Source organism: Vigna umbellata, chromosome 2 (assembly GCF_029865625.1).
Source record: "Vigna umbellata cultivar VRB3 chromosome 2, Vumbellata_1.0, whole genome shotgun sequence".
NCBI classification, from domain to species: Eukaryota; Viridiplantae; Streptophyta; class Magnoliopsida; order Fabales; family Fabaceae; genus Vigna; species Vigna umbellata.
The window spans coordinates 12,417,413-12,561,591 of NC_142166.1; the positions used below are offsets into that span (position 1 = coordinate 12,417,413).

Sequence of the window (144,179 nt, forward strand, 5' to 3'; positions counted from 1 at the left end):
ATGTAATGATGCTCGACAATTTTTCCCCTTCTTTTGATATAAGAAGAACTGAGAATCTTTCGGGTTTGCATGTGCAATGAATTGTCACATTTTAGACATCGATAACATGATTGCTAGCTTTCCGGCACATGCATGAGTCAACTTTAAAAACGCAGATAAACTATTAAAATTCTTTTCAAAAGCTATGAAAAACGCGTGTGCTGAATTATATACGTGCATATGGACATGTTTTTACTTTCAACCGAGTTCAATTTTCATCAAACCAAACAATTATCACATATTAGTGTTAAGAATGAGCACTGTGCTGCACCAGATCGATCGAGTATTATGATAAATATATGTAGAAACTCATTCTATGCATATCTTTAATAAATTAAAATCACTATAGATCTCTTGCAAGTATATCAAATTATTGGAACCTCTTATAAGCTAATTTAGCTGCTTTAATGCAAACTAAAACGCTTATTTTATGTTTCTAATAATTTGATAAACCGTGTTTTAGTGTATTAAAATATTGTGGTCAATATATATAATTTGGATACCCCATAATATAGACCCATCAAAGAGAAATAATGAGAAATACCAAGGAAATATCTAAGCATATATAGAGGAATATAAGATGCGGTCTTTATTTAGTATATTAAGTCATTAAATAACAACAAGGATTCATAATCTTCCATCAAAATTTCTTTTTTCTTTTTCAATCTACTTCACACATACCCAATTCAATAATTTCAACAATTAACTAGGTTTTATTTGTAGACCTAATAATTGAACATGAACACACAATTAAAACTGGATGAATTTTAACTAAATATTGCATAAATAAAAAGATTTGAACCGTAAGTTTAGTCAGAAAATCGATTATCGAAGTGCTAACAAGATGGAATATTAATTGTAGACGTTGAGAAAGAAGAAGAATTTCGAGATCAGAACAGTTTGGTTGTTCTTTTAAACCTTTTGACTGAATTAACAAATCGAAAACCACACACAGAAACATATTTTGTGAAGGTTACAACATAAATATCAGAACAGTAATAGCATAGAATTATTTTCACCTGCATAACAATCTCTTGTTGACGACGGTGTTGTTCATCTCGAGGACTTGATTCAGTTCTGTTCTCTTCCTTGACCTGGTGACCGGATGTTTGAGAAGGAAACTCCATATTGAGAAAAGAAGTTTTGTTTGTGTGTTTCTGCGTTGGGTCAGCAAAGATGGTCCCTTTGGGGTGTTAATATAGAGAGAGAGAAGGTGCATGAAGTATTTGACTAATGAAAATTATAGGAAAGAAAAAGAAAAAGAAAAAAGAAAAAAGAAATAGAAATGGGAGCTGGGTAGCCAACACGGATACAGACGTAGAACTAAAATGTCAAACATAGGGCAATCCAGTTGCACTAAAAGAAAAGAAGAAAAGGAAGACGTTGGAAGAGTAAAGTATTGTTTGTTTCAATGTGGAGAATATGTATATATAATAAGTGGAAGAATTCAACTTCAACGTTTGAGAAAAGATGTCCGAGAAAGTGAAAGAGGGGTTGAAGCCGCAATGGTCGGACACCGCCTACTATACAAGTGGCATCGTTGAACTTTCGAACATTGCATGGGTCACATGGGGCCGAATTCCCTTTCACATGGTCAAACTTTTGCCACTCCTCATCACCGAATTAACCTTTTCTTTACACAAACATTTTTCCCCCCTCCCAATCTTTCTAACCAGGATCCTATTATTTTTTTAATTACAATTTATCTTAACTTTGTGGGGACAACTTTGCATTCTTAATTTTTTTTTTCTATTTCACATCTAAATAACTTCAAATTTGCTTTCAAAATCTCATATTAATTAGAAATTAGGTTAAATTGTAATATAAATTTTATTTTAGAGATTTTGTAAAACTGACTAAGACATTTATATTACCACTCTTATAAAAAAATTTATTTAGACTCTCATTTTTTTTAAGTTAAATGAAATTAAACATAAATTTAGATAAAGTCACCATAATCAAATGTTTGTCTTTACCATAAATTTAGTAATTGTTTACTAAGTCACTTCTATACTAAAGGTTCAAATGTTTGTCTTTATCATCGTTCGTCTTATAATTTTATTTGGTCATGCTGGGTTAACCGTAAAAGATATGTAAAAATCAGTAAAGATTTTGTAGTTCTAACAATTAATACATATTAAACACTAGTGCACTGAAAGGATATGACAACGGTTGTTTTGGATTTATGACAACGATTATAGAACTGAGGTATACTCAGACGAGGTAAAAAGTAGGCAAGGTAAAAAGTAACGACTTTTGGCCTCGGTTCAACAACTGAAGCAAAAAGGTGATTATTTTGCCTCGGTTCAAAAATCTCGAAATAGTAAACCAAAAAAAAAAGAAAATTGAATTTGTTGCGTCAGTTCTAGTTCCAACTGAGGTCGTAAACCCTTTAAAATTAATTAATTAAAGGATTTATGGCCTAGCTTCGGTCAAGAACCGAGACAATAGACCTTTTTTATCCTCGATTTTTACCAAAACCGCTATCTAAAGTATGTTTTTTTTTTTAAATATGGTTGTTTCTATAACCATTCCATATCACATAAACCATACCCAGAAACAAACTTGCACATAAGAATAAGTATCACAGTCCATAAATACATTTATCCATATTACTACTTAATATGATTTTTTTTTTGTTTTAATAGCTATGGTTACTATTTTTGAATGAAATTTTTTTGACCACTCTTTTAAACTCCTATTTAAGGAGAAAAATCCCATGAGCCCTTAATTTGGATGAATCTGAATTTTAATTTTTTTTTGGATTGTAGATCTTAAAATGATTCTAACTTTCACTCTAGTTAATCATGCTTCTATTATTATATATGGATTTTTGGTAGAAATTTTTTTTTTTGATACCGTGGTTGCTCGCATAGTTAGCTAATCCTTCCAGATCTCCTAGGAAACGTTGTTTTCTATTTTTCAGAAATTTATTGTTTTTTTTTCTAACTTTGCAAAATTATTTAAAATAGTTAGACTTTGAATTTTGAGCTGAAATGTTTTATGAGGGGTTTTCATGAATTTTTGGTCATTCATACAAATTTTCAAGTCATTTGGAGTTCATTTGCGCATACTCCCAGTTTTACCAACCAAATGAAAACATGAAAAATCAAAAACGAAATTAACATTGAAAGTGAGTTTGGTGCTGAAACGAAACAAACCACCCATCCAAAGATTACATATACACAAAATCAATCGGTCAAAATGAAAGAAAATCACAACTAAGTATATAATCAACATAAAAAAATGGAAGGAATGTTGAGGATGATTGCGAAAATGGAAGGTGAAGAGGAGAGTGAGGCGATGAAGAGAGGAGAGCGGCGCAACAACCAGAGAAAACAAAAATGAAATGTGGAAGAGGCTTTGTCTGTTCGCGAAATTTAAACCTAGAAACACATGTTATTACCTTAATTATTTTATTAACCGAAGCAATGTATGGCCTCGATTCTATTAGTAATCGCTGCCTAAAGCTTCTCAAAAAAATAAAATCAAATATTTAAAGTTATTTTATGCATCGGTTCGCGGCATAATGAGACATAAGTATTCTATGGCCCCGATTCTCTAAACAATCGAGGTCATAGAATCTTTTAGGCTTTGATCCTTTGTGAACTGAGACATATATGCTTGCGATAATTGCAAAAATGTTACCGCGTCATTTTATGCTTCGATTGCAACAAAACTGATGTCAAATACGCGAGTTAAAATCTATATTTTTTTACAAGTGAAATGTATCACTTACCTCTTTACTTCAAATTTGTTATAAATTTCAAAATAAACTGTGTAACTCACATACTAATCATAGTCTAATTGGTACTAATCATGTTTTACATTAGATTTTAATCATTCTAAATTGGATCCTTTTGGTTTGAAGGTTACCATCATTCAATCTTGGAATAACCATCATGGTGGTGTTTGTGGAGAGATTGACCCTTTGGACCATCCGGTATGAGGTTGATTAAACGGTAATAGAGTAGACTTTAAATTAAAGATTGAAACTAAAAATATTTGAAAAAGAAATAAAAGGTGAGCAAATGGGTTACCGATTATACATCAGTTTACTTGTTAAAATTTTGACGAGTTAGGTGTTAACTTGCTTTGGTCTGTTTAAGTGTTAAACTGACGGACCATGAAATGAAATGAATTTGTTAACACATTTTTTAAAATTAAAAATTAAAATAATCCGTTTTGATGCCCTAATTTAAGTTGATATGGTAGCAGTGACGTTGTGATTAGTAAATATCTGGAATACATGAAAGATATCATCTACGAGAGTCTGACTTTAAAACTAATTAAATAATAGCAACTATCAAAGTTTTCTACTACCAAGACCACGCTATCCCCTTTTACTTTTCTGTTTTTGGGATATTATATATATATTTATGTTCCTTTTGTTTTTCTTTGTCTTTTCTGGCAAAGAGTGCAATACACGTCCACATATACAGAGAGCATTGGGTCAATAGTAGGACGTACCAGAATAACGCTTCCTCGTTGGTGTATGTTAAGGATAGATATCTAGGGTTTCAAACCACTGCCTTTATAGTACCGGGATAAAGTCAAATGAAAAATTAAACAAAGTTCATTTAATTATTGTTTTTATTCTATCTATTTTTATTTTTATGTTAATTATCATGCTTTTATAAAATAAAATGTAAATTATGTTATAAATCCACTATCAATGGAGACAATTATCATTATTCTAAAAGTGATTTTTAACATACCTGCATATACTCCTAACGAAAAAAATAGTATATTAGGTAAAGATAATATTAGTTCGTAATTATCATTAAAGTTTAAGAAGTAAATTTTAATTTTAACTCAATCTCACAAAATTGGTTTGTAAGTGAGTACAAGCATTATTTATAAATCAGTTTTGTAAAGTTGAATTAAATTTTAAATTTATTTTTAACAATTACAAATGTATAACCTCTATAAAATTATTACTCTTGTTGAAATTAGGATAACATTAGTTTATTGTTGAGAGTGTAATCTTTATTTTGATTAGCAATCGCGATTTCGAAGATGTCACTATTTAGCTATTATAATTTTTAGTCGTTATGGTTAATTTATTATCCACTGGAATATTGATCTCTTCTTAAGCAATCGGAAAATGTCATTCCAGTTTTGGTCGCATTTTTTTTTTAATAAATCTCAAAGTTTGCTACGACATTATAAAATTAATATAAATTTCAATTACATCTTATTTGTTTAGTGTTTTTAAATTTATTTAATTGCAATATTTCAAAACAATGTAAATTAAAGTGGCTAATTGGACGGCTTATTCAATCACAACTCATGTGAATACTGTTAGAGATCATTTTGGTAACTATTGTTACTAATTGTTTAATTTTAAAAAAATATATAATTTTATGCATGTTAATGATTTTTAATTAACATAATATGTTTACACATAATAAGTAAGTTAAACATTTTATAAGAAGATGATCTATCAACTTATTATCTTAATATTGTAATTTAAAAATTATATAAATTCTTTATATGTATTTAACTAAAATTATATTTATGTGATTTCTCTCTACCAAATATATTTCTAAAAAATAGACCCATAATTTATATTAATGTGACATTTGAGAAATAAAATCCCATCAAAATTGAATAATATTTTGTATTATTATTACATAATTTTCAAACTTTATCGTTGATCCCATTCTTCTATCTTTGACTTGGTGTTTTCCATCAATTCCCAAACACTAGAAGGTCTATGAAACTATTTAGTTTATATAAACTTAATGTAAGTTAAAAATACAATTAAACCAATCAACTATATTAAATTTAATCCAATTAAATACGAATGAATATGAAATAAACCAACCAACCTCTCAAACTTAGCTCCAATAGGTGTTGAGTCACCCTTATTAATATATATTACACCATTTTCTACATTATATTTATTATGTTGCTCAAAAGCCCAATTTTCATTTAAAAATTTCCCAAGTTGTCATGGATCCAAATTCTCCTATGTTATTTTTTTAATTATGTAAAAAATTATTACAATTTTGTGTTACAAAATATTACTTTTTTAATTTACCATATTAAAAAATACAACATGTTTATAATTAACTTACTTGTATATATCGCTTAATTGATTAATAGTTAATATCATTAGTTCAAAACACTAGAACATCCAAATCAAGCAAATCAATAAAGTTACACAAGAAAATTAACCCTAGCCGTTGGATACTGACAATACTGACAACTACACGACATAAAACTTCAAGAATTGGAAGCTGAGTAATGGTCTGGTCATAAAATTATAAATAAATTTTTTAATTTAACTTTTGAGTTTGAGGTGATAAAACTAAGGAAAATGATACTTGAACAACCATTTTTGACAACATTTAGACACGCGCACACGTGTCAAAATCTGAGTGGTCCATTTTCATTTAATTTTTCCAACTGGACCACTCAGATTTTGACACGTGTTCGCGTGTCTAAATGTTGTCAAAAATGATTGTTCAAGTGTCATTTTCCTAAAAGTAACGCAAAATTAGTGATCAAAATCAAACTATGTAACAAAAAGCAGATTCAGAATATACTTGGAAATTATATTAAAATACAATGTCCTAGAACAGGACAAATACTTTTACACATTCTGTTCTCCACACCTGCGATTAAACAGACATTAAAACAAAAAAAAAAAAAAAAACATAAGCAAGGGAAGGCATTTGCATGAACATATTACCCTAATATTACTTATACTGTACTTAACAAAAAAAAATACTAAGATTTCATTTATATCTATACTTATATATATATAAATGATATATTTATTTTGGTGTACACATTTATTTTTCTCGTTTTACTCCTGATTAATTTAATGATAATATTTATTGATTTTGTATAAAATTATCTTCAGTTTCAATTTTTTCTTTCTTTTTTACCTATTGATTCAACTTATTTTATTTTCTTTGTCTTATCCTAACTTACATATATTCTTACTTCTCACTTTGCATTTGTAGATTTTTTTTCTTTCTTTTTCTAAATTCTATTGTTCACATAAGTAAAAATACATGGAAAGAATATCCATAGGTAGAGAATGATATAAAGTCAAATGTACAGTTAAGATACACCGTAATTTAGAGAAAATTTGAAAATATACATCTTCGTATTAAATAACAGTGAAATACATGTCAAATAATATCTTCAATGTGACGCTCTCTTCTGACTCACATACCAAATACTAGCCCACTCACAAAATAAATATTTAAAATTTTAAAACCCAAAACAATCAAACAATGTTTACCAAACTTCCAAAAATAAGACTTGCAAGCGATGTTTTAACCATACAAATGATAGGTTAAAAATTCATTATGAAAAAATTACGATAGGATGCATAGTCAAAAGCTAAAACGCAGATAAAATAACTTAATTGGAGAAAAAATGCAGTTGAAATTTAAAATTCAAATTAAAATTAATGATATTTAGCTTGAATTTCAAATATTTTATTATATAAAATACTTTTTTTTTACTTATATTAAATCTGTTATACTATGGTGGAATATCACAATGTTATAAACTAATTGTTTCCCTTAGTTGACTCTTTCACATCTTTATTACTATTACTGTATCGACATGCATTTTTTTATTTCTTCAACTAGATACTTCTACAGTTGACACAATTTTTTATTTTTTATTTAGAAAAATATGTTGTTCTATTCTAAAAAATAAAAATTGAATATTTAAAACTATAGAAATATATAGAAATTTTGTTTAGAAAAAAGTTTTAATTAGAAAATATATAAAAGTAGAAATTTAAAAATACAAAATATATATATATATATATATATATTAATATTTTAATTGAAATGTATAAAATTTATAAAATAGAAAAATATTAAAATTTACTGAATTTTTTATTTGGAAAAAATATAAAAAAAGTTGGAATTTTTCTATGCAATTTTTTCTTAAATTTTAAAAAGTTTGAGTATTATAAAAAATATTTTCTTCAAAACCATATTTCGACCAGTATGATCACATGAAAGGTAAGAATTCGACTCTCAAAAGACTGAATTTTTACTTAGAAACAAAGTCATAATACTGTGCACAATGTGTTATATTAAAAAAAACTCATCTATTTTATGTAAAAAAAATTTGAAAAAACTAGAAAAATTCAAAGGAAAAACATCTTCACATTTAAATAATTAAATGTAGAAGTGACAGAACAGATCCGGAAATTAAATATAGAAGTGACAAAACGGATCCGGTCCACGCATTTTGCCACTTTTTTTCTTTTTATTATTTCTTTCAATTTTCTTAATTTTTTAAATTTGTTTTCAATTTAAATGTTTTATTTTCAGAATTAGTTTATATATAATATAAATAAATATTAAAAGCATATTTAATTATATAAAATATTTTCTAAATAATTATTGCATTGTGTAACTAATAATTAAAAATTAATTTGTAAGTGTTAATAATTTAAATTATCATATTATTATATACTTATATTTTTTAAAAATATAATATAAAAAAATTTAATTTTATAATTATTTTTTATTTAAAATTTTAATTTAAAAAAGATAAACTAAGGTTGAGTAGAACTACGTTCTGACCCATCAAATTAACAAACTAGACGTATCAAACCAAAATAGGTTGAGAAGTTGAAATCCTCGACTCGATTTCGTCCCTAATTGGCTCACGGATTGACCCGTTAGTTTCAGTTTTGTTATTTCTATCCAAATATAAAAATATTAAATTCTTAAAAATATTTATTTACATTTATTTCAACTATATTAAATTGTTATATTTTTTAATTTATATATTTATATTTGTTCTAAAATAAAATTTCTTAAATAAATTTCTATATTTTCTTCTATTTTCAAAATTTCATGAATTTCAATTATAAAATTTATATTTTGCTATATTTTTAAATATCTATTTTTTCTAAATATTTATTAAAATTTAATACTTTTCTATTTTAAAAATGTTATAAATTTCAATTTATATTTTTGATACTTTTAATTTTCTATTTTATATTTTTTTCTAAATAAAACTTTTTTTCTAAAAAAATTATAATTTTAAATATATATATATTTTCAAATATAAATGTATATTTTAAAAAAATTAATTAAACTGCATCTACGGTAAAAGATTTAGTTGAGAAAATAAAATGCAATGTGTAGTGGTGATAGTAAAAATGTGAAAGTCTACTACAAAAAAAATATCTTTACACATTTTCCATGAGTCCAATAAATCTTAATACATTAGCATAAAATTTAACTATTATTATATTATGTTCATAATCAAATTATAATATTATCACATATAAATATAATATTATAGATATTTAAAAAATACATAATTGGGATAGGTATGTGTTTACGCTAGTTTCAACAATCTAAATAATTAAATTTTATTAATTACGATTGTGAATAGTAACTCCCAATTGGGAATCATCAATTAGGCTCAAGGAAATTTTATTAAATTTTATTAATCACCTGTTTCCTTTAAAAAAATTTGTTTATTACCCATTCCAGTCCATAAACTTTTTTATAACTGTAGGTATTCATGAATATGCTAAAATATTTTTTAACAATTTTTAAATAAAATTATTTAAAAACAATCTTTAAAATATAAATACAAATCAAAATATTAATTTTTAAGTTAATTTAAATCAAATTACTCAATAAAATATTAATACAAAACAATTTAATCTTTTAACAAAATAAATTTTAATGAATTGTATAAACTTGAAAAAATTAATCTTTTATAAAATAGCTTCAATTTCATTTGTCTAAATAAAAAAATAGAAACACATGATGTCAAATTTTAAAGGATTATTCTATGAATAAATTTCATTAATAATTTTCTTTTAGTTGTTAAAAGTTACTAACTAAATTTTATTATTAGCAAGTGAGTAATTAAATATTTGTACCCAATACCACAAATATCTAATAAGAATATTCGTTTAATATTTGTCATAAATAGGGATACATACCTACAAATATTTGTCATTACAATTAACTAGAAATAATTAAAAATAAGATAAATTTATTATATATATATATATATATATATATATATATATATATATATATATATATATATATATATATATATATATATATATATATATATATATATATATATATATATATATAAAGAGTGCACACTTCACTTCATAATTTGGTTGATTTTAAATTAGACTTAACATTCATTTTACAACATATTTATCGATTGATGTTAAAAATCTTAAATTCGTCAATAATTAAAATTTTAAAATATATTGCTAAATTATGTTTTATTAACGAATTTTCTTTCATTAATAAAACTATGTCCATAACTTAATATTTATTGTAATGATTAAACATACAAATTACAATTCAAATTGACCAAACACAATATATATGCATATCTTCCATAATTGAATAATTATCAAGATAAGATATTATAGTTAGAAGAAACATTAAATCTTTAAATTTCAAGCTTCTATATCATCATTTTGTAATTGATATTTAAAAAAAAAAATCAATAGAGGGATTTAATAATAGTGATTCGAATCCAAAGCCATATAAAGAATTAAAATTATTCAAACCCAAAATTTTAAGATAATAAATCTTCTATTACATAAAGTGTTTAATTTTCATATTTTTATCTAATCTAATGTATAACTTAATTTAGATTCTTAATATTTACTAATACCAACAAGTGAACCTAAAAAACCACTCTAACACTTAAATTAGACAAGTCTATAAAAACACTCTAACATTTAAATTAAACGAGTTATTAATAAAATTATATATATATATATATATATATATATATATATATAATTAATAAAATTCCAAAATCTTTACACATTTATAACGTGTAACTTTTACCATTGATATTTACTTCTTACCTTATACATTAGAAATTTGTAACTAAATTTCTTAAAGTATTTAGTTTTGTTATTGACAAGCAAGATTAGTTTAGAGTTATTTAAGTATTTTATCTATTTGGGCATGCATCGATGTACTTTGATTGCGAAATTTCAAAAGTTATGCGTCAACAATAGCCAACTTTACATACAAAACAAAAAATAAACCAAAATTCAAAGTTAATTAATGTATTTTTTACAATTAGACGAGTTAGGTACCGTTTATGTTTTGGCTAACGTATTTACCTTATAAAATTGTTACCCCAAAAATTTGGTATGAACGATTAAACAAATTAAATAAACTCAGTATGAAGCTTTACATAATTAATGTATTAATTATATTACGCACAAAATTAAATAATATTATGTGGGGATATTTGTTGAAGATAAAAAAAGTCATATGCAATGTTGTAGAATTATTAATGGCGTAGAAAATAAGAAAGGCACGATTATATAGGTTTGAATTACACTTTCGTCTAAATTTATCTAACATACAAGGTTACCCACTTGTAAGCTTTGGACTTCATATGAACACTGCATATAGAAATAGACCACTTTGTTAAATTAAATTATAATAAGGTAAGGATCAACCCCGTTGACGTATAATAAATTTCCTTAGTCAACTTTGTTAAAAATATCACTTCACATCATTTAAGTAAATAACGACAACAATGTGATAGATATGCTACAGAAAAGATAAATTAAATAAAATGTTTACATATAACATGTTTGTGTAAGTACATTAAATATATAAATAAATAAATAATTTTAATAGCTTAACTTTTCTCACACATTGTTTCAAATACCATTTGCCTAATAATCATAATATTAACTTATCAATTATTTAGTAAAACTCGTCATTTGATGTTGTATTTTTTTTTTTCATAAATTTCTTCCTTTCGTATATTTCTATTTACTTTAATTGTTATACTACTTACACTATCTATTTTTTGGTTTCAGTAAAATAGTTACCATATTTATCGTTGCATAAAAATACTTCTTTGTTCAACTAAAAAATAAATAAAAGTATGTTATTTTATGTTCGTGTAAATTTACTTATTAATTCAATGACTATATTCTGAAAACACTTATTTTAATAATTTTTAATTGATATTTTTAACTAAAAATTATTTTTTTATCAATTTCTCATCTGGAAAGAAAATGAAAGAAAAACTTTTTTTTTTCATTTGGTTAAGCTTTTGCAGGATAAGGAGGATAGTTTTTTTTTAAAGTATTATTTTATTCAAATTTCTAGAAAATAGGAAAATAAGGAGAAACTCTCTTTATTCAATATTTTTTTTTTAAATTTTTATAGTAATTTTGTATGAGTTTATTTTATTATTTTGGGTTTAAAATATTAGTTTGATTTTTATAAAGATAAGATAAAGATGGTTTTAATTTTTTATTATTTATTTGCAATATTATTTTATTTTGTTGATATAAGATAGAGATATATTAAATAATTTTTTTATTTTGAATTAGTTGATATTTTGTTTTTAGTTTTTATTCTTTGTACTTCATCCAAGATCTTACTTGCACCTATTTAAATATTGTCATGATTTAATAAAAATAACCACAATGAATTACACTTGCAAATTATTTAAGTGTGTGTCACGTTTTTTTTAACAAAGTGGTATTAAAGCTTTATGTTCTTAGTACCGAGTAAGAGAAAAAAAAAGAATGTGAAACTGTGTGAATGAAAATGTGAGTGCTGAAATGTTTGAAAAAAATAAGGATAACAAAAGTTGTTAATGGAATGACTCTACTACAATTGATGAAGAAGACCAATTATGATAATTTGTGCCTACACATGAAGGAGACCAAGTGGCCCGACTAAACTTGAGAACAATCCAGAAGCATGGTTCTCCATGTTGAAATTCTTCACTTTTTCTTGTTTTCCTTCGTCTATAGGCATTAATTATCATAATTGGACTTTTTCGTCAACTCTGACATAATCATTCCATTAACAATTTTTGTCATCTCTCTCACTTTTTTTTTCAAACAAGCACTCATTGTTTCACTCTTTCTCTTTTTTTTCTCTCACTCGACACTTAGAGCATAAAACCCTTATACTAATTGTTAAGTTTATCAAAGAAGGAGGTAATTGAGAAGACACAATATCAATGAGATAAAAAATTGACACCACTCTCAACCTAAAACCTTAAGACAATGTATTAATGAGTCTTCACTTTTATATGGTGTTCCACTTTCTTGTTTTTACCCAATATGACTCGACAGAGTGCAAGGAAAGCACAACCATTATGATACAAATCTCAGCAAAGATATTGGAGGTCGTGGAGAAGAAACTTAAAGAAAAAGATGAGGAGATACAGTGTCTAGGAAAACTAAATTGGATGCTTCAAGAAAAAGTGAAGAATTTTGGCATGGAGAACCACCATCATAGTGAAGTAGTCACTAACAAATCAAATTTCGAAAACAATAATGTTGATGTTGTAATAGACTGTAGTGACAACAAGGTTATTAGAAGACGACCAAAGCATAAAAACAAATAAGCAAATGTTATAGAGAAGTCAGTCAAGGTAAAAAAGAGGATGACCACGATGAAAATAAAGTTAGCAAAGGTAATTGGAAAGTCGTTCAAAACAATAGAGAAGTCAACCATGAATAAAATGAAGAATCCAAGTCTGTTTGAAAGAAATAAGTTTGATGTGAGATGATGCACATGAAAAGTTGGAGTGTAGAGATGAACGATGGACAAATTCAAGTTTATGAAAAGTTTTATTAGATAAATTTAAATCTAAAGGGTTTAACAGTAATTTGGTAGGAGTCTTATTTTATTATTTTGGATCTAATAAAATTAGTTTGATTTTTATAGATAAGATAAAGACAAGAGAGATGGATAATTTTAATTTTCCATTATTTATTTATGTGTAGTATTATTTTATTTTATTAATATAAGATAGAAATAAATTAAGTAATTTTGTTATTTTAAATGAGTTGGTATTTTGTTTTTATTCTTTATATTTAGTTCAATGTGTTATTTACATCTATTTAAAGACTATCAAAATTTAATAAAAATAACTACAATAAATACAAGACAAATTATTTGTATGTGTCGTCTTCTTTTTAACAAAATATTAAAGATTTATAAAAAAATATTTTAAAATATTTCAAATATTAAAAAAAATATTTTTATTTATGTGAAATTACAAATTCTTCTCTTTTTCTTAAAAAAATTATCTCCCTAGTTAAAATTTTCTCTTCCTTTTCTGAAAAAATAATGTTCCGTACTCTTCTCCTTTCTTTTATACTAAAACTCTGTCTTAAGAACTGTAACATCCCAAAAATACAGTAGTAAACCATATAATAGAAATAATTACATTTAATAATATATCAGTTCAGTCTTACACTAACAACGTACGCTTACGGCCGATCGGCCTTACTTAGAGCTACAAACTTAACTGCACCAGATAAGCAATATTTGACCGAATGGTTTACAAAACCAACATCGATCGTTCATACAAAACGAAAGAAAAAGGGGTAATCGAATGACCACCTTACAAAATAACTAAACTACTAACCGAACGTCCTACTGTTCGGTCTTCACTTCTACCTCTACCAAATTTTCTTCCTCCAGCGCCTCTTCCAGCAGCGCGTCTCCTTCTGCTCACATCCACACAGATCATCATTGTAACGACAAGACAAACGTACAATACGAGACAACACAAGAAAAACACAGGGTAAGCTTATGTAATTTAATTCAAGTATAAACATACACTTCAAGCAATCAAACGCACAAGTCAAATTCAACGTACGTAACATACAATTCCTAACACTAGACTGACTGTCCGGACTGTATGAAATCTGTGTAGCTACGACGTTCGTGCACCCGGGTGATGTAGTAACTGGAATACTCTCATCAGCTACCACCCGAGGTTAGTCCTATCTGTCCAAAGTACCCCTAAGGACTAGGACCTCCTGCCGTTCCCACACGTGACCTACCCTCCTCTACGTGAGGACGAGTACTCACGGAACATCAGGATGAATCGACAGCTTATCATTACCACAGTCATAATTTACTAATTCCAATATTCATCCATGAGTCGTTCCTCCCTGGAACGCTCGTTCAAAATCCAACATTTTCAATCCATAACACATTCTTAATCATTCTTAACTTCATCTCTCATTATCAATTTTTCTCAAATTCATCTTTCATTAGTAATAAGTTAAATCTCATCTTTGTTCAAAGATTCTTACGGATACTCGATACAGAATGTTCGATCCTCACTCAGAACGAGGATGAACACTTGGAACGAGACCGAGAGGTCTCCAGTTCTAGAATAGAATAAGACCGAGAGGGTTACTAATGGATTACGAAAAGAAACCGAAATTAACTGCATATCGTAAGAATGACTAAAACGTACGTTACTTACAAAGTGAGTCAATTAGATGAACTGACCCTTGAGAGTTCTAACCGAACGCTGAAAAATACTTAGTTTATTTGAATTTTACATCAATAAATCCGAATGTCAGTCAATGACCGAGCACGGTAGAGAAGAAAGTTCTTATTGAAGTTGGACGAACGTCATTTTCGTAAAGATAGATTATAAGAGAAACGAGTACGAATGCTCAGTGTAAGACCGAGCGCTACTTCGTACAAGCATTTGGGGTGAGACCAAACACTTACCTAGAACGAACACTTGGTATAAGGCCAAACGTTATTAAGCTTATAGAAAATGGGTTTGATTAATATAGTCATATACTATTTGAGTGGGGTTTACGAATAATCAAGATATACAAATACATATATTTACCACATTCAGGTTCATCACCGAATACTCAGATGCAACTACGCTTGGTTGAACGCTCAAGCCCAGTACTATCACAAGAAGACGCTCGTCCTCAACTAGAATTCTTTCCAAATGAAAGAATTCAATTTCAAACGAGTCTACTAGAAACACCGAACGGTCAAAGACCGTTCAATGATGAACGTACATTATCATAGGAAATTTCATATTCAGGACTCATTTATCTTCAAATCATTTCTCATTACATAATTTCATAACTTTATAAAATTCATATCATACCAATAACTCATATTCCACATCAACATTCATACAATCCAAACATATCAACCATCATGCATTATATTCATTTCAGTCCATTAACGATCGTTCATTCAACACAATAAACATACAGATTAAATTAAATAAGCTTCCCTTACCTCTGAGCATGAACGATCGTCCTAGAGACAGGATACGCTTTGTCTGACTATAGATCTTTCTACCCTGACGTTCCACAACTCTTCAAACTAACCAAACAATCAAAAACCAATAGTGGTTCAGATAAGGTAACAGCATGCAACCGATACTTGGTTTGCATGTACCAGAGAACGGACGACTAAAGATGGAAAACTTACCAGTTCAAAACTCGAAGCTGTTCGGTTCAGAATGAAGCTCAGGGCGCCGTAAACGCTTCCACGGTGCTTGAATGGTGATCGGAGAAAAGAAAGGGTAAGATTTCTTAGAGAGAAGGGAGAGTTTTCTAGTGAGAAGGAGGAGAATTTGAAAAGACCAGAGTTTAGAGGAGAAGATGCGTGCAGAGAGTGGGACGTGATTTTTCTAAAAACTCAGTTTTGCTTAAGACGAACGTCCGCTCATCTGCTGACACCTGCATTCCACTATCTGATTTTTGAATCCTCGTTGCTTGACACCTGGCGTCCGTTCAGAGGGGTTTTGAGTGCGTTTTAATGAGCCTGACGGGAGGGGTTTTGGGTGCGTTTAACGAGGCCTGACAAGAACCCGATATTTTAAGACATTTTTACATTTTCTATAATATATTTTAATATTATTTCATGTTTTTTTTTATTTTATAATTATCACATGTCACACTATTTCTAATATTTCTTCAATTTTGTTCTCATGATATTCTAAAAAGACTAAAACACTCATTGTTTTACTTAATTATTGTCAAATAATTTTTCTTTAAAAATTTGTCTAGTAATATTTTGAAATTCGTTTATGTTCTACGAAGGAACATTATTTTAAAGAAATTGAGTTTGGGATACGATCTCCTCAATAATACAGAATCTCTTTAATAATAGAACTTAAAAAAAATCTCCAAATTAATAAATTTATTAAAAAATCAGCACTCAAATGAATATCTTACTTATAAACTAATATTTTAATTTCCTTTAATTACTATAATTATTTCAAGTAATATGAAGTATAAAAAATATAAGAGATTATCTTTAACATAAATGAAAAAAGTGCTTTCGATATTTATTTAAATTAGTATAAAGAGTCACACCTATTTTCAAATTATTATAAAAAGTTGTGTTTCTTTCCCATGTGAAAGTAATGTAAATTATAACAGTTATATAGTATTAGAATTGATAGGTGTTTTAAAATAATGAGATTAAATATTTTAAAGCTAAAATATTTCAATAAAATAAATATAATTTCTTAAACTCGTCTCATTACTTAAAACATTAATCATCTCTTTACAACTCTTTCTCTTAACTTCCTCTTATTTCTTTCTAAAAATTCTAACTCCTCGACCATCTGTTTGACGATCAGGAAGCTCTTAGGATATCACATCAGAGTAATCTTAACGTCTATCCGATTAATTTTTGGTATAGAGCAAACGTTTCTAGAGTTCCTTGAACTCTAAGCAAGGGTCGGTGTTTTTAGACCTTTATGGTTCAGTGTAAGGTAAGGGAATCTAGCATTTTCTTTAGGTTATATTTGTGGTGTATCATTAGTATTTTCATGCTTAATTGTATGATGTAATTGTAATTGTGAAAAATTGTTTTAACATTCATTGTGTTTAGATGATGATTTTGAATATATGATAATTGGATGTTTGGTAGTGTGTGATTATGAAATGGTTGTTGTCATGATGGTAGGTAATTAAATGGTATTTGATAATTGGAATTGAATGTTATTTTTAAAGGGGTAATAAGTTGTCAAAGACATTGTGGTTGAAAATGGAGGTTTCAAGGAACAAATTTGTGTGATTGGGGTTGGTTTGAGTAATATGATTTTCTAAGGTTGGTTGATGTTGTTTGAGACTAGTTGGAAATTTTAATGGGGGAAGTCTGATTTGGAACTAAGGTGTGGTGTCCATTGGTGGTGTTTTAGGTTGTTTAAAGTGAAAAATTAGAGGTTTGGAGTAGTAAGATTGTGAAGTAGAAGGTTTGTGCTAAAGGGGAGGATTTGAGGTCTATAGTTTAGTCATTTAAGATTTGTCTAGGCCATTAGTTTGCTGAAATTGGTATAGGAAGTGGTAGAGATGAGTTTGAGAAGTCTAAAGCAGTTAAGTTGGTTTGGAGTGGTCAATTTGAGTTAGATGTATGTTTTCAGATGTATTTTAGTGCTTAAGAAGTTGTAGGAAACCATTCAAACATGTGTAGAGGGTAACCAAAGTTGAAATAAGGGTGTTTTTGGGTTCTGAGGTGACGCTGAGCGCCACTGGGTGCCCCCCAAGCACCTCATTCTAGTGAGTTGGCGCTTAGGCGTCCCTTTTCTAGCATTGAGCGCCCATCGTACATGTTTGGTTTTCTAATTATGTGTTGTCCTATGATCTTTGATGCACTATTTCTGTTTTCTTGATGAATGTGAAATTGTTTTATGTGAGTTTTGATATGTTATATGATGATATATGTATCTATGAATGGAAAGTATGGAAAAGAATTCCAAGAAGGAATTTCTTAGTGTGGTTACCAAGTGTTAAGTGTATGAATGTATGGAATTAAGTATTTGAGTTTATCCTGACATTCTAATTGTAATTTATTCTCAAGTAAAGAGGGGTGAGATATGTGGTGAGAGTAGCATGAGGTCCTAGTCTAGGTGATTTACTTTGGCCAAATACATTTGTAAGGACTAACCTTGTATGGTAGCTTGGATTGAGCCAACAATATTACCAATATAAGTGCATAAACTACTATAGTTTTATTAAATGCTTAGCATGTGTGATGTATTTGAATTGGAATTGATGATTAGTAATGATATATTCATATTTCTAGAATATTTCTGTTTACACTAGCTTACTCTGCTTTCTTTCTTTGTGCTTGTATTGTATGGTTTATTCATGCATCAACAATGATCATTTGGTTGGTGTGAGCAGAGAGTGATGAGATATTCGTTGAACAAGCTTCGGAGAGAGATCAGTGGATATGTAGTTTGCTTTGAGCTAGTAGATGTATATAGTTTTGTTCTAGCTAGTTGTATATAAAGTTTGTTTTTAGGGTTATGGTAGATGATTCTAACTTAACTTTATATTTCCACATTTTAACTGATCTATAATATTGATTATGTGATACTTTCTTATAGTTTAATATTATAATTTTTGATACATTTTTTACATTAAAAATACTTTTGTTAGTTGAAAATAATATTATATATGATGTTTATAAATTGTAAAGACTAAATATTTTATTATTTAGTTTAAAAGTAAAACACAAGTTTTTATAATAATTTGAACAAGTATTTTAATCCTATTATAAAATTTTCCTTATTTTGTTTTATATATTTCTAAAAGATATTTTAATTTTTTATTTATGTAATCTTATATGATTTTACAAACACTCAAATTAGATGTTTTTTTTTCTTCTAAATTTAAAAAAAGGGTATCGAAATATTATATTAAAATTTCGACTAATTTATTATACTTGCTTGAAATTTATAAATGTTGGATCTAATATTAATATCAACAAACCTTATTATATTTACCTGAATAGTATTAAAAGAAAGAGAAAAGTTAATATAAAACCCAATTACTCTGTCTTACTCACCTCTCTCTTTACCAATAGGATGTAATTACAATTCAATAAACTTCAGACTTTTAAAATTGAATAACTTCCAACTTGATGGTAAATGTAATTTAAAATATAGCAAAGGGGAGGTATTAAGAAAAAGAAAAAGGAACCAATTTACCTTCAATTCCTTAACAATAAAAAAACAAAAATTTATATTATTGAAAGTTGAAAGTTGATAGAGACAATTGAAACCTTGTATTGACTTTTTGGACGTTTCATTTTATATTAAACTAATTTTTAATTCAACTCTAAAATGCAATTAAAAACAGGCAGATGATAAACTCCATGAAATCTATATAGCCAGCAGAAAAGTATCTTAGTTTATTGATGACACAGTGTGAACATAATTAATCAGATAGAGTGAGTCTGGTTCTTTTCAATATAGTCACTTTATGATAAACCCTAAATTATGTCTTTTACGCAATATTCGCTTGAACAGATTTTACTGTTTAGAGATAAATGCGAGGGATGAAATGAAGCAAACGTGATGTTCATTTTTGCCAATTTGCAATGACGGAATTGAGAGGATTTGCGAGATACATGCTTTTTGTATCACTCGCATATATGAGATGATTTGCAGAGAATTGAAAGCAAATCTCATCTTTGCCCTTAGTAAATATCATGATATCAGCTGAGAAAAAGAAAGATCTATTCAGTTATGGGATGCGTATTCGGTTACGCTATAGAGTGAGAAGAAAGCTGGGTGCTGTATTCGATTCTACTTCATTGTATTCGGTTCCAGCTTTGGTGTGTGAAAGCTGGGCGCATATGGAGGCCATTTTCGAGCAAGAAACTCGATCTGAGGTGGCTGCTGTTGTGTGTGAACTTGAAACGGTTGGGGAAGAGGTGGACCGGTCTACACCGGTTGGTTCTTCTTCTTTTGCATTGTGTAACGAGAGCTTGGGGAGTGAGACAGAGTCTTCATTTGTTTCTCCGGTGAGTCGGATAGTGTCGTTGAAGAGAATTCTGAGTAGAGAGAAAAAGAAAAGCGTTTCGGGGTGTGTGGTGGGAGGGTGCAGCTCCACAACCACCGAATTAGATGCAAAATGGGAAGAGTGTGACTTGGGGAATTGTTCATGAGGATAAATCAGAGGTGATGTGGTGGTGCTGGATTCTAAATTGTGGACTAGGAGGAATCCTCATGTCATTTACCACTTATATGAAGAAATTGGGAGTTTAATAATTATTTTTAATTATTTATTTTTTACAATTAAATATAACATTAACAAATTATTAAATAATAATTAAATATAAAATTAAAATAATAATAATAATTAATGTTAATTTTTTATTTTTTATAAACACTTTTACAATTAAATATAACATTAAAATTTATCATTTTATATTACTTTAATAATTAGGGGCATTTTGGTAATATTTAATTTCTACCAATTAAACAATTTGTTTTATCTTTCACATCAATCAAATCCTACACACTAATTCTCACAAACTTTACTTTCAAATCCACTCTCAATTACCTCCAAATCCCACTTAAACAAACAATAAAAAATTTACCCTCAAATTCATTCAATCACTCTCTTCCAAATCATCTCCCACAAATCCTCACATGTGAACAAAGCCTTAGACTGTGTTCGCATGAACAGATTGTACTGTTCATGCGAATTTGTGAGCGACGAAAACAATCAAAACCGTGTTCGCTTGTGCCGATTTTTGAGGATGGAAATGATCAGATTTGTGGGATCCAGGTTTTTTGTATCACTCGCATAACTGAGAAGATTTACGGTGATTTAAAGCGAAAATGCTTTTTTGCCCTCATAACATTTGATAATACCAAGTGCTAAAAACAATTATATTCTGATATGTGAAGTCCATATTTGATCCAGTGCAATGATGGGTAATATATAGTAATGCATAAACACTGTGAGCATAAGGAGTATATACTGTGGCTGACCGGCTTTGGTGGGTTTTCCATTCACGAGTGCACATAGGCCTTGACTTGGACAACCCAAGTTTGTAAGTTTGGCAGCCTTCACTTTGACAGCCCAAGTGTGGCAGCCTAGCAATGCAGAGATTCGGTTCTCTGCTTCTTCTGTGCTTTGACACAACTACACACAAAAGCATTCACATGCAACACAGGAAAGATTCCTGGCCATACAGTGTTTGGTTTGAATTTCAAACAGGATTAAAGAAGACTGTAGACCATTTAAATGTGTTGGTTGGTGCATGTTTGGTATGTGTATTAAGTGCGAGTTTGATGGTCTGTTATGAAGGAGTGTGAAGTATATCTCTTTGTCCTTCATCCTTATTGAGGTTGTTTGTGCTTGAGATATGTCCCTTGTGTTGAGTGCATTGAAGAGCATAGCTTCATCAGATTCATGAGGTTAGTTGTCCCTTGAAGTATCGGTTGGCAAGGTTTGTTTAATATTTGCAGGTTGGAGGCATGGTTGTGCAGAAGACATGATGAACGGAGAATGGTGTGTGCTAATGTTGGAACGTGGGTGCTTTCATTGTTAATAATGAAGATGCGTTGAAGATGGGGAAGGAAAGGTTGAATGAGGAAGAGGCGTTGAAGATGGAGAAGTTTCGCGTGTGTGCTTTGTGCAGAAGTTGGGATGGCAAAGCTGTACTCGGTTACTGAGTTTGGCGTATTCGGTTACGCACATCAGTGAGAGGAAATTATAATGGTGTATTTGGTTACCCACAAATGTAATCGGTTACTGGGATGGTTTTTGCATTATGTATTCGTTTGCAGTCGCGGTGCCAGCCTTCATCGTTCTTCCATGGTTGGTCTCGGTGGTTGTGTGATTATTTAAGTGGTTGGCAGTGCATGTTGTAGGCGTGAAAAAGGATGAGGACATGCAGAGGTTCATGGAGCAGTGGATGGATGAGGGCGAGATGAGAAGGTCCACTAAGGAGTAGAGGATGGAGACTGTGAAGTAGTGCGTGAGGGAGCGTTTGATGCAGCAGTCGTTGAAGCAGCAACGGTATGGAACAACAACGTAACCGTTTATTTTGTTTTTGTTGCAGGTGAAGGAGTGTGGAAAGGTAATGAAAGTGGTCGAGTTTGGTGAAGCCGCGAGGAGATAGTTGAAGCTGTTGTAGGAATCTGTTGCTGTTACTAGAGCTTTGTGCTACACTTGTGAAGGGACCGAAGGTTGTGCAAGGGTGGTAGTGTTTAGGTAACTCAGTTTCAGAGTGGTTGGAAGCTTGTTAACAATTTTGTATACTGTTGCAGGCCTAAATAAAGAGTAGGGTGGGTGGTGCGTGGTGAAAGTGGTGAAAGTGTGTTCCAGTAGGAGTTTCTTTCTTTGCATTGTGATAATTTGGGGTTCATTTGCCATGTATGATTGAAAGACATCCAAGTTAATTGATGATCTAGTTAGAAAAATGATTTACGATTTTGGAAGCTTTGTGTTCATTTGGTTGAAGTGGTTGAAGGTATATGATGTTTAAAATAGTAATGAGTTGCCCTTCTTTACAATATATTTACTATAATCCTAAATCTGTTGGCATGTTAGGCTCACGGTTTGGAAATTGATATTTGAATTTGACAAAGATTGAACCAAATTTGAGTGGCATTGCATTGGAAGATCAGTACTGAAATTGTGTTTGGTGAAGCTTCAAGAAAATTTGATTAGTCTTCAAGAGGTAATTCTTAAACCATCTTTGAACTAATTATAGTTTATGTTTATATATGAATGCATGTTTACCTTTTTTTTTTTTATAACTCATATTGTTAATGTAATTTTGTATTATGTTTATTTAATGTATAGTATATATTTAATGTATTAATGTATAATATTTATTTAATATATGAATATATGATATATGATTGTGTTAATATATGATTGATTTATGTTTAATTATTATATCAATGATTTTAATTACAGTATGTATATTTGGTGAACTGCAAATTAGATGGACTCTCCGATCATTGATGAACTGCAAAAACAAATTAATCAATCAAGAAGACTATGTGTTGTTCTTTAACGACATACACAGGCCATGAAGTCGTCGAATACCCCTGGTAAATGCTAGGATTCAATCATCTAATCCAACTACAGAAGAAATTGAAAACTTATTACGGACTATGAACATTGAAGATCAAAATTTATTCAGACAGTGCTTCGACTTTTTATCTGCGCATCCATCCCATACAAGACGTCTAATAGGGATGCCAATACAATATCGTTTCAATGTAATGCAACGATACCTTACTAAAGCAACGTCATCATGAACTATTACTAATATATTTGTATGTTTAAATGTTGCCACTTTTTTTTTGTCATGTAATATTATAACTTCGTTTAATTATTTGTTTATTTAAAAGTAATCATTCTCACTTCCGTAACAAATAAATTGATACTACTTGGTAGTAAATTATATTACAAACAAATACAACATTTAAAAATGACTTCATTTTACTACATTATAATTTTTATAATTTTTAATAATTAATTTTAAAAATTATTTATAATTTTTGTCTCTTTATAAACATTTTTACAATTCAATATAACATTAATAAATAACATTTTATATTACTTTAATAACTAGGGGCATTTTGGTAATCTTTAATTTCTACCAATTAAACTAATTTTTTAAATTTATCACATCAATCAAATCCTACAATAATTCTCACAAACTTTACTTCCAAATCCACTCTCAGTTACTCACAAATCCACTCAAAAAAACAACTACAAAATTACCCTCAAATCCACTCAAATCCATTCAAATCATCTTCCCCAAATACCCAAAAGAACAAATCCTTAGTGTTTATTTTATAATTCTAAGGTTAATAATTTTAAAGATAAATATGTTCTTTGTTCTCAAATTATTATTGATAAAAATTATCTTAATGTTAATATTTTATGCTTTAAAGTATATGTCAATTTTATCTTTATACTAATGTAAAATGTTTGAATATCCACTTAAAAACTCCTTGAACAAAGAACTTGAGAACCCCAACTACATTGAAATGAGAGAATTGCATTGAGGAGAGAAAGATTTACAAAAGGAAGAGGGAGGTGGTTAGCTCTATTTCCACCATAATATTTTCCTTTATAAAATATAAAAATAAAACTGATATATACTTTAAAACACGAATCAAATAAAATACAATTTTTATCTTTAAAAAAAAAATATCATCTCATATTTCTGTAAACCGATAATATATTTTATTTTCATATGCTTGGTATGAGTTTGATGGGCAAAAACACTAAAATGATGTAATTATTTTTAAGTTTATATGGTGGTGTAATTATTTTTTCCAATTTATCATAATGGTACACTGTTTTTAAAAAATTAAAAAAATAACAAGTTGTGTTAATTAACACTTGAATGTATTGTATTTTTGTTTTTTTAATTTTAATTAAAATCGTATTTGTTTAATATAATTTTAATGTATTATGATTTAGATTAAAATTATGTCAATTTGATATGATCTCTATACGTTATAATTTTTTATTCTATTAATTGAAATTGTGTCATTGTACAATTTTATTATAATTTTATTTAAATTTTAATTGAAGTTATATTAGTTTGACACGATTTTACGAAAATAAGTTAAAATCGTGTCAAGCTGACACCAAGTACGACATTCTCATTTTTAAAATTTTACTATTTTAATAATCTTGAAAACAAAATTGCATGCTTTTGCTTGAGTTTGATGAAAATGGTAATGTCCATGCTCGAGAAAATATTGGTGCTGCCATAAGTGAAAATGATGTTTTTTGGGAAAGCAAAAGATGATTTCTTTTTAATCTCTTAAAAATACAGTCACGAATAACCTTTTTTAAGTTGTAATATTTTCAGAAGTTCAACTCTATTTCGTTACATTTAGCATGTGAAATTACGAAGCTTTGGTCATTTTATTTTTAAGTTCTTTTATAAATAATTAAATTGATAATCGTTTAACATCTTATAGGATAGGACTAACTAATTTACTATATTATTCTTTTTTTATTACAAAGTAAAAAAAAAAAGATGACATCATCCATCACGTCAATTATTAATCAAAGTAAACAACATTTGGTCAGCAATTAATTAGTAATACTTGCATACTTATATGTCAGCTGAAAATGAAGGGAGTTTAACATATAACCTTGTGAATCGAAAATAAGAAAATTTAACATAGTTTGGTTGAACTGTATATGCGACTTATTTTAAACTTACTAATAGCATCTAATATATAGTTAGTTAAATGAGTTATTTACTTTAATTTTATAGTAATTATAGTTATATATAGGTTTAAGCATCTACATAACACAAATACTATATTATTAAGGTAGGTAAGTAATTGTTTAACTTACCTTTGTAAATCTTACCCTTAACTAAATATTAATGTTAAAAATATTCTATTCATTAATTTCTTATATTAAAAAATAGTTTTCTTAAAACCTTTATATAATACATTGTTTTCTACTACAATATCTGTTAAATAATATTATTAATTTTAAATAACTTTTGTAAACAACTTTTGAAAATAACCTCATACACGTATTGTGCGAGGATACTCTTTATCACATAAATTATTAAGCAAAGTATATCTTGTTTGATCAACAATTAATCAATGATAAAGAAAAATCAAATTTAGTGTGAAACCAAATTCGTCAAACAACAAGAATTGTCATAAAAAAAATAAGCAAAAATCTCATCATAAAATAGTCAATGATAGAATTTAGAAAAATAATTTTTTAACAATCTAAAAGCTTAATTGCTTTCGTAATCAAAATAAGTAATATTAACGACCAATTCATAAATATTTTTTATTTATAATAAAAATTATTTTAATTACTAATAATTTTTAGTTTATAAATTAAAATATAAATTAATAATTATAATAAATAATTATTTTAATTATTAAAATTGATGATATTTTTACAGTATTTAATATGTTTTTTTCCACTAATTATGATCAAATACTTCTCGTAATTATATAAAATATCAATTACTTCAGCAAATATGACTTATTTTTTTTAACAAATTTAATCTCATTAAAAAACTAATAATTGACTTTTGAATTTATGAAAAAGTTATATATTTATTATATACTTTTATCATTAATAAAACTTTCACAAAGATTGCTCGTATAAATCAATTTTGATATATATACTCTTTAAAGAAATCTTTTAATATTGTGTTTCTTGTCAAATTTTGTGGTTAAACTTTGCATAATATTTTATAAGCATATCTTAAGAAAAAATAGTACTATAAAATTTTAAAGACAATATCTTCCCCTTTTTGCGTAAGTAAGTCCTCTTTTGTTGTCATTTGAGGAAGCATTATGTTAAACAAGATCTGATAATTTAAATTATTTTCATATTTTAATATTGAATTGTGAAATGCTTAGTTAAAATTAGTGAGGATAAAATTAGGTACGTTGATATTTTATCTAAAATGATTTATATGAAATCTCTCTATATAAACTTTCATAAAATCAAGCTCTTACACATAACTCTTCCTAATAACACTTATGTCAGAACCAAGTATGCGAGAACTATTTATTTATTTCTCAAATCGAGTTATCATCTACATTATATATCAAAATCATTTTAAAAATCATGTCTATTCAACGACTCATCTTCCTTAAATTGTCAAATTTTCTCACGCAAATGTTGCCAGATCCACGACTACATTGAGGATAATTGGTCAAGTTTATATGCACTATTCGCATATTTGAATTAAAGAAACCCTATCCCATTCATCATAAACATGCAAAAACAACTTGTGAAATACAACATGGACATTTGACATTACAAACTAAGGTTCTGCAACAAATATGTAAAACTTCCAGCAACAAAATTTGTGACTAGTGTCACTTACAAAACAACGTAGGTTATCTTTTAGCGTACCTTTCATAAATATTTTCTTACGGTTGATGATTTGCACTTGACGCATTATATATGATGAAAAACAAAGGTGAAAGTAGACCTCTGATAAAACCATTTTGCTTATACAGAACCAGTGTTGAATTTAGCAGTATCAAAACCGCACAAGCCCCAATATATCAGCGTAGAGCATGGTTTCAACGTCAAATTAGCTATAAGAACCTCATTCAAGCAATAGATTCAAATTGCAGAAATTGCTTTTTTTCTTCTTTTAGTTCAGTAGTAGTTTTAATCAATGCACCCTCTAGGGATTGCACCCATAATTTACCCAAGAAAATCCTAAACTAAACCAATTAACACTAGTAAAAAATTGGGTTTTTACAGCGCACATTATGCCACGGTTCAACGGAAACCGCAGCATAATGGTGCGCGGTGGCAGTTTTGTAAATAAATCGAACATATATGCTGCGGTTCTGCTCCAAACCGCGGCATATACTCCAGTCAATTATTGCCTTTGACGCCACGTATGAATAAAAAATTAAATAACAGAGTATATGCCGCGGTTCTCTGGACAACCGCGGCATATACCCCTGCCAATTTATTGCAGGTGCTGACTGGGTCAGAGAATTTGAAAAGTTACAAGGGTATATGCCGCGGTTCTCTGGACAACCGCGGCATATACCCCCTGTAACTTCTCAACTTCTCTGCCAGTCACAGAATTTCAGAAGTTACAGGGGTATATGCCGCGGTTGTCCAGAGAACCGCGGCATATACCCTCTCTCATCTACTGAAATTCCCCAAAAGGCAGTTGGGGAGACAGTTGTGTTCAGCACGTTACAGGGGTATATGCCGCGGTTGCTCGTAGAACCGCGGCATATTCGCCTCTCTGAAATTAATTTAATATGAATTTGAAATATTTCGAGGTATATGCCGCGGTTGACCGCTGAACCGCGGCATATAGTTTGAAAATAATTTCAAAAATGCCATTTAGGATTATTTATTTAATCAGTATATGCCGCGGTTGGGCGTGAAACCTCGGCATATACCTATATTCTACCGCGGTTAAGTAGTGAACTGCGGTAGATTCCCCCGTTCAGAGTTAAAAATTAAAACTTTGAACAGTGATCGTCTTCTTCCCGCAAGCTCTGTTTCGCGTTTTTTCTTCTCCCTCCGACTCCCATCATCTCCGATACGCTATTTTTCACCGTTTAAACTTGAAATTGTTCGGTCCTTTCTCATTTGTGACGATAAAAAACAGTTTGAGCCGATCAAAATCGTTTGAAACGCGTCATTCCCTCTCCGCTGCGATTTCGTTTTTTTTGCACCAAGCGTTTTCGCCGTTCCTCTTCCAGGTATTTATGCCCTTTTGCATTCTTAAGATGATTTCTTCATTAGTTTTTGCATAATGATAGAGTTTTGGTAATGTATGAAGTTTCTATATTTTTGGTAATGTATGGTATAGTTTTTGCTTTAATTTTGGTAATGCATGAAATTGGTATAGTTTTGGTAATGTATGGTATGGTTTTTGCTATAGTTTTGGTAATGTGTGTTGTAGTTCTTGTATTATTTATAAACCTTAAAATATTATTCACTAAGTTTCAATGATATATATGAAATTGCAAGTTTGATTTTTAGTAGCTTATCTTTTTATGTAATATTTAGGAATATGGATCGAAATTGGATTAATTTACCACGTATTAGTGCTGAGTACGAGAGAGGTGTAGAGGAATTTATACAATTTGCGCAACGTAATGAGGGGAGAAGTGATGATGAAGTGAAGTTTATTAAAATGCCCTAAATCGATTTGTCCTTAATTTCAAATACCCAATCTTTAATATCCAGCTTAATATCTAACTATGTAACACGTCACCACACATACAATATAAAGTTGACAAGTCACCACTGCATTTTGCGAGATAATCAATCCTTTAACTCCGTTTGTATTTAATGGAATGGACGATTTTGACGCAAAATTTAATAAGTGAAGACCAATTTCAAACACTTTTAAAACGAGAGACTGAATTGACATTATTAAACAAAACTGAAGACAAAATAGACTATTAAGTCAATCTAAAAATATCCAAAGTCAAAATATAATCGAATACAAAGAAGTCTAAAAAATCTCTCATTAAAATATATATATATATATATATATTTGATAATTACTTTAAAAATATTTAGACATAACACATAAGCTTAGATGAAAAATCATCTAAAAACTATTTAAAAACATTTATCCATAATTACGTCCACACATCCAGAGTTTATTCATTTGATAGATGTATATTTTTCTTTTATCAGTTTGAATTTTTTTTCCAAAAATTGGTTTTCTTTATCAAAGTTTTGAGAAGGTAGTTTTTTTTTTCATAATACATATTTATTAAGCCTATATTCAACATATTCCAAAAGTTGTTTGAATTAAATTCATTCACAAAGCTTGGAGAATAATAAAACTCGTTCAATTCACCAATACTTTATTTTTCACTTCAGAGCTAGAAACTTATGTATATATCTTAATATATTATGAAATATATTCAAGATATTTACAATTAATATTTTATAATATAATAATTTATTATCATATTTTATTATATATTCAAATTGTTACGATATAATAATTGATTATCTAATATATCACATGTATATGTATAATACTTAAAGTAAAAAAATTTGTTAATATATATATATATATATATATATATATATATATATATATATATATATATATATATATATATATATATATATATATATATATATATATATATATTTATATTTATATTTAGACACAGATTTATAAATTTTAAAATCTAAAAAATTATCTAATTTAAATCTAATTAAATGGATTGAATTTAAAATAAAAAAAATAAATTTAAATTTGAGATTAATCAAATTAAATAGACTTCAAATAATATAAATTTAAATTATTATGAATTAAATTTCATAATTTAGATTTTTTACCCATCCTTAATCTCCACTTATTCCCCCAACTCACCCAATTGTTTTTGCAATTGCTTCCCGCACCCCTGAAAAATTTTCAACTTGCATACAATGTCATAATTACAAAAATCTCCACTTATGAATGTTTTTCTTCCAAAAATTGGTTTTTATCAAACAAAGTTTTGAAAAAGAACATACTTGCATTAATCCATAATGCATATTTGTTAGGCGGGTGTTGCTCCCTCCACCACCCAAGTGCTCCTGCACCTCCTCACTATTTGTTTTTATTGCAAAAATACTCTACACCTCTCTACTATTTTCTTTTATTCCAAAAGTACCCTACACTTTCCTGTTATATTCAACAATTTTTCTCTTTCTCTCTCCACATTAATGGAGCATTCACATGTCTCAGATTTAAATTTGTGATATATTGCAAAATTTTATTTACACTTTTCCTTAAATAAGTTTGATTCAATCTTATTTTCACTGTTCAATATATTTTTTTTCTCCAAATTACTTAATAAATGGTAAAATTTTGTTCTAAATTTCTAGAAAAATGTTTATATATGTGTCTGTTTTTTTTACATTTAATATCTATAATTTTTAATATTATATTATGTTTTAACTTACCGACATGTTTGACTCAAATAACTTGAATAAAATGTTTAATTTATTAGATAAATAATATAAAAATATTATTAAATACTTAAAATATAAAAGAAAATTTATTTGTTAAAGATTTGGAATTTATTTAGTTCTTTCGTCGTTATAAAGTTAGTATATAATAATAATATATTATTTCCTATTAATATTATTATGTTTATTATTTTGTATTTGCATCTAACTTTTAAGTTTATAAAATGGAAGTGGTAGAAGCACTAATATTGAAGTTTCCTCTGAATTTTATATTTTACAATATATCACAAGTTTAAATCTAAGCCATATGAATGCTCCATTAACGTAGAGAGAGAAAAAGAAAGATCGTTGAAGATAGTGGGAAAGTGTAAGGTATTTTTGGAATAAAAGGAAATAGTGGGAAGGTATAAAATATTTTTGGAATAAAAAAAAATAGTGGAGAGGTACATAAACACTTGGGGTGGTGGAGGGAGCAACACCCTTGTTAAACCTATGCAACATATTCCAACAATTGTTGGAATTAAATTCATTCACAAAATACTTGAATAATGATAAAGCTAGTTTAGTCCACCTAAACCTTATTCTTTCACTTTCGAGCTAAATATTTATGTATATATCTTAATATATTATAAAATATATTTAAGATATATATAATTAATAATTGTAACACCCCTATTTTATTATGTTCTGGAAATTTTATTTATATATATATATATATATATATATATATATAATTTTTTTTTAATAAACATAATAGTTTATATGAAGAAAATTATTACTTCAAATACTAGATGAAAGTCATTATTTGAACTAGAATTATTAACAACTTGATAAACATAACACATTTTAATGTGTTATCAATTATATCATACTTTTAATAAAATTGTATCATGAGATTTTCAATTGACCACCTATAATATAAAAGGACATTATCCGAATAAGATAACGTTGGACAAACATATTATTATTTTTTTAGCACATATAATAATGTAGTTTAGACTATTTTGTTGTTTAGATTAAATTTTCCTTTTCATTCAAAATATAGAACTTAGGATTTATGTTTTTAGGTTATACTACATGATTTATTTGAAAGGGTTAATGAATTGTATATTTTATTTTGAGAATTTTCTAATTTACAATAATACATGTCAAAGTCAATTTTAAAAAAAACAATAAAAAAATATACATTAAATTATACATATAATCTAAATAAATTTATATTAATTAGTATATAATTTAACAAAATTTTACATCAAATTGTATATAGTCTTGACATAAATTTGTTCATAGTATAATGTACATTTCTGTTATGCTATGCATAAATTTATAAAGAAGATATTTTCCAACTTAAATTTATCTCATCAAACATTTAGTTTTGTTGTACTAGTATGGAAATATATTTATTTCTAATGCATTTGAAATTTGAATCAATGTATTGAATTAATTATCCATTCAATTCTTTCTTTTCATTTTAGAAAGTTTATCCTAAATTTTTAAATTTTCTTATCTTATTTAATCTTTTTAAAATTACTGTTAAATAATATCTCAACTCATTATTATCCAATAAAATATATATTATATTTCTTATCTGTCTTAAATTGAACTTTGTCTGTTATTTAAGAGTATATATTAATTTTAAATATCTATAATAAATTTACTAACGTATATTTTATAAATCAAATATACAAAAATTTGTATGATATTTATTTATTATTGTTATTATTATTATTATTATTATTATTTTGAACGTAACAAACAAACAACTCTGACTAATAAATCGAACACCAGTTACAGTGAAGATTTTCATAAGAGGTTACACAATCAATAATAAAACAATCCAACAATTCAACAGAAACTAACAAAAATAAATTAAAAGAAATAAAGATAGAGGTGCAGAAAAAGAACCAGAAGTGCGACCCAATCAGTTTGGTCCGATCCCAGTTGAAAATAAAGGTGCAGCAGTGAAGTTAACAATCAGCCCAAACCCAAATTTGGAGTCCATTTGATTTTTCGTTCTTCAATAAAAATTAGGGCAGAGCCCTTTAAGCTTGGCCCCATTTCTTCCCGTCTATAGAAACTGAAACCACAAGGGTTTCTTTTGTGTTCTCCAGATCAGAATACCCCAAAACTCATTCCTTCTTATTTTGGAAGCCATCTTCTTTGAGACCGGCATATTCCACTCTCATCAATGGCATCTCCTACCTCGTCAATAGTCCAGCACCGTTGCCCCCGCCTATGGTCGAGGAAAAGTATCGTCAGCCCCCACACATGAAGTGCCGCCTCACCGGCGTTTCTTCTTCCGCGCTGCAACTGCTGAAGTTGTGCCCACCTCCACGGCAATTGCCTTGCTATCATACCACCCGCAATACACCGCTATCGGCTCACCATCACAGTGGCCGACGATAGCTCCAGTCAGCGTCAGGATCTGCGTTAGCGGTAGTACTTCTTTTCCTTTATTTTTTGTTCTGCCTTTGGGAGTGTTGCTGGTTTTGGGATTGAATCGGATAGCTTCTGTATCGGCCGAAATGAAGTAGGAAGGATTAGATCTATTCGCCTCTGGTTATAATTGAAGATTGTCATTGACATAGGAGATAATGATATGAGGAATTGCGGAAGAATAATAGAGAGGGTTTCGATATTTATGGAGTCCAAAAATGAAGAAGAATCTCTCTCCTGTAGTCCAGAGGAATTGAAGGAAAGCCCTTTTTAAAAAAATAAATCAAAGATCATCCTAATAATTTAGGAAATGGCAGAAAAAGAGAAGAAAAATTAAAGTAACAGATAAAATGGTGATTGACAATAAAATATAAATATATACCTTTAGTAGAAAAATACGAGAAAGTGCAGTAATTGGTAAAACAGGATAAGATATCGAAGGAAAATAACAAAATAAAACAAAGTAAGTTTAGATAAAATAAAACAAAAACAATATAATAATAATAACAAATAAAACAAAATAAAGCAAAATATCACAAAAACCGAAATAAAACAAAATTACTAAACTAAGATAAAATAAAGGTTTAATACATCATTTGGTCCCTACTTTTGGGGGTTTAGTTCAAAATGGTCCTACCTTTTGAAAAAGTTCAATAAGGCTTCATATTTTGTTTAAAAATGTTCAATTCGGTCCTTTTTGTGTATGTCTTACGGTCCTTTTTGTGCATGTCGTTAAAAACATATAAAGTGGAAATTAGAATGAGAAACCCTAAATTAGGAAAAAATCCCCAATTCAAAGGGATACAAACACGCCTGCGGGTGATAGGTGTGTCAGTTTTCCTAATCAGCTAACACAGTTATTCAATATCCAGTTGAAGGGTCTAATTTCCTTCACAGGCAATGCCTAACAGAGTCTCTGCTTCAATATTTGATACAATTATATATAGTATCCTCTGATGTTAGAGGGAAAAATCCCCAAGTCAGAGGAAAAAATCCCCAATTTAGAGTTTCTAATTCTAATTTCCACTTTAGGGTTCTTAAAACATTGGGGTTTTAGATTGAAATTTTGTTTGATTTTAATAAAAGAGCACACACTTTACAGTGCCACGTAATTATCCAACATAACAGCTTACTCAGATTTGGCCACAGTGGCATATGCACCGTTATGTTTCTAACTACATCCACGAAAAGGACCGAATTGAAATTTTTAAATAAAATATGGGGTCTTACTGAACTTTTTCAAAAAGTATGACCATTTTGAACCAAACCCCAAAAATTAGAGACTAAATAATGTATTAAACCTAAAATAAACTAAGAATAGAACAAGTAAAATAAAATCTACAAAAATCAAATCAAATAAAATCATCTACAATTAAAATAAACAGAATCAAATCAAATCTTTTCATAACTAATTACTTGTGAAAGAATAAAATATTTATAATAAATTTTTGGGGTCACATAATAATGGTATAATAATTTATTATCATATTTTATTATATATTCAAAATGTCATTAATAATGGATTATTTAACAAATTTTTTTAATATATATATATATATATATATATATATATATATATATATTTTATATTTAAACAAATATTGATTTTAAAATTTAAAAAATTATATGATTTAAATCCAATTAAATGGATTGAGTTTAAAATAAAAAAGATAAATACAAATTTGAGATAAATCAAATTAAATAGACTTAAAATAATATAGATTTAAATTATTATGAATTAAATTTCATAATTTAGATTTTTTATCCATCCTTAATCTCCACCTATTCCCCTGACTCACCCCACTTGTTTTCGCAATTGCTTCCCGCACCCCTGAAAATTTCAACTTGCATACAATGCCATAATTACAATTATGGGTTTTCAAATTTAACCCTAATATTTTTCTCTTTTCTCCTTCACCTAGTCCTCCCCGACGCCTTTCTTCCCAAAGTCATTCCCGTTTCGGTGCTTTGTTCTCACTTCCTCTTCTTCCTGGCATTTGATTCCAAAGTCATTCCTCTTTCCTTTCTCCTTCTCTGTTGGTTGTCTTCAAGCCTCGGTTGTGATTTTGCTGCTGCATTTGGATCACCGGAGACAAGCGTTGCGGCTGACCATCGTTACCGCCACTGCTGCATTTTGTTTTTCATCCCTTGGTGGTGGGAAACCCAAACAGAGTGAGTATGGGTCCCGACGGCATGGTAGCCGCGGCGGAAGCCCTAGCGGCGTCCGGTCGGAGCGCGGAGAAGCTGAGTCTTTCGTCACTGCAATCGAAAATGAAGTGCGATCCCGAAGGCTACGAATCGGAGCTACATCTTATCTATAACCAATTCAATTCCTCCCTCGAACTCTTTCAGAAACAAGCCGCTATGAGCTTCACCTCCGTCACCGGCATCGGCAGCGACCCCACTGTAGCCAAAGACCTTGGCGACAGGGCCATGTTCCTCTCCCACGTCACTCCTTTTTACCCAAAACACCTCGCCGATTTCCCTCGCAAACTCGCCGACTTGCTTCGCTGCGCGGCGCGCACGTTGCCTTCTGGACTTCGTTGCCACCTCACTCACGCGCTCATCCTCCTCGCTAATAGAAAGGTTTAAATAAACTCGGTTCGTTTCAATTTGGGTTCATGGAAGTTGTGTCGTGGTTTGATGTGATGTTGCATTTGTGTAGGTTGTTGATGTTGGAGAAACGCTGTCGTTGTTCATGGAACTTCAAACCTTAGGTGACAGGACGCTGAAGAAGCTGGCATTTGATCATGTTGTTCATAGTATAAGGCGCATGAACCAAAAGCACAAGAACGAAGCCAAGAACCGCGCGCTTCAGAATGTCTTGTTTGGATTGCTTCAGGTTTTTTGATGATCTTTTTCTCGTCATTTGCTCTTTTTTGTTTTTTTTACTGTAAGTAGTTTAAAACACAAAATAAACTAATCTAAACACTCAAGTCTTCTAACTGGTCAGTGAATTTGTGTTTGTAATAGAAAGAGGAGGAAGAGTCGGCCAAGAGGGCGCTTGTGACCCTATGTGAGCTTCACAGGAGAAAAGTGTGGTTTGATGAAAGAACAGCAAATGCAATTTGCACTGCTTCCTTCCATCCATCGTCGAGGTTTTTCTTTTATCTGTTTTTTTGTATGTTGTGTTACAAATTGAAATTTTATCACACTAAGGATTATGCTTTTTTATCTCTTTCAGGATTATGATAGCAGCTTTATCATTTCTGCTTGATTACGAGAAGATTCAAGATGATGATGATAGTGATGATTCAGGCAGTGACGATGAAACAAATGAATCTCCTCAAGTTGTTCTCAACAGGGAGACCCTTTATAAGGTGATGTTTAATGATAACTGTCCTATTAACGTTAAATTTGTGTTGCACTTTTAATCAGGGTATTTCATATATATATATATATATATATATATATATATATATATATATATATATATATATATATATATATATATATATATAGACACACACACATTCATGGGCTTCCCATCTTCGTATATAGCAAGAAAAGTAAGAGCCAGGTTAATGATGTGGGATTAGTGGATAGAAGTCTGTTACTGGTGGAGTGAATTCTGTTATGTTGAAGCCTAATCATTGCTGAGGCTAGAGGAGAGGAATGGAAGATATGGAGGGAAAAGTGATTGTGAGAGAGCAGGATTGGGGTGGAGGGGTCAATGGGTTAATTGTTGGTACACATTTCATCCTTTTTAATGTTATCAATCATAAAACATCCTTTATTAAACGGATTCTATTTTTATTGACTACTTTTTATTTTTCATGATATATCATCTTCCAATAATGGGAATTTGAAGAATGAAGTTATTTTCAAGGGACATTAGTGAAATTGAATAATGTTAATTGACTATCTTGTGTAATTGATTGTTTTTGCTTATATTTGAGTATGGAGGTAGTAAAATACGCTTAGTTGTCTATAATTATCGATTATTCTTACAAATATTTAGGCAAGCCACCAAGGTACAGCAGCGAGCAAAAAGAAAAAGAAAGCAAAACTACAACGGGCCATACGCAGCATGAAAAAGCAGCAGCGCATGTCATCTGAAAGGACTAATAACAGTTATTATTCACCACTTAACCATCTTAAAGATGCTCAGGTTTGTAAAAATTTTATTTCAACATCCTATATACATTTTCGGCTCAAATTTTGTTTTATTATGTCAGCATCTTGATTACATATGATTTTCAGGGTTTTGCTGAGAAGCTGTTCTCACGTCTTAAGAACTGTAACGAGCGATTTGAGGTGCCTACTCTTATAAATCTTAAAAAGCATTCCAATCGCCGTATTAGATTAAGATTAGCAATTCCTTTCAAATCTTCTTGTGCTTATTCAGAAATTACATATTGACTTGGTTCTTTGATTACCCTGCATAATATAGGTTAAGATGATGATCCTGAAATTGATTGCTCGAACAATTGGACTTCACCGGTTATTTGTGCTAGACTTCTATCCTTTTCTTCAGAAATATATTCAGGTATCATTTCATAAATTAGGTGAAATTTGGTATTCTGTTTGTTACTGAAGTGTGACAGTTGCGATGTATTCATCATGTAATCAGCCACATCAACGAGACATAACAAATTTGCTTGCAGCAGTTGTTCAGGCTTGCCATGACATGGTACTGTATAATTGTGATTTATTTTCAATCCATTTTATTTTTATAGGTATAGTTTTTTCTTTCAGAATTCGACTTTTTGTTAGCTATTGTGTAATATTTTGTTCTCCTATGATTTTCTGTTTATCCTATCTCATTCAAGGTGTTATATGGATTCAGGTCCCTCCTGATGCTGTTGAGCCCTTGTTCAAACAAATAGTAAATCAATTTGTACATGACCGATCGCGTCCAGAGGTGTTCTTTTCCGTCTGAATAACATTTTATATATTGCTGTATATTTTTATTTTGTTGCAGGGGCACTCAAGTTTGTTTCCTTGATGATTTTGGTTCATGTTTTTAGGCTATTACTGTTGGACTAAATGCAGTGAGGGAGATATGCATGCGCATGCCATTGGTAACTACTGCCATCTCATCATCCTAGGGATATATGCATCTTACTGATTTCTATTTCCGCAAAATAAATTTACCCACCACTATGGCTGGTTAACTTGTAAATTCAAACTGTCACTAAAATGGTCTAGGGGTTTGTTTCCTACACTATTCCACCTTCAGTAGATCATCCTTGAGCACCTTGTTATGTTCCCTAACTATGCTATTCTGATATTTTTATTTTGGACTGTAGTTAATGAATGAAGACTTGTTACAAGACCTTGCACTATATAAGAAGTCCCGTGAGAAGGCAGTTTCAGTGGCAGCTCGGTCTCTTATTGGGTTATTCAGAGAGGTAGTTAAGGCTCCGTTATGAGTAGGTGTCTCTTTGTGTGCTTAAGCCCAGAAGCACACTCATGTACATTATCCACAACTTTAACTAATATTGTTCATTTGCAGCTTTGCCCCTCACTGCTAGTTAAGAAGGACCGTGGACGGCCTATTGACCCAAAGGCAAGACCAAAGGCATATGGAGAAGTTACTGTTGCGACTGATGTTTCTGGTGTTGAGTTATTGCAGACTGTTGACAACGATGAGCAGGATGGTGATCATTCTGATGATTCTGCATGCAGTGATTCAGACAATGACCAGCAAAATGATCCGATGAGTATTAATGATGGTGATGATGATGATCATGATGATGATGATGAGAGCCAGTTGTGCAGTGATTACACTGAAAGTGATGATGATGAAGCCAAAGGTAACGATGCTATATCAGAAGATGAAGATGAGAGTTATGATTTTGAAGCTGGTGACAGTGCTGGTGACAGTGATACTGATGAAGATGTTGACGATAAGGGGGATGGCAATGATGAAGAGGATGGTGATGTTTCAGATCATGAAGAAGATGGTGAACATGGTTATTTAAGTGATGGCGGCAATGTGGAGACTAAAAGTAAATTGAAAGACTCAGCCAAAAAGAGGAAGTTTACTGATTTTGATGGTCGAATTATTGCTGCTGATACAAGTCTTCGGGCTCTGAAGAAATTGGCGGGGGCAAAAGTGGGGGATGTCCTACCAGAATCTCAAGATGGAATTCTTTCTAATGAAGACTTCCAAAGAATAAAAAAATTAAAGGTTTCTTTGGCTTATTCAGTAAGTTCAATTTTTAGCGTTTGTGGCTTTTGTTGAATTTAGTTATGTAAATTGTAGGCAAAAAGAGAAGCAAAAAATGCATTGGCTCAGCAGGGGTTAGCGAAGTCATCAGGAATTAAAGTTCCAACTTCTGATCAACTAAGTCTAAAGCGAGTGGATGGTGCAATGTTGGAAGTAAGTGGCTTTAGTTGCTCGGTTGATTATCTCAATCTGCAATCCTTGCCTAAAGGATGAAATACAAGCTTTGTTTAAAGAGATACAGTTCTAGATTCTCTTTAAAAAAATATTTCGTCTTATACACGTCAATAATCAGGGCTATCTCTATTCATGTACCCCATCTTGTAGGTTCATGTAAGGAAAAAGATGAGCAAAGATGAAAGGTTGGCATTGGTTAGAGCAGGGAGGGAGGAAAGAGGAAAATATCATGCTCGAACTGCTGTAAAACAGAATAAGGTATGTTAGTTTCTCTTGTTTTTTTTTCCTATTACCTTGATCCAAGACACAGTCTAAGGTATTTGATTGGCCTAGGCAAAATGTTTTATTTTATAAAACTGTGAATTTGAATTTGAAAGTGGAAAGAACAACTAAATCATATAATGGCCGTGCTACTTGATTTGATTGGAAACCAATGGACATGTATTGTTTCCTGTGAACAGACGGGTGGCCTAAGCAACCGACAAAAGGAGCACAAGAAGAAAATGCCCTTGGCTGCAAAGAGAGATAAGGTATCAAGAACCCGGATAGAGAAAAAGAAAAAAAATCAGCGATCTGGCAAACAGTTCCGTGGAAGGAAAGCGTGGAAGCAATAGATATGGTGTCATACAATGAACTGAAATTTTGTTTTGTGATGAACCCGTTCGAGTCTTTATTTTATTTTTTGTTTTCGAACCTCATTTACTGTTTAAATTGGTAATTGATGATTTTTATTTTCCAACCTCATTTATTACCTTTTTTAGTATTAAAAAGATAGTATTTAAACAGTTGTCATTTATTTATCTGTTTCAATTGTGACTGCTATATTGATAAAATTCTGAGCTTATATATTTTATATAAAATAATTGGGCCCTTTAGAACAACCCACAGCATTGTTTTATACTCGGGGTCAATATTTCCATCAGAATTTTCATCAAGCCCTTAATAACTTTTCTCAAACATGCCAAAGCTCGAGTAAAAGTCTACGATTGTTTGGTTAAGTGAAGTGGTTGGGATGTGAAGCATGTGGCAGTATGCAATAGAGGGGCAAGGAGGAAGGGGTATATGTTGTGAGAACAGAGGTCACTGACCAAGTGAGAATAGATATGTGGAGTTGCTGGAGATGGTATGAGTAATTACTCTTGTACAGTGAAAATACAATAGTATTATTAAAATAAGAAATACCTCCTATTTGAGGGGTAATAAATACGTTCCGTTGCTTACACTTCTCATCCCTTTGTTTTTCAATCCAAATAATCTGTTACATTCCATTCTCTCCATTTCACCTTTCATCAATCCATAACGTAGCCTTGAACATTACCTCTATTTTGGCTTTGCAACTATTGAGTTATGAAAATTTTCTGGAGCTTTCTAAAGTAGAGACACTTAAGACTGATAACTGTCTATTCAAGCTTGTTATTTAAAGATTATCAAGCAACAATATTTAACATGTTTAGGATTAAATTTTATTCTTTTTCGATCCATACACTAATATAATTATTGTCTCTTGCACCGTTTTGATAAAAATAGTCAAATCAGAATCCAATAAATGAACCGTTTGACGAGAGTGATGTCTTCCTATTGAGTTTTGTAGAGAGTATAATCTGTTTGCCACCTTTTGATTCGAAATACTAATCGTAACACACGTTCATTTTACATATATTACAAAAATAAAATAATTAAAAAATATAAATTTTTGTATTATTTCAAAAAAATAAAAAAATAAAAAATAAATAAGAATAATATTAAATGAATATAAAATATTTAAGTGAGTAAAAAAATCTTTACTCAATTTTATAGTTCGAAATCATCTTAAGATGAAAATTTGTGTACAATGAAAGAATATATACAGGATTGAGAATTTCACCCATGCCTTAAGAAATCTGGCTTAGTTCTACTATTCTCTTCATCTCCCATCCCTAAAATTAGAATCTATGGGAAAAGGAAGAAAAAAGCGACAGAAGGAAATTAAAAAACCCAGAAGCATTCGCGTTCGGTCTGACTGTACATGACTCTTATATACATAATATATATTTGTATGTGTTTTGCAACCTCTCTATTTTGAGCGTGCAGTGCTCCATGTTTAGTTCAGCAGGCCTTGTTTAAAACACATTTTATAGGACCTGCATCTTTAGTCAGAGAAGCCACGGACTTCGCAGATTGTGCTTTCACGTCTGTCTTGGGAGGCTGTGCAACTTTTTTCCCTGACTCCACAAAGAAGGCTCCATTCACGAATAAATCACCCTCCGATCTCCAATTCCAATTCTTCCACCCATTTGAATTTATCTCAGTCCTTTTTGTCACCTGTGTATATCATGTGCCACAACCTTGTTAATGCATATAAATTCAAAGAAACGAAAAAAAAAAATGTGTAGGGTTTCCTTGTAGGGTTTCCTTTGAAAGTTTGTTGCATGAACATGTAATGTAACATTGCATACTTCTTTTGCATTCCTGTCTTCCGGGGCGACAAAACGGTTTCCCTGGCTGATGATGGTGGGTTGCTGGCTGCCACCTACGGCGTACATTAGCCAGTGAGTGTAGTCGTTGTTAACAATATGAAAGAAGCCCCATCTGCACCTCGGCATTCTCTGAACCAATCCTTTCCCAAAATGGTTAAAAGCCAAAGTCACCTGCATCACTTTATCTCCTGAGAAGCTATCAGTGGCGCCGAATAACAAAACCTGAAAAGCCACAACACAAACGAAATGAACAACGTTAATTCATGCCACAAAAAGAAGAATACCAACACTAGAAGCATGCATGCATGCATGCATGCATGCATATGAAAGAAATGTTTGAAGAGATAGAAGTAAGTTACGTCGTTGTGTTTGACAAAATGGCAGTTGGAGATGGTAACTGCAGTTGACGCACTAACGACATCGATGAGGCCATCAGAACAATTGGTCATGGAAAGATGATCAAGCCAAACATGTGTGGATCCAAATACGGAAATCCCGTCGCCGTCACTGGTGGCGCGAACGCCGTAGTGGGTGACGGAATCTCTTATAAGTCCACCTTTAACTGGCTTAATATCGTGGATGTGCAATCCGTGAATGATAATGTTGTTCACGTACTGGATCGTTATCTGGGCACCATCTTTGATGTGCACATTGGCACCACGTGCATCGATCGTCTTGTTAGCCGTTAGCATAAGCTCTCCTTTCAGCTTAATGTTCATGCTTTTCGAAAAAGTGATCCACAGTGGCTCTGGCCGAGTAACCGCATATCTCAATGTTCCTGGTTTAGGGTCCAGTAGGTCGTTGTCGGAATTGTCGTTTACCACGTAGATTTTCCCGTCTTTGCCTCCGGTTGTGCCGTGGGCAAACCCCATTACACAATCTGCAAGCTTCTTTCGGTTTTTATCCCAATTTTGGTCACATCTCCAACATTGGTCAATTGGGTTTGCCGGCGTGCATTTACTATTGCTCTTCAAGTCCCTTCTCGTGCTGTTGGAGCCTTTCAACGCTCTGTGAAGCCATACATTTTTCTCTTAGTTTTCATGTTCATCTATTGCACTGAAGAAAGGAGAAAGAGATAATTAAAGATAAAGATATTTTGGCAACGTTTACCTCATGACTTGTGTATTGAATTCAGCGGTAACTTTCATGGGGTTTGGCTTGTATGCCTTTTTTGCTGCTTCCCTTGCTTCCTTCATTCGCCTATGCCAGACATGGTCCATGTGACCTATGTTAGCCTTAAGGGTGGGGAGTATTGCAAGAAAAATTACGTAAAAGAAGAGCAAATTGAACTTGGTAGATTCCATAGCTGTCGTTTCTTTGTCTTGAAGATGTTTGACAATTAAGCTTGTGTTTTGTTTTGTGTTCTTTGCAACTTGTAGTTTTATAGCATTTTAAGTTCCCGTAGTTTGTGGTAGAACCGATAAAAATGGTGTAAAAGATATACTTGGATGCTATATCCTTGTGTCAGAGTTGATTTCGGTATATCTGCTATATATTCGCAGGTGATTGTATCCTCTTAGTAGATATATTAAAACCTTCGAATTATATAAATAGATACGAAAGTTTGAAGCCTGTTCGAGGAAAGAGGATAGCCTTTTCCCTGAAAGCTTGTTTTTAGATTATGCTTTCTTTGTCTAATTTTTGGGATATTTTAGTAAAAGAATTTAGGTTTAATACCTCTTTTGGTCCCTCGAAAGGGGGCAAATGTTCAATTGGGTCCTACCTTTTTTAGAAGTTCAATGTGGTCCCAAATTTTGTAAAAAGTGTGCAATCAAGTCCTTTTTGGAAACGGCGTTAATTTTTTAACGGAGCAGTTGACAGGGTGGACTGATGTTTACTACGTGGCTGTGTAAGGGTAATACGTGGTTTTCCTAATTCGAAAAATCCTAAATTTGAAAATTAGAAACCTAATTAAAATTAGAATTAAGAGGGAAAACTCCCAATCTGAAAGGATTATGAACCCTAAATTGGAAATCCCAATTTCTTTCTACCATCTTCTTCTTATGTCTGCTTCGTCACGCTCATGTGAGGGAAAGATATAGTTTTCCCTTCTCTTCTCCTTCGGCGCTGCTCTGCAACCATATGGCAACTTCCTTTCTCTCACGTTGGGACAACTTGCGACAGCTTTGGGGTGGTCTGCGGCGGCGGAGCTTGTGAGCGACACAGCGGCAGAGGCGCGACCCTTGGGGTTTCGATGGTGGTTCGCGCGGTGGGTCTCGAGCGACAGGTTTGCGGAGATCAACGAAACTTCGCCGAGGTTGGCCGCTGGATCTCTGGGTTTTGGTTTTGGTTTTTGGTTCTGGTTTTCTGCAGGTAGAGGGCTGGCCTCGCGGTACTTTTCGAACACGACGAACACCCTTCAGAAGAAGTCATTCGTATCTCAAACACCAATTTCTCTCTAACTCAAACCCTAATTTCTTAACCTCAGTAATATTACCCTCTCACAGCCACGTATCACCCTCACACAGCCACGTATTACCCTCACACAGCCACGTAGCTAACTTCAGTCCACCCTGTCAGCTGCTCCGTTAAAAAATCAACGCTGTTTCCAAAAAGGACTTGATTGCACACTTTTTACAAAATTTGGGACCACATTAAACTTCTAAAAAAAGGTAGGACCCAATTGAACATTTGCCCCTTTCGAGGGACCAAAAGAGATATTAAACCAAGAATTTACTAGACATTTTATAACGTACAAAAATAATATATTATTAATAGCTTCAACATATTATAAAGTAGATTTGTTTTTACATTATAATGTCATAATATATATTTTTCTTTAAAAAAAATTTGATTATTACATTTGACATCAAGGAAATTATAATAATATTATTGTATTATCATCTCATCCAATCAATTTATAATCAATATAGCTTCAAATAAACAAATTTAATGAAACTAACAAAATAGAATTCATTTCAAACATTAAATAGTCTAATAATATTTAATACATCATTTATACATGAAACTATATATTAAATCCAAATATTACATTAATGTACATATACTATTGAATTGTAACCAAATTTCTACTAACACCTAAAATAAAAGAAGTTCAGTTCCTTCTAAGGTCTTCAATATCTCCAGCTTCCATGGAAGATATATCATTAAAACTACAAATAAAATAATAGAGTTAAAATAATATTAATAATATAGCAATAAGTATGGTTGAAATTATTAACAGAAGTTAACTCATCATTCCTTGTAAAATAAGAAAGATTCTTAATAAGTACCAAAAACCAAAACGGTTAGTTAAGTAAAATTGAACTTTTTATAATTGAGTAATTATATTAAGTACCTAAAATTGGTGGAAAGAGACGAGAACCTCAAAATTAATAAGAAAGGAGTAAGAATAAATAAGTTTTAAACTTCTAAGTGTTTTTGAATCAGAATATAAACTTTAGTGTTGTACCAATATAGAATCCTAAAATATACAAATCCTAAGGGAAAACGAGGAATGGAAAAAAATGTTAAAAAAAATAAGGAGTGGCAAAAATAGCATGACTTACAATTTATATGTTGGGCTAGAAGCCACTCACAATAGCCGAAAGCATCTCTAATCCCAATTTAAGTTGGGAATTGTAGGGAATTTTAATGGTAACATTGGATGTGCCAGATGTAAGTGCAGGGCCTACCTTGAGTGAACTTCTTGTTGACTGCAAAGCTCGGGAAGTTTGGAGATGTAGTTGTAGACATGTCATAGTCATCTAAACAACAACAAAATCCTTAAACATGGCATAACCATTTATAGTTAAATAAAAAAAATTATTGGGAACAAGAAAATAACAGAAGTTAAACCAAAACACAGAAGAGGATAAGGGGCTTTGCAAAGCTCTACAGCAGAACAAAAAAAGACTGACTAAAAATTCCTAGGATAACAAGCTACTTGGGTTAGCGATAGAACTCTTGACGATGCTTATCAGTTAATACTTTAAAAGCAAATATATTGTCATGAACAATGAAAATAAATATCACTAGAAGTCCAGAATGAGACCAATATGTAACCTTAGCACCATAAAATAACAGTAGACCAATGTAGAAAAATCTAAACCTTTTCATATGACCAAAGTACATGCAGATATAACTTAAAAGCTTGTGAAAACTGGCAGAACGAATTTAAACCTCTCGGAACCTTCAAATTTTCTTTTGCTTACCGTATAGCATTCTTTATCTGTGTCTAACTCAGCTAAATAAGGGCCCATGTGCGAATCTATTCAAGACCAATAGAAATTTCAACATTTCCATCGAGCAAGGCAGATGAAATGGAAGTAGGGTGAAGGGAAACCAATACACATGAGGCAGCAAAAAGAACAGCTCTTCTCACATACGCTTCCTGGTGATGACAAACCTCTCTGGATGGATTAAAAAGAAAAGTTGAAAGTTTTCCTGCTTTAGCACACAAGAAAAACAATATAGCAAGACGTATAAACATACACAACTAATAGGACACCAAATTATCAACTCCATTAACATAAAAACAAGAAACTAAAACAGGCATCACTTCCAAAAGAATCCAGTACTATGAATCATGTGAAAAGGTTACATTAAAATGCTGTTTTGTAGCATCATATAATATATTATACTATGCTATAAATGATGATGTTCCAATTTAGTAGATATGGTGGTTGTACCCATAATTCAAGTAGAACTTTAATTTATATGGTGAGAACAAGAGCAGTAGCTCTCCTAGGCATGGAGCCATAGACACACAGATGACAGTAACAACTTATCATGATGCAGATATCAGCAACAATGTAAACAGTGCAGGTTATCAGCAGAAGCGATAGAACAGAAATAGTAATTATTACCATTAGAAAATGTAGAATCTGAGTCAAAACATGAAATTAATAAAAATTTGATTGAAAATATTCAAACTGCTATAGATTTAAAATTTAATTAAACCTACATTTGGTTTTACTCTTAGTTAAACACTCATTTACATTTAGAATCATGTAGGAACTTAGCTAACAAGCAAGAAAATTGAACTAAGTTAGAACTAGTCACAAGATTTTTCTTTTTCTCTGCGATTTTTTGGAGACAATGCCATGTGTTTTCTGGAGACAATGCTATTGATCCAAATGTTCAAACATGTGTGCATTTCTTGTTTTTCAATCTATTTGCAGACAACAAGCATTTGAGATTCAACACTATTTTTCATGCCAGAAAAAGATGCACAAACACAGTGTGAGATCTAAAACCATAATAATCCAAACATGCACTGTTCCCACACTAATATCTACCCCAATATCTTCAAATTTTCACAGTATTACACAGATGCACAGTAAACATGAAAAACAGGTTCTAAATTAAACGAACTAGTCTTCATTTATTCATTTGTTCCTTGATGGAGAGCTAAGTTTACGATTTACCAACCCCGTCCACTGCCACTGCTAAAGACACATGTTCCTGTCCTTCTGCTAAAGAAGAAGAACCTGTCATTCTCCTCCACTTTTTCTATCAATATTTCAACCTCATTCCTAAAGAAGAAGAACCTGTCGATAATGTTGATGGTGATGCAACAGTGTTTTCAACATCAACAGCAAACAAAGAAACTTACATGCCTAAAAGAAGATGTTATCTTTCTTCTAGTTTCCCTGTAACATTTGAAGCAAAACATTACTTGTCTATGTCCATGGTTTGATCAATGCGCACCCATTAGCTAAACTTTAATTTCTACTATATACAGGTCTAGGTTAGGAAAAAGGAAGTTTTCATGTATATATTAGTCTTGAAAGTAAAGTGTAAATACATAGTAGACAGAAAACTAAATTAACAGGATAAAGAGGGGGAAAAGTGTTACAGAGAAGGATTGGGATAACATGTCGAGACAAAGATCCAAGAACAAGGAGTGAAAGCAAATGATCAAATCTCATAATTCTAACAACTTCTTAGCCTACCTTCAAAATTCTCCGATTCGGCATTAAAGGCTCTCTCCTCCTCCTCTCTCATGCTAACGCTGCTAATTTCCCCACCAATCTAGGAGAAATTAGTGAAATTAATACAAGAAAAACATAACAAATTAGGAAAAAACAAATAGTAGAAGAAATTTCGGAGATTTCGAAATATGAATCATAAAAGCTACTTGCTCAGACTTCGGACATTTCGACGAAGAGGCAGCGGAAACAGCAGTCTCTGAAGGTTCTATAACTACTAATTCAAACCGTAGAAACAGTGCTTTCAGTTTTTTGGCCTTCGCCTTCCCCTAACCTAGCTCTCCTTCTCTCTGTAGCCTAAACCACAACCACAGTCGCGCCGCTGTGGGAAGAGTGTTCTCGGAGCCGAGAAAAGCACAGGCGCCGAGGAGTGTTCTCGGAGTATGAAATGCCAAGAGCGGAAGAGATGGAGGTGAAACGCCGAAAGTGAAATGAAATTAGAAATAGAAATGTGAAAAATTAGAGAGGAATAGATATTATAACTGATTTTTAAAACTGTTATAATACATCAAGAAAATTGTAACGGATCTCCACGTAATAATAATAATAAATTTTGAATTCATTTACAAGTTTATTATTATATTTTATATTATAATTGATATACAAAACTATTTTATAATATGTCTTAAAATTATTTATAAATTTACCATCATATTTTATATTATAACTTATTTACAAAAACTAGGTTATAATGTCATAAAATATCATTTTTCCATTAAATGATAAAGATTGTTACCCTTGATCTTTTAAAATAAAAATAGATGATACATTAGTAATTAAATTATGTTAAAAAATCATTGAAGTAATCAAGCTAATAACTATTATGTCTGCTGGAGAAAAATTTGCATTTCTATTAAATGTTTTAGAATTTATTATTTTTAAATGCTTTATTTCAATAGTAACATGTGTTTGAACAATCAGATGACTACTTTTCCATATAGAATAATATTACTCACACTACAAAGATAAAATAATCATAAAAATATAAATTTTTTTATACTATTTAAAAAAAAAGAGTAAAAAATAAAAAAGAATAATCTCAAATAAATCTAAAAAATTTATGTTAAAAAATCATTTTTCTTCCATATAATATCTGCTTCCCCTATTGTCCTTAGAAGATGTATTCATATCTTCCGTTATAATTTCTTCAATTCATTTATTAAAAAATATATTTTTTCAAACTTTATTTTTATACAATGTGATAAATATTTACGATTTTATCCAAATTCTTGTTTTTCTCTTTATATAACTTATCTCAAGTCCTGTTTGTCGCTATCTGTAACCATCAGTGGCAAAAAGAAAGCATAATGTGAAAAAAATAAACTATCATCACTTTCTAATTCTCAAATTATCATCGTCCATCTCCATCTACGATATTCATTGCCTCCAAACTACCATTAACACAGAAAAGAGAATATCGTCAAGTGAAAAAAGACAAGGAAAAAAGGAAAAATGCTAATTTTAAGTGGAAAAGAGAAGAAGGATTAACAATATATATAGGCAATATGAGCTATGATTAGACTCACAAATATTTTCACAAAAATAATCACCTTTTTATTTCTTTTAGTATTTTTCTCACCTCTTTTTTCTATATTTTTATAAATTTAATTAACATACGCATACTTGTCATAAAATTCTATATAATTTTATGATGTATTTTTATACTAAAAAAAGATTTATCAAAAATTTATATTTAAAATATTTAATAATTTCATGTGATTTTTTTTTAATTTTCTAATTGCGTTATTTTACGTGCATGTTGTCGCTTCTCTCAATATATGATCAAGTTTAATTCCCATATTTTACCTCCTTTTAATCTAGATTAGATTTTATATTTTATACACCTTTATTTATATAAAAATAATAAAGGAGAATTAAAATAAACATGTAAGATACGTACATAACTTCAACATGTAATATATGTACATAACTTCAATGTATATTATAATATTATACAACATTAGTCGTGTCACTCTTATAAGATTTCAGTTTATATTACAATATATAATTTTTTCAAAAATTACAATGATGTTTTTCATTGACGTAGTACCATGCAAGTACAACTTCATTTTAGTGAATCAAAAAATATGTCAAATTAGTTGACTTTTTTGTAAAATGAAGTCGTGTTAAGTTGCTCTACTTTTATAATTTTTTAAAAAGTTATCTATTTCGGTAATTTATGTGAAAAATTGTACAATTCTTGTGTTTTTGTCGCTTTTTAAACATTAATAGTATTGATCATCGTTTACATTATAAGAACGAGAGGAGAAGAAGGTAATTTTATATTTTGTCATTCAAAAGCAATTTTAAGAAATAATAAATTATACTGTAGGACATACTATTTGTTTTATCATTACCAACATTTCTTATATTTCATTTTATCACCTATTTTTATATATATATATATATATATATATATATATATATATATATATATATATATATATATATAAACTTAAAATACAAATACAAAGAATTTAAATATGCAGTATAAATAATGTCTTAACTTGTATATTTTTAATGTAGGTATTTTTATTATGAGAGACATAGGAGAGATTCACCAGGTTAGGAATAAGTTTATATAAAAGATCAGAATAATTCAACATTAAAATGAACAAATCCATATAAAAAGTAAGATATTACTTTCCATTTAAGATTTTACGACAATAATTTTGTGAATCTTCTTATATATATTGTTTATCTTATTTGTATTCAACTTAAAACTTGTAACTTACCTTATATTCTTAAAAAAGAGGTTTATTGGAAATGTAAAATTGGATTGAACATTAAATATTATGAGTTATAATAAACGAAGCAAGGTATTGCTTTTGCATAGTGAGAATACCTACTTAGGTTACATTACAATGTTTTGCGGCAGAAGCATGGAATAAGAATGTTGAAGCATGCAAGCCAGCCATCCTATTTCGTAATATCAGGGAATTGCTAATAATCGTATAAGAACATTTACTTTCCTCTGGCTTTCCAACAAAATCGCTGTCACATCTTTGAGACACAAACATCATTGGAATTTGAAGATTTAAACTCATTCTCAATGGCCACTGAGACAAGTAGAAGCTCAAGACGGGTTGGAACAAATTCATCATCACAAGCACCAGAGGTTGAAGAAATCGTACCTAATTCAGGATGGACAGAAGATCATTCAGGCCATTTTCTTCTCGTAGATCTTCCCGGTATTTAAACAACTCAATCATTTTATATTGCCTCTATTTTCTAATTAGATACATACACTTACCAACCAAATTAACATATTTTTTTATATATTATACAAATTTTCATATAGACTAAAAAAATTAATTTAAAATATTTAAATAGGTGTAAATCTAAACCTTGTATATAAAGTGATTTTGTATGTTTGAATTTACATTTTATTTCGGATCTGGAGTTAAGAATTATTCTTTTTCATACTTTTTTTTAGTCTTTTTAACGTTATTCGGTGTTGGTCTTAACCTATAATTACTAATCGATCAACTATGGAAATGTTGACCGAGTGGTTGACTGTGGCAACATTCCTTTGGATTGAAATTTTTTTTCAACTTTTCTTTGTAAACGTTAAACGAAAGGTCAATTATAAAAAAAGTGAGCGAGCATCATACGACTCACATTTTAATATAGTATAAAAAATTTATATTATTTATTAAATGTGTACCGATCTTAATTTTACAAACTTGTTAAACTCAGTTTTATAAAATTGTGTTAACTTAAAGTCTATTATATAGAAAAAAATAATCACCGGAGAAATAAAAACCCTTAAGAATAATGGGGTGTTTGTTAAAATAATAACTGTTGTATTTTCGATGTTATTTCAGACTTCAAGAAGGAGGAGGTGAGTCTTCAAGTTGATAGCTCCGGTGGCCACATAATTGTGAAAGGCGAAAGGTATACAAATGAAGAGAAACGTGTTCACTTTGAGCTGAAATTTGCAGCGCCAGCAGATGGAGAGTTGGAGAACATATCTGGAAACTTTGATAGTGAAATCCTTTACGTGAACGTTCCCAAGCGAGCTTCACAAGAGCACAGAGAAAGTGGCATTGAGAAAGCTTCAAATGCCCATTTTGAAAGGGCTGAAGAAACTGAAACTGAGGAACACGATGCTGTTAACGACGATTATGTTGCTCACAGATATGACACTCCACACCACGAGGACGGCGAGAATGAAGAAAGAAGACATAACATAGATGATTCTCAGAACATAACAAGGAAGAGGGGGCAAAAACACATATCAAGATCTGCAGTGGAGGTTCTGATGAGAAACAAGGGAGTTGTTACAGCTGCTATTTTCGCTTTTTCCTTTGGTTTGTATGTTTCTCATAAGTTCCATTCATGGAATGAACCATAAGTCAAGTTCCTAAACCCTAATCTGTATGCACAAGAAAGAATATGTGTTATCACGTTGATATATTATATAATCAATAATGCGTGTATTTTATACTTTTTATAATTATATGTGTTGATTATATTTATTTAATATTTTTTATTTAAATTAATTTTGACAAAAATCTTATTTTAAAATAAAAGTATATTTAGTTATTATTTAAATTTAGGAAATCAAAATTAAGATATTATAAATATTTAATATTTTATCATATTTTGCTATAGATATAAAGTGCATGAATAAAATAAAATAAGAAACTCCTTTATATAAAATGTATCTCTTATATTTTTAATATATATTTTCAAAACTTTTAAAAATCTAAAAAACATTCAAGCTTAATTCAATCTAGGATGATTTTTTTTAGAATTTACATTTTTGAGAATGTACAGTATTCATTATTGATGGAGAACAATCCTACAACCAAAAATACAAAAGTATACAGCAAAAATAATACATTGCAAGAATCTATAAAGAGTAACAATAGTGATACCATAATTTCGAAAAAGAATACCAATATTTTTAACTTAAAAAATTTTCTATTATTGTCTGACTTAGAAACATATAAGTATTCAATTTTCTCTCATAATTTTAGCAATGTGTTATAATCAATATTTTTATATATTGTCAAATAAAATCATACACATAGTGTCCAAAGTCTTATTCTTTATTAAACATAAAATTCAACTTTTGTGTAGTAAAGATGGAAATATGCAAATTATTTACAAACAAGTCTTTCATCTTGTCTTTTCACAATGATAATTTATGTCATTTAAAATTATCTTTGTATTTGTCTTCATCATTCAAGCAAATAAATATAAATCCAAGAGCTTTGATGTCATTCTCATGGTGGAAGTATATTTAAAGTATTATTGATTTAACGTATTTTAAGGTTCGGTCAAGTGTTGTTCTATTTAAGGTTTTGTTTTTTTTTATTCTTTAAATTTAAAAATATTATTGTTTTGATGTTTGACTGATGGTAGACATTTTTTTATTTTTATGATTTAAATCTTCGGATCGTATTTATATAGGAATCTCAAGGGAATTTTCATATTTCTAACTGTCTCAATTGCGTTTATATATTTGTAAAATATCTTAATTGGATTTAAATATTTGTAAAATTGAACTCAATTTTATTTAAGTTATCACAAAGAGTCTTAAAATGTGTTGAGGTGAATATTTTATTAAAAAATATGATGTCAGTGATGACATTAAATTTAATAAATTAAAAAAAATAGAAAAATTATGGAATCAGATAAAAAAAAAGGATGGGGAGGGGGTTGGGGGATTTGAGAGTGGTGTGTTCTTTGAAACTGTCTTCTAGAAAAGCTGATTGTGTTTTGGAGAGTCTGAGTTTCTTCCTTGTTGATCCATTTTCGTCTTATTCGCTGTCACCCTCAAAAACTTTCTACTATTTATGCAAAAACACGACACTGCACTGTTGTTGGGGGATGAAACTGCAGCATCGTCGTCCGTTTCATGAGGAAACTGGAGAAGGAAGAACTAGTGTTGAAGGAAGAAGGTGGTGGAGCTGAAGGAGTGGATCTGAGGAAGCTCTTGTGTCGTGAGGCAGTGCCGCGGAAAACCCCGTTGAAGCATTGTTTGTGTGGCCTAAGCTCAAAGCCAACTCCATCTGAAAATGGAAAAAAGATTGTGTGGTTTGAGAAATTCCCAAGAGAGAATGAGTATCAGTAATTCTATGTATTACTACTACTGAGTATGATGAAGGTTTTTAAACGAAAGTGAGAGTGTGAAAAGGCACAAACCAGAGTGATGCAAGAATGAATCCTATGACATACAATGTTTTCTCTCAAGACATTTCTCTGTCAATAATCACTGTCCTGCCATATCATATTCATTTTTTCTTGTCACCTAAATACTACTTTTTTTTTACTATTTTCTACTTTATATGTCAGTTTTATAATCAACAACGTTAATGTATGACTCTTGCCTGTTTGTGTGAGTGTCTATGGAGTTGCACTCTTAATATGTGGAGGTAGTTTCAACAACGTTTGTCATGCCCTGATCCTTGTATTGTTTTTCCTTTCTGAATTTGGTTTGGTTCTTCTCTTCCAATTCTTAAGTCCAAAAACTGAGAAATAAGTGGTCAATGGAAATAAAATAACCAATCACACAGGTGGCTTCCAACAGTGACCACAACCTTCTGTGTACACTGAGAAATAAATTTTCATTAACAGAAAAACAACATCATGAACATTGTGTTGTTTAGTGGTATTCAAACGAAAGACACAGACAATGAATGGATTTGTTTGTTTGCAGGGAAATTGAAATGGAAACCCAGATCTCGATTTTGTGCTAGGAAGAACAGATAGATAGATAGATCTAGAGAACCAACCGAGAGTTTAAATTCAATTGGGATATTTTGTAAACATATATACGAGGGCTCACTTGAGATTGTCATAAAAATAAGAGAGAGAGTTTAAACCTATTGTTATTTCGGCTTTTTCACCAAAGTAGGCAAAAATGAGCAATTTATTACGGAACTAGGCAAAAATTGACCAAAAGTGAAGTCGTGGGGGGTAAAAACGACTTCAAAAGAAGAAGTCGTGCCCCCCTGCACGACTTCACACTGTTCATAGCTACAGTGTTGAAGTCGTGCACCCTAAAAACGACTTCTGGGGCTTGTAATCGATTACAATGAAATTGTAATCGATTACACAGTGTTGAAATGGAGACCCTGCAGATTTTGAAATGTGTAGACAGAAAACGTACTGGTAATCGATTACGGCATGTGAGTAATCGATTACCAGGTTGGTTTTGTAGGAAGAAGCACTCTGGTAATCGATTACAGGGTTTGTGTAATCGATTACCAGTGGGTTTTTGTTTGGTTTATGAAAATGATTTTGTATTTGACATATGTTATGTATTGGTTATGTTATAGGAAAAGAGTAAATAAATATATCTAGGAAATATTTATAGTAATATATGAGTAATGGATTTGATTACAATTTGGTAACATTAAGAAAAAACTATTGGCGAAAAGGACAATTTCCCCTATGATGACCTTCGTTGCGGCAGTAAGAGCATTTTTTTGGCTTATCTGGATTGGATTGATCCATTTCATTATGAAGCCTATTTGTAGATGGTCTTCCGGATGCCTTGCGTCGCATTTTAGGATCTGGTATGAAGTTTGGACCTGTATACAGAGACCAATAGTCTTCATTTTGGATTGGGTGAAATTGTACTTCGTATGCCTTGAAAATGTTGTGAAGACTGTATACTGGATCGATTACTTGGGTTAGGGGGATATGCGAAAATGCACAAACAGCAATGACATGATGACATGGGAGACGAGTAGCTTGGAAGTGTCCACAATCACACCACCATTCATTTAGACTGACCTTGTACGAAAGTGGAACTGGGCGGTAGTGGTGAGGTGTTGAAATTTCTTGAACATCAAATTCAGAATTTTCACGATTGTAGCGATGAACATGACAATATGCGGATTGTTGTTGATTTTTCCTAATGATGTCGGCGATCTGTTCAGGATATTGGTGTCCTGCTTGTATCATAGAGTTGGCCTTTAATCCGCGTTCAACAAACCATGATTGTGTCCTCTCAAATGTTGTTCTGATGAGAGCACATATTGGTAATGAACATGCTCCCTTTAAAATGGAGTTGGTGCACTCAGCAAGATTAGTCGTCATATGTCCATATCTTCTCCCTCCATCAAAAGTCTGAGACCACTTTTGTAATGGAATTTTATCTATCCATTGAACTTGTTGTGGGTATTGGTTTCTCAAAGCAGCAAGTTTTGCTGTGACAGTTGGTTGCTTCACCTCGTAAGCTGTAATAAGGTAATAAAAAAAATAAATTAAAGAATAATAATGTTAACAAAATTATAAAAGTATATAAGTGTTAGAGGAATTTTTGTATGAATACCTAAATTGATGAATTATTTTTTTAGGTCGTGATTTTTGAATTTGGTGTTGAAGTTGGATGCTAGATGACGTATGCAATAAACAGAGTTCAAACCATCTTGTTCCCAACCAACTTCATCTGATCTTAAGGCGGACAATATACCCTTTCCTCTGTCAATGATGATGCAAATATTTTGTTGATGACAAATATGTTCTCGAAGTAGTTGAAAGAACCATATCAAGGCCTCCTTTGTCTCACCTTCTACAATGGCAAAGGCCAGGGGAAAAATATTTCTATTGCCATCTTGACCTATGGCGGTTAGCAAAGTTCCATGATATTTACCCGTGAGAAATGTGCCATCAACTTGGAGAATGGGTTTACAGTACTTGAATCCTTCTATGCAAGGACCGAAAGACCAGAAAACTCTTTCCATAATATAGCAATTATCGTCGGTATCTCCATCAATATTCACAGGAGAACCAGTGCATTGAAAAATTGTACCTGGGTTTGCTTCCTTGACGGCATGCAACCACCTGGGCATGTGGTTATAAGAGTCCTCCCAGTCTCCAAACTCCATAGCAAGAGCCTTCTGTTTAGCGATCCAAGCTTTTCTGTACGACACAGAATATCCGAATCGACCCTTAATATCGGCAATCAAACTCTTGACAGGAATGGATGGGTTTGTCCGGATTGAATTGGATATGATCGTGGCAATGTGAGTACTATCAAGATTCGTATGATCTTGAGATAGTATTGTTGAGAAACACGAATGTTGTCCGTCTATATTTTTGATTTCCCAATATTTACGGACTTTGCTATAAGCTGCCCTAAGACGCCATTGACAACCGTTGTGATATTCCAGACAACGAATAACATAAATGTTGGGTTTGGACTCAACGACGGTGTATTTGTAACCGTTTGTTATGTGATAATGTTTGATTGCAAGAATAGTTTCCTCCTTTGACTGGAACTGCATACCTTGAATCAACTCTGGAATTACTTGTGCAGATGATTGTGCTATGTGGCCGTCGTCGTTGTTGTCATCTTCGATTATGTTGTCATCAACGTTGTCCAATATTAAAGGTTCTTCATCAATGAGCTGCGATGATGAAGATGATGGCAAGTTCCATGATGCCATTTTTTAGGAAATATTCGGAAGACTTTGGTTAGCAAGCTCTAGTGGAAGAGGTTTTGGGCGTGGAGAGTGAATGTGAAGATAGACTTCTTATATAGCGTATAATACATTCACAAGCATCAGTGTGTGTTATGATGTAAAATTCAAAGTAGTCAACAATATTTGCTGGACTGTGAATATAGCACTGGACACTGTCATCTAGACATAGAGTTTGATGTAATTAGAAGGTACCAATAGTATAACATCTATTCGTTTCCTGTAAAGTGATATGAATATAGGTATCCGTAAAGCAGTGTCACTTTGATAGCTTCCCTACACCGTCATTCATAAAATACTTTATAAATACATTAAATTATAAGAATAAAATAGTTTGTAAATTAATTAAATTATAAATACACATAATGGATGTTTTTAAAAAAGGGAATCTAAACATGTAATTATAAAATAGTTTGTAAATTAATTAAATTATAAAGACATAGATAGAATGCTTGCCTTCTTTATTTATAAACATGTAATTTGTTTACTTCTCTTAAAGTAATTAAAAAACAGTTTTATCATCATAAACTATTATCGTCATATTACCTTATTCAACTAAACTTTATATACAAACCAATTTTAATACATAATGCATTCAATAACTAATTTAACGTAACAGGTCAAAAATTATCTAAATCCACACACAAGAATGACTGGTAATCGATTACAGGTCTTTCGTAATAGATTACTAGTCCACCAGTGTTAGAAGTTGCAGGATTTTTTGAACTAGGCATAACAAGCCACACTGGTAATCGATTACATTCTGTCCGTAATCGATTACCACATTTCCATGATACGACTTCCAGGATTTTCCACACTGGGCCACACCAGACTGACTGGTAATCGATTACATGGTTTTCGTAATCGATTACCAGAGGGCTCGTGTAATCGATTACATCAAACCTGTAATCGATTACGCGACGAACCCTACTCTATATATTCAACTTTTTCTCTCTCCTCACGCACAACCACCCCTACCACTCCAGCTGCAGCGCCACCAAGGGTTCTTCCACCCTCTCCAACCTCCAAAAATCACCTAATCTTCCACCTTTTTCACTCTAAAACACCATAACTCCACTCCCCTTTCAATTCTCTTCACTTTGCACCGATTGGATTTTCAAATGGCGGAATCTTCGAAAAGGCAAAGAGTAAGGGGATCATCTTCTACAGGTGGGGGACGTCGCCGCCGTCAACCTTCACCGCCACAAAACTCTCCGCCACCCTCACCACCGCCGTCACCCACCGCTGAACACTACAATGTTCAGTTTTCAACTCCTGCACAAGCCCAAAGGTATTTATCACTATACAAAGACCGCCCAATCATTGAGCCAAAATATCTAGATGAGCAGTATTTTGAGAGCCATGATTTTGAATTTTTTCGGATGCTTCAAAATTTGGGATTGGATGAATTTTGCTGCGATTTTAGTGCATATAATCCTCATTTGGTGCGTCTATTTTATAGTAACCTAAAATTTGCTGAAAATGGCACAATGAAAAGTGAGGTCAACAATGTCCAAATTATTATCAAACCCAGCATTTTCGCTGCTATAGCCAATCTTCCCTCTGTTGGGTTGCCCTTTGAAGGGAAATTATGTGAGGATTGGGCAAATGATTTTAATATGAACGCAGCCAGACAATTATTTTGTTTGCCACACAATCGCCCCACCACTAGATTTCTAGCCGGGAATATGACAGCTGAGGCTAGAGTCTTACATTATACTATATGTCGTGTTTTGTTTCCTCGTGTTTCTAACTTTGCACAGGCAACCGAGGAAGATATTCTGATTATGTGGGTTATAATGACGGCAAAGCAGATCAACTGGACCCATCTAATCCGACATAGGATGAAGAAGGGTTTGAGGGACGGTGCTCCACTTCCATATCCAACATTGGTCACCCGCATCTTGGAACATTTTCAAGTTCCACTGGAGGATGAAATATCGGTGCCACCAACTAGGCATTGGATGATATCAGGAGCAGTCATACAATCATTTGGACTCATCCAGAATGCTGACAACAGATGGGTGCACAGAAATTCTCCTCCTCCACCTCAACGTCAGCGTGACCCACCTCCTGAACTATACATACCACCACCACCACCTCCTCGTAGTCGATTTGATGAAGTCATGACGGGGATAAACGATCTCCGAACATTTGTTGGCGACAGCTTCAATACACTTAATGAAACGATGAATGCAAGATTTGAACAATTGGAGCTGAATATGGGTGACCGGTTCGATACTATTGATGCTAGAGTTGAAAATGTGGAGCACGACATCCAGTATCTGCGTCGTCATTTTGGTCCACACGGTGGATCATCTTCCTAGATGCCTTTCAATTTCTACTGTCATTTTCTTTACATTTTAGGTTGTTCTTCTTTATGTAATGCACTTTTCATTCAATAAAATACTTTGTCTTTTCATATTATGATATTCTCTTATTTTTATTAAATCAAATGATATACTCTTCCTATACAAAACAATACATCACAATGTAATCAACAACGATGCGTGCTTACACAACTTCATATCAACACACTTAATAAACTTCAAAATATCCACCACAATTACAATACAAAATTTCATAAATCAACCAAAAACACACTGGTAATCGATTACCACGACCCTGTAATCGCTTACCAGTGTCAATCTTCCATAAAAAACAACCTGGTAATCGATTACACACCTGCCGTAATCGATTACCAGTGCATTTTTCCCATTCAAGTTGAAGTCGTGCTGGGTGACCACGATTTCAACACGTTGTAATCGATTACCAGCACACTGTAATCGATTACAGTCCTCTGAAGTCGTTTTTGGGGTGCACGACTTCAGCACTGTAGTAATCTACAGTGTGAAGTCGTGCAGGGGGGCACGACTTCTTCATTTGAAGTCGTTTGGGCCCCCACGACTTCCCCATTTACGTAAATTTGTTTGACTTTGCCTATTTTGGTAATATAGTAGGCGAATTTGCCCATTCTCGTGCAAAAACCTGTTATTTCACTTTCTTGTATTCATGTTTAATTTTAGTGGAAGTTAATTGATTAATTTGCTTCCGCAAATGCTTATTTCTTATCTTGAAAATGATATTTTTCTATTAAAAATGAAGGAAACTAATTTCGTGTTGTTTCCATTAGCATGAAAAGGACCATATATAACTATTACAAGAGAGATCCTAGGCTATAATCAAGGAAATAGATTAATGACAAGATTATGATAAGAGATCGTAGACTATACATTTGGAAACACGTTATTGTAATAATATTCTAAATATAAAACTGATATACGTGTATTCTTAAATATATATATATATATATATATATATATATATATATATATATATATATATATATATATATATATATATATATATATATATATATATATATATATATATATATATATATATATATATATATATATATATATATATATATATATATATATATATATATATATATGGTGTTTGGAAAATGAGAAATTCTAAAACTTTTATAACCCTATTAATATCATCTTTATAAAGAATTTCATTATATATATATATTTAAAGATGTGATAGAGAATAATATTGAAGAGTTTGTAATATTGAAAGACTTTTAATGTTAATATTCATGCTCGGAAAGCTCCTAAAATTGTGATGGTTGTTTAGAAATCTCCTACTATTGATTATGATAATGCAAAGTGGAACGGACTATTTATGGTAATCTTTTGCAGGCATTTTACAAGTAATAAGCAAAATATTTTTTTATCTTATCTTGGTATTCAAGCAAATTTGAAGGCTGAGATTCTTGTGTTATGTTTGTTATTGAGTTGATTGTTAGTAATTGAAACTCTTTACAGTTAGAAGCTTATTTCGAATCCTATTATGGTTCCTTAACAAGAGATGACAAATAAGCTCCTTAGTATTGTCTGAATTCGTTCTTTTGACAAAAAAAATTATCATATTGATTACGTATGATTAGGATAAAATTCAATTTTTTTCAATTAGGTAGATTATATATATATTCTTAATTTTTAGTTTTATATTTCTTTTTTTTAGTTACACACTTTTTCTCATTATCTTTTATTAGTTTGATTAGTTTGATATTTTAAAAAAAATTTAAATCTTTAAGATATTTTTCATCTTATTACACTTTTAATTATATATTTATTTTTCTTTGTGTGATTTCATTGAAGGATACATCAAATTATTTCTAAGACACATTTTATTACTTATACTTCTGATTAATTTTTTTATTTATTGTTTATTTTTATCATGTGAATACTTTTTTGATATTTTTAATATAATTATTTTTATTTTCGAATTCATTATTGTAATTCTATCACTATAGTATTAAAAGATTCCATTTGTTATAATATAATGATTTAAGAGTCTTGTTTATCACCATTCAAACGTATATTGATGTTCAAAAACGAAAGATATATGTTAATTTTCAATTATTATTATAGTTTAAACTTTATTCTTTGTGTTATTTTATTCAAATAATGTATTGTAATTTTTATTAGTATAAAAAAATATATTTCTTTAGAAATTAAAGTGTAATATCCCAAATTATATAGAATCATATAGTAAGTCCACATTTATATAAAAGAGAACAGTTAGAGTAGACTGTAAATAAAGTTTTAAGCTTACAGTCATCCCAAATTGAGTTCTAATCTAAAACTTAAACATAATAGAGTATTTCAAAAGATAAGGAATAACTGATAGAATACTAAAGAGACTAAGCAGCAACATCATCTTCCTCCAAAGCCTGCTCTAGAGGCACCTCATCCATCTCTGCTCACATCCAAGTGGATGATCATTGCAAAAGAAAGCATACCCAAGCAAACACAAACGCACAAGCAAGGGTGAGCTAGATATAAAAATCATGTTATAACAGTCATAGGCAACATGCAAGTAAAGACAGATATACTATACTATACAAACATGACTTGTGGCACTTAAACTTGACTCGTCCGGACTTAGAATGATTGCCAAGATATGGCGGGTTATGCACTCGTGGTGGCTTCTACTGCTTTGCAAAGACATTGCCAATGAGTTTCACCTTACCACACTCACGAGATTAGTCTGTTATCACTCACCTTGGGCCATACTGGAAGCACCCAAGACTAGGACCTCCTGCTACTCCTCACCACATGGATCAATCCTCTCTACTTAAGAATGAAAGACCATTAGAGCGTCAGTAAAACCCCCAAGACTGAGCTACCATGCAAATCATTCTAAACACACTGAAAGGGCACCACCATGTATCCCCCCTTGAGGATCATGGAATTACGTCCAATATTAATGCTTTCAACTTTAACACCAACACGATAATGCACACATAAGCCCTTAAAGCAACTGGAACAATTAATCAAAATAGCATACTGGAATAAATAGAAATGACGGCCAAACAGAAAACATCAACACATTATGAGCAAGACCGAACACCCTATAAATGGTGGAGACCGAACAATATCTCACTTCCCAATGGACAGGACTGAACGGTCCATAAAAGATAAGCTTGAAGAAGTGGCCGAACACTGTTTAGGACTGACCACGAAGAGAAACCGAACGCTAGGAGCTTTGGCCGAACGCTATGAGCTTTGGCCGAGCACTTAGAGCGTTGGCCGAACACTTAGAGCTTTGGCCAAGCACTTAGAGCTTTGGCTGAGCACTTAAAGCTTTGGTCGAACACTTATAGCCTTGGCCGAACACTTAGAGCCTTGGCCGAACACTTAGAGCCTTGGCCGAACACTTAGAGCCTTGGCCGAACACTTAGAGCCTTGACCGAACACTTAGAGCCTTGAGACCGAGTGCCAGTACAAAACCGAACACTCATTAAGAGACCGAACGATCATGAACTAGTAAGACTCAAAAGAGACCAACCTAGTTATGACCGAGAACAGCACAAAACCGAACGGTCAACTGCAGCGTTCTGCAGAATTCTGCAGAACTCTGCATAATTATGAGCATAATCCAACATGACCATTTCTAACAATTTTTACTAACTTCTAACACCCTTAATTCTTGTTTTATACTTAATTAAACTTATCTAAATGATTCTAAACATTCCTACTACCATTCTAAAGTGATTAAAACTCAAAATCAACTCTAAAACATCAATTTTCCCAACCTAGGGACCCAAAACCCAATCCCACGGCTTTGCATCTAGTTTGATCAATTTAGTGACTCAAACAAGTCACATTACAGTGGCTAAGACTGCCCCAACAGCCTAGTTGCGCTTTAGACCCCAAATGCCCAAAATCACTACCTCACTTACTCTTAAAGTGACCTAAATACCACAAAACTCCAAATTTCTATCCAACCAAAAATATACCAGATTTTAAACTTAAATCACTTCCAATTGGTCAATTATAGCAATTCAAACCCATCCAAATCAATTCCAAACAGCTCAACACAATTTCATGGATTTCACATATCAACACATACAATACAACATACTCAAAAGCAAAATACAACTCCAAACAGTACACCAATTCAGAATCCAATATACATACACTTCATGCAAGCAATTTAAAGAAGTATTCTAGCTCCCCTTACCTTAGAGTAACTTGACTGGATAGCTCGCAAGAACACACCAACAGTTCCTTCACCGCAAGAACTCAATAAAACCCTACAACCCATCAAAATGGTGATGGAAACAGCTCTTAGAGCTAGAATCGAGTGGAAAAAATGGAAAAGGAGAAAGCTTCAGGCACGTGCAACCAGCAAAATGTATGTCCTAGTTCAAGAACGAAGAAGAGGTTGCATGGAGGGACTTACCAGCTTAGAACCCGAAATGAATCGGTTAGTTTTGAAGCCCACTACGTTGCGGACGTTTTGGCGGTACCTGATTAGATATTAAACGATTCAGAGAAGAGATTTGGTAGAGAGAAGATAGAGTTGTGGTAGAGAGAAGGTAGAGAAAATCTAAAACTGAGTTTTAGAGAGAGACAGAATGCTTAAGCTAATGGACGAGGATGTTTTAAATGGGCTTTTTAAAGTCTGGTCCTATTAACTTAATAACCTTTTTGCTCTTTCAAACTCTATTTTTCAGGCCTTCACATTCTCCCGCACATAAAAAATTTTTGACCTCGAAAATTAGACTTACCGGAGAACAAGTGAGGATAAGATTCCCTCATGACTTCCTCTAACTCCTAGGTAGAGTCACTGGTCCTACTATCCCAGACGACTTTGACTAGACTGATGGTTTTTCCTCTAAGTTGCTTGTTTTGGCTCTCCACGATTTTGATAGGTTGCACCTCCACATACAGATCTTCCCTAACTTGAACATTCTCGGCTTCTAGTACATGAGACGGATCAGGTACATACTTACTAAGCTGTGAGACATGGAACACTGGATGAAGGTTTGCAAGCTGGGGTGGCATGGCTATCTCATAGGCAACTGATCCTATACTTCTCAGGATCTGATAAGAACCGAGGTACTTAGGAGACAACTTCCTAGCACGAATAGTTCTTCCCACACCAGTAGTAGAAGTTACTCGGAAGAAGACATAATCTAACAAATTAAATTTGAATAATTTGACTGTATTTAATTGCATTTGAAATTATTCATATCTCAGTAATATAATAAATTAAATGATCGGAATGAAATTTAAAATGTTAAATTTAGATTAGTTTTAATTGATTATGTTAGATCCAAACTCGACTTAGTAGTCTACCCTTATTATTATCCACTTGTTACACTAATTTTTTATTTGATTTTCATTTCACCATCTTGTTTCTTTTTTATCTATTAGTTAATTTAATTGTTTTGGTGTTTTGTATAGCTCTTTTTATTTGTGGTTGTGTTTGTGTGGTGGTATTTTCCATGTCACTTTTATTTTACTACAATATTTGTATTTGGTTGATTAAAAAAAACATTTTTTCTTTTTGTTTTCTTGATGAATGACTCGAACATGTAACTTATTTATTTCTTACTTCCGCTTTTACCGAAAGTAAATTGTATGTTCCTATTATATGAAAAATTTCAGGCAAAAGTTCTAACTGGAACAGTAGTCCAACGAAAATTCAAAAAGTTGCTCCTACGTTAATGATATGCGCTTCTCAAAAAATATTCGGATTGTGTACCTTAAATGTGATGAATTACAATGTTTGGAGAAAATTGAAATTTGAAAGGAAAATGACACTTGAACAACCATTTTTGACAACATTTAGACACGCGCACACGTGTCAAAATCTGAGTGGTCCATTTTCATTTAATTTTTCCAACTGGACCACTCAGATTTTGACACGTGTGCGCGTGTCTAAATGTTGTCAAAAATAGTTGTTCAAGTATCATTTTCCAATTTGAAAATGGGAGGGAGTTGTACCATTCTAAATGCGACGGAAGTTACGGAACTTGAATAATGATTTTGGGTTAAATAAATGTTTCCAAAAGTGTACCAAAACCCTAACAAGTGAAGTGAGCTTAAGATCGAAGCAATGATGATTTCTTACGTAATCAGATTCAATCCCCTTTCTCTCTGCAGTTGTAAACGATAGTTACAGTTTGATTGATGGAAATTTCGCTATGTGGTGTTCCAATGTTTGTCCTTTTTCACACGAGGAAACATCGCTTGATGCAGAAACCAAGCGTACTCTTCACCCCTTTCCTTCCCAATAAACAATGTCTATAATTGACTTGTATTCATTCTTCATGGCAAAATGAACCAGGGTCCGGGCTTATATTTTGATATTGGAAAGAAGGCCAGAGGTTTTACACAGTTCTTTTCTGCTAATTCTTTTACTTTTTGTTTTCATTTTAATCTTTCATTAATGTTCACTCTGCACTCATGTCAGATGTTCTTCATAAGGACTACTGTCAACAAACACCAATTCACTTTAACTACAGATTCTTCGGTTGGAATTTAGATCTATCCTGTGAAGGTAATATATATATCAGCTCAAACCCTCTTGGGTTTTCTTTAAAACCTCCTCAAAGATGTAATGTGAATATCTCAACCCTGAAAAAGCTATGGATTTTCATATCTGACTACACTGTCTTTCATTGTGTATGTGTTGGAGTAGAAGAACTTTTGCATGGACTAAAGGGCCTTTTTGCATGTAACATACCTGACTCTGGGAAGGTACAACTACATTTTACTGGTCTACATACCATAAATAATTTCATCTTCAATAACTGAGTCTTCATTTCATTGCATCTAACTACTTTTGGGGATCAAAATGATTTTTTGCAGTTGGAACTTCGACACTTGAGTAGATTCAGTGGGTTTAGTGCAAGCATTGGATTATTGGGAGACGAAGGAAAAGGATATAGCCCTGTAGCAAACCTCTCTGGTCTTATAGGAACAAGAATTCTCTCCCTGGGAGCTAATCTTGCCTATGACATATCAGCAACAAGGACAACTAACAGTCTCAATACTGGATTGAGCCTCAACAGTCCCTACCTTGTTGCTTCCGTGACCTTGTGAGTATCCTTCAACAGAGGCTAAATTTATCAGAAAGTCTACAGTAACATCAAATTTGTGATCGGTACTCTAGCTCAAGAATACATCTAAAACTGTGAAAGTTAAAGTGTAGGTTTGGTATTAACACCTTAAAATATTTCTTGTTTGGCAAAGCAAATGAAGAACACCACTTACCGTCTGTACTTTAGGCACATGTATGCACTACATTTATTTAGATGAGCACCATAAAATTGATATTCCAAAACAATAAAAGTGAAATATTTCCAACTTAAGATACCTCTGCAATGTGCAGGTCCTCAACTGAGTTAAGCAGGGTTAATGTTTTGTCCTCAGTGTTCTTATGTTTCTTTCTTCAGACCAAATGACTGTGCTTGCTGAAGTTTGGCGGGTGCTAATTATGCAGGCATGACTATTTCCAAACTTTGAAAGGTTGCTGCTATTTTGAAGTGAACCCCCTGAACAAGACTGCAATTGCAGCAGAGGTGAAGTATGACCTTGCAGATGATGAGATTACTGGTGTAACGATTGGTGCTCAGCATGCATTGTTTCCTTGGACATTGTTGAAGGCTCGACTCAGCAATAATGGCAGGGTAGGCGCTCTTATTCAACAGAAGTTCGGAAGGAAGTTTTCCATAACTGTGGCAGGAGAGGTCAATTTGAATGAGAAAGACAAAGAAAAGTGTCCCAAGGTTGGAGTCTACATGGCTATAAAATAGTTTTTCAAGAAGAAAAGCTCTTCATGTAGAAACAGGCAACGAGATATATCATAAGACTTCCAAAAGAGGTCGTAAACTGCATGCAAATTTTGTTTTGCCCCGTCCATTTTGTTCAACATTGGAGAAGTGTATCATATCCTTATTTAGTGTTTTATGAGTAATGTTTTTGAGGTCTGAAAAGAAGCCATACACAGTTTATTTAGATATCTATGTATCAGAGATTTGTACCAGTGAAAATTCAAATTGAATTCTGTTTCTCATGTAGGTAACTCTCGAACAAAATCCATTCTGCAAGAGTTAATTTCTCCCTTTGCTGGTCAAGATAAGATGAAGTGGTAGAAGCAACATATATTTCTATGCTTGATTTGGTTTTGGAGAACTAATTGTTCACAGAGAGAAGTAGGTACTTAGTAAACAATGATCATTTATATGTAAAGCATCCAAACCATACTATTCCGTACAGGGAAAATATGTCAACAATACTTAATGTAATAATCAGCCTGAAGAGCTGTGATGTGTTATTTGAAAGGTCAATTAATTTCCTGCTGCTCAAAATTGTATCTGCAATGATAATGAGAACTTGGTTCTGCATCATTCACATTTTAGAATGCTTCTATTCACAGTGATAGTGGCAAATGGATTGTCTAATTAAACAAGGCCACTGAACACATTATGCTATGAAAGACAACCTTATCATGCTCACATAGCTTTTACAAGAGCTAGGTGGAGTAGAAACTGCTGATTATAACCCAGAAAAGGTCCATTATGAAATGGGTAGCTATATAATCACTAACTGAACTTGGTCCAAGGGAAATGAAAGCAGCTGAAGACTTTGAGGAAGTACCAATTTCTTTCGAAGTGTAAAAATAGAGAGTGACAAGGACAATGTCAACGACATCTCTTGCATTTGTACGAAGTTGTACCAGGTACATATACCGATTCTAAAGGTATGTGTGGGTAATTGTACACAGACATACATCCTCCAATATGTAAAGACATAATAAAGGCTGCAAATTGTTTTCAAAGAACATGAAAGTGTTTTTAACAATTTTTTATAATAAACTATGTGTTTTATTGATTCTTATATTTGAAATACATCAATCACAAGTCACGTGGTAAAAAAATTATAAAAAAAAAAGTTGTTAAAGAAATATTTTTCCGTAAATAAATCATAAACATATTTATACTAATTGAATATTTGAACAATTTCATATAGATATGACACTTGTGAGCACTATAACTAACCTAATACACTTGTTGGATTAGAATTAGACACCAATAAGGTTTTGGCATCGTTATTGAAGACTTGTATCAATACATTCAGTAGTTAAATATGTTTAGATTTGCTTGTAAATCTATTAATATATCTAACAACCTTAAATTTTGTTTTTAGTTACTCTTCATTGCTCACCTTCTCGTGAATTGTTACTTGCATGCAAAACAAAAGACATGTGAAAGATTACTCTTTAATCCTAAAATAGAAAAGAAAATAAGAAAAAACAAAAACCGAACAAGAAAATAGAAACAAGGAAATCTAGAAACTATTCTAATATCCTAATATGAAAATTAAAATAAAATGAAGTGAAAAATGTGGAAAAAAAATTAAAACATACATGAAAATTAAAATAAAAAATAAAGCCTAGAAACTAATATCCTAATATTGTAAAATTGATAAAATAGGTTATCCATGTTAATCTATCATAGTCAATGAATTCGGAATCAAACATTTGGATATCCATAAAATATTGTAAAAACATGATAAATTGAAATTAGCAGTCCATAAATTAAAATATTATAAGTTTTACTATCATTACATATATAAAAATTTTGAATATTCAATAAAACGAAAATATTTAATAAAATTCAACTAAAAATGTTCAAAATTTTAAAGACTTGAGATTCAATTAAATTTTAAATAAAATAATTAAGCTCATTTAACATTTCAAGAACAACTTATTCATATATTACATAATTAGCTTAATAAATATATTTAAATAGTCAAAATATTTAAGAGGTTATAAACATTAAAAAATTACAAGGTGACTGTAAAAATTAAAATATTTAAGAATGAAAGAACAAAACAAAAATTTAAACCTTGCAAAATGAATATGAAAATTAATCATTTCACAGAAAGTAAAGCTAAATACTTTTAAAAGGATGTTAGGATCTCCCACATGGCGTTGCCCGTTGCACTGGCCCTAAACAGTAATTAGGCAATGTAAACGTGCGAAATGCACAGGATCAAGTAAAATGATTAAGGTTAATTGCACAAGGGCATCATCGTAAAGCACCATCGTCGTTATCCCTGTCTTGCTCCATGTGCCTCGTATAAACCCACGATTCCCTCCTCTGCCAGGAACCCCAACAGAACCAATCTCTCTCTCCTCTCTCTCTCTCTCTCTCTGCACCTTCCTACCTCCTTTCCCCTTCCACTCTCTTCCAATATCACTTTTTCTTGTTTTTCAATTCCCCATCTTTTGAGAGTCTCAGTGATGGGTGTATGCTGTCGCTGTTCCCACACCTCACACATCACCGCCATCATCATCACCAGCTTCTTCCGCCACAAGCCTTAGATTTTTACAGTTTTACTTCATCCACGTATTTCAACACCGTTGACCACACCCCATGGTCTTCCTCTGAGGATCCAAAATGGTGGGTGGGACTGTCTTTTCCGCTGCTTCAAGTTTAACCACTTTGCTTCCCAACCAATCACCTCCTTCCGCCTCTCAGCCTCTCGATTCCATTTTCCACTCTTCTTCTTCTGCTTCTTCTTCCCCTTTTCTCGGTACCTTCCTTTTCTCTCTTCTCAATTACAATAAAGGCTTGTAACACAGGCAGCCCTAGCTTATACATTAATTTAGGCGATAAAAATAAACTCTTTTACAATCTGAACAAAAATTCATGAATAAAAACTACAACTTGCACTTGCCCAAGTTGTGATTGGGTTAACCAAGCATCCTACAATAATTTACAAACATGGGTGGATGGAATAGGACTCTTAGTAGTCTAAATTGTCACTTTTTATACGTGGGTAATGGTCTTTTTGTGGTGGTGTTGTTTGTTCAGGTTCAAGATCTATAGTGAGCTTTGGAGGTGTTCAAGGGGGGAAAGGGTGCAACGAGTCGTTCTTCCTGCCTTACGATGATAATGGGGATGAGGACACGGACGAGTACTTTCATCAGCCTGAGAAAAAACGCAGGCTGTCCGTTGACCAAGTGCAGTTTCTTGAGAAGAGCTTTGATGAGGAGAATAAGCTCGAACCCGAGAGGAAGATTCGGCTAGCTAAAGAACTCGGGTTGCAGCCGCGGCAGGTGGCGATTTGGTTTCAGAACCGCCGGGCGCGGTGGAAGACGAAGCAGATGGAGAAGGATTATGATTCCCTGCACGCATGCTATAATGATCTCAAGGCCAGCTATGATGATCTTCTCAGGGAAAAGGATAAGCTCCAAGCTGAGGTGAGTTCAGTTGATGCCACTTGCTGAATTCTAGAATGCCAAAGTCGATGTATAATTTAGCTCTTGAAAGTAGTAACGTAATTGAAGTTGATTCCACTTGTTGAATTACAGAATGGCAAGCTTTTGGTTAGCATACAATTTTGCTCTTGAAAGTAGTAACTTGTGTTAAATTGTTGATTTGATAAAGTGTGTCTTCCCGTTGGCAATCTGTTAGTAAGTTTGCTCGGAAATTGTTTAAACCAGCATTACAGTGTCTTGGTTAGAATCTCATAGCTGGGTCATTGACTCATTGTCTCAAATGCAGAGATTTACCATATCAAGTTGTCAATTTATAAATAATTGTGTCCGTCTAAAAGGATTCATTTACCACTTTGGATGTTAACTTACGCACCATTTTATGATTCATGAAAATGTTTGTGATTGTGGTCTTTCAAAATAGGTAGCAAAGCTCAGTGAGAAGGTGCTCGAAAGAGAAAAACTGGAGGAGGGGAACTTTTACAGGGCTGAAACCAAGGGATTTCAGGAGCCGCTGCAGAAGTCTATGATTGATTCAGCTTCAGAGGGTGCAGGGTCCAAAGTTGACATTAGTTCAGCAAAGAGTGACATGTTTGATTCATCAGAAAGCCCACGTTACACTGATGGAGTACACTCTACTCTCCTTGAGACCGGTGACTCTTCTTATGTGTTTGAAGCTGATCAGTCTGATGTGTCACAGGATGAAGGAGATAACCTGAGCAATACCCTTTTGCCTCATTACATGTTTCCCAAACTTGAAGATGTTGGTTACACGGACCAGCCTCATAATTCATGTCATTTTGGATTTCCCGAGGAAGAAGATCAAGCCATCTGGTCTTGGTCTTACTGAATTTTCTGTTGTAGTAATACACAACATGCATCTACCGTGGACTCTCACAGGTTCTTCTGTCAATAAATGAGATAATGTGGTAGACATGGGGGAGTGAGTGAATAATAAGCCAAAGAAAAATGGCAGTCTGCTGGTCCACAACCGTGGTTTCTTGCCAGTTCTTTTTTACTTTGCAATGTAACTTTTGGATCAAATGTAATTAATTGAATAATGTCTTCTTGTTGAGGATGTATCTCTGAGTTTCATTTGAGGGATGAATAATAATTAACAGAGTTTATGTTTTCCATTTGAGGCCAGATATGATGATTCTATTCTGTTGTTGTTGTTGACATTTAATTGGTGGAGGACCTCCTGCACTTGGTTGATTCCTCAGTTCACTTGGATGATGGGTCCATGTTGTTTGAAATTTGAATAGGTGGCAAAACCTTGCACGAGGAGGTTGACTAAACTCTTTGAAGGATCACTTTCTTAAGTTTGAGGGTATTTTTGTGAGCAGACTATGCTCATTCTTTCTCCTCTTAGGGTCACTTTCACTGAATTGGCAACAATCATAGTAGTGGCTTCCAACAAATTAAGGAGAACCACCGACTTTTTAGAAAAAGTTTTGCAAGTGGTTCTAGATATCAACTTCATTTTTACCACACAAACATAGACATGTATGTCTAAAATTTACAGTTACATGTATGTGATTTGTGGTGGAGAGAGGAGAATGATATTTTTGAGTGTGGGGATCCACCACTTTGTTGTTTCCTTTGGAAGTAATCAAGAAATGAATGCTTTTTTTCACAAGTGATTTCAAAGACCTATGCAAGAGAGAGATAATAACTTGTCGTCATATACACCATAGAAATTACATACAAGACTTCATAACAAAACAAAAATAATGTTTTACACATAACTTATATTTAGTAAGCATAGAATAGGAATGTGTATAATCGAGTGCAAAAAAAGTAAACAAAATAGTTCGTTTTAGATTAAAATGTAAATTACATTTTTGCCTTTTCCTATGTTTTTAGTAAATTAGGCCTGATACTCCTCCATTGTTTGACGTACAGAAAATTCCTTAATTGGTTACTCGTATAACGCTAACATTGTTAACTATTAATAAAAAAGAATAATAATAGTTTGACACTCGTAAAAACGAAAATACTTGAGTTTAAATATCAAAATAAAAATACTACTTTTATACTTCATGATTATGAAAATTTTTTCATCTTCATCCCATAGGAACAAATATATCCATATTCATATTTTTATCCGTCTATTTACTACTACAAATATTAATTAAATATTATCACATATTCAAACTTTAAAGAATATACATTTTATCCTTTATCTAATATCAATAAAATGAAAATATTATAATTATATAAATGTCAAATAAGATTATTTAAAAGATTATACATTTTATTTTCAGTGTTCTTATTACGATGACAAAAAAATACGTGTCCACAAATACATGCGGATAAAATTCGCGACGGATATTTGTAGATACTTACTATTTGCGGGTTACGGATAAAAGGTATTTAAATACTTTCTTATAAATGGGTTGGGTGCGGATATTGTACTATCCAACTCACAAATACTCGTTATCCACAAAAAATAAAAATAAAAATTTAATTTTTATTTTATTAAATTTAATTTAAAATAAAATTAATTTATATTTTTATTAGATTAAACTTAATTAAAATTAGATTTATATTAGTATTTTATTTTATTTATATTAAATTTTATATATTATTTTGTATTTTTATTTAAATTTTTATTTTAAATATATATAAAATTTCTTTTTAATATTTGGGGTACCCGCAAGTTTTAAAATAATCGCAGGTTTTTTGAAACGGAAACCCGTGTGGGTAGCATATGGTTTGCGAGTGGAGTTTTTATTTTGAGGATCGAATTGTTGTAGCATTATTCGTACCCGACCTGTTGTCATCCCTAGTTCTCACTCTAATGTTTATTATTTAAAAAAGTGAGCTTATTTGTTTCTTTACGTAGTTCATTAAATTCATCATTGATCTAATTTGATTCAAGTTTAAATTTAAAATTACTTACATGGTTACTAGAAGGCTTGAAACCAACAATGAAACATAAGTTTGTCTCTCTATTACTCTTATTTTATGTTTTTCAATTTGAAGTAATTTCTTTTAAAGAAATGTAAGTTTTTATTTTTCTCAAGATATTGTATGATTGACGAAATTCTTTAATCATCAACGATATTGTACTGACGAGAATAAATTTGTCGGTCAAACAACATTTATTGGCAGATTTTATTGACAAGATAAATCTGACGATAAATTAAAATTTGAATTACCAACAAAAAGTATTTTTTTATCAATTCTGTTAGTAAAATTTGCCAATAAAATGTTCATCACTAAATTTTATTAACAAAACATGAAATTCATTAGTAATTATCGACGACTAAAAATCCAACAAAAAAATTATCGATAGATATCTTTTAATAAATATCACGATCTAGTTCATCTTCTTCCTCTTCTCTTCTTTTTCTTCCTTTTATTTTTCCATTTTTCTTCTTCTTCCAATTTCTCCTCCCCTCCTCCTCATACTCCTTTTCCTCATTCTCTCACTTTTCCTTTTTCTCCGTTGCCACCACTACCCCCACCTTTACGTTATTTTGTCATCGTCTCTGCACCACTGCAATCATCGCCATATTTTCATCGCCACCGTTGCATCACCTTCGACTCCTCTCCCTAATGAATTTAAGCATTATGAATGGATTTTAACTGTCACTTATACTATTTTTTCTTATAGTGATTTATCTCTTCAACTTGTTTTATATTAAACAAAATATACAATCAAGTTTAATATAATCACACACACTACATTCAAAATATGTATAAAATCATGTTGACCTTTATTGTGATGTGGTGTAGCTCTTCTTTGGTTAAAGATACTTGTTCATCTTGTTGTTTCTAAACATCCTTGGTAGCTTTTCTGTTAAAATATTTATACCCATGTGATATGCATCATGTGATTCTTTCTCTTCTTCTTTACAATCAACTTTCATTCTTCTATGTTACTATGGGCTCATTGTTGAACTAACGGTAAAGGTGCAGGAGAGCCTCTACGTTACTTTGGGCTCATACACTACCGATCGGTTAGGATGACATACGACCTAAGGAACCGAACACTGAACATGCAGGAAAGAGCCTCTCAGTCGTTCGGTCCTGACAACCGTTGAGCAGAGTTAATGCACAAATAAATGTGATAACGACTATTGTTAAACAGTTAAGATTTGCATTAATGACCATTAAGAGGTAAATTAATTGGTCAGATTCCGTTAACTTCTATAAATAAGGGTTTAGGTTCGAGGTAAACTCACGTTTTACTCACTACTAAATTATAAAAGACCTATAGAGAAAATTTCTAACTTGAGCATCAGAGTGTCTTCTACAGGTTGCCCCTCATTCAGTGTTCGGTTGACTGGAGCTAGGAGAAGCAGGACGCTCGGTAGCAACAGAAGGACGTTCGACGGAGATCCTCGTCCCATTTCTGCAGAAACATTTTGGCGCCCGCCGTGGGGCCGATGATTTTTTAAGACACCCTAGCAAGACCATAAGGATGGCTCAAGACCCAATGACGTTTATGCAGGAGATGCAGAGGAGGACGGAAGCCATGGAGGCTGAAATTGAAACTCTAAGGGTCAAGCAGGATGCAGCATGTAGGGACCGTGACGCGGGGCAGAAAGCCCCGCCCAGTCAAAGGTCGGCTGCACCCACTCGGACACCCATAGTTGAATTCCCAGACTCTGATCAGGAAGGCACTGATCAGGGGGAAAACAGTTCCTAGAGGAGTCCTACCCGTCCGGTTCATGCCACTCGGGCTAAGGCAATTCATCCCTTTACAACTGTAGTCATGGAAGAGCAAATGCCAGAAAGGGCGCTCCAAGTTCTGGAAAGGTATGATGGATCGGGGGACCCGGAGGAGCACCTGAGGTCATTTGTTGACGCCATGACAATCTATTCACCTAGTGAAAGGATTTGCTGCAAGGTTTTTTCCCTATCGGTTAAAGGAGAAGCTTTGGAATGATTTCATTCTCTTCATCCCAGGACCATTGATAGTTTGTGACTTTGAGACGCCTGTTTGAACGGCAATTCGCTTCCAGTAAGATGCAAGACCTTATCTACATGGAGCTTACTAAAATCAAACAGGAAAAAGATGAAGACCTAAGGAACTTCATGGACCGGTTACACCGGACCGCAGGACAGGTGAAGGGTGTTGGCAAGAAGTTCATCATCAGCACCCTATCAACAGCCTTAAGCCCGTGCTTCTTTGCGGATAGCCTATTTGTTAGGCAACATTTAACCATGGGAGAGGTGCCAAAGAGGGCCGCTGAATTCATTCGAATTAGGGAGATGCGGGCTGTCCAAAAAAGGCAGCACGAAGAGAATGATTCACCCTCGAAATGCTGGGAGCGAAAGAAGGGCAACCGAGCGTGCACACAGGACCGAACGACATAGTCACGGCAAGAATAAAGATAAGTTTTCTACTTGCTTATTTTCATTTTTAAAAAGTGTGATGTAATTTGAAAATCTGATATTAGTATCAAATGATTTCCATCGAAATTTTGAGCAAGTTATGTTAACCGTTCGACCAAAGGAAAAAGTTCTAAAAAGAACTTTAATCAATCGTCCGGCTCAAAGAAAGGGTTCTAAAAAGAACTAAGTTCTAAAGAGAACTCTTATCAACCGCTCACATTGGCATCCTTGATCTTAAGGTAGGCTCCAAGTAAACTCCTAAGATCTAAACCGAACGGTGAAGAACGCTTTTCGTGAACTCTCTCACCTTGATCTTAGGACACGCTCCAAGTGAACTCCTAAGATCTAAACCGAACGGTGAGGAACGTTCTTCGTGAACTCTCACCTTGATTTTAGGGCACACTCCAAGTGAACTCGTAAGATCTAAACCGAATGGTAAGGAACGCTCTTCGTGAACTCTCACCTTGATCTTAGGGTACGCTCCAAGTGAACTCCTAAGATCTAAACCGAATGGTGAGGAACGCTCTTCGTGCTCACCTTGATCTTAGGGCACGCTCCAAGTGAACTCCTAAGATCTAAACCGAATGGTGAGGAATGCTCTTTGTGAACTCTAACATTGATCTTAGGACATGCTCCAAGTGAACTCCTAAGATCTAAAGCGAACGGTGAGGAACGCTCTTCATGAACTCTCCCCTTGATCTTAGGGCACGCACCAAGTGAACTCCTAAGATCTAAACCGAACGGTGAGGAATGCTCTTCGTAAACTCTCACCTTGATCTTAAGGCATGCTCCAAGTGAACTCCTAAGATCTAAATCAAACGATGAACACTCTTCGTGAACTCTCACATTGATCTTAGGGCACGCTTCAAGTGAACTCCTAAGATCTAAACCGAACGGAGAGGAACACTCTTCGTGAACTCTCACCTTGATCTTAGGGAACGCTCCAAGTAAACTCCTTAGATCTAAACTGAACGGTAAGGAACGCTCTTCGTGAACTCTCACCTTGATCTTAGGGCACGCTCCAAGTGAATTCCTAAGATCTAAACCGAACGGTGAGGAACGCTCTCCGTGAACTCTCATCTTAATCTTAGGGCACGCTCTAAGTGAACTCCTAAGATCTAAACCGAACAGTGAGGAACATTCTTCGTGAACTCTCACCTTGATCTTAGGGTACGCTCCAAGTGAACTCCTAAGATCTAAACCGAACGGTGAGGAATGCTCTTCGTTAACTCTTACCTTGATCTTAAGAAACGTTCCAAGTGAACTCCTAGTGTACAAACCGCTCGGTCGGTAAGGAACACATGCTATTGTATGAATCGTCATGGCCCTTGAAAACTCAGGTAAAATCCTGTGTCGATCGGTATAACTTGACAAACCAAACGCAATATCAAAGATTTTGCTAGGGCTTTGGGAGCTTATTTTACTATGGGCTCATTGCCGACTGAACGATAAAGGTGCAGGAGAGCCTCTACTTTACTTTGGGCTCATACATTGTCGATCGGTTAGGATGACATACGACCCTAAGGAACCCAATAGTCAATGTGCAGGAAATAGCCTTTCAATCGTTCGGTCCCGACAACCGTTGAGCAGAATTAATGCACAAATAAATGTGATAACGGCTACTGTTAAACAGTTAAGGTTTGCATTAATAACCATTAAGAGGTAAATTAATTTGTCAGATTCCTTTAAACTCTATAAATAAGGGTTTAGGTTCGAGGTAAACTCACGTTTTACTCACTACTAAATTATAAAAGGCCTACAGATAAAATTTCTGACTTGAACGTCGGAGTGTCTTCAGCAGGTCGCCCCTATTCGGTGTTCGGTTGACTGGAACTAGGAGAAGCAAGACGCTCGACAGCGACATAAGGACGTTCGACGGAGATCCTCGTCCCATTTCAACAAAAATATTCTCATTTTCTTTTTCTTCTAACTTAAACTCAGTCTCGCTTACTTTAACAAATAATGTAGGTGATGAGATTTTTTTATTATGAAATTGTAGTCATTCTAGGTTATCATAATCTATTCAAACTTTTCATAATTTTTATATTCAACTCTCTTTTGTCGAACTTCTTTTCCTTGTGATTCACTATGCTAGTTGTTTCTACACATCATAAATGTTTTTATCTTAAAGTCTTATGAACATCTCATATACTTATATAAGACTTAAAGTCTTATGAACATCTCATATAGTTATATAAGAGTATTTCACATTTGACCTCTTATGTTCCTTCATGGGTAACCTCAACAACATCTCATATCTCTTTTGCGTTGACACATTTTGAAATTCTTGTAATCAAAATATAAATAAGAAAAAATAATGTTTTTGACACTAACATTATAGTGACCATTGTTTTTTTTTTCATCTGCAGTCAAAAAATAAAATCCTTAGGAACTTACATATTTAATAAAATTAAAAAAGATAATTAACAATGAAATTTCATACTTCCTTACTAATTTATTTAAGAAAGTTTTTTATTCTAGTTTTTCAAAATTTTATCTAATAATAGGTATAGGTTTATTAATGAAAGCACCCTCAATAAACATTTGAGAAGAATAATAATTTTTTTAGGACCTTTTAATTTGAATTACTACTATTCAATTGTAAAGAAAAACATACACTATTGAAATAGGTGAATTGATATTTTAAAAGTTTTTGGTAACACTTGATAAAAAGATATTGAAGTAAAAACTAGAATCACACATCAAACCAAAGATGCATAAATCAGTAAAAGTGTAAGAAAATGATAAGAAGGATGACACCTATTTATATTGACTTAATTATATCAAAATGCATATCAAGTTTCAATCATTATAATCTTGGTGAGATTGTTCCACTGTCTTGGATATTAGACTACGATCACATTTCTCATACAAAACAAACAATATATTCTTGAAAACTTATCAACAATACCACAACATCATGTATATAACAAATGAATACATCAAACTTGGGTATAAAAATTCCAAACAATACAAAATATTAAGAAAAATTATTACTCGTATTGATAAATATTCCAAAAAGTTAAAAGTAAGAGATTGTATAATATTTTTACCAAATGTCTTCACAACAAACTATTATCAATTTTTTATATCATAACTTCATTCTTTGCTTATTAGAAAGTTTCTTATTTGATATTGTTTTTGGAAAAATACATCATCAATGAAAAACATTATCATAAATAAGATAAAAAAACAGAGATAGAGAAAAATATAACGTGAAACCCTAAAACCGAAGAAACGCCATACTTACTTACTCCAGAATATAATAATCAACATCTACTTTCTAGATTATCTTAGACATGTGAAACTTTCCAGAAGTATTATTGGTCTCACATTTTTCTTCATAATATAAAAAGAACTTTTTATAAAAAAATATATTTAATACAAAAATATTATAATATAATTGCTTATATTATTTTAATGAAATATAAAAATTCAATCCGAATAATCTAATTGATTATTTGACTGATAATGAAATATTATCTTCGCATGTTTATATTTCAAACAAAGTCCAGATAAATAATCTATTATTATTTGTAATAATACATTAACTCACTGAGTCTACTTTTACAATTTACAATATATTCAATTATGTTTAATGATAATTAAATATTATGTTTCTTTTTTTTTCTAAATCAATGTAATGGATAAAGCATGTCAACTTAAGCTTACACATAAAACAATAAAATATATATAGTACCACTAGTAAATAAATACAAGATTTATTATCAAAACCAAAAAAATAAAAAATAAAATATATATCTTCTCTTAGATCTTTGAAATCTTTATTCTACCAACCCAAGTCGTGTTGAAAAGATGAATGACAAGATTTAATAGACTAAAGTACACAAATTAACGGAAGATACATTACCAACCTTTTACTAAAACAATTTATGATAATCTTTAGGTTTAATACCTCTTTTGGTCCCTCGAAAGGGGGTCAATGTTCAATGTGGTCCCACCTTTTTTTAGAAGTTCAATGTAGTCCCATCTTTTGTAAAAAGTGTGCAATCAAGTCCTTTTTGGAAACGGCGTTAAGTTTTTAACGGAGCAGCTGACAGGGTGGACTGAAATTAGCTACGTGGCTTTGTGTGGGTAATACGTGGCTGTGAGTGGGTGATACGTGGCTGTGAGAGGGTAAATCAGAAGTTAGGGTTTGAGTTGCAGAGAAATTAGTAATTTGGGATTTTTCTTCTGAAGGGTGTTTGTCGTGTTTGAAAACTTTTCCCTCAAATGGCAACGAAGCAATAGGATATGGTGCTTCCAAGGGGAAAACTTTTCCTGGATCGTTGCCTGTATGAATGAAATTATCACCCTTTCTTTTTACCAACATGTCTGGCATAGCTGAAACTTGTACCTGCAACTCACTGGATGTTTGTCCATCATTCATGATCCCTTGGTTAACAAGACTTTGAATAGGCACAGAAACAGGAATCTCTCCAAGATTGCGAGCAGAGTTGTTAGAAGGACCAAGACCGTGCTGTAGTGGATATTGACTACCTTCCCCTTGGTGAATAACCGGTTCATCATAAAACAATGGATGGGTTTCGAAAGCACTAGAGGAGATTGGAAGCATTTGTTGTGAAGATTGAAAAAGCCCCTATATTAAGCTTTTGCAGCCTATTTACATCAAAAGCCCCTGTATTAGCACTCTCATTCTCTTTCCCAATATTCACACTACCATTACCACTACTCTTCAAGTTAGCATTAGAATTATTCTTAGCTACAACAAAACCACCATTCTCAATTCTATGCCCTTTCTTCCCATCACCATCCCCGTCACTCTTTTTTTCTGTCCCAGCGTTTTTCCCTTCCCCCTGCCACGTGCCGTTTGGCTGTTTCCTTTGAGGAGCCACCGCGGGGAGGGGATTCGTTTTCTTCAAATTCTCGGCGCGTGCCTCGGCCTCGATCTGCAACTGGCGGAAGATCTCGTCAAAATCTCGGTATTCGGTTTTTTGGGATTGGTATAGGCCAGAGAATTCGCGTTTGACGGCGGCGAGTAGACCGTCGACGTAAAGGAGGTGGAGGATGCTCCAACATCTTTGATCACTGCAATGCCACAAACAGTCTGAGATAGGTTTTTTCTGATTTGGGAAATTGAAAAAAAAATGGAAAAGATGGGTTAGGTTTGTGGAGGATACGGGAAATGCAGAAGATGATGGAACACGCACTGACACCCACTCACAGCCACGTATTACCCACACAAAGCCACGTAGCTAACTTCAGTCCACCCTGTCAGCTGCTCCGTTAAAAACTTAACGCCGTTTCCAAAAAGGACTTGATTGTACACTTTTTACAAAAGATGGACTTCTAAAAAAAGGTGGGACCACATTGAACATTGACCCCCTTTCGAGGGACCAAAAGAGGTATTAAACCTAATCTTTACTTTCACACATAAAATTTCAAACACACTTCTATGAAAAATAACAATTATTTTTCAATCACACAAAAAAAAAGGAACAGAGAAAAAGATGAGACAGACAATAAACACTCACGTAACTCAACACGAAAAACTACCGTCCACCACAAGATCGTGTCCGGTTACAAACTCGGAGTCACCGGACGCGAGAAACAGCACCGCATCCGCAACATGTTTGGCGCTAAAAACGACGCCTTTCAGCCTGGATCTCTGCTCATACAGTTTCTGCAGCTCTTCGATCTCCATCGTCGCGTGCGTCGCACGCGTCAAGGGCGTGACCAACCCACTCGGTGAGACGCAGTTCACCCTGATACCGTGCACCCCCAGCTGTACACTCGCGCAACGCACCAACCCTTTCACTGCGTGCTTCGACATCACGTAGTCCGTGAGCCCCACGCTGCCCTGCGACGCCGCCACGCTCGCTGTGCATACTATGCTTCCCCTCACGCGCCGCTCCACCATCGAGCGCGCGGCGTGCTTCACACACGCCGCCATGCCCCTGGCATTGATCGCGAAGAGACGGTCGAACTGGGAAAAGTCGAGGTCGAGGATTGTCTGGTCGGAGTGACTAACGACGCCGGCATTGCTGAACATCACGTCCAATTGACCATAAGCGTTGACCGTTGAATCCACCAGCTCTTTCACCTGCTCTTCCTCTCTCACGTCACAACGGATATAGGTGCATCTGTAGTATAAAATAAAGAAATACTCACACTTTTTTTATAATTATTTTATCGAATACATTACTGATATTTTTATTAATGATTTTTAGTCATTAAACTTTAATTTTAAATTTTTATAAGCTGTGTTGGGCTGTTTGGTAGACGTTCGAGTAGATCGTTGAGAGTGGACTCTACAACATTTTGACACGTCTTTGTTAACTTTATTATACTTCGGCACTTTCAAAAATAATTATTACCAAATTGTGGTTGTTATTAATGAAGAAATTGCTATGACTGACAAATGTGAACATGTTTTTCCACCACAAATATTTAAATTAATCAATTTGTAAATCATAATTTGACCTACTGTATATTTAGACATTTTAGTCAAAGTATGATTCTTCCTACTCCTTTAAGTAAAAGTTGAATTTTAAATATTAATTAAGTTTCTTAAAAATAAATAAAAAACTAAATTTTAATGTAATAAAATACTACCAACTAATAATTATCGATAAAAATATAATAAATCAGGAAAAATATAATAAACCATGAAAATATGGTAATTGATTAGAGTATAATCTCTTTTGTCTTATCTAATTTGTATTCTAAATGTTTATGAGAAATTTTGTGGGGTTATTTTATTTCCTCAGTAAGAGTATGCAAGAATTTGTGTTACCTATGAGAGCCAATGGATGCTGCAACTTGGTTGCCCAGTTGATCTTGAATGTCTGCAATCACCACCATTCGCGCACCATGGTTGGCGAACTGACGCGCCGTCTCTTCGCCTATGCCGCTGGCTCCGCCGGTGACAATGGCAACTTTTCCGACCAACTTTTGGGCACCGTTTTGCATTGAGTTAGCTGAGTCAGCCATTTCTTTGTTATTTCCTCGGTGAAGGCATAATCTGGTATGCTCATATATATATACACAGTTCCCGGAGAGAATCACACTTATTATTTCACCAAGCAATTTCTGGGGTCATGCTCTCACGCCCATCACTTTGCCCGTCATTTTCTTTTTATGCTTTCCATGAATAAAGGCCAAAGAGATAAGGACAGAAAAAGAGATATTATTTCGATTGAGAAAGACAAATAAATTAAGTGAAAAATTGTACTAGATCCACATATTTGTGTTACATTTTAAAAAAATAATTTGTAAAATATTTTTATAGAAATAATTTAATTTAAAAATAACATTTAAAATATGTTAAAATAAATTTTAAATTAAAATAAAAAAGTATTATCAAATAAAAAATATATTTTCAAAATGGATTACAATAAGTTATTTCATAAAATATCAAAATTTAAATTCATTAATTTTATAAATTAATTTTACATTTATATTTTATTTATTATTTAATTTATTATGAAAGCAAATATTAATGAAAAGAAAATGTATTCTTAATTATTTACTTTTATAATGTAAAAATTGTATATTCTAACTGCATATCAGTATTAAAATAGATCCATAAAGAAAATTACAATAGAATACTTACTAATTTAATACATATATTTTTCAATATAATGTTATATATATATATATATATATAATCTTTTATTATTATTATCGTTTTAAATCATTGAATGTAAAAGGGTGAAGTGATAAGATTTATTTTCATTATTCACAAAAATAATGTTTGTTTAAACAAACTAGGTTATGAGTGAAATAATAATATTTAAATATTTGATTTCAGTATGCAGATTGTAACTATTCCATTCTTCTATATTTAAATATTTAAATAATGTGCCGTGTTCTTCCTTTGAAGGATTAATTACAATATAGGGTACTTGTAAATCTCAATATAGTGTAAAATCATATAATAAATAATATTACAACTTAGTTTTTACAAAAGATAGAACGAACAGCTAAGGCCGAACGACCTTACAGAAAGACTAGAAAATAAAATTCGAATGCCATAAGTATTCTGACCGAACGGTTTAGAAAAGCCTATACCGAACGGTCAAAACAAAAGCAAAAGGGAAAGGTGAGCGAACGGTCGCCTTACTATCAGACTACTATTGACCGGACGGTTCTACTGCTCGGTCTTTACTTCTACCTCTACTAAGTTATCTTCCTCTGGCGCCTCTTCCAATGCTTCTTCCAACAACTCTTCTCCTTCTGCTCCCACCCACAGGGTGATCATCGCAAAGACAAAGACGAACGAACGGGAATACATGACAAGACAAGAAATAGGGTAAACTTATGTAATTTAATTCATGTATGAACATACATTTCACACAATCAAACAAACAAGATAATTCATCATACGTTTCATTCAAAGTTCAATACTAGACTGCCTGTCCGGACTGTATGAAATCTGTGTAGCTACAGGCGTTCGTGCACCCGGGTGATGTAGTAACTAGGATACCCTCAACAACCGCCACCCGAGGTTAGTCCTATCTGTCCAAAGTAACCCTAAGGACTAGGACCTCATGTCGTTCTCACACATGACCTACCCTCCTCTACGTGAGGACGAGTACTCACGGAAGATCAGGATGAACCGCCAGCTTAGCATGCCCACATTCATACTTTACCAATTTCAATATTCATTCATGAGTCGTTCCTCCCCGGAACGCTCGTCCATAATCCAATACATGTCATACATATCATGTTATCTTCATCTTTCATTATCAATCATCTTAATTTCATCTTTCATTATCCATCATCTCAAATTCATCTTTCATTATCAATCATTTCAAATTCCTCTTTGTTAAAAGATTTTTAAAGACACCAGATACCGAACGTTCAACCCTCTCTCAAAAAGAGAACGAACGCTTGGAGCGAGACAGAGAGGTTTCCAGTTCCAGAATAGATTAGGACCGAGAGGGTTACTGTCAGGTTAAGAAAGAAACCGAGCACTACTATATATATCACAATAACGACTAAAACGAACGTTACTTACAAAGTGAGCCAATTAAATGAACTGACTCTTGAGAGCTCAAACCGAACACCGCAAAGACCATGCCAAGAGCTAAGACTCTAGGCTGAAACCAATGAATACGGACACTTCAAAGAATAATACTTAGAAGAATTCACATGATTAAACTGTACGCTTATAAATACTTAGCTTATTTGAATTTACATCCAGAAATCCGAATGCCAGTCAATGACCGAGCACGGTAGAGAGAAAACTCTATTGAAGTTGGACAAACACTATTTTCATCAAGATCGATTATAAAAGAAACGAGTATGAGCGCTTGACCTAAGACCGATCACTACTCAGTATGAGCGCTTGGTGTAAGACCGAGCACTACTCAGTACGAGCGCTTGGTGTAAGACCGAGCACTACTAAATTTATATTAGAAGGTTTGATAAATATAATAAGATACCATTTGGAGTAGTGTTTAAGAATAACTAAAATATACAATTACATATATATATATATATATACTGAGATTGATAACAAAATACCAAAACACAACTATGCTTGGTCGAACGCTCATGCACAGTATTTCGAGACAAAGACGCTCGTCCTTAACTAGGATTCTCCCCAAATGAAAGAATCTCATTCCAACTAAGTTCACTAGAAAACCGAACGGTCAATGACCGTTCAGTGACGAACGTACACTTTCATAGAGAATTTCATACTTCAAAATCATTTATCTCAATTAAATTTCTCAACATATATCTTCATAATTTCATATATTCATATCATAGTCAATTTTCATACTTCATACAATCCATATCATGGTAAATAATCATATTTCATATAAACAAGCATATCATCATTCATACTTTATATACATTCAACCACTTAGCAACATGCATTCATTATCAACGAACGTACAAGCGAACATACAATTAAATTAGATAAGTTTTCCTTACCTCTGAGTGTGACCGAACGTCCCAGAGGCAGAAATACAATTTCACCACTACAGGTTCTTCTACCGCCAACTCTCGACAATTCAAACTACACAAAGTGACAACCCAACACTATCAGAATCACTCATTTTGAGAATGGTGATCCACACATGAACCCAGAACTGGGTTTGCATGTCTAAGAAAACGAACGACAGAGTGAAGAGAAGGACTTACCAGTTCAGCTTCACAAACCGGACGGTTTATCTGGAAGCTCTTGACGTCAGAAGTGCTTCTACGGCGTCTGAACGGTAATCGGAGAAGAGAAAAGGTGAGATTTGGTAGAGAGAAGGGAGAGGTTTTTAGAGAGAAGGAGGAGGAAATGAAAATTTTAGAGTTTGGAGAAGAAGGTGCATGTATAGAGTGTGACGTGAATTTTCAGAAAATCAGTTTTTGCTTCCCACTTCAAAACGAACGTCCGCTCATCTGTCGACACCTGCATTCCACTATCTGATTTCCGGATCCTCTTCGCTTGACATCTGGCGTCCATCATCTGAGTGTCGAGCCCCCCTCTTGACACGTGAACTCCACTAAAACGAATTCTGAGTGTGTTTTAAATGGGTTCTGACAGTACTCCTTTTCTTGATTTTGAAATAAGATATACAAGCATAATAATTATCTTTAGTCACAAAGGTAACAAAAATATTTGTCTATACCTTCTTTCAAGACCTAAATTTTGAGTAGAACTTTTCGCATACAATAACTAGTTTGTCTTTGAGTAGAGCAAGAAAGTTAAGATTTATAAAACTCTCTTTGAAGTAGGTGGAATTATTGGTGGTGGATACCAATGTTTGACTGGACTAAAAAGCCAAAAGAAAAATGTGAACAAAAAATTAGGGATTTAGGAACTCGACCCTTAGTACAAGTTTTTAAAGAAACTTGAACAAGAATAGGGATTTGGTGACCGGCAAACTCGACATGGATGATTTGGTGACCGAAAATGATAAACGAGAAAAGAGAGAATGCAAGAAAGAGAAATTAAGGATTGTGTAAAGTGAAGATGTGGTGGTAAAGGAATAGGATTTAGGAGATATTATGACAACTTCTTTAAAATCAATTATAATACATTTTTAACAAAATTTCGAATTTGCTATTAGGTCTCGTGTAGTACAACGGGTGCTAAGTTAATCGCTATAAAAAAATATATTATGATAGATCATAATACGTTTTAAATTTATTTTTAGTTTTGTCACCATGTTAATATATTATGATGGTCTCCAATGCTAGGTCATAACCAATCATAATAAGTCTTACTTTTATTACGAAAATACCACCGATCAACCTTTTATAACAAGTGAATCTTACAGTCATAATATTAGGTTGTCATAAAATTTTATTTTTCCACTAGTGTTGAGTTAGTTTTAAAGTATCAAATTGTACATATAATATAATGGTATGATTATAGAAGACACAAATTAATTTAACAAATTTTGATTTTGATTATAATTAGTTATTAGTTTTTGAATTAATTTGCAATTAGCTAGGTTTTAAGCCCCTATCATACCTTTCAATCATGATATTGAAAGAAAATTAGGACTTCCGAGCAATCATAATTAAGAAATCCTTTTGTAGATTAAATTGATTATACTATAACTATTTTTGAATATTGTGTCATTGGGAACCATACACTCTTTCTTTCAAATTTATAATTGTATGAGATCCTATACAATTTAGACTAAACACTCAATACTATTGACATCTTCATCCTTTTTATGATTTGTCAATTTGCAAACATAGTTGTTATATAAGAATAGAAACAATGTTTAATGTTTATGAGGTGATGTTATTTTATATGATAATGAATATTGTAGAAAAGTGAATTTCTTTGTTAGAAAAAGGGTGAAGTTTACAATATAGTTTTAGTTTTCCATATGGTTGCATTTATAGTTGAAAAATATTTGTGACATAAACGTTGTTAGTGTGCACGTAAGGCAACAATATAGGTCATGCATAATATAATGGATGTCTTAGATTTAACTGACATTAAACTAGACTTTGTTCATAGAACATTGGTGATAGTGAAATTCTCTATTTCTGCAACAAGTTCTTGGTTAGTTGTCATTAACAAAGAATTGCTTTGATGACTAATGAATCACTATACTTGCTTAAGCACGTCAACCTAGATTTTACAACTACTACAATAGTAAGGATTAACTTAGATTGTATTCACAAGGAGAATTTACGTTTAATCTCAATTTCAATTTCAAACATAAGTATCATGTATTTTTGGAAGGCTAATTTTATTGTGTATCTCTTATAATAATAATATATCACAAGTCTACCTATTCCTTTAAGTAGAGTGTAGATGATTCAACCCAACTTCGAATTGGATCCATGGGGATTCAACTTTAAGTGAAACTAAGATGATTCAACCCAACTTGAACTTGGGCTCAATAGGTTCAACATGGACTTAAGTCGACTCAACCAACTTTAACTTGAGTTCGACTTAATCCAACCTAACTTGGATTGATCATAACTCTATTTGACCTAGACCTAACCCTATTCTATTTAACCTAGGTTCAACTTGACTTAATCAAACATGGACTCAACTGACCAACTTGACATAGTTCTACTAATCCAATCTAACTTAACTAGAATCTAAATCGAGATTGGAGTAGGTTTGATCTAACTTTAGCTTGAATTAGGTCCAACTTAAAACTGAGTTCATCCTTTTTCAACTTGACTTAGATCGGATTTAGTCTAACTTAACTTTAATATGTCTTATACAACATAGGTTAAAATTACATTACTCATGTCTTAACTTATCTTATACATATATATATATATATATATATATATAGGTTTAAACCCTCGAATGATCCTCATATTTGTATGAGAATCTCAAGTGGGTCCTCATATTTGCAACTGTCTCAATTGGGTCATAATATTTGTAAAATTGAGCCAATTTTGCCCTGTCCGTTAAGTTCTCACAGATGGCATCAAAGTTTGCTGATGTGATGATACTGATCTGTGTGATCTTATTACGTGGAAATAAATTTTAAATTATGACGTGGAATTTGATAACCCTTACTGCCACATCATCATCCTCTTCACAAAAACCCTAATTCCCTAACCTTTGCCATTGAACTGCAACTGTGCCACCACCATCACCATCCATGTTGCGCTGCCGCAAGGCCGCCGCTTAACCCTTATTTGTCCTCCTCCATCAACCTTCATCAGAAACCCTCCTTCGCGCCGCCGTTAAGCTTCAACGCATCATCTTCTTCGCAGCACAAACAATGCCTACCTTGTCGTCATTGCCTCAGGCAACTGCCGCCATCAACAGTGCAAGACCTCACGCCACCACCCAATTTTCTCCACCACATCAGACCATCATTGGAACGCCAACAATGCCTCCATGGCCGCTGCGATTCGTAAATCTCCACAAACGCATCCATAATCTCTACAAGCCAAATCGCAAGCCTCTTCCATGGCATTCTCCAAAATCCAAAAATCGCAGAGGAGGGAACCTTTCCACCACAATCTCCTTCGTGCGAATCACCTGCAGCAACCACATAGCAAAAACCCTAATAGCGACTCCGTAATGTTCGCTCCAGCATTCATCTTCTTCACTAGGAACCTGAAAACGTAGAAAATCAAATCAAAATCGCGACAAAAATGGTCGCTGCGATTCGCAAATCTCTACGAATTTTGAACAAGAATTTCAAACTCGCAAAGTAGGGGAACCCTTCCATCACCATCACCTAACACACAGACCTACAAAAAATCAAAACAGAGAAACCCCCAAGAACCAACCAAATCACAACGTTCCTTCTCACTTCACCATCATCGCAAGAGACTACCGTGAACAGATAGCCACCCCGACACGAGTTTAGTTTCACCGCCAGCATCCGTGCAAGCAGTGTCATGGCGAGATCGATTTCACCTTAAAATCAATCTCCTTCACGCCTCTACTATGTGTGACGACACAACCTTTTCCTCCCCCCTGCAGAATGAAAAACTCTAATTTGTCATGTCATAATTTTTTAATTTAAATAAAAATTTCACCTAATTAAACAATGCACATCAGCATAAACACATCATCACATTTTAACGTCGTCTGTGAAAACTTAACGGACAGGTCAAAATTGACTCAATTTTACAAATATTATGACTCAATTGAGACATTTGCAAATGTGAGAACCCACTTGAGATTTTCATACAAATATGAGGACCATCGGAGAGTTTAAACCTATAATATAATTTAATCTTAATTTAATTTTTAAAAATATAAAGAATTATTCATTAATATCCAATCAAAGTTCAATTAAATAGAATGAACTTAAATACTTAAAGTATAAATATAAATTTAAAATAAATTCATCAAAAATACTTAAATTAATAACATTTTGAATAATTATTAAGTTTGAAAACAATTTGAATATATATTTACAAAAACATATATGATTAGGTACAGATTTTGGGGGGCTGTGATAATTTATGATTAGATTTGGGCTCATGAGTTAAAGCATACTACTTACGTGATATAGAAAATAGAAGATTTTGTAACCTAGTTTGACTTGGGCCCTGCCAACAAAAATGCCTAATATCTGTGCCTATTGGACAAACATGATGATGATTTCGGAAGCAATAAATTAACCTTCGCTTGTCAAACACGAGATTCATGGACAAAAAAACCATTAACAACTAACAACTGTAGTTCATTAAATAATGTTGATTAACTGTTCTGTTCTTGCAATCAACAAATTCATGTTGATTAACAACCACAATCATTTCAATGGAGGTCTTTCCAATGTTAAACTACTAAGCTTGCACATTCGTCATTCACTACAACAAATTTACAGACCCACGGGATATGGGAAGGAACAGTACGCAAACGTTGTTAGCATAGCATCTTGAAGTTGGTTGAGTCATTTATCAGTGATCTGAGTGTGATTCATAAAAATCACTTGGGCAGGGAGACATGACCTCTTGTTCCAGTATCTGTAACACTTGGTTCATTGATGGACGTTCATCCGCATTTGCATCAGTGCAACTTGCTGCTAGTTCAAGAATTACCTCCACAGATTCTGCATCTACTGAATCACTACATCTTTTGTCTACTACGTCCTCCAATCTATTTTCTTTCCGGAACGTGTTCATCTGCAAACAATTGTTATTAGTTTTGTAACACAAGTTCATGTTTCATTTCTGCATTGAATGGATTAGGCCTTACCCAACCAACAACATTTACTCCTCTCCTTGCAAATGAAGGATCTGTTGGTCTCTTTCCAGTTACAAGTTCTAGCAACAGAACTCCAAAACTATACACATCTGACTTCTCAGTCGCTCTTCCACTTTGTAGATACTCTAATGTTGACAAAAGTAAAAATCATGAGCCACATAAGTTATTTCTCATTATATTAGCCACTACAATACAAATAAACTGACACGAAACAAATACATAAAAACGTTACATTTATAGTCTACATCCAAACTCAAACCTAGAAATTTTCAGTTCAAGAATTTCACTAAACCCTGAAAAGGGTGACAAGAATCTAAATGACATACCTGGTGCCAGATAACCAAAGGTGCCTGCAACCACTGTGGTAACATGGGCCTCTTCATCAACCAAAAGCTTTGCAAGACCAAAATCAGAGACACGAGGCTCCATGTTCTCATCAAGAAGGATGTTGCTGGATTTTATGTCGCGGTGCACAATTTTCGGGCAGCAGTCGTGGTGCAAGTAAGCCAAACCCCGGGCAGAACCAAGAGCAATCTTTAGGCGTGTACTCCATTTCAGTGATTGTTCAGTGTTTTCTAAATCAGAAAGGATTCATCAAAAAGTTAGCAAATGGAGAATTGAAGTTAGCAAATGTCATCATTAAATGAAATCAATATAAACAAACTCATCCCTTCTCCTAGACCTCATTCTTATACAATGCCATAAAAATTTCCATTTCTATCAGAGCCAGAGGGATCCTCCACGAGAACAGTTATGAACAGTTCAGGTTATATGGTTTATACAAAATGGTGCGTACCATGCAAGAGATCGTCTAAGCTTCCCATGGCCAAATAGTCGTAGATTAGAAGCTTAGTAGAAGGAAGTCTGCAGTAACCACGCAGGTTAACTAGATTTATGTGCTTGATGCTACCCAATATCTCTAGTTCCCTCTCAAAACCCTGATCAGAACCTTCACGGCTTCTATCAATCCTCTTAACAGCAAATGTACCACAATCATTCATCACCATTCTATATACGGTACCAAATCCTCCAGATCCTACCACATCATCTTCGTCGAGAGACTCCAACTTTTCTATGATCTCAAATGATGTGTATGGCAGATCACCATGGAAGGTGATAAGTTTTGTACCTGTTACAATAACATGTGAGTATTTACAAAGAACAAAAAGACAATTTCTTTTTTTATTTTTTGATAGGAGAGTGCTATTTTGAAATACCATCATCCTTCCTACTTGATTCTGGGTTGACTTGATCCTTAACTTCTATGTATTTTCTAGCAGCTCTTTCCTTCTTTGATAGCAAGCAAATCCATAGTAACGAAAGAGTTATAACAAGTGCAAGCCCCATTATTGTTATTGCACCAACTAACACCCACTTCACATAATGTGAAGATCTTTTAGCAGGAACTGCATCATACAAATTCAAACTGTTATTGCTCAATTGGTAAATTTGGTTATAAGAAATGTACTAAGTCAAAGGGTGTTTAAAAATAGAATTTTTTGTTTTACTCTTAATACAACATTTCCCTGCTTACTAAAGGAACATAATGATTAATGTTTTTGTATTTTCTATATATTAATACATTCGTTTTTATTTACCCTTATTAAAAATTACTAGAATTAATATGTAGATACTGCAGTAGGACATAGCATCATTGCTAAAATATGAAGCATTGGATTTGACTTGCCTGCAGCTTCATCACTTTCTGCATGTGGTAGCACCACTGGAAAACCAAGTGATGTCCGACATGGTTTCTGAACTTGCCGCCCACAAAGATCTAAGTTCCCAATAAACCTGTTCAAATGCAATGAATTTTTATAAACAGAAGCTTAAATTGCATAAAAAATAGAAAGCTCATATTATTTCCTAGAAAATTAAGTGGAAAGTTCCTATCAGGTAAAATTTAATGCTACTCCCTCCATTTTACTTCATATATGTTAAGTTATGCGATTATTTTCAAATTAGTACATAACATTACTGGGAAAGTGTACTTACGCATTGTTCCCGAAGGTGCTTAGTACTCCAAGGTCAGGGATTTCACCGGAAAAGAAATTAGTTGACAAGTTCCTAAGACAAAGACATAAATTAGCATATGCCGAATCCCAAAGCTATGATATCTTTATGCCAACGCTACGGTTGAATGAACTTACAGAACACGCAGTTGTGTAAGACGACCAATAGAGGATGGTACAGCACCCTTCAATGAGTTACTTGACAAATCCCTGCATTTTAGCTTTCTATTAGATTGATAATTGAAAAATAAGATGAAGAGCCCAAATAAAGAAACTTCCCAATCCAAGATAAACACCAATGATTATTATTACTAACAAATTGAGCAAAACTTCTTGGGGACAGAAATAAAAGAGAAGGACTTACAATACATGTAAATAAGAAAGATTTCCAATATTTGATGGGATGCCTCCTTGTAAATAATTAGCTCTCAAATATCTGTAGATGGAATTAGATGAAACATGTCCAAACATTAAAATGAAAGCATCCATTATTATCCACACACAAATTTCAAACAAAACTATACTAATTTTCACTTACAGTGCTCTAAGCTCTGTACAATTGCCAATTTCATTAGGAATAACTCCATGTAAGCCATTCTGATGAAGTGCCCTGATTCATTGGAAACACAAGATGTTAGATCTCTCTACTTTGAAAAGTTATTCAATTGGGGAGAAACATGCAACTTGTACTACTTACAGTCTCTGCAGTCTGCTGAGTTTGCCAATGCTGGGAGATATAATACCCCCAAGTTGCATATAAGGTAGATTTCTAAAGCACAAGAGTGACAGAGACAGAGGTGTAAGCATGTCATTCTCAAACTCATAATTCAGGATAAAAATGAAGAAAGTTAAGCGCCATTTAGTTGCAGAAAATAATTATTGATGAAGAAAATTCTCTTTTATTTCTCCAACCGATTTGTAAGAGAAAATAAAGAGTGTATGCTGCTTACATACATTGAGCGTACTCGTTGTTCCCCAGGATGACAAGTGATACCGGTCCATGTACAGTGAGACTCATCAGACTTTTTCCAATTGCTCAGAAAATTCCTTGTATCATTTAAAGTGCTTTTGATCTCCAACAATGTATGTCCTAAATAGATGAATAAAAAACCACAAGTTCGAAACTTCAAACGGTGTATTATTTAATCTTTGAGAGCAGATGTGGTGAAAGCTGAAACTAGAAACTTTCCAAAAGCCACAAATCATTCATCCCAAACAACAAACATGAAAACACACTATGATTGATGCCTAGTTTATTTTGTGCAATGACAACAAAAACAATATATAAAGGAAAGGAAAGTGAGTAAATAATCAAAGAAGAAACCCAGAGAGAAAAGGATTTAACTTTAACCCAGAAGAGATTCAAATAAGGTTCTCACCGTCTTGCGTGAGAGCAAGAGAACAAGGGTATAAAACAGTGGTGGAAAAAACCAACAGCATCAACAATACACGACCCATTTCCATTCCAGCCTTCAAAATGGAAACTTTTGCTCACAACTTATCTGGGTGGGAGTGGATAGTGTCAACAGTGGTGATGATTCCAGTTGGTGGAGTTGTGATGAAAATATGGACCTCACAGGGTCACCATGATTAAACTTTAAACTAGCAAAGCTAATAATTTGAACTTTTGAAGCATGTAGAGCGAGAAAGCATGTATTATAGGAATGCTTCTTTTTCACTCAATAAATAAAAATTAATTTACGTGCAAAGGGAGAAGCCAAAATGCAGTCTTTGAAAGGTGACATAAAAAGTGATGCAGGGTGAAGTAGCCGTTCCCACAGTGCAAATTCAAATATTAAATTTTAAGGTTATATCATACTCGCGCGTAAGTGGTGAAGAAGAGTACTCGCCAGTGATTATGGAATATTTGTTCCACGTGTGCGGTAGAGGTGGAGAGTATTGGAACTACGAAGGTGAGCGCGTGGCCTTGTGCGGTTCGAATTTTAAGAGTAGCTCCGTTTTATAGGGGAAAACGGCGTACAATGTTCAAAAAACATCGAACATTTTACGAGGTGATTATGGTAAATGGCAGCCTCAAACATGGAGCATCGTTTTAGTGATATCACGCCGTTGGACGTGACTGTGACCATCACTGTGTGAGTTTTTAAAAATATGACTCTCGTTTTTTAACCGATTCAACAGGGTAAAAATCCATTTGAAACATATTAAGATAGAAGCTACTTTCTTATGGTAATCAAACTAAAAGCAAATATAATTTCAGTATAATATAATTAAATATATATGACTCGTTTTACTTATATAAAATTACGTTTAATTACCTATACAAAGGAAAGAAAATAAAATTAAGCAGGGTGAGTTGTGAAATGAAAGAAGAGGGAAATTTTGATTTGTGAGTATTGTTACTTCCTAATTCATGAGAATCCACATTAAATGATTGAGGATGTTTTTTTTTCCTAGTGAGAAAGTTTTTAAATCATGTTTCGAATTAATGTTTCTGAATAATGGAAGTCAATGGAATGTTTGACTTAAGACGAGAGTATTTGGACTTGTTAAGAAGGATTGAAAAAGAGGGAAGGCTTTTTCCCCTCCCAATCCATTAGGAGAAATGAGCTCAATGTGCATTTAATTATCGATTTCTCCTTCAAGGGTGTTGCTCCCTCCACCCCACACATCTCTTCCTCCACCTCCCCTTTACTATTTTGCCCCTTCCTCCACCTTTCCTTTACTATTTTGCTCCTCAGTAAAATTTTATTTTTAAAATTGTTGTTTTTTAATTTTATTCATTTATAACATATTTCACTGATAACCTACGTAGTTTCTTGTATGAGTAAAATATTTTTCTACAAAGCTTGGTGATCGTGAAAAGAATTATCAAACAATCTTCTTCTTGTTCTCGGTGCAGTACGTGGTGCAGTGCGTTTATGGTGTAGTGTCCTTGTCGTGGTTCCTCTCCAGGTACGTAGTCATAATCCTTCCAATAATCCTAAACCCTAAATCCTTCCCATACTTCCAATAATCCTTTTAATATCCAAGCCTATAATCCTTGCATGAGCCGCAAAACGTAGTAAAATAAAAACGAAACGTAAAAAGAACACTGCCTATGGACGGATGACATCCTTCAACGGATGTCGACATCCGTTTTGCCTTCAACGGATGTTGACATCCGTTGAAGGATGTCATCCGTCCAGAGGCAGTGTTCCTTTTACGTTTCGTTTTTATTTTATTTGTTTATTTTATTTACAGTAATTTATATTTAAATTTATAATTTTAAATGTTATATATGGTTAGTTTTTAAACGTAATAATTTTGTTAAAATATGAATTTGTTAAAATATGAATTTGTTAAAATATGAATTTGTTATAGGTGGAGAAGAAGCTTAACGGAAGAGAGAAAGGTAAACGAAAATGGAAGAGAGGAAGAGGTGCAGAGGGAAGTAAATCAGAAGTTTTAAATAAATTAAAATATTAAAATAATAAAAATAAAAAATTTTAACTTTTGAGGATATAATTGTCATTTTAGAAGGATATAATTGGCATTTTAGAAAATTGGGGAGGTGGAGGAAGAGACGTGTGGGGGTGGAGGGAGTAACACCCCTCCTTCAAATATGTAATTTAAATTACATATTTGTCTTCGAATTTGTAAATGGTTTTGAACAAATTGTGACAAAAATTATGTTTAGGGTAGTTATTATGAGTGAGAAAATTGGTTTTTTGCCAATAATTTATTGGATTTTTTAGTTTTTTTTTCAAATTTTGGTGTAAAAGATAAATGAAATTTCATAATACAAACAAATTCACATGGACTAAAGGAGAAACTTTATTAAAATAACTTTGAGTTTTGACATAATTGATTATGACTCTAATTTTTGTTTGTTTCAATTTCAAACAACTCCACCAATTTAATATATATATATATATATATATATATATATATATATATATATATATATATATATATATATATATATATATATATATATATATATATATTTAATTCGTAATAAATATTTTTAAATTTCTGCTGCAAGTCATACAATTATTCTCACATAATTATTTACCATTCAAATGTAGTTTACGCACACTACTATATATCATTATTAGTAACAATAAAAAAAGTTACAAAACTATAAAAAAAAATACTAATATGATTTAGTAACATTATATCATGTTACATACATCCTCTGTTACTAATGATTTTTAGTAATATTTTAACATATTAATTGAGACATTTATGGAAATGTTCTTAAATACTTTTAGTAACATTTATTTAATGAAAATATAACATTTTAAAAAATGTTACTAAATATTCTTAGTAATATTTTTTATATATATAAAAAAGTAACCGTATAAAAATGTTACTACAAATCTTTAGTAAGATTTTTTAAATATAGAGAGATATTTTCAAATTACTATTCAAAAAAATTTAGAAATACTTTTTTTATGAAGGCAACATTTTAAAAATATTACTAATATAAATATTTTGTAATATTTCAACAAATGTAACTAAAAATACACTATGATAATTTAATATTAAATTTTTGATCCAATTGTGAGAAAAACATTCATGTTTGTCCCACTAATAGAAATATCATCCTCTAAAGCAAAAATATATATTATGAAATAATGCTTAGAAAACTCGCGGACAAGGACCAAAAAAATACAATATGAACAACACGGGTTAGATGGAGTTTATAAACAAACAATTAATATAACGAAATAATAAAAAACAAAACTACTTATATAGAATAAAAAAAATGACAAATCATAATTCCTATGAATGAAAACTATGGTGAAAACCAAATTTACACCAATAACTTTTCATTTAATGCACTGAAATGTAATTTTCCTTTGAGTTTAGTTGCTCCATTCAAAGCTCCATTTCCTAATTCAAATATCATAAAGAAGCTCTATTAATATTAAATTGCTCAAGAATGAAAAAACGGCTTGAACTTACTCCATTAGTCATAGACTTCCATGATTTAACAGCTCTTTTTCTAACCTATTTTTTAAAAATAAATTTTAATTAATAAATTATTTTAGATAATTAAGCTTTATCGAGGATTTCACTTACCCTTCCAAAATCATCCGAAAGAACTTTTTCTTTTTTATAAATTGTTTTCAAATTCGTGCCTGTAATAATGATCATTGAGTCAAAGAATCAAAATAAGAAATTTGTAAACACACTTTAGAGAACTAGAATTTACAATAAAATTTCAAAGACATTGGATGAATATTTAAGTATATTAATATGTTTTTAAAAGTATGACCACTTCATTAATGATCTTGTGATTTCCTGGATAAAAAATAGTAAGACATGTTCCAAAACAATATTAACAAAATTAATTGATAAGAATATAAAACAAAATAAATAAAAAATACGTTGCATGAATCACCTAACTTCCTGTTATTTTTTCCACTTTTCCCTTTTCTTTTTTTTTCTTTGGATTGGTCTATGTTTCTATATCAAAGTAAATTGAAAGACATTGTAAAAGTTTTCCAAGTGTTAAGGATAACAAGAAAAGTTTCCAAAAAAAATAACCTTAAAAAAAATTTCGATTTTATTAGTTACAATTTTGAACTGAGATACTTAAGAATATGACATGATACCATTTAGTGGATACCTAATATCTTATAGTCTTGGATATTTTTTCTATTTAGTCAAACACTAAATACTGAAATACTGAATTCAGGATATTATGCTTTTTACTTCAAAGCTCACATTTATTATTTGATAACAATATTGTTCATTAAGTTAAGATATCATCTTAACTGTATCTTTTTGTGTTTGTGAAAGACATCTTTGTGTTTAAAGATCTAGTAAAAAACAAAGACAATTTCTCACAAGTGAACTAATCATTAGACTTATGAATTTTTAAGCCTATGAACCGATATATGTGACTAATTTAGATGAGATCAATAATTAATAAAATATACTTATAAATATTATTTTAATTATAGTTTGACTTCACTTTTGTATTAATTCAAATTTAACAATAATATCTATTCAAATATTAATTTAAGCGTCAAAAAATCTTTTATCAATATTGTTCTTTATTTAATAAAAGACTAAAGAGGTTTGAAAAAAGTAAAATTTGTGAAATAAAATAAAACTTTTGCATAGTTCCACAAGAAAAGTAAGGCATATAAATAAGAGAGGTACAATTATTAATTACTTCATATAACTAACCAGGTTACTTGAGAAATTATGATTTATCCTTTTGGATGAAGAAATTATTTTTCCATGCGTAAGGTTAGATGAATTAAACACGGAAAGAACTCACCTAAATATCAGCAAGATTGATAGAGATGTTATTCAAGATTGTCCATTATTTTCAAATTCCTGTTCCTACAAAAATTCAATCACAATCATTCTAACGATCACAAGCTCATAATAAGAAAGTTGGAGAACTACTTTGTTGAGACAATTTCCTTTAACACACACCTTCTCTTACCTTTATTTCCATAATAAAGAGAATGTTACTTAAGGTAGGAAATAGAGTAATGATATATGGTAACACTTTTAAAATTGTTACAATATTATTGTTAATATTATTTATAGTAACATTTTTAAGAAAGTATAACTATAATATATATACAGTAACATTTTTAATAAATGTAAATGTTGAAGTGACACATTCTTAACAAAAATTAACCCAGAGGTATATCAATAATACTTTATATAACATAATCTTTAAACATCTTTTTTCCTGTAACAAATCATGTAAATACTGTTTATTACAAACTTTGATCAATATTTTCTATTTAATGTCATTCAGTTTCTCTAATTTCCCATATAGCCCAATTTTTCACTCTCTTTCGTGTTTCTTTTTTCTCCAAATAACATAGGTTTATGAACTTGATTAAGTTTTCTTTTACAAAAATAAAAATAAAAAATCACTGGATCAAATATAAAAGTTGGAGGTGGTTTAATTTATGGTTGTTAGTTGTTAATTAATTTTAAATATAATATATAGATTAATTCGATTCGATTCTTACTTTTTGATTTTAACCAATTTGATCCATTAAGGAAAATAATAAATTTAAACAATAAAAAAATCAGTTATAAACGGTTTTTTTGTTTATTCTCTTATATTGCTCCGATTATGAATATCTTTAAAATTAGATGTTTTAAAAGTAGGTTTTTATTTTAGTTGTTGAAGGCAAGATTATCATCCTAAAAAGTAAACATACCATAAATTTGACTAGTATTCCAAAATGAGACCCATAAAAATTACCTTATAAGAAAAAGTAAATATATAAGTTAAACATTCAACACCATAATTAGTTAAACATTCAACATCAACATTAGAGTTTTGAAATTGTCCCTAAACAACGATTATTAAGGTAAAGAGGTATTATGTTCATGTGGAGTGAATAAGAAAAAATATAAAGGAAAATACGTTAATTTATGTAGTACTTAAGGGAACAAATAAGATTGAATAATGAAAAATTCAAGCTTCAACACATTTTGTTAAGTTGTAAAGTTATGATGTCAATGGAACATTATTTGAAAGAGAGGTCTCTAAGCTAGTTGGTGCTAGGGAGAATCTTAAACACATAAATTACACTAAAGACAGGGAAATTGACCATTTGAAAGAAAGAGTTAGCAAGCTGGAAATTGAAAATGGAAGACGAGCATAAAACCACCAACAAATCATCGAAAAATCATCATCATAAACCCTCCACGAAAAAACATAACCACCCATACACCACTTACAAATCCTCGCACACAATCGTCACTACACTAGAGACAGAGGGTCATAAATCACTGACAAAGTGTCACAACAACAGTGAATACGCGCAACAACAATAACACGACTCAAAATACAAACACACTTCAATGGAAACAATTATCATAAGAGAAGTTGGAGGTCGGTAGGAAGTCCTAAAAAGTTAATCACAATATTAGAGTGGAAAGATAAACATCAAAGAAAACTTAACTTGGAAGAAGAATCAAGGAGGAGAATGTGAAAATCAAAATGAAATAAAGGAGTGAAATCCAATTCAAATCATTTACCCATTTTCCACAATTACCCTTCTTTGAGTAATCATATTCAACTCATAAAATTTTATAAAATTATTTAAGGTGCTACGTGTCCCCGTGTCAAATAGGAGTAATTAGATTTACTCTGTCAAACTATTTTTTTCCATAGGATTTTCAAAGTTTTAGAAAAATACTCCTTCAATCCACCTTCGCATTTAGACTAACAAAAAAGATACTTTTATACTTTTGCATCAACACGTTCTTTGTGATTCATTCCCATTATGTGATTTTGCTTCTTTCTTCGTTACTCATGTTGGATTTTCTCCTTCTTTCTTCTTCAATTTGGTTTTCTCTTTACTAGAACATTTTATCTTTCAAAAAGGTTCCTCTTTGCTCACAGGTTCTATTCACTTAAGGTTGTATGGGAAATACATTAACCAAGCATTGGATAGAAAAAATATTGTACACCTTAATGCCAAAAACCCATCATCTTAATGTTTTCGCATGAAAAAAAAAACAGAAGACAGATAGCTCATAATCTTGTCATGTTTTTTTTTTTAAGAAAAAGAATAAATGTTAGTTTATTAGAAAATTCAAGGTGTGTGTAAAGATGTTGGGAAGTAAAAACCTTGATGATGGAAAAAATGTCTACTTTTACTTTGTGTATTTATTTTTATGAATAAAATCAATTTTTTCATAGTTTTTATTTCGTTTTATTCTTAAGTTTAGTGTGCTTTTATATTTTCTAGTGTTTTAATTAATTTATACTTGTTTTATCTCTAATATGTGTGTTAATTAAGTTAATAAGAAACATTTATGATAGACGAAAACAAGCTAGAACTCAAGGAAACATGATTGGATGAGAAAAAAATGAAATTTTAAAGCAAATATTTGATTTGTGCAACATAAGAATCGCACTCAACATTGCAAACTCAGAGAGCAACCAATGTTGTAAGGGAGCTTATCACTAAGCGGCACAAAAGTGGCGTTGAGCGCCACTTGATCCTATAGAGCTGGCACTAAACGGTGGTTTGGCATAGAGTTGTTTGAAATTTTATTAAATGGCACTGAGTAGTACTAATATGGCGTTGAGTGGTGACATCACTGACATGTCAAAATGGGTTATTTATTCATGTCTTCTACAAGGTTTTTGGTCATTCTCTTCCTCCCTCGATTTATCTCCAGATAGAGCAATTGAGAGAGACCCTGGGAGGTTTTTTAGGGTGTTAGGAAGTTCTCCCATTCCTCCTTGGGTCTTCAATCTTCATCCATGGTGTTATGCCTCTTTAGGGTTTGATCAAAGAGAGGATTTATGAATTGGAGGTGTTGATGTGAAGGGAAGGCGCAATTGGAGCATGGAGTAGCTACTTAGAACATTGGGAAACGACATGCATCTCTCTTTGGTTTCAATTTCCTCCCTATCTCTATTGTAAATCCTAGGTTTTCCATCATGGAGAGTTAACCCTAGTTGTTGATATTAGATGTAAAAACTAAATTTTTCGTATTTTGTGATGTTAATGGCTTGATTAACAATGGCTTATTTGTTGGTTCTTGGAGTGTTGGAAAATGTCTTTTAAACTTAGAACTGAAACTGAAAATTGAATTACGCTTGTTTTTAGAGATAAAACATGGTTCATTAGTAATATTAAGACTCTTGAACTTAATGCATGATTTCACTTGTTCCAAAGAGTTGCAACTTAAGAAGTTATCATAGGCTCAAAGACACTAAAGATAGGATTTGAGTATATTGATGAGTTTGATTTTAACTTGAATATGAAATTAAGATATTTGTGAATCATGAAATTAAGATATTTGTGAATCATGAAAATAAGTGAATTAAATATAATCATGACAATTATATATACTATATGTTAAACTTTTACTACACATCAACTATTTAATGAAAATTCAACAAGAGTTTTTGTGTATTTTTGTGACTTTTGTTGTTTAATTGAATCATGAATAGTTACATTCGTGATGTATAGCATAATGTTGAAAAAAATGATATTCATTATTTATGCTACTTGTATATTTGTCATTTTTACTTTACTAACATAAATAAAGAATTTCGATGGTGAAGCTTGAAATTTAAAATTCATATAATGTAATGAATATTTATTTTAGGTTTCCTATTAGCTTTCTCTAGTATATTTGTTAGACAAACCAAATATCGATGGAATCCTTTCAAACAATTCAACCAATTGACAAAGAAAATATAGAAAAGATCAAAGATGGATAAATTCCAATATATGTTTATTGATGTCACAATCACAGGAAATTTAGTAGAGTAAAATCTATTACTTTGAATTGAAAAATTAAATACAAGGACAAAAAAAATGAAGAATCCTCACTCCAGAAAATTATTCAAGTTCCACGGTGAACAATTCTCTCTCAATTCTTTATTAGAACTTTTGGTTGTTGAAATTCCAATTCAAAGTAGGGCTTTCTCTACTCATCATATCTTGATTGTAACGTCAATCAAATTGATTATAATTTCTTCATCTTTAATCATATCCGTATTTTCTGTTTTGTCAATTTTTTAGTAGAAACTGTTGAAATAATCTTATGATATTAGTTTTTAATTTTATTTTTTTATTCAATTAAAAAAAATTAAATATATCACCTCAACAAATTACAATTAATTTTAAATACTAGTCTTAAAATTATCCACATGACTTTTAAGCTTTTAATACAATATGCATATTAGTACGAAAAGTACAAAGAAATAAATAAATGTAGATTGAGCATTGAGTAGGCTTTCCTTTACTTTCACTCATTGAAAATTCCTCTTCACTTTGGTCTTTCCTTGAAATAAATTGCAGCTGTTGCTTTCTCATCATCATATATTGTGAAATTGAGTCATCATCGATTGTGACTCATTGCCTATTTCCTCGGGCATTTGCCAAAATCTCTAACTTTTCTTTGGACAAATTTTCAAATTTTTTAAATATTCAAACTTGAACTGATTTTATATTAAATTATTTTTTAAAATATTTTATTTGAATAAATAATTCTGATTTATCAACGTTTAATTTTGCTGTTCTTCGGAAAATATTGTTAATTACTACCAAATACAAAAAATTATTTAAATATTAAATAATTATTGATAGTTTAAAAATATTAACGATTTTTTTAGTCGAGAAGGGTTAATGATTACTCAGTTTGTATAAAAAGAATAGAAAAAATTACTGATATACTTTTACATTCATTTTAATACTATTGTCTATTTTTCTTTTACAAAAAGGTATATCAAATAAGTGTAAAGTGTGGTAACCTATTATTATTTCAAAAGATTTCAATTAATATTATTTTTAGTTAATTTTAATCATAATTATTTAAGTTAACATTTATCAAGATTAGTTCTCCGATGTTGATGATTAGATTTTTTTTTTAGCCGACTTTTCGATCAGTGACGACGGAAAATTTATCCTAATTGATATTAGTGAAAAATTTTCTTAGTTAATGTTTATTGAAACTTTTTCCAGTCAAGACAAGAAAAAAAAATCCTAATTAACAAAAAGTAACATTAGTGATGATGATAACAAAAATCACTGCAAACACAACAAAAAAATAATTCACGAACAGAGAAAACCTACTAATATTGAGCGAAAAAAAAAACATCTAACATAACAACAATAAAATCCTAACAATTTAATTAATAAATAATTTGTATCAATACCATAGAAAAATCTAGTGGATATTAACCCAAAAGTATTCATCCTCCTAATTAAAATAATTAGTCTTAGTCAAGTTCATGATACCTCAAAGTAAATCAAATCAAAGACTTAAAAAAGAATAAAGAGAATATAAAAAATTTCATATTCTTCCTTTGAAATGAAATTTAAGAGATTTAAAGTTATTTAATTTTAAGTAGTCCAATTGAGCAAATGAAATTCTAATAATTCGATTTCTTTTAAAACTTATTTTTTCAATTTCTTTTGTCATAGCAAAAACATAAAAGAAAATATAATAATGAATAAAAAAAAATTAAATTATAAAAACATTTTATGAAAGCTAATTACGAATATAAATGTAAATAATGTTTATAATGTTTTGAAAGTATTTTTTATTTACTTGAGGTTTATAATGTTTTGGATATAAATATAATATTTTTTATAATGAGTAATTATTTTAGTTTACAAAGAATTTTAATAAATAACTATTTAAATAATAAATTTGTAAGAATTTATGTCCACAAAACAAGATAGCTAGCATCTTAAACTTGTACTAAAATTGACTTTATTTCTTTCAGAGAGACAACATGCTGCATGCATTCATGCATATACAGTAAAGACATTCAAACTTCTAATCAATACTGAATTCTCATCGAAGTGCTATCTCCTTAATATTTTTGTTCCAAAACAAACCAATGCAACCTCATACTAACGTGTTTTTCTTATATTCATAACTTGAAGTTTCAATCTGAATGGATAAAGATAGGGAAAAAGCATATAGAAGATGTTGCATTATGAAACTGTGGAGGAAAAATTGACTGCAGGAAACAAAAGGCATATAGATAGACCATACATACCAGTCCTTTTAAGTTATCAAAACGGTGGTGAGAGGACATTGAACCCAACTCAACTATAGACTGTAACCATCACTACTGTTCCTATTACTCTCACCAGAGTCACCATCATTGAATTGTGCTCTCTTTACAGTAACCCTATGCAAATGCAAATATATAACATGCATCTTCAAACTGTGTATGCTTGCTGAATTGTGTCTACATCAATCCCCTTCAATTTCAAAACTGATTCTACATGACCCTTTAGTGTATGCAATTCTCGCAGCCTGCAAAAAACAATTACAAAGCAACAAATAAGAATTCAATTAGAAACAGTTTTTCTCACTCACAATGGCAATGTAGTGACGTTTCTCTACCTAGCAATTTCGGCTCTCCTTTTAGCTTCTTCAGCCATTTGATTGAGTTCATTGAAATGTGTGCGCTCGGTGAACATCTTGGTGTCAGGTGGCTGTAATCCATGCAATGTTCTTTGTGCATGTGCCCATTGAAGTTCCCTTTGCTCCTTTCCAAAGTCCTTTTGTCTTGTAAATGCAATCTGCATGATGATGAAATACATAAGCATGGAGCCAAAATTCATACCATAGGAAGAACCATAACAAATCTCAAACTTACCCTTTGCTCGATGACAAGCTCCCAAGCCCTCCCACTCAAAGCATATCGAATTAGAAACTTGATGGGGTCAAGTGGGATGTAGAATATTATGTTATATAGCCATATTACACCAGCCCAACCCCAACCTATGCCTTCAATGGCAGCAAAGCTCCAGTTCGCATATACCGCAATCAATGTAGCAATCTGCCAAAACCAGATCAATCACCAAAGTGATCCCTTCAATCTTTTCATGTAATTGGAAAAATTGTAACAACACAAAATAAGTGCTTAAACGGCTTACAAGCTGGGCAATCACGAAAGCTGCAACGAGCAAAATACCAGGACGTTCAACATAGGACCAACCCCGAGACCGAGTCACAAATATAAGAGCCTGACTAATGATGCTCACTTGAAGATAGATTGCAGAGGCTAGTTTTCGGATATCATCATGAGCAGTTTTTTCGAGGGTAGAGACTCCAAAAACTCGCTTCACAAATGATAGGTAAGATAAATCAATGAACCATCCAAAATCAAGGAATGGAATAAATTGGCATTGACACAATTTATTAGGAAACATTAAATTGTAATACTCAGTGAATCATAGGATTCATTCCTGGTATTACAGAACAAATTAATGACTGTCAAAAGATGTACCGGGAAGAAATCAGTTTTGTATGCTGCCCAAAAGAATATGACTGTCATCATTGCCAAGTAACTTCCAAGCACAATGCCAGTAGTAAATATCTCTGCTAGCTTCCAGCTATCAGGCAGAGGTGATGGTTTTACTCGATCTTTTGAAATTGTCATGATAGTACCTTTAACGTCATAGAGACCATAACATTAGCAGCTAATAAACTACAGACACAGATGCAAGCTGAGGGAGAAGAAACAACTGACCATCATTTAGAATGGCGATAATGAGAACCATAAAAGGTGGAAAATCAAACCTCCATATGAGAGCTAGTAACATGAAACCAAGCTGCAAGCATGTCAAAGATGCAAAACATTGTATGAATATTGGACCAATCCCCAAGACCTATTTCGTCAATGATGACACCCAAGGTAGAAAATATATTCCAGAGTTGAGTTCACTTACTACTATACGAATTGTAATAGAGACAGCATAAATCTGCATGAAATAATAACAAATGGGTCAAATGGTATTATAAGCACCAGTATTTGGCCAAGTGCGCAAAGCCTAAACAAAACAAACTACCTTAAAAATCCAAAGAAAATACGATGAAATAATATTACGGCATAAGTAACAAGTGATTAAATAAGGAAAAGTTCCAAGTGCTCACTGTATAATTTTTCATTCTCTGGAAGATGGCTCGACTGGTCAACACTGCACTAATAATAACACTAAGGCCAGGTTCTGTTAAAACAATATCAGATGCACTCCGAGCTGCATCAGTTGCATCAGCAACAGCTATACCAATGTCGGCTTTCTTGAGTGCAGGTGCGTCATTCACTCCATCACCAGTCATTCCACAAATATGTTTCCTGGCTTGCAAACGTTTCACAATCTCGTACTTGTGCTCTGGCAAAATATAAATCAATATGAGAAAACAGGCGCATATTGCTCAATTACATCCAATTCATGATCAATCTTTCATCCAATATATGATCACCAATAGTATTAAAAACAATCAATTGCAAAGATGAAGATAGAAACACACCAGGAAAAACACCGGCAAACCCATCTGCTTTTTCAATCAATTCATCAATAGGTAATGCAGATATGGATTCATCCTTGTCCTGCCCAAGCAATGCAGATGAAGGATACATATTGGTACCCATTCCCAAGCGGCGGCCAGTTTCCTTTCCTATGGCTAGCTGATCCCCTGAAAAAGAAAATAAGGAAGAAATAAATGAGATCACGAGGAGTATATGGTGTTAATAAGATTAGACAAATATACTGGTGCAAAATCAGACTCATCTTCTCCAAGTGCAGAATATAAACATGATACTTAGAAAGGATATGGTTGAAAATGACCTGTAAATCTAAGCACAAGAAAAAATATTCATCTACTAGCATGTTTGTTTTGAGTCAATTAAATCAAGCTCAATCATGACTCGTAACCAATCCACATGATTCGCCCGATAACATTTTCTGAATCCAAAAAACAATTAGGCCTCTTTTCTATACAAAAAAAATGCAAACTGCTTGTTCCCAATATTTAAATAACAAACTAACTATCTATAAAGATTAAAGAAAAGTTATTTAAATCCCACAAATACAAGAAACTTAAGGTTTTCATGATATATGTAACGTACCTGTAATCATTTTGACATTCACTCCAAGGTTAAGTGCCCTGCGTATTGTTTCTGCACTGTCATGCCTAGGTGGGTCAAACAGCGGCAAAAGGCCAATAAACTGCCATGGGCCACCTGGACTCTCTTTCTTTCCATCTGGAACGTCCTGTATAAAACGGAGAAACCCAAGTAAATATCTCTAGCATGAAGTACAGATATATATTAGTCTAGTATCATGTAATAGTGTATGCAATGAATCAATTACCTGGAATGCTACAGCAAGGGTACGTAAACCACGCTCTGCAAATTTATCTATAACTGCATGAACTCTACGTTCAATGTCTGATTTATTGTGTGCAAGATTAAGGATCTAGCAGTCATGGCATAATTGTACAAATCAGAATGAGAGTAATAAGCAAGACTTGAACAGAAATTCATGAGAAAAAATGCTAGTAGGTTACCTGTTCTGGTGCACCTTTGCTTACTCTATGCATTTTACCATCACGATCAATATATGTCAATGCCGTTCTCTTATCAGTGGGATTGAAAGGAAGAAAATGGACTTCTCTGATACCAAGACGAGCCTTGATAGAAGCAAGATAGAAAAGAAAATTAATGTACAAACATGGATACAGAACAAAAATTATGATGTAGTGCAGATTATAGCTACGCAGGATTTAAGATAATAAAGATGCCCTCAAAGGAATCATGGTGAATAACATATCAATGACTAACCTCTTTTGGATCAGCTAACATCCCAACTATGGCAGTGTCTATTGCATCTTGATTCTCAAGTCTTGAAGCTTGAGCAGCCATCAAAACAACAGTATCCACATCCACGCCTTTTGCAAAAACCTTATCGGTGTAACAAAAATAATTAGAAAATGTGCATATGATTCAATAGTCACTGTCTCAACAGTGCAAGTAAAACCATTCAGCATCCAACCTCGATAAGATTTTTGTCAACGGTAAGCTTGTTTAATGTCAAGGTCCCTGTCTTATCACTGCAAAGCACATCCATGCCTGCCATTTCCTCAATAGCTGTCATCCTCTTTGTGATAGCCCCCTACAATAATCATGACAAGTTAATCACTATTTCTAGCTAATGTCCACCAAACATACTCAATTGAACCTAACATACCTGCTGCGATAGCCTATGAGAACCAATGGCCATAGTCACTGAGAGAACTGTGGGCATGGCAATTGGGATTCCACCAATGAGAAGCACAAGAAGGTTATCAATTCCAGGGCGATATTCTCGATCTTGGATGGGATACATAACAATAATCTCAATAAACATCCCCACGGCAATTGAACATATGCAGAAGTTCCCAATTGCAGTCAAGACCTAAATAACCAGCAGCAGAAAAAAGAACAGATGAAATCTCTTCAAGCACAAAACCAGCGTTCAAGAGCAGCAGAAAATAGAACAAATGAAATCTCCTGAGCACAATAACAACTTTTAGGGTGCTGAAAATGTGGTGTCTGCCTTCATGTTACCTTTTGAAAGTGTCCAACTTGATTAGTGGTGTCTACAAGGTGAGCAGCTTTCCCAAAGAAAGTATGAACGCCAGTGGCAATTACCACAGCTTCAATTTCTCCTTGTTTACAGGTAGAACCAGAGTACACTCCATCACCAGGGCCCTTCGTAACCGGCAGGGACTCACCAGTGAGAGCAGACTGAAAAAGTGCACAGCAAAGGGGAAAGCATGGTGTAACTAAACCATTTGGAATATATAACGGATATAACAATAAACTAATATGATTTTGAAGGAAAATGAAAAAGGCAAGAATAGTACACAAACCTGATCAATTTTCAAAGGATCTCCTTCAAGTAGACGAGCATCCGCTGGTATAATATCACCAAGTTTAATGCTAACTATGTCACCAGGAACCAAGACTGCGGCATCTTGTTCATTCCATCTACCATCTCGAAGAACCTTTCCAACAAAAGACAAAAAGAAATGAAACGATGAGGGGAAACGCAGATAAAAGGCAAATCCTTTGCAAAGAAGAGATTTTACAGCATAAATATCAAAAGCATCAAGTATTAAACTGAAAGAAGCTAGACTTGACACCTTAGCTTTCGGAGCAAGCCGAGCCATGAGGGCAGCCGCAGCATTACCAGCATTATTCTCCTCAATGAAACTAATAGTTGAATTGATGAGAAGCAAGGTGATGATACCAACAAAATCTTGCCAATCAGGGGGCTTCCCCTGCAAAAGAAAAACATACCAAGGAACAAACAACTAATCAGCAACAAGTCACTATCATGGAAATTAAGCACTCCCAAAAGTTGAGTTTGCTCAACTCACCCCTCCATTGGCAAGTGCAATTGCCATTATAGCAGCAGCCTCCATAACCCATGACAGAGGATTCCACATGAACCCCAAGAACTTCAAGAATTTTCTCTCCTGAAAAACACCCAGAAAGATAACTCGCCTCAAAATTTAAACTTTTTAGTGGGACTTATTCTGCGCGTAGGGGAGAAAGAAAAATAAAAAAGAAAAGTGAAGCTGTGAACCTTTTTCTCTTCAAGCTTGTTGTGGCCAAAAATGACCAACCTTTCCTCAGCAGCCTCGCTGCTGAGACCTTCTTTGCTACATCTCAGGTTCTCGAAAACCTCCTCAACGGGAATGTTCTCCTGCATTCGACAGAGAAAAAAAAAAACAGACACCACAAAGAAAAGAAAAACAGCACAACCCATCAATGAAACCAAAAAAGGCACAGCGAGGAAGAGACTCAAAGAGGCTTAGAGTGATTCAGATCTGTTACCAAATCTACAGTTTCCTTCAACACAGCCTCTAACACTTGGGACTTGTCTCCCATGGTAGACCACTTCTTCTTCCCCTCCCAACTTTGTCAAACTGCAAACATAATAAAAACAGCTCAGAAATCAGAAGAAGGCGTGCACAGCCCAAACGGTGGGAGCTGACAGCAGAAGTACTAAAGCATATTGCAGTACACAAAGAAAGATAAAGAAAGAAAGAACAAGAAAAAGAAAAATGTTTGCAGTGAAGTTGGACAACCTTAATGGCTGTAACACCAAAATTTGGGATCCAGAACTGAAGTGATGTTCAAACTGCAGGTAAAAACACAAAACCGCAACAACTACTACTCTGGAGAAAGAACAGAAGCAAGATGGCAGAAGAAGAAACAGTTTTTGCAAATGCAACTGGAAATGTAAGCTTGTAGGAGAAGAACAGAGAGCCACTAAGTAACTGTAACCACTCACAACTCATTCACCCTTTCATCTTCACTTTCTCTCTTCTTTTTTCCTTTTCTTTTATAGATTTTTATTTTTTTTTTCAGTTCTTGCTATTATTACTTATTATTTATTTGCAAAAGAATCATCAGAAAAGACTCCTGATGCAGAATGAATGTCACCCGCTCCAGTGTTAATTAAACTGGATTACTGTTTAATCACGGTTACTGTTGTTAACCACGTTTCGTCTTCTCAAATTATATTTTTAAAATTAATTGCACGTTTTATTTTTTTCATCTATTTTTTCAGTTTTAAGAATTTGTTTTCTTAATTTTTTTACGCTTACTTTATCGTTCTTTTTTTTTAACAGATTTCATTTTCAGAAATAAAAATGTTCAAAAGAAGTATGGTTACTGAATAAAGAAAATGTTTAAATTATGATTAGATAATAATAGTTATAAACGTCTTTTAGCATATATTTAGTTCTTATTATAAAGGACCAGGTTCTTTTTCTAAATTTAACTCCAGTGGATAATCATTAATATTTAAATTTTAATGTGTATAGATTAAGTTTATGCGTTAATTTAATATAAAATATAAAATAAATAGCTGGAACACTTCATTTTGATATAGTACATTAATACCTTTTCTATTACAGAGTCAATTATTGCAATTATAATTAATTTTATTAAATACCTATTTAATTATATCGACTTTTTAAATAGTTAATTTTGTAACTAACTTTCGTTATTTCATTTTATTTTTATAATACATTCTTAAGTACTAATTCTTATATCAACACAGTCATCCCTAATATTTTTTTCTTAAGTGTTGTTTAAGGTTTTCTTAAATTATAAATATAATAAAAAATATTTCAACAAAATATTTATTTCATTCTTTATATATATATATATATATATATATATATATATATATATATATATATATATATATATGAATTAAGAGTTAGATAAAAAAAGTAAGAGTATAAATGAAAAAAAAAGTAATATTATGTTAAACTTTTTAAAATAATAGTTAAATAAAAAATATATTATAAAACAGATAAATTATCATACTCTCTTGACAACGTTTCCATTAAATAAATCTACAAACAAAAATTACATACCTATAACTTAAATTTTCATGCAGCATGGCAATATATTTTTCTAGTAGTTTATAAATGATAAAATAAGATATTATAACATGAAAGAAAACCTTAAAATAATTGTAAAAGTAAAATGTATATAAAATGATAACTTAAAAAGTTCTAAAACTCATATACAAAATAACTATTATAAATAGAAGAAAACTATTTTGTGTCATGAATGTCTTCCACTAAAAATGCATTAACACTTAGTGTACAAAAGGGTTATTATAAAATAATTAAATCAATATTAAATATAAGTTAAACATAGATTAAATAACATTACACTTAATTATTCGGATAAATGTCTTTGATATTAGACTTCACTATAGGCATACACTTGTATTAGTATTTATGCTCTTCAAAGTTACAAACATAGGAGTTGTCACCCTACCATTCATAAGGTTAGCCTCCTTCGCACCTAGGACCAAAACAATTCAGTGGTTAGAACATCCTATCATTCTCTTCTCATCGTCATTCCTTTCTATATAAGTTGAATAGTTAGTATAATATCATAGTACCTCCTTATTGACCCCTAAATGTCAATGCATGCACTAAGATCATCATCATAATGAACTTCTCCTTGAAATTCTCTCAACACCATCACCATGCTGTCAATACCCATAATCATCACTGCAAATAATAATAAATAATATTATAAGCATTTATTAATTCAATAACAAATTAATTTCAAACAACCAAAGAAGAACAACATATCCAACATACAAAATGACGCTTACATATGGCACTCAACACCAAACATTTCACAAAAAGTAATAGTTATCATGCTCAACGCCATTCTTCTCGCAAAAGTTGTGCTCAGTGGTGTCCTGTTGCCACCTAGCATCAAGGAATTAGCAAAATATAACGCTTAGTGGTACAAACTTGCGTTCACCACCCTGAAGCTAAGATGTTGTCATACCTGCATAATGAGGTTGGCATCCAAAGCTAGTTTGTCACCACTCAGAGTTATAAAAGACACCAGTAGATGAAATTATATTATTTTAGATAAATAGGACATTTTCAATTTATCAATTTGGTACTCCCTTCTTAGTACTTTGGTCAAAAACAGTTTTTAATATTAAGCACTTACCAATTGGCTCAAATATTCATATTTTAATTTCCTCAACCAATAAAAAATCAACCAAAATACTTAAACATGATAATCATTCAAAACATACCAAATTCATCAAAAATAATCAAATTTTATCCCCAATTGCATTAGAGCAACCACATGCAAATAATCAAATTATCACACTCATGCACACCTAAAACATCTAGCTTCCCTTACTTGATCCCAACTTCTCAAAAGACCTAATTAGCGAAACTCCTCCCAACTTTCATAATGCTTTATTTACACTTAGAAGCATCACAAGAATGATCATGACATAGCGTTATGATCACTAATCAGCAGAGACTCATATAGATGACTTAGGAGAGTTAAACATTTAAAGTCACATAAATTATCTATACCATGAGTAGTTATACTCATTGTAAACTATGAGTGGTAAAACTCATTATATCTTTCCAAATACAGTAAAATCCTTTAAAAGTGTTTAAATAAGAATTTGATGTAACTCATTTGGAGTGGACAAGTATAAAAACAAATATTCTCTGTGTTATCTTTTTATTAGCTTTCCAAATACTTTCTAAATATCTTTAAATGTTTAACACTTTTTACATATTATTAATCCCTATAAACAACATCTAACAACTGTAAAAAGACCGTTAAATTTCATTCAAACTTATCTTTTTTTAGAGTTTAGATGTTACTTCAAAATTTTCTTTTTTTTTTTAAAGAGAAACGTATTAGATGATGTTACATGATCTTTGTGCCATATATTGTAATAAAATAATAACTTTCTATCTTTATTTTTTTTCTTTTATTTTATTGTTAGAATTGAATGTCAAAATATTACAATTTTAAGATAGAATACGAACATAAATTATTTATATAAAAGTAGGTCATCTAATATGAAAAGAATTACCACCCAATATATAAAAATGAAATACTTTTACCACGTACAGTGATTGGTTTGGTAGGCAAATTGTTATTTCACTATTTGATTTTCTTTTCTTCATTATTAATTTATTTTTCTGTAGATAACATGAAAAAGTTCCACTGTGATTTTCAGTTTATTTAAATTTTGTGGGAGCATTTGACACGGAAGAAAGAATCAACTTGTATGTACTGCAAATACGAGTATCCACAGGTGAAATCAATGGTAAGTAGGTAATACTTTTGGATATTTATCATACGTGGATAATGAGTATTAGATATTTGGCTTAATTACCTACTTAGTCCCCATGTTAGGAGGTAATTTTCTGTTTAGTACCGGTTTTAAAAATGTAGGCATTTGGTACTTATGTTTTGAAATTTGTATCAATTCAATCCTATCCAGTTAACGTTGATACGAGAAATTAAGGACGTTAATGATAGCCTGGGTGGAATAGCTATCAAATGTTTGAATGCATCTTCATTAACGTTCTTAATTTCTCGCATCAATTATAACGCCGTTAACTGGATAGGATTGAATTGATACAAATTTCAAAACATAGGTACCAAATGCCTACATTTTTAAAACCGGGTACTAAACAGAAAATTACCTCCTAACATGGGGACTAAGTAGGTAATTAAGCCTAGATATTTTAATGCATACTTTTAAACAGGTCGGGTGTGAATAGTAAACTATATATCCCATAGACATCTGTTATCTACAAAAAATAATAAAAAAATATTAATTTTTATTTTTTGAGTTAAATTTAATTAAAAATAAAATTAATTTATATTTTATTAGGTTAAATTTAATTAAAATTAAATTTTAATTTATATTTAATTTATTTTATATTATATTATATATACATATTTTTTTTTGTAATTTTATTTAAAAAATGTACAAAATATATTTTTAAAGTTTTTTTGGGTATCCGCGGGTACTCGCTGTAACATCCTAAAAATAGAGTAATAAACTATATAATAGAATAATCACATTAATAATAATCCAAATCAGTCATACACTAGAGTCGAGCGTACGCTCATGGCCGAACGGCCTTACAGAAAAAGTTACAAATTTAAACCGTACAAGATAAGCAAACCTGACCGAACGGTTTACAAAAAAAAAAATACCAAACGACCATTCTTAACAAAAGGGAAGGTGATCGAACGACCACCTTACTATAACTAGACTATTGACCGAACGTCCTACTCTTCGGTCTTGACTTCAATTTTTTTCAAATTTTCTTCTTCCAGCGCCTCTTCCAGCAGCTCGTCTCCTTCTGCTCACATCGACACGGATGATCATTGCAACGACAAGGACGGACGTACAAAACCAGACACGACAGGAAACGCAGGGTAAGCTTATGTAATTTAATTCATGCATAAACATACATTTCAAATAATCTAACACCAGATAAATTTCAACGTACGTATCATACAAAGCCTATCACTAGACTGACTGTCCGGACTGTATGAAATCTGTGTAGCTGCAGGCGTTCGTGCACCCGGGTGATGTAGTAACTGGAATACTCTCATCAGCTGCCACCCGAGGTTAGTCCTATTTGTCCAAAGTACCCCTAAGGACTAGAACCTCCTGCCGTTCCTACACATGACCTACCCTCCTCTACGTGAGGACAAGTACTCACGGAACATCAGGATGAACCGCCAGCATTAGCATGCCCACAGTCATACTTTACCAATTCCAATATTCATCCATGAGTCATTCCTCCCTGGAACGCTCGTTCAAATCCACATCATTCTCTACCTATTTCATTCATAATCATTCTCAATTTCCTCTTTCATTATCACTTTTCTCAAATTCATCTTTCATTGCCAATAAGTTAAATTTCATCTTTGTTCAAAGATTCTTATGGATACTCGATACCAAACGTTCAATCCTTACTCAGAACGAGGACGAACACTTGGAACGAGACAGAGAAGTCTCCCGTTCCAGAATAGAATAATACAGAGGTGACCACTATTGGTTTGAGAAAGAAACCGAATATAGTCATATATAACAGAAACGACTTAGAACGATCGTTAATTACAAAGTAAGTCAATTTAGATGAACTGACCCTTGAGAGTTCTAACCGGACACAGAAAGAACTAGGCCAAATACTAAGGCTCTAGGCCGGAATCAAATGGACGTGTGCACTTCAAGACTTTCGGAGAAGAATAATTAGAAGGATTCACCTGAAGAAACCGAACGCTTATGAATATTTAGCTTATTTGAATTTACATCAAGAAATCCGAATGCCAGTCAATGACCGAGCACGGTATAGAAGAAAATTCTATTGAAGTTAGACGAACACTATTTTCCATCAAGATAGATTATACAAGAAACGAGTACAAGCGCTTGGTGTAAGACCGAGCACTAATGAACTTATAATAAAAGACTTGATAAATATAGTCAGATACTATTGAAGTAGTGTTTACGAACAACGAAAATATACCATTACATATATATATATATATATAAATTTAAGTTATCACAGGATACTCAGATACAACTGTGCTTGGCCGAACGCTCAAGCATAGTATTACCACACGAGGACGCTCGTCCTCAACTAGGATTCTCTCCAAATGAAAGAATCCCATTTCAACTATGTTTACCAGAAGAACCGAACGGTCAATGACCGTTCAGTAACGAACGTACACTTTCATATTAGAAATTTCATATTCAAAATTCATTTATATTTGTCTCATTTCTTAACATATAGTTTCATATCTTTATACATTCATATCATAATCAACTTTCATACTTTATACAATTCATATCATATAAGGTTCATATCTTTCATACATTATAACATAACTCAGCCATATTTCATTTCCACTCATTAAATAAACGAACGTTCATGCAATCCAATCATATCAATCATCATGCATCAAAGTCATTCAGTCAACTAACGAATGTTCATACAGTACAATAGCATACAAATTAAATTAAACAAGCTTCCCTTACCTCTGAGCGTGACCGAACGTTCCAGACGCAGAAATAAAATTTCACCACTACAGGTTCTTCTACCGTCAACGCTCGACAATTCCAACTACACCAAGTGACAACCAGACACTATCAGAACCACTCATTTTAAGAATGGTGATTAACACACGAACCCAGAACTGGATTTGCATGTTTAGGAAAATGAACGACAGAGCGAAGAGAAGGACTTACCAGCCCAGCTTCACAAACCGAACGGTTTATCTGGAAGCTCTTGACGCCGGAAGTGCTTCTATGGTGCCGGAATAGTGATCGGAGAAGAGAAAGTGAGTGTTTTCTCAGAGAGAAGATGAAGAGGATGTAGAGAGAAGGAGGAGAGAATGGGGTTCTTCAGAAATTTTGGAAAGAGGGTGCATGCAGAGAGTGGGGTAGATTTTTCTGAAAATCCAAGTTTTGCTTCACACTTCAAAACGGACGTCCCCTCATCTGTCGACACCTGCTTTCCACTGACTAATTTCCGGGTCTCCTTCGCTTGACACCTGACGTTCGTCATCTGAGTGTCAAGCCTCCCTCTTGACACGTGAATTCCACTAACGACACGTGCTTAGATTTTACTAGTTCTGACACCCGCAAGTTTTAAAATACCAGCGGATATTTTATAAACGGATACTCATGGAGGTAGCGGGTGGATAGAGAATCAGATTTTTTTTCGGGTCAAATTGCGAGTAGATACTATATGTGTCTAATCCAACTTGTCATCCCTAGTATGATACTCTGTCATTAAATTATTACAAAATATTAGGGTTTCCAAAAGATAATTAAGAAGAAGTAATTATGAGAGAAGAAAAATCATGTTTAAAATAAATTAATTTTAAAATATCAATTTATAACATACACAATATTTCTATTTAAAAGTAACCTTATTGTTTGGAGAAAAAACTAAATTCGATTCAAATTATTTTAAAAATATATAATTTTAAATTTTAAATTTAAGGGGGTAATTTATAAAATGTATAAAAACTTGAAGATTTTTTTAAAATAATTATTTATTGATTTTTTTTCTATTTTTTTCATTTATTTCTTATTTAATCACGTGACCAAATTTTCTTTAAAAGAATTTTTTTCTATTTCTTATAAAGTTGACTTTTGTGGCACTAGAATGGTAACCTACTTTGAATAGGAAGGAAGTTGTTGGTAAATTTGTTGTACGATAGTGGAAAATCTTAATAAATCAATTTATAAAATATAAATAAAAAGAAGCAATAAAACCCAATACAGTCAACTTTATGAGAGATTTGAATAATTTAAACGAGATTCTAAACTTAAACATGGTTATTCACCATTTATGGAGGAAACTGATGAATGTGGGTTTGAGTATAATACTTTTATTTTACCTTTATATTTAATATTTTCGAAATTTTTATTTTATGTTTAAATTTTTATTGAGAAATGAATATATATGCATTCATGTCCTTTTTTATCATATTAAATATTAATTAAATAATTTTTATAAAAAAAATAAGAGTGAAGAAAATTTAGTATTATAAAATATTTAATATAATCAAATATAAAAAAGTTATAATTTTATAAATATTATTGAATAACAATTGATTAAATGTCAGAGTAAAAACAATTAAATATGTAATTTAAAAACAAGTTACATGAAATTAAAAAAATATGTAAATTTGTTAGATTATAAACTAGAAGTGTTTTAATAATTTAAAATAAAGATGAATATTGAAAGAGAAAGAAAGAAATATGTATATTTTATTTTTATTTTTATATCTAATTTAAAAAATAGTGTTTCTTCCTTCAACTCTCGAAGTTCTTCCTACACTTCCAAAATTACTAATTTGATATTTTAATTAGAAAAAAGTAAAAATATTATCATAATCTCGAAAGTCTGTTAAAGAAAAAACCTATTTCGAACCGCAAACAGCGGAACACTACGAAGAAGCATGGAGAAGGAAAGTGAATGAAAGTGAAACAAAATTATGTGCAGTAATGTAGAATAAATGTTGGTGCACATTATGAAATCCAGTTAATATTCAATGATAGCCACCAGTGCAATATATGTTTTTTAATTAAAAGACCAAATAGTAATTTGGAGGTTTAGGAAGAATTTCAAAAATTGCAGGAGAATCACTCTTTAAAAAATTGGATCATATTCGTATTTAATTAATACAAATATCAGCTCCACATATATATTTATTTTTCCATAAATATTTCTACCATTATTTTATTAAGGAAGTTTTAAACTATTTTAGGTAGGTAACAGTTTTTGTTTTTTTCTAGTTCTTTAACAAAATATTGTTAGATTCTTATATCTTCGTAGTTTTTTAATCTTGTTATTTTTAGTGCAAACATAACTAATAGAATAAAACTATTAGTTAAAATAATTAATGTAATAAACATATTTAAACAAAATACAAAATCTTGTTTTTATACACCTTCATCTATTAGTTTTGTCCTCTCTCATTTATTGTAACTACATAAATTTAGTGACTCTCTGTCTTAACTCATCCATGCTTGTAGATGGTTTGTAGGTTGTCTAGAAAATGTCTCAACCTTAGCGTCATGATCATGTAGTGCAAAACTATCTCAAAATCAGATTTCTGATCTTCAAAGAAACCTCCCAAACCCCATCAATAAAGGTTTCTAAAGACTCTCCCTTCTTTGTTAAAATTGTGACAACAATATATCTCAACCAAGACAGAGTGAATTAGTTTAAAATTATCTTTACTCTTCTTGAAAATTTTCTGGTGTATTAAACTATTTTCAATGAACTTTTCAACCTTTTAAATGATTAAAAAATTATGAACCAATGATAATGAAAGAAATCACACAAAAATTTATAAGGGTTCAACTTTTCAAGAGTTTACATCTAATCTTATTCCAACCACCTAGTTGGAAGGAAATCCATTGTGAAAAAGTGTTAAAATTATAAAGATATAAGATTTTCCCAAGTACTCTATATCTCTAACCATAATAAAAATAAACTTATAAATGAGAGACTGCACACTAGGCTACACACTCATACTAGAAACCTTACGTGAGCAAAGGTAATTCACATCCATTATAGAAAAATAAAACTTGATACACCTCTAGTGCAGATGTTACAAAGAACACAAAATTCAAACCCCTCTTAAAAGCTTGCAACTTTGAATTTCTAATTTATATTTTGCTTCTCTAATACCTTTTAAAGAATGTTCTTGTTTCACAATTGAATGCTCTTAGATTTCTTTTAATCGATTAGATTATTTCTTTAATCGACTAAAATTTACACAGTTTTAATCGATTAAATAATTTTCTTAATCAATTAAAACATAAAGCAAAGTACTAACTCTTAACAGTTTTAATACTCAACTTATATCATCATTGATTCAACATAAATTTTTATAACACACATTTTAACATATTTTTACAAGTTATTAATCAAACCAGGAATATTATTCAATATCATAAAAAACAATTATTCAATTATCATTAAAACAAGTTGGAAAGAAGTTAATCGTTTTAACAATTTGGGTTACTTGGATCGGAGGGTTCCCTGTCAACATTCTCCTGTCTAACATTGAGAATTTATAGGGAGATGAGATGGTGGTACCGATTGATGGCAAACTGCATCATGAAAGATGATGTCAGATTATCAAAACAGTTGTTTTGTTTAGCTGGTATGTAATATACTTGGATTCATAATTTATAGAAATGGTTATTACTTTTGTTTAATATTGGTTGTGATTGAGACTTTAATAATTCTTTGTAATTGAGGAATAAATAAAGGATATATATATATATATATATATATATATATATATATATATATATATATATATATATATTAGATTGTATAAATTGATTTATGGTAATATATTTTAAAATGAATTATACCTGTTTTAACTTGTACAATAAATAAAAAACATTAATTAAATCAATTGAAGAAACTGATATATTATTAGGTTTACTTAAACATGAATTTTTCAATCTAGAATATTTTCCTTAAAAGAAAATGCTGTAATTTATTATAAAATTTATAACTTGAAAACATAAATAAAAATATTTAAAAATTCTCAGTTTTGGCATCAGCCACGACATGTTTCTATGATTTCTTCCTTTGAGAAAAAAGAAAGTAAAAAGACATAACTTTAATGATGTTGATTAAGCCTAGGTTAAAGAAAAAAGTAATGATAATGATGATGTAAACACACAAAAAGTGTTAACAAAAAAGGTGAAGAGAGAAAGTAAATGTTTTCACTTTTCCTTGTCCCCGTGTGCTTTCTGACTAGTCTCCCTTTTACCTTTCCAACTCGCAACTTCAATAATTTTTGTACAATCTTATTTTAGGAAAACAACTTTTCAAAATCATTGTACTATTTCATTTTAGGTTTCACAAATTTTACTTTTTCTTTTTTATTATTGATGAATGACACTAGTGACTAAAGAAAAAGGGAAAACGTATATATATGTTAGAGTAACGTTATGCTTTGGTTATATATATTACTTAGGGTGTGTTCATTTGTGTTAATTTTTTGTCTGAAGTGATTAAAAATCGATGGATTTGTTTGAATAAATTTGTGAGGAGAAACAAAGCTGATTTGTAAAATATGTTATTTTTCTCATCTCATCACTTTAGAGGAGATTTGTAAGAATAAATTACTGATTTATCATTATCTCTCGTGCAACCTGTTTTTTTACTAGACTCATTTTTTTTTTCTTTTTGTGTGTGTTGTGTGAGTGAGACCCATGACTATCTAAGTTTGCATTTGCATGGTGGGTGGTGTTATGCATTGAGTTTATAATAATAATAATATATTATATATAATAATTACAATAATATATATTAAAATAATAATAATATATATTACATATATATTAATTATAATAATAAAAATTAAATATGTTTTTAGTCAAATTATAATTAGTCATTTTTCAAAACTTTGGAATTGTGTGGATTTAGTCCTTCATCTTTAGAATTGCGTGGATTCAGTCATTTTAACCAAATTTTGTTAAGTTTACTTGATGTTTCAAACGCATTTCTCAGTTAACATTGAAACGAAAATATGTCAAATTATATAAACAATTCAAATATTTTCATGAAACACATTTGACACGCCAAATAAACCTACTAAAATTTAGTTAAAATGACTAAATTCATGCATTTCTAAAGTTGGGAGACTAAATTAGATCAAAGTTTTGAAGATGGACTACTTTTATTGAAAGTTAAGAGACCAAAAACATATTTAACCATAATAATAATAAATAATAATATTATTAATAAAATATTAATTTTTACCTTAAGGACAAAATGGTAATCTTATATTTTAATCTATTAAATTATTTATTTATTTATCATATCAATCAAATCACTCATAAACTTTCAAAAACTTCACGCTTAAATTCACTCAGTTTCACCTCCAAATATTTAAAAGAAACAATACAAACTTTACTTCTAAATCATTCGTGTCACTCTCCCTCAAATTCACCTTCAAAAGTGAACAAACTCTTAGGGTGTGTTTGGACTTGGAAGAGGATTTAAGGAAGAGTGGATGGATAGATTTGAGGCTATGGAGAGGGAATTGTTGTGTTATTTGGATTAAGGGAAAAATGGTGTGATTTGAGTGAATTTGATATAAAAATTTGTGGAAGTTTGTATATAATGTGATGGATATGATAAATTAAAAAATATATTTTAATGAATAACATTATATAATTATCACTTTACCCTTGTGAATAAATGTGATATAAATTTAAATTTAAAAAGTGAACATTATATTAACATGAAATTGAAGTTATTGTTTAAAATTAAAAATATATAATGTATTATTATAATTATTTATTATTATTGTTATTATTATTATTATAATTATTATTATTATAACTATTATTATATATTATTATTACTACATATTATATTATTATTATTATACATTATGTATTATATTAAACAGCTTGTTGTTACACCCCAATTTCAGGGTGTCACATATTAGTGCAAAATCTTATAATTTTAAACTTTCTTATAGCATGAAAAAATATTTTTTTAAAAACCTTAATATTTAAACTTGCGAAAATAAATCAAATTGCATAATTCCAAAAGCTTTGTTGAGTTACATAATTCAAAAATAATGAAAATAATGAAGAAATAGAGATAACTTCAAATTACATTGTCTCAAAAGTTTATACCAAAAGAACTTTTAAAGAAACTCAAATTTTTCTCTCGTCATCTATCATGCTTCTGGAACATTTGCAATATCATGTGCTCACGTATAACACATTATATGATCATCGTCGATAATTTCATTTCCACAAACACACACGTATGGTGTAAGCTACTAATAAAACAATCATAACAACAAGATACATGTATATTGATTATATAAACAATAATCAAACATCTTATACATAGAAGTAATAACAATAAGATTCTCAATCCTATAAACATAACAAATCAATCATATCTGATTACTCTCTCCCCGATCCTTAATCATCCACCATCGATCCTTGATGTCATCTCGAACATCACACACCTAGACCACTAATATATCCATTCATCAGCACCTATGCTAACTATACCACATGATACCATCACTATCAACATAACATTCTCTAGAGATTCATCATCACTACGATCATCAACACATGTACCTCTATCTTGACTAACACCATCATGAACCCCACCATGAGTACCACAATACCATAAACACCATAGTGGAAAGAATCAGTTTCACTCCTATACCCTACTTCATCCGCTTGTAGCCGCTCCTACAGACCATTTGTAGCCTCCCCTACAGATATGCTCGAGTAGTCCCACAATCCAACTAAGGAACATGCCTTCTTGTCGCACAAGGACAAGGAAAACACCATCACCCTAACACAAGGAATGTTCAATAATCGAACACCATTCTCTTTTCCACAACTATTTATCAAAGAGAATATTCTTCTCTTTTCAACAACCAATGTCAAAGGGAGCACATATCCGTAGATAATCTCATAATTTACTAAGCACAACAAGTAGACCTATTCCCTACTCTTATGCTCATCAACCACACACTCAGGTACATCCCAACACTCAATCATGCTTCAATCTCTAACACAAGTCGAAATTGACTATAAACATAACCACTAATCTTATTCTCTGATTATCACCAGATTCTACAACTCCTCAAGCTTGGTACACGTCCATTTTTCATTAAATTTGTCATTTTTAACAAAAATGCACTAAAATAATTGATTATCATAGATAAGTTCACAATTTCACAAAAACATATTGTGATAATCGATTATCACTTATGATAATCGATTATTTCAGTGTCTTTAACACACCAAAATTTTCCAGATTCATCACACATGAAAGGATAATCGATTATGATCCTTGATAATCGATTATTCTCGAACACAATTACTAATTAATAACTTTTATTATTTTCATTAATTACCCATTATTGACTTTTATTACTCTGGTACCCATTAATGACTTTTATTGTTTTGATTAATCATCGTCGTTGACCGGTCAGTCATGTTGTTGTTGGATGATCGATCGTCCAATTTATTGCTGTCCGGGCGATCATACAGTACACAAGCCCCCCAAGCCTAAGCAAATCTTCCATTTAAAGAGGTGTGCAGGGTTTTATATGAATATGGAAGAGGTTGTTCATGTTGTAGCGGGATATTTGTCTTTGTGTCGTTCGTTCAAGGGATCTGCCAAAGGTGGCAACCTTCATAGCGGTTACAAGGAATTATAACCAGTGAGGAGATGCCACGTGGATCTTAGAGATTTGGGCACATGCGTGAAATGAAAGGTCTAATGTTGTAGACCGTCAGATCAGGCTGATTTTAACGTGGGATCGCAATAATTTTCACACTTTCATTTCTTCTTTCCTTTGCTATCGAGCATTCAATCTCTCTTTTCATTCTAAGGTAATAATGTGGACCAGAGAGCTTTCTTTGTTCGAGGATTCCGTCGGGAGGGAAGGCCAAGGATACGCGGATGGCATGTCAAGATCATCGTTATTTATCGGATCTTTTATTATAGGATCAGTCGAGCGGGGAGAGCCCTCGGTTGACGGGGGAGTGGCCATACACATAAATAATGAAGTAGCTCCGATATATGAGGTCATAGTGGTTGTTATAAAAATAGATTCAGAAGTTGAATGAGACGGGTCGGTTGATTCTTTGCCACCCGTTCTGGGGTATGGTTGGGCTTCTCATGAAGTTGGGCTTTATCTATCCAACTTTAATACCAGCGGGGAGTTGGAAGAGTTCCTGGAATGGGTGGATCTAGTGGCATAGGACGCAGACGCGAGATATTTTAAACTTGTTGTTTGCAAGAGGACTGAGCGTGTGTGCCACATGAAGGAGAATTATCCGTCCGATTTTCGACTATTTTTTGCGAGATGTACATTCAACTTCCACTTTCCGATTTCCACATGGGTGTTTTGCAGGAGCTGAATGTGACTCCAACTCAACTTCACTCGAACATATGGCGTTTATGCAGACATTTGTTGTCGTATGTAAGGCCATCGACCTAACACCGACACCTACCTCCTTTCTATATTTCTTTCGCACCCAGGTGCACCCGTGCCAATCTTGGGTATCTCTCATATCAGAGAAGGATCGTGCGTTGTTCACCCTCTATAATAACTCATACAAAAATTTCAAAAAGAATTTGGAAAAAATTGTAATAATAGAGGTCAGTCGTCCAAAGTTCTTTACCAATAACAGTATACCCATGTTCCCTTATACTGGACCAAGCATCCTAAGAGAAGAACTACTTGGGCGAAATCTGCTATGACACCAATAGAATTGGAGACGATCAGCATGATCAACTAACTATCCGGAAAGGCTTCCTCCTGCACACTCATTGGTTTCCTTCGCTTATACATTCCTAGAGTGTTGGGTAAGCCTTTTGTTATGTAGCATATTAGAACTATCATTTTTATCTTTTCTAAGTTTCGTTTTGGTTTTTAGACATCTTTGCTGACATGGAAGTGGGGAAAGCTAGTGCCTTTTCGATGATGACTGCTAGGCGGAAGGGAGAATTGAAAACATCTGGGGAAGGTACATCCATTCGTCCCCTTCTCCCAAAAGGTTGCTGCTTAGGTTCCCTCTGGTACAATCCAATTAAACATTTGCATGGCCTACATCGTTGGACTACCAAGGGCATTGCCTCTGGAGAGGAACTTCATCGCCTTTTCTTCTTTCCACCAACCTATGTGTTATGGGAACACTCTCTCAACTGTATGACTATCGAAGCGATGAAAGTTCACTTTGGAACGTTCCTCACCGATCGGTGAGCTTTAGGAGTTCACTAGGAACGTTCCGTAAGCTATATATGTCCTTATATTCAAAATAAATTGCAAGGATCTTTGGTTTTGAATCAGCCTAGTTTTATTAATCATCATAAATCATTACAGAGGTTTTAACTGAAATAAAACTTAAGGCGTTATGCATTCCATGTGTTGGGTATTGCTTTCTTGTTCAGTTGTTCAAGTTGATACGCGTCATTCCTTAGATCTTCAACAACTTTGAATGGTCCTTCCCAATTTGCTTACAGCATACCATGGGCCCAGTTCCTTCACGCTTCGCAGGTCTTTCGCCACATTAAATACCCCTCGAGGAAGCTCATTGACTTTACTTTGGTATTGCACCTTCGTGCTACCATTCTTTTCTGGGCTTCAACCCAAACGACCACTGCCTTCAGTCTTTCTGGCAAGGTATCTAATTTTGCACAAAGTTGTATTCATTGAGGTTCATACCATTGAGCTCTTTCCGGATGAAGGGTTTTCCCACCTCGACTAGTTGCATGACGTGTATTCCATAAGTCAAGTTAAATTGGGTTTCCCAAGTGGTATCGTGTGGTGAACATCTAAATCTCCAAAGAACCTTCAGAAGCTCATCCACCTATTGACCCTTGGCATTTACCAATTGCTGCTTTAGTTCAATCACAATTGTTTTATTCACGGCCTCCGCTTGACTGCTCGTCTGAGGATGCTCAACGGAGCTGGTGATGTGTTTGATGCCCAAATTCATGTAAAACTCGATCACTCTTTTATCGATAAATTGTCGACCGTTATAAGTTATGACCATGCGTAGTAGGACAAATTGATAAACAATCTTCCAAACGAATTTTTGAACTTGTTGTACAATGACGACGACTAGGGGCTCAGCTTCTTCGCACTTAGTAAAATAATTTATGACCACAAGTGGAAATTTCTTCTGCGTACATCCGATTGGGAAGGGACCGACAATATCTATTCTCTGCTAGGCGAATGGCCAAGGAGAGATAATGTTATGCAACTCGGCGAAAGGCATATTGATATAGTTATCATGTTCTTGGAAGCCTTTGCGTTTTTGAACAAACGTTTGATAATCACGTTCCACTATAGGCCAACAATAATCTATCCGTAGGGTTCGAGCTTTAAAGCTTCGTCGCCCGATATACATGTCACACACTTCGTCGTGCAACTCTCTCAACACATACACAACTTATTTGTGAGAAATACATTTTATCAAAGGAGTAGAGAAACCTCCTCAGTAAAGCTCATCTCCTATAAAAACATGCCCGGCGATTTTCTTGGCATCCACATGATTGAGCCATGACGAGCAGCCTTGCCAAGATGCCTTTAACCTTTGTGAAGTCCACTTCATAGTGTTCATCCACTTATTTAAGGTATTTTTCTTCATGACCTTTAAGACTGGTCTGATACGTTTGACCAGTCGCGGGACGAGACAGTGAAGTCAAACGTCCAAGCAATCGTTGTACTTCCTTCAGATTTTTGGGGCTCCACATCTCCAACACTACCAAACACTTGTCTGAGTTCGCCTCAATTCCCCGTAATATCAGCATGAAGCTTAAGAATTTTTTTGCAGGGACTCCGAAGGTACACTTGGTCAAGTTCAAATTTATCCTAAACCTACGGATTTGCCCGAATACTTCTAGTAGGTCCTTCACATGGTCTTCCACCGAACGACTTTGGACGACCATGTCATCGACATAGACATCCATGCATTTTCCTATTTACTGACAAAAACTCTCTATCCATAAAATGATGATATGTGGCTTTTGCGTTCTTAAGTCCAAAAGGCATAACATCATAGCAAATAATTAGCTCGTTCGGTGATGAAAGTCGTTTTCTCACTATCAGGTGGAAACATTAGAATTTGGTTGTATTCGGAATAAACATCCAGGAAGCTAAATACCTGGTAACCAGAGGCCCCATTTATAAGACTATCAATACTTGGGAAGGGTAGGTATCCTTAGAGCATGTCTTGTTTAGGTCGGTGAAGTTCGTACACATCCTTCACTGGTTGTTCACCTTCTTAATCATTACTACATTCGCCAATCAAGTAGTAGACATGACTTCATGAATGAAACTCGCTTCTATGAGCTTTTTAACCTCTGCATCTACCGCATGTACCTTTTCTTCGTCCAACCTCCTCGTCTTTTGTGCCATCGGACGTATTTCTCTAGACAGAGTCAGCTTATGAGACATTATGCTCAGGTGTATGTCGGGCATGTCTGTAGTAGTCTAAACGAATAGGTTAACGTTGGATATCAACACTTTGCCTATAACGCTTTCCTGGGTCTTCGTGAGGTCGCTTCCGATAGACGACACCTATTCCTCCATCCCTCCCAAGCTAAATGGTTTCACCTCACTCAAGGATTCCATTCGATTGTCGGTATTGGCATGTAGGTCTAGGTTTGTCATGGCGACCCCGAACGTTTGATTCTTTGGTAGGGGATGAAGGGTTCAACTTTCAATCCCACTACATAACACTCTCGAGTTGTCTTCTGATTAGCCCGAACGGTACAAATTGTCGCCTTGTCTGAGGGGAAATTGATAGTTAAATGAGGTGTTGAAACGATCGCCCCAAAGATGTTCAAAAACGGCCTGCCCGTCAACATATTGTAAGAAGTGTTAGCTTCTACTAAGAGGTATCTCACTCTCAGCTCCTTCACGTCCCGACCGGTTCCCATACACAACCTTAAATCTACATATGCCCTCGTATCCACTTGCTCTCCTGCAAACCCAACAATCTGTTCATTGTAAGGAATGATCAGGTCTTTCAACAAGTCCATCTTCTGGAAGGTTTTCCAATTGAGGATATTAACTAAGCTTTCTTGATCAATCAACACCTTACTTATGGTGTAACGAGCTATCTTCACTGTTGTGACCATCAGATCGTCCTGATCAGAATTCGGGGCGTGCATATCTTTGTCCAAAAAAGTGATGGCAGACATCGTTCTCTGTTTTTGGTCAGCGTGATGAACGGTTTTTAAGCCCCTGAGGTACCTTTTACATGCATATGTAGATGATCCTCCACCCATAAATCGTCCAGAAATCGTGTTTATGTGGATGCGGAACTGGCGGTCTTAGCTTCGACTTCGATTACGACTTCAGTGTCTATTGTCGTACCGACGTCTGTTTCGTCTAGGGATATAATCAGGGCTTCTTTTACAAGGGGGGGCTTCTCTCCACCCGCTTGCTTTTCACATAACACCGAAGGTGACCCGCTCTGATCAACTTTTCTATCTTGTCCCAAAGTGTAGCACATTCCTCGGTTATGAGCCCAAGATTTTGATGGTATTGGCAATGTTTATTACCGTCGACATTTCTTGGTGTTGGCTTTTTCTTTAGAGGGGGGAGGAAGTCAACACTTAACGCCTCCTCTAGGATTCTCGCCCTAAGAGAGTTTAAAGGCGTGTATTGGTTGAACATGAGTGACCTGGGAAGGTCCTTTGGTTTCAACCTACCCCTTTGTCCCTTCCGTTGAGCGGTTTCTTGCTATGATTTCGCTCCCCTCCAGCCGATGAAGCTGAGATCGCTTCCTACTGTCTCCTTCGAAAGGCGTGCATCTCCTCTATGCGCATAAACTCAGCTTCCTTTTCTTGTAACTCACCCATGGTTTTTGGCGGTCTACCACACATGTTATCCACAAATGGGCTTACCTTCAATGTCATCGACAGGTTGTTGAGTATGAACTCCTGGATCACATCTTTCACTTGTCGAGCGGTCTTTTTATAACGATCCATAAAATCTTTTAATAACTCATTCTTCTCTTGCTTAGTGTTGATCAACCACAAGTAAGAAAGACTTTGAGCTCTATTGGAGGCATGCTGCCTACCGAACAATGTACGGATGGTGGCGAAGCAATCCACCGTGTTCGGGGGTAAAGTATTGAATCATGCTAATGCTTCTCCCTTCAATGATAAAGAAAACTCTCGACACCACACCGAGTCACTTGTTGAGTAAAACACCATGGGGTTTAAAAAGAAGCGTAGGTGATCGTCTAAGTCATTCGATCTGTCATATTTGTCAAAAGCAGGGGCATTTTCTTCTCTGGCATTGGTACCTCCATCACCGCAGTAGTAAACGACAACAATCCCTCTACTTGAACGGTTTGTACATAATGAGTTGTCCCCGCTGCTGCGTTGTTTGCTTCCTACCCATTTGGTTACTTAGTCTGGCTGTTCTCCCTCAAAGGGGCGGGAGCAAGCGAAACTGATTGATGGGCGGACTACTCCCTTCGTTTGATGGAACGCTCGACCCTTAAACTCATTATCTCATCATCATGTCTTCTCTGCATTTGTCTCTGCATTTTCTTAATTAACTTCATCGGATCTTGTTGTTCTCCCATGTTCCTTATGGTCATCATTGGATTTCTTCTATCGTCCTCAGTCCCACAGTGGCACCAAAATGTTTCGATTTATGGGATTGAGAAACTATTTTCTTGTCCAAATAATCTTATGCTTCCAAATTCTGGTTGTCAAATAGTCTTTGAATCCTCTTAAGTCATTTAGTTTATCAAAAATGAATTATTAAAAAATGTATTTTCTACCTCAAAGTTAAACCTATATTTATAGATCTTGTAACGAGTTTCTAATTAAGTTTGACACATTAATTATTAATTAATAATTTTTATTATTTTCATTAATTATTTATTATGTGATTAATATCGATAATATATATATATATATATATATATATATATATATATATATATATATATATATATATATATATATATATAGACACTATCTAAGTATATACTATCTTAGATTTATCCGTTCGATTCTTCCAATGCACTCTGTTGAAAGCGGTAGCGCTCGGTAGTGGTAGGTATTTCTACCACGTTATGGCTTATCACAGTTCACAAACTTGAAGCTGAGAATTCGTCCACGTTTTGTTGAATGGCCCACATTGTTTATTATTCCCATAAGTACTTGGCACAAGCCAAGAAAATTAATCAAAAAATTAATTATTCTTTTAATAAGGTCCAAGTATTAATGAAGAAATGGTAAAATTGTTCGTGCGAATGAGGGATTCCCTATGAAATTAAAAAATACAATAAATAAATAGAATAAAGTTAAGTGACGTGTTTCAATTTCAATTGGAACACAAACAAATTTTTAGTTAAATTGAATATTGAATCAACATGTTTAATATTTTACTCATATTTAATTACAAGCAAAATTCATTTCATATTTCATGTACTTACAGATTATCGATTGAAACTGTTAACTCTAAGAATTTTTTAAAAAAAAAGTTAAAATATTGACATAATACAATTTTATTTGAATTTTTCCTGCGAGACATAATCTCATTTATTTGAATTTTTCCTGCGAGAGTAAATATATCTTTGTGAAAGATGGAAATGGTAGTCGGTTGACCCTTGACTAAAATATTCATGGAAATGGATCCTTAATTTGGTAGTGAAACTCTTAATAGAACTCTACATCAGCAGCTAAGTGTCACGCAAACACATTTATTACTTAGGTGTCACTTTTTTCTCTTCGTCTCTTCTTCTCACATTACTTCTCCACGTACAACTTACATTGGAAATATTCAAAGCTTTAAAAGAAGGTCATAATAACGATGGTGAAAGCTTCAAGGAAAATTAAGAGGAATTAGTGAAAAGGTTAAGAAATGTTAAATAAGATATTAGAAATTAAGGAGAAGAAACCTTGAAACTAATTGAGATTTTTAAGTTTTTAGTACATACACATTATGATCGATTCAAGAATGACTCGGCTCATCATAACTTGATTAAGTTTTGTTGATCTTTGGTGGAAAAACTCAATTTTTTGTGTTGGATTGATTCAATTGATATTCAGTTTGATTGATTGGATGAATTTTTATTTAGACTAACTTGATTGATATTTGATTAGATCAATTAGGTTGATTTTTGTTGATTAACTTAATTGATTTTCGGTTGAGTTGCATTTAATTTGACTAAATTTCATCCAAAATGTTTTAGTTGGTCTTTAGAAGGGACCAACTCGATTGACCTTTAATCAAGATCGACTTGGTCGGCCTTTGTTCAAAGTTGACTTGTTCTTTTGCTGACACATTTGATCTTCGGATGACTCGGTTTGACCTTTGAGTAGGGACGACTCGAGTCTACCTTTGATCGTAAACGACTTAAGCTGATATTTGATCGAGTTCGACTTGGCCAATCTTTCGTCTTGACCGAGTTAGTTGAAGTCAACTCAGATCGACCTTCGATCAAGGCTGATGCAAGGCAAAGTTCTGCTTGGATTGACTTGGGCCGATGATTGACTGGATCGACGAGAACTAATCTTAACCAATATCTACTGAAGTCAATCTTTAACTGAAAATGACTAAGGTCGATCTTTAATCGAAGTTGACTTGACTCACTTTTAGTCGAAGCCGACTTATACCAATCTTTAGCTTTATTCTTAATTATCTCGGTACGACTTAAACATATTGATTTTAAATTTTCAAAACTTAAAAGTTAATTCAATATAAATCCAATTAAGTGAATTGAGATTTAAATTTCAAAATCCAAATAATAGTTTCATTCAAATCTAATTAAGTAAATTAAATTTATAATTTAAAAATATGAATTTAGATTTAAAATAAATCTATTTAAATAGACTTACAACATATATAAATTTAAATTATTATAAATTGATTCCAAAAATTTAAATATTTTGAACACCATAATCTTCTATTCATTCTCAACTTATTATTTCTCTTCTTTCACTAATATGCAAAGGGACAGTAAAAAAAAATGCTTTAAAATCATATATGAAAAGTTAATGAAAGTTAATCAGAAGATAAATTTAAACACTCTCATGTTCTTACTAAACTAAATTAGAAACCATACTTTACCATTGTAAAACTTCAAATTATTGTGATAGTAAACTTTCACTTAACTTTTATTGTACCATACGGTCTGGTCGAGAGGCCAAACATCACTTAGACCGAACACTCAAATCGAACACTTAGGTCATCCACTCAAGCTATTCTCCTAGGCCATCCACTTAGGTCGTTCTTTTTGGCCGACCATCCAAGCCGTCTTCCCAAGCCGTCCTTCTAGGTCGTTCATCTAAACCTAAGCCATGTCTAGTATGACCTAACAGTATAGTCAGATTATTAGTAGTAATGACTCATTAAAGCCCTAATGTAGATTAAAGTATTATTAGATCGTGATTAAGCGAACGAAAGGTAAATATCCATTATAACTAGTATAAATAAAGTCTCACATATGACTTTAGGATTATTATGCATAATATATGCATCACTTGTTCTATTAATCGTTCGGTTATATTATTGACTTAATATCAGAGTATCTTTGACAAATACCCATCTACACAACTTGAAAAAAAAAAAACAACATAATTTAAATAATTAAAAGCCACTGCATAATTATCCATTCTTGAGAACAATTTAAAATACTTTGAATAAAGAACCTGTACCCAAAACACTTGTTACCATTTCTTAACATAGAAAACATCCCAGTAGAACTACAAAATTCAAGAATCCTTTTACATTGAAATTTCCGACTCAGCGAGCACTATATCCATCAGTATCAATTTGGATTCTGAAAAAAAAGGATAGTATTGGAAGAATGGTGTTTGTTTGAGGATTACAATATTTGCAATGCACGGCAGGCAAGTTGGGGGAAATAGGAGAGGGAGAGTGAGACAAAGAAGGGGCCCACTGTTGTGGAGACATGTGTGTGGTAATAATCCCTATTGTCTGATGGCCAATCAAACGTGTTTGTTTGGTAGAACTAGGCTGTACTAGTGCAACTGTCCAACAATACCATCATCACATCACGTGACTTTTGTCCCTTCGCCACTTCCCAACAAGGTACAATCCGTACTGTTCCGTGATACCTTTCTTTTACCCTCCTTCTCTTCTCTTTATCTCTTTATCTCTCAAATAATACTTTTATACATTTCTAACCCACTTTCAATTCTCTTCATTCCCTTTATCTAAAAATATCAAATACTGCCAAAACAAATTCAACTTTTTAATTTTAGCTCTCGTTAACTACTTTTATTCTCAATAATCAAAATAATGCTAAATGAAATCACAAAATTACAGTCTTTGATAACATGCTTCGATTAGTGGTAATCGATATTGAAATCATGGCAGCACCATGACTTTTTCATCGGTTTAGATGATTTGCAAAAGGAAATTACTTATAAAATCATAATGATATCATGTGAAAATATTAAAAGAATTAGTTTATGAATTAGACTTTTCTTACTTAGGCAAGTAAGACTTTTCTAACCAAACTTTATAGCCATTTATAAGTATAAATGGTCATTGTTAGTTACCTCGTTTTTTTAATATGAATTGAAAAAAGGTACCTTTTTCTTAAAAAAAATAAAGAGTTAAAGAAATGGGAAAGGAACGTGTACATTTATGTTCCACAACTTAATCAATTCAGTTCATTTGAACAATAACAAAAACCTAATTTTTTTTCCGATTTTTATGTTCAAATTAGAAAACACCATTGTGAATAATAATAATAGTGGCATATTTTAGAACTTGAAATCTAGAAATAAAAAATATAAAGAAATACATGAAGGACGAAAACAACATGTCCCACTCCCAACTCTCCTATGTACGAGTTTTCATGAAAATATATATCAATTTAGAAAGTTGATCGACATGTCAAATCATTGATAAAAGAATTTTTCTGTTTCAATTTTTTTTTTCATTCGTGAAAATTTCATGGTTCGATTAATAATGATGAAAACAATGACCTCATTAGTTATTTGAAAATTTGAAAAAATAAATGTAACTCCATCCAAGTTAACTTTACTTGAGTATTACAAATTGCAAGTTACAGTCTTATTTAAAAAACATTATTATTGTATAATAAAATAATTACTAGACACCTACAATTGAAGCTGTCAAAACGAGTAATCCGACTCAATCTGATCTTATTCATTACGGATTGGTCACTTAGTGAGTCAATCCAACTGAACTCATTTATTAGTAAGCTAAAATAATTCAAAACCGATATGACCCACCACGAGTTGGTGGGTTAAACGGGTTAACTCACTAGCTTATTTAATTATAAGTTTTTTTAAAATAAAAAAATTACAAATTTTTTAATTCAAATCTAAATAAACGTCACACTAAAATGATGTTAAATTCCAAAGACAATTCAAAATAAAAACAAAAGTATCATACAATCCAAACGTAATATAAAAACATATACAAAAACCGAACAAATAAATTTTTAATATTGATAACTTTTGTATCACTTGTCCATCTATAATATTAGAGTCTTGAATGAATAAATCTATAATATTTTTCTCTCTTGAAACATCTTCTTCTTTATCACCATCTATAGTATAATAATAATAAAAATGCTAACTAATAATATTGAAATATAAAATAATAAATAATTAAATTAAATTAAGTGGATTGGTGAGCCAACCTAACTCACCAAATGTTCAACCCGGTGAACCGAATTCAATGTGAATTGAATTGAAAACTAGTCCACATTAAAAATTATATTTTTTTCAAACTTAACCTGACTCAAACCCGTGGTGAACCAGGTTGACTCACATATTACAACCAATTTTCACACTGCCTACAATTTAAACTCGAAATTTGAATTACAACCAATTTTCACACTGCCTACAATTTAAACTCGAAATTTGAAATGATCTCACTGTAATTAGGGAGGAACCTATATAATTATAAAAATGTTTTGTTATCACCAAAATAGACGGTGGTTTTTTCTTAGCTGTTTTTTTAATATAAAAATAAAAAGAGATTTTAATTTTGAATTATTTTAGTGGTTAATGATTAGATGAATCATGCATTGTCTACTGCACATGTGAGCCCTTTGAAGAGATTTTCTTGTCTGAATGCAACTTGTTGATTTGCTTCTTCTTGTCGTGGGAGCCACTTCAAATATTCTCAAAATATATTCTCACTAATTTTCCTATTTTTGTTCTCAAGCTTTCAAATAATTCAGTATAAAGTGTTACCTGTGTAGTTTTTATTATTAGATGTGTTAGTCTATATAAACGTATATTTATTAGATGAAACAAGGAATTATTAAAGCATAATTTACAATTCATCAAAAATAATGAAACTAGAAACATTAATTATTTTTATCGTAAATATTGATCAAGTTAATACATTCTTTATCCCATTCAAAATAATTTTTCACCTGTCTCTCTTGCAACAATCTTAGATTTCTAAAAGGATTAAAATGGATTGATATTTTCACTTTTAATAAAAAAAATATTTTTTCTTTTAGTTTCGTTCTCAAATCATTGTAAATCAGGTGGGTTTGTTTCGAATTATAAAAAAATTGAAATGGATTCATGTTTACAATGTATTATATTTCATCTAAACCAACCAAATCATCGTAAATCAGGTGGGTTTGGTTCGATTTTTTTTTTAAACATGAGCCTAGCAATATCAAGTGGTAAATATTCTTGCATAATTAAGAAGAAAATAATTAATGTTGCATTAGAAATGAGATCATTAGTTAATTTGATTTCTTTTAACAACTTAATATTGTTTTTCTTGTGGAAGGGAGGTAGCAGAACATAATATAATCATCATATTTAATTATAAGTTAGTGATAAAAAAAAAACAATGTTTCATTTTATTTCTATTTGAGAAGTTTTCATAGAATTGTATGTTGGTTATTAATAGCGTTTACAATTTCTTATTAATTTCGCAATAAGTTCTCTCTCTTTTCAGCGAACTAATAATTATTTCATATTTATTGCATTTAAAGCTAAGTGTGAATTGGATAAGTAGGTAAGGATATGGTATAGATTGTCATATTGTTCATCAATGTGAGTTTGAATATGTCTAACATCACTTTCTTCACTTAATGGATAATCTTTCCTAAGAAAATTCAATTGTTGTTAGTGTTAAAGAAATTTACATAAAATTATCACTTAATTTATTTGTTAAGTTTATTTATGTCACACTTGCTTAATAAAGATACATTAATCTAAAGAAATGTTTTAATAAACAAGATAAAATATTATATCTTTAGGTTAATAATAATAGTAGTATTTTTTTTATTCTATTATGAAATTTTTACATTTCACTGAGTTAGAAATTAATGTTATTCACAATATTATGACTATCCTAGATAATTATGTTAATTAGATACGGAAAGTAAGCTTAAAATATAATAATTATTATTATTATTATATTAAACTTTTGATATAGTGTTTTAAAATTTTATATTATTGATCTATTTAAATGTTTTAAGAAAAATTGACTTACAAGTTTAGACCCATAGACTTATTTAGAGATAGTTTTGGTAATATATTTACAATAATTTATTGTAAATTAAGGTTTCAAAGAACCTTACAAGTCAAATAGATTGTTAAAAGTTCACGTTTTGTATAAGTTCAAAAAACTTATAAAGTTTAAAGGCATAAACTATAGTTAAATTGTGTACTTTTCTCGCCTAATAAATTATGTCCTTTTCCCTCTTAATGATGATGTATGTTATTGCGTAGATTTTGGTTAACAAAAATAAGATATTATTTTGTACTTCAACTTGTGGGACATAGTTAATATAGTGTTTAAAAGAAAAAAATACAACTTAATCTCTAAATATGTAAAAATAAAATAAAATAAATTCAGAACATTATAGGTAAAGATTTGTTACTAAATTGGTTCTTAAAACTTTTTTTAATAACAAAATGTTCTACAAGCTTCATATAAAAATATAATTGTAAGATTTTCTACATTTCAAAGGCTAAAAGGTATTTTTTTTAAGTTTAAATTATTAAATGGAAAGTACATAATGTAGAATTTTCAAGTTCAGGTTTAATTCTTTCACTCTTGTTTTCTTCTAAATTCTTCTTTCCTATACAAATTGTGAATGGTGTTGTCTATTATTTGGTTTTCAAAGGTCTCTTAAATTTTGGTGCCACCTTCCTCGTTTTTAGAAATTGCCTGTAGTGCAAGCAATTTCCATGTCACACAAGTTAATAAACTTCAAACTTGTGGTGTGGATTTGAATGTCAATTGAAATTGAATGTTTGAAGATGATTTAAGTTGTGTAAGGTTAACTTATGTTATAAAAAATTGTTAATTAATCTTTTTGTGAATACTGTTAGATTTGACTAATTCTGTGGGATGATTGAGAATATGAAACCTATGTATTTATTTTTGTTGGCTATATGTGGAAATATTGATCATTGAATTGAATTTTTATATGACTGAATTATTCTTAAATTATTAAAATTTTATATTATTCTTAGGATTGAAGTAGTATTTTGAACTAAACTAGTTATAAATAATTTTTGAATTTATCCTGTAGTATTAAATGTTGTTTAAATTTGTTAATATTGTCTGAACAAATATAATTAAGTTTTGGGAGATTTTAAAAGAATTAAGTAATTACATGAAATTCTTTTCTTATATATTTTCATTCAAGCAAGATAAGATAGAGGACTTTTATCACTTTTACTGTTGTTTTTTCACACAAGCAACATATTTTTATTCAATCCAAGCGAGAATAAGACATATAATAACTCATTTTCTATGTATGGATCTTGCTTAAGCAACATTATTAAAGACTAAGTCATTGTTTAGTTCAATGAAAAACATATATGATATTGAGATCACAAAATTGAAATGATAATACATACATACACACACACACATATATATATATATATATATATATATATATATTCTTAAATATTTTTATAAAATAATTTCATACTTAAATGTTTTCCACATTCTTAGAAATTAAGTAAATCATACTAATATAAATATAAATAATTAACAAATGATACATTTTAGAGAACTCAAAATAAGTATACTTTTTTTTGTTAACGGTTTAAAAAACATAATAACACCAAACTTAAATGATTTCTCCATCATGAAATTTTATAAATTGCACTAATATAAACAATTAACAAGTGATATATTATAGTAACATTTTTCTCTAAATTATAAGAAAACGTGTATAAAATTACGGAAGGAGAGATGTAACATCATAATACTTTTACAGTCCTAATATATAAAAAAATTCAATTCAAAATAATCAATTCCTTCTTCATATAAATTTATATACATTGACAAAATCAAAAAATATTTATAACATAAATTAAAAATCACATCTACCGCACTTACTAGATGACCATTTAAGTTAGATTACTACACAAATCACACACACACAAAAGTATGCTAATACTTCAAAAAAATTTAATAATATAAAATCATCCAAATATATATCAAGTCCAAACAATTCATCTTTAGCATAACATTTACACCAATAACATATTAATTCATACATACAAACTCAAATGTTTATCTGTCTCATGTTACAACCTATAAACAATTACACTTACATCTCATTAATCTCATAACAAAAAAAAAAATACTTGACAACTTTTGGAAGACACACCAATGTGTTGAATTCAGACTTTACAAATGCTAAACTTGTCAAACTATCATGCTTTTATGACACTTGACAAAGACAATAAACATTATCTTACGTAAATTTTTATGAGTTAGAAAACTCAATTCTATTTCAAATTGCAAGTTTACTCAAAGAAAGAACCATTCACTAGTAAAAAAAGAGGATTTAAAATCGCACAATATGCTTCGATTTAAGAGCAACCGAAGCATATCAGAATGCGGTGGCAATTTTGTAATTTAGTCGAACTTTTCTGTCTCGGTTCAAGGAGAACCGAGGCCTATACATCATATGATCTCGGTTAAATATTCAATCGATGCATAATATCCTGCAAAATTCCATAACACTGGACTTCTCATTTCTTCACGGACCAGCCCATGGGTCGCGTCCACCAGGGAGAATTTCTCTCCTTCTCACACATCCAACCCTAAAAATACTTTTCTCTCTTTATCCTCATCCCGCACAAGCCAGTTCCTCTCCTTCTTCCATTTCTCTTCACTGTAGACGACCACGTTGGAGCAAGGATGATCTGCAGCGATGGTGTGGAGATGGCGCGACAGGCGGAGTTTGTGGTGGCTCACAACGGCGCTCGTGGTGGCTCGTGGCGGTGCGATTGACATTCTTCTTCTTCCCTCTTCTCTTTCTGGTTCTATTTTGGTTGCAGGGAAGAGGATGCGAAATCGACGGAGTAGGCGTCTCAGTGGCGGAGGCAACGAGAGCACGGCGAAAGTGTGCCGGAGGAGCGGCGGGACACGGCGATTGAGAAAGTTAGGGTTTTTAGTGTGGGGAATTTTTTTTTGGGGATCCGGTGAGGGTTGTTGATGGTTGCGCCAGTGGAGTAGGCTGTGTGGGCTGGATTGGCAGAGGTGCATGGTGGTTGTGAAGCGTTGAAGAAGAAGATCCTGGATTGGCAGAGGCGCATGGTGATTCTTACAAAAGCTCTGTTATTTTTTTTCTGTGTTATTTTTTAACTTTTTTTTCCTTAACTCTATGGCCAAAGGAGATCCTGGTCTGCTGTTGTCAATAGAGGAGAGTCCAAAAATTCAGCTTGGGAATTGTTTGAATCCTATGCAAAGGAGGAATCCGCTGTTATTGATGTTGACAAATTGCCATGGACAACATTGGACACTTCAGCATTCAAACTGTGGCCATTGGTACCACCAACATTTTGCACCTGCTGCTGGTTTTTGCTTTCTAGAGAACACACATACATGTTGTTGCCAAAGACATCCTTGTCCAAACAAATCCTTCCATCAAAGAAACTATCATTGTACACTGAGTCTGAACAGTTTGCAAATACTGGTTTTGGCCTGCAAGACATGGAACATCCAACAGTAAAAGTCTGATTTTGATTAGTGCTGATGTTGTTGATGGATGACAAGGCTGGACTGTGAAAGGGATTGAATCACGTTGGACCATTCAAATGCATATTGAAAAAAAAAACGCTATTGCCTCGGTTATCCAAGAACCGAGGCATAATTCTATCTTGTTTTAACCCGGTTCAGAACCGAGGCATAAAGCCTACCTCTTTTTACCTCGTCCGTATATGTCTCGGTTTCAGAACCGATGCCTATAAGCAAATTTAACCGATGTCATTTCCCCTTACTGTACTAGTGATTGATTCTCAACATCCAATATATTTCTCTATTGACTCCATTAAATTGTAGAGTTAAAGATAAATATATTACCAATTGAATATAATCCACCACCACAACACACACACACACACACACACACACACACACACACACACACACACACACACACACACACACACACACACACACACACACACACACACACACACACACACACACACACACACACACACACACACACACATATATAAAATTACCTCCTTAATAAATACTACGTCTACATTACATCATCAACCATCAATTCATATCAACTTACATTTGACAATTCATCATTCATAACTAATTTTTATTTATAACATAATTCATTTAAATGAAGACAAATAATTTGAATTAAATTTACAATCTACTATTTTTTACAAAGTTATATCAAATAATTATATTTATACTACTCTTGTTGTGGTTATGGTGTTGTTGTGTTATGTTATTGTTGTTGTTATTGAACCATAACTTTGATACCATTAATAGGTTTTTTTCTTCTTTTTAAGAAGGTTGTTAGGGAGAAATTATATAAATGTTACATAAATCAAACCCACATAAGATATTCACTCCACTTTTAATCTAAAACATAGAGACATTGAGTTTATGAGTATTTATTTTTCTTATATGATATTTAACTTTGTCATTTGTACCCAATGTGAGACTTATACTCACTAGTGCAGAAAGGGCTTTAGACATCTGTTATTTTGGCCTTTTGACGTTCGACATGCACCCGACTTCTTTGTGGGTGACGTTAACCAAACGTCTGTTGTGCAAGGTCGGACGTCTATATAGACGTCCGTTCTGACACAACAGACGTCTATATAGACGTCCGTTTGTGTCGGAACGGACGTCTATATGGCTGAACGAGTTATTTAGGGTTACGGGGCTTGGACGTCTGTTTATGCACTGCCAGACGTCTAAGGGTCACTCAATGAAAATTATAATAATACGTCAAAAACATGCATACACAAAACGCTATCAAAAAATTATTAACGAAGAAACTAACCTGAAGAGCATATTCAAAATGAAAATGGAGGGAAATGGAGGAGTACACGACCTAAAACGTAGGCCAAAAAACGCCGCCCAAGAACACGGAACAAACTGCACCAAAACGCACCGAAAACGATTTTTAATCGGTCCAAATGAAAGATATTTCATCACTGAACAATTTAATCGGAATAAAAGTAAGATTACATGGTCCAAAACAGATAAAAACCAACCTGGAAATGCAAGGCGCAGAGGGAACTCTCACGGAAGCGCGTAACTCCTCGCGGGTTCGCGTTTTGGTATATATGTCCTTCTTTTTAACATCTTTTAAACGTTCGTTCTTGAGGGGGTCGGACATCTATAATATTATAGACGTCCGGCCCCCTCTAGAACGGACGTTCAAGAGGCTGACAGGGTAGTTGAACCCGTCAGCCTTTTGAACGTCCGTTCTGGAGGGGGTCGGACGTCTACATTGACGTCCGGCCCCCTCCAGAACGGACGTTCAAAAG

The 144,179-nt window shown here is 32.3% G+C and overlaps 12 protein-coding genes across 20 annotated transcripts in view; 4 read left to right on the forward strand and 8 right to left on the reverse strand.

Annotated features, from left to right (window-relative positions):
- Positions 1-1,350, reverse strand: part of LOC124848213 (WRKY transcription factor 72A-like) — a 5,686-nt gene extending 4,336 nt beyond the window's left edge. The window contains exon 1 of the mRNA XM_047325852.2: positions 1,059-1,350. Coding sequence (XP_047181808.1) covers positions 1,059-1,166 — 108 coding nt within the window. The 5' untranslated portion in view covers positions 1,167-1,350. The remainder of the gene's footprint in view (positions 1-1,058) is intronic.
- A 34,037-nt stretch (positions 1,351-35,387) lies between these two features.
- Positions 35,388-40,586, forward strand: LOC124838097 (uncharacterized). Its single transcript, XM_047313615.2, has 15 exons — positions 35,388-36,079; positions 36,159-36,335; positions 36,467-36,591; positions 36,678-36,813; positions 37,455-37,604; positions 37,697-37,750; positions 37,887-37,982; positions 38,067-38,126; positions 38,283-38,357; positions 38,464-38,517; positions 38,746-38,847; positions 38,952-39,629; positions 39,705-39,821; positions 39,993-40,100; positions 40,304-40,586. The coding sequence occupies exons 1-15, from the start codon at positions 35,672-35,674 to the stop codon at positions 40,454-40,456; spliced, it is 2,493 nt and encodes an 830-aa protein (XP_047169571.1). The 5' UTR covers positions 35,388-35,671; the 3' UTR covers positions 40,457-40,586.
- A 989-nt stretch (positions 40,587-41,575) lies between these two features.
- LOC148203446 (putative pectate lyase P59) lies at positions 41,576-44,806 on the reverse strand. Its single transcript, XM_088106183.1, has 4 exons — positions 43,409-44,806; positions 42,658-43,306; positions 42,278-42,520; positions 41,576-42,143 (listed from the first exon to the last, which is right to left on the reverse strand). Exons 1-4 carry the CDS (start codon positions 43,600-43,602, stop codon positions 41,928-41,930), a joined length of 1,302 nt encoding a protein of 433 aa, XP_087962309.1. The 5' UTR covers positions 43,603-44,806; the 3' UTR covers positions 41,576-41,927.
- Positions 44,807-45,214: 408 nt separating this feature from the next.
- On the reverse strand, positions 45,215-48,685 carry LOC124838103 (uncharacterized). Of its 4 annotated transcripts, none has more exons than XM_088106184.1 (8): positions 48,381-48,685; positions 48,196-48,274; positions 47,856-47,892; positions 47,672-47,775; positions 46,590-46,650; positions 46,453-46,508; positions 45,808-46,005; positions 45,215-45,411 (listed from the first exon to the last, which is right to left on the reverse strand). In XM_088106184.1, the coding sequence occupies exons 4-7, from the start codon at positions 47,735-47,737 to the stop codon at positions 45,823-45,825; spliced, it is 366 nt and encodes a 121-aa protein (XP_087962310.1). In that variant the 5' UTR covers positions 47,738-47,775; positions 47,856-47,892; positions 48,196-48,274; positions 48,381-48,685; the 3' UTR covers positions 45,215-45,411; positions 45,808-45,822. The 4 variants fall into 4 exon arrangements, 3 of the variants coding, with proteins under 3 accessions (XP_087962310.1, XP_087962311.1, XP_087962312.1); XM_088106185.1 differs by having other exon boundaries at positions 47,672-47,790; XM_088106186.1 differs by having other exon boundaries at positions 45,934-46,005; positions 47,672-47,892.
- A 2,536-nt stretch (positions 48,686-51,221) lies between these two features.
- Positions 51,222-52,684, forward strand: LOC124838102 (uncharacterized). The gene is made up of 2 exons (XM_047313621.2): positions 51,222-51,422; positions 52,059-52,684. Exons 1-2 carry the CDS (start codon positions 51,284-51,286, stop codon positions 52,586-52,588), a joined length of 669 nt encoding a protein of 222 aa, XP_047169577.1. The 5' UTR covers positions 51,222-51,283; the 3' UTR covers positions 52,589-52,684.
- A 2,927-nt stretch (positions 52,685-55,611) lies between these two features.
- LOC148203447 (uncharacterized) lies at positions 55,612-57,641 on the reverse strand. Its single transcript, XM_088107605.1, has 2 exons — positions 56,618-57,641; positions 55,612-56,429 (listed from the first exon to the last, which is right to left on the reverse strand). Exons 1-2 carry the CDS (start codon positions 57,639-57,641, stop codon positions 55,612-55,614), a joined length of 1,842 nt encoding a protein of 613 aa, XP_087963731.1.
- Positions 57,642-64,810: 7,169 nt separating this feature from the next.
- Positions 64,811-65,215, reverse strand: LOC124838100 (uncharacterized). Its single transcript, XM_047313619.1, has one exon. The coding sequence runs from the start codon at positions 65,213-65,215 to the stop codon at positions 64,811-64,813; it is 405 nt and encodes a 134-aa protein (XP_047169575.1).
- An 828-nt stretch (positions 65,216-66,043) lies between these two features.
- On the forward strand, positions 66,044-68,360 carry LOC124838101 (mitochondrial outer membrane protein porin 1-like). Of its 4 annotated transcripts, none has more exons than XR_015784505.1 (6): positions 66,044-66,369; positions 66,456-66,542; positions 66,684-66,742; positions 66,854-67,083; positions 67,488-67,971; positions 68,066-68,360. XR_015784505.1 is itself a non-coding variant. In XM_088107898.1 (6 exons), the coding sequence occupies exons 1-6, from the start codon at positions 66,321-66,323 to the stop codon at positions 68,099-68,101; spliced, it is 747 nt and encodes a 248-aa protein (XP_087964024.1). In that variant the 5' UTR covers positions 66,044-66,320; the 3' UTR covers positions 68,102-68,360. The 4 variants fall into 4 exon arrangements, 2 of the variants coding, with proteins under 2 accessions (XP_087964024.1, XP_047169576.1); XR_007028810.2 differs by having other exon boundaries at positions 67,488-67,868; XM_088107898.1 differs by having other exon boundaries at positions 67,488-67,773.
- A 1,777-nt stretch (positions 68,361-70,137) lies between these two features.
- On the forward strand, positions 70,138-72,406 carry LOC124838098 (uncharacterized). The gene is made up of 3 exons (XM_047313616.2): positions 70,138-70,585; positions 70,867-71,255; positions 71,695-72,406. Exons 1-3 carry the CDS (start codon positions 70,450-70,452, stop codon positions 72,118-72,120), a joined length of 951 nt encoding a protein of 316 aa, XP_047169572.1. The 5' UTR covers positions 70,138-70,449; the 3' UTR covers positions 72,121-72,406.
- Positions 72,407-80,287: 7,881 nt separating this feature from the next.
- LOC124838094 ((+)-cis,trans-nepetalactol synthase NEPS1-like) lies at positions 80,288-83,691 on the reverse strand. Of its 2 annotated transcripts, XR_015784136.1 has the most exons (3): positions 83,377-83,691; positions 81,761-82,723; positions 80,288-81,668 (listed from the first exon to the last, which is right to left on the reverse strand). XR_015784136.1 is itself a non-coding variant. In XM_047313613.2 (2 exons), exons 1-2 carry the CDS (start codon positions 83,571-83,573, stop codon positions 82,120-82,122), a joined length of 801 nt encoding a protein of 266 aa, XP_047169569.1. In that variant the 5' UTR covers positions 83,574-83,691; the 3' UTR covers positions 80,288-82,119. The 2 variants fall into 2 exon arrangements, 1 of the variants encoding a protein (XP_047169569.1); XM_047313613.2 differs by having other exon boundaries at positions 80,288-82,723.
- Positions 83,692-91,198: 7,507 nt separating this feature from the next.
- Positions 91,199-95,444, reverse strand: LOC124838105 (LRR receptor-like serine/threonine-protein kinase FEI 1). 2 transcript variants are annotated; one of them, XM_088106188.1, is made up of 13 exons: positions 95,135-95,444; positions 94,710-94,845; positions 94,453-94,524; positions 94,294-94,365; positions 94,120-94,191; positions 93,894-93,965; positions 93,739-93,810; positions 93,431-93,537; positions 92,976-93,149; positions 92,540-92,872; positions 92,070-92,318; positions 91,735-91,868; positions 91,199-91,661 (listed from the first exon to the last, which is right to left on the reverse strand). In XM_088106188.1, the coding sequence occupies exons 1-13, from the start codon at positions 95,217-95,219 to the stop codon at positions 91,437-91,439; spliced, it is 1,803 nt and encodes a 600-aa protein (XP_087962314.1). In that variant the 5' UTR covers positions 95,220-95,444; the 3' UTR covers positions 91,199-91,436. The 2 variants fall into 2 exon arrangements, with proteins under 2 accessions (XP_087962314.1, XP_047169579.1); XM_047313623.2 differs by having other exon boundaries at positions 92,961-93,149; positions 95,135-95,442.
- A 10,692-nt stretch (positions 95,445-106,136) lies between these two features.
- LOC124825740 (ATPase 11, plasma membrane-type) lies at positions 106,137-112,382 on the reverse strand. Its single transcript, XM_047298437.2, has 22 exons — positions 112,104-112,382; positions 111,850-111,941; positions 111,599-111,718; positions 111,390-111,488; positions 111,153-111,290; positions 110,880-111,014; positions 110,575-110,754; positions 110,216-110,422; positions 110,021-110,140; positions 109,810-109,929; positions 109,536-109,658; positions 109,340-109,444; positions 109,096-109,240; positions 108,498-108,662; positions 108,120-108,358; positions 107,915-107,947; positions 107,716-107,797; positions 107,473-107,633; positions 107,120-107,305; positions 106,840-107,022; positions 106,584-106,762; positions 106,137-106,493 (listed from the first exon to the last, which is right to left on the reverse strand). Exons 2-22 carry the CDS (start codon positions 111,901-111,903, stop codon positions 106,397-106,399), a joined length of 2,871 nt encoding a protein of 956 aa, XP_047154393.2. The 5' UTR covers positions 111,904-111,941; positions 112,104-112,382; the 3' UTR covers positions 106,137-106,396.
- Between the last annotated feature and the right edge of the window lie 31,797 nt (positions 112,383-144,179).

Bases quoted from the DNA above. Each gene is read 5' to 3' on its own strand.
- LOC124838097 (XM_047313615.2), top strand. From the start codon at position 35,672: ATGGGTCCCGACGGCATGGTAGCCGCGGCGGAAGCCCTAGCGGCGTCC. The intron at 37,751-37,886 runs GTGCCTACTCTT...TGCATAATATAG, and splicing joins ACTGTAACGAGCGATTTGAG to GTTAAGATGATGATCCTGAA. The intron at 38,848-38,951 runs GTAGTTAAGGCT...GTTCATTTGCAG, and splicing joins TTATTGGGTTATTCAGAGAG to CTTTGCCCCTCACTGCTAGT.
- LOC148203446 (XM_088106183.1), bottom strand. From the start codon at position 43,602: ATGGAATCTACCAAGTTCAATTTGCTCTTCTTTTACGTAATTTTTCTT. The intron at 43,307-43,408 runs GTAAACGTTGCC...ATGGCTTCACAG, and splicing joins TTCAATACACAAGTCATGAG to AGCGTTGAAAGGCTCCAACA. The intron at 42,521-42,657 runs GTAACTTACTTC...GTGGCTTTTCAG, and splicing joins ATTTTGTCAAACACAACGAC to GTTTTGTTATTCGGCGCCAC.
- LOC124838103 (XM_088106184.1), bottom strand. From the start codon at position 47,737: ATGACAGGTTCTTCTTCTTTAGCAGAAGGACAGGAACATGTGTCTTTA. The intron at 46,509-46,589 runs GTATTGGTTTCC...GGTCTTGAATAG, and splicing joins TTCTTTTTGCTGCCTCATGT to ATTCGCACATGGGCCCTTAT. The intron at 46,006-46,452 runs GTAAGCAAAAGA...GTTGTTGTTTAG, and splicing joins CAGATAAAGAATGCTATACG to ATGACTATGACATGTCTACA.
- LOC124838102 (XM_047313621.2), top strand. From the start codon at position 51,284: ATGGCCACTGAGACAAGTAGAAGCTCAAGACGGGTTGGAACAAATTCA. The intron at 51,423-52,058 runs GTATTTAAACAA...ATGTTATTTCAG, and splicing joins TCTTCTCGTAGATCTTCCCG to ACTTCAAGAAGGAGGAGGTG.
- LOC148203447 (XM_088107605.1), bottom strand. From the start codon at position 57,641: ATGGCATCATGGAACTTGCCATCATCTTCATCATCGCAGCTCATTGAT. The intron at 56,430-56,617 runs GTTTGAACTCTG...ACCTTATTACAG, and splicing joins AGTTGGTTGGGAACAAGATG to CTTACGAGGTGAAGCAACCA.
- LOC124838100 (XM_047313619.1), bottom strand. From the start codon at position 65,215: ATGCAATTAAATACAGTCAAATTATTCAAATTTAATTTGTTAGATTAT.
- LOC124838101 (XM_088107898.1), top strand. From the start codon at position 66,321: ATGAACCAGGGTCCGGGCTTATATTTTGATATTGGAAAGAAGGCCAGA. The intron at 66,370-66,455 runs GTTTTACACAGT...CACTCATGTCAG, and splicing joins TATTGGAAAGAAGGCCAGAG to ATGTTCTTCATAAGGACTAC. The intron at 67,084-67,487 runs GTGAGTATCCTT...CTAATTATGCAG, and splicing joins CTTGTTGCTTCCGTGACCTT to GCATGACTATTTCCAAACTT.
- LOC124838098 (XM_047313616.2), top strand. From the start codon at position 70,450: ATGGTGGGTGGGACTGTCTTTTCCGCTGCTTCAAGTTTAACCACTTTG. The intron at 70,586-70,866 runs GTACCTTCCTTT...TTGTTTGTTCAG, and splicing joins TTCTTCTTCCCCTTTTCTCG to GTTCAAGATCTATAGTGAGC. The intron at 71,256-71,694 runs GTGAGTTCAGTT...CTTTCAAAATAG, and splicing joins AGGATAAGCTCCAAGCTGAG to GTAGCAAAGCTCAGTGAGAA.
- LOC124838094 (XM_047313613.2), bottom strand. From the start codon at position 83,573: ATGGCTGACTCAGCTAACTCAATGCAAAACGGTGCCCAAAAGTTGGTC. The intron at 82,724-83,376 runs GTAACACAAATT...TTTATACTACAG, and splicing joins GCATCCATTGGCTCTCATAG to ATGCACCTATATCCGTTGTG.
- LOC124838105 (XM_047313623.2), bottom strand. From the start codon at position 95,219: ATGGAAATGGGTCGTGTATTGTTGATGCTGTTGGTTTTTTCCACCACT. The intron at 93,811-93,893 runs GTAAGTTCATTC...TCTTTGTCTTAG, and splicing joins CTTACACAACTGCGTGTTCT to GAACTTGTCAACTAATTTCT. The intron at 91,869-92,069 runs GTATGTCATTTA...TGTCAACATTAG, and splicing joins CTTTGGTTATCTGGCACCAG to AGTATCTACAAAGTGGAAGA.
- LOC124825740 (XM_047298437.2), bottom strand. From the start codon at position 111,903: ATGGGAGACAAGTCCCAAGTGTTAGAGGCTGTGTTGAAGGAAACTGTA. The intron at 109,241-109,339 runs GTAATTGATTCA...CGTTTTATACAG, and splicing joins CCCTTGCTGTAGCATTCCAG to GACGTTCCAGATGGAAAGAA. The intron at 106,494-106,583 runs GTAGAGAAACGT...TGTTTTTTGCAG, and splicing joins AGGAGAGCCGAAATTGCTAG to GCTGCGAGAATTGCATACAC.